We start from the raw sequence: 121,019 nt of genomic DNA, 5'->3' as shown, positions 1-121,019 counted from the left end.
CGGGTTCTGGGCCCAGTAGATCATCTCGCCAGAGGCTGGAGATCATAAGACATACGTACTCAGATTCTAGAACCGATAGATCGTGACGTCAAAGGTTGGGGATTGATTCACATATAAGAACCATGTGTGAAGTTCCTTTCAGATGCACTTTGCTCAGATGTTTCAGGAATAATGCTGAAAAACATCGTGCAACATCTCACATACCTGCATAGAAAAATCCTGCACGGACAAGGTCTTCAGGACTGTGTGTGTCCTTCAGGCTAAAAGCGGGAGGACTGCAGACGGTGTCCAGAGTCACTGTAATGAGGGTGTACTGCATCTTCAAACCTCAAGTTTGATGTGGATTATGATGGCAATGCACTATCACTGTAGCGAGCTGACTGTATTGGGGGCATTTCATCGACAATCTGATTATATCTTTCTTCTGTGTTATTCATTGCACCACCGATTGCTCCTTGCATTGGGGTAACCCATTCTGACTAGTGCTATCATCACCTTCTGTTGGTGGAGTGACTGTTGCACCTTCTGATGGAAGCCGAATGGGGACATTCCTTTCATCAGTGCCAAGCGCATGGGGGCAGTTGGGGGAAATCCGACTATGAATAAAAAATGGGTTGTCCCTCATTTCCCAGTTCCTGTATCTTACACCACAACTGAAGCATCTAGTCTCATCTCCATTACCTGTAGCGTAGAACCCTGCTGCCGCCAGACGGAGGTATGACGTTTCCACTTTTATTCTTTGAAAGGAAGCAAACCTCAAACTTTCATACATCATTTCGTCCTCAGTACTTATTGCTTGCCCCCTCGCCAGTTTTACAAAATATTTGCGAAGTGTGATGAAAGGAGATGTTGATACCCCCTGACTTTCAATGGTTAATCTTTGTAACAAAACCCTTTCAAAAAGTTTCCAGATATTTTGCATATTGCTCTCATGCGGACGACCGGTATCGTCATCTGTCGGTGGCCTGTACTGTAACGCTTTTTCCAGTTTATTTATTGTTTTCAAAATTTGTTAACATTGTTCATGTCGAGCGACATCATTTAGATCAATATCTGGCAACTTGGTATGAGACAATGTTGACCCACAAACATTTTCTTGAAAACGTTTCAAATCCACAGAACAGGGATCTGTGTTTTGATAAAATACTTCTGTTAGATATGAATACTGAATACTATATTCACTATATATGCAATGTATTTGCGTTGGTAACTCAAAGTACGTTGTATCATGATTGAAAAATGTCCTATCGCTCGTTTGTTTAATCAGTTCGTGGAGCCACTCCACAGTGTCTTTTGAATGTTCCCTTGAATGTGTTCCACGGACTTCAAGTGTATGGTCAAAGCTGACCAACCCACTGGCCACAAAGTATTTCTGTTTAAATTCAAATGCCGTGTCATTGCTCTGAATTTCTGTCAGTATGCTGCCTTTATCGATTTCTGTATAAGTTTTATTCGAGTTTGATAATCCTTCAAGTCAAGACCAGTGTTGTCTTCTTCACATCGAACTGGAATCTGTGAATCACCAATAGTATTACATAACCTGGCGTATACCGTTACAGCTATACTCTTCATCAGATGAAGAACACATGAAATTATTTTCTCTTGCAAAAGTCCAAGAAATTCAAAACGCTCTCGGTTCTTCTCTAACACAGATTTGGAGGCCCTCCTCAGATCTCTTACGTCTGTGTTGATGTATTGGCTAAATGAATACTCCCGCAGTACCATAGTGAACTGTGAACGAACTTGGATGACTCTGGCCACATTCACTGTATAAGCCTGCAATGAAAATGCTAGGAATATAAATTATGGCAGCGTTGAAGAAGAAACATGGCGAGTAGTGTCCTGGCACATTATCATCCAAGTCTTTGAGACTGACCACTGGTCCATTAACTGACCTGCAACAACCAACTCATTCCGTATAACTACCCGGTTCACTAGGTTGTCTCTGGTTTGATTCTAACCTTCCGGTTCCTGAAGTCATCTGTAACAACCAAGTCACTGAGTCTGACCACCCGTTTCATGAAATCACGTCTAACAACCATGTCATTGAGACTGACCACCTGTTTCATGAAGTCACCTCTAACAACCAAGCCATTTCATCTGTCCACCCGATTCATGAAGTCACCTCTAACAACCAAGTCATTGAGTCTGACCACTTGATTCACGAAGTCAAACAACCGAGTCATTGAGCCTGACTACCCGTTTCATGAAATCACCTGAAACAATTAAGTCATTTAGTCAGAGTTCCGATGTGGTGGCGAGGCAGTCTGTCCAGCGGTGATGTCTGTCCTTGGGTTCCTGACAGCAGTCGTTGGTGAGAACGATTTGGTGTTTGCCCACTGTGGGTCGAAATTGGTTGGATGGGTAGATGTAGACAACATCCACTATTTTGCCATCTTCTATGAAATTATGAAAGTACAACAAATATAGTTCAAGAAACTGGCTAGGGATCTGGTAGCGCCCGTAGAAGGTGTAGCTTGCATCATCACTCCAGTATGTGTTTCCCTCGGTCGAAGAGAAAGACGCGGGAACCCTTCTCCATCAGGGTCTCGAAGACTTTGGCCGTGTCAAAAGTTGTCTTTGTTTGTGGTTCGGTGTCTATGCTAGCTCGGATTCTCGTGTATCTACCTTGCAGTGTGTGGTATTTCCTCTTCGCTTCCCGAAGGGACAGATGGCCAGGTCAGATCTCGGTACAGGCTTTGCGCGATAGCTTGGCTTCTGGCATTTCTATAATCATACGCCCACAATATCTCTAATTGGTGTGCACTTCCACCAGCGGAATTTGTAGAGACCCTTTCTTGTATTCCTGAACCTCCACTCTTTCTTTTCTTTTTTTTGTGGCTGTGGGAGCTGAGTTGGACCCTTGGGAGACTTCAAGGCCCTGGTGCACCCATTCCCGAATTTACCCCCATTCTATATACTACTCATTGAAATGTTATATGCGTTTGTAATTAATATGTAATTCCTACATAACTAACCTAAAGTTTCCGTGAAAACCTTTCTACTTGTTACTACATATGTGTGATATGTATCCATGTATTCTTGACTCGTGTTCATCTGGAAATCCGCCACGTACACATAACAAGTATATAATATACATGTGAATGAGTGAGTTTAGTTTTACGCCGCTTTTAGCGGTTTTCCGGCAATATCACGACGAGGGACACTCAAAATAAGTATCACACATTGTTCCCACGTGGGGATCTATTGACTATATATACAGACCCACAGCTTTAACATCTATTGACACGAGGATGGAGATTCATATCCCAGAAATCAATACTTCCCTTTGGCATGACAGTGTTGCATGGCATTATAGTGATAAAAACATCAATAATGTGGCATTATATAACATCGAAGTGGGTCATAAAGAAATGACTATGATCTCAAGAGACAGTTCAATCTAACCATTAAGAATTAATGGTGGTTCTTATCAGTAACTCATGATTAAAGTGTTATTAAAACATTAAATTGAAAAGTAGAAAATCGAATGATGTCAGTGATCTCAGGTTTGCTTGGTCGTCTCAGCTTCACCGTCTGCACCGTAGTCTACAAGGCAACTCCCCTCCCCTCATGCCGCCCCCCCTCCCCCCCCCCCCCCATGAGGGGAGGGGGGTTGCCTTGTATATATAAAATTATAAACGTAAAAATGAATAAAAACGATCGAACGATGAATGAATGAATGAACGATGAATGAATGAATGAATGATGAATCTTAAGTGAATGAACAATGAAAATAGTATACAACACGATTTTAAAACAACCGAATCAAACAAAAACAACAAAACCTGGTCAACTCGACCGTTTGGGCAAAGCGAATTCAGCGATACGACAATCACGAGCCTGTGACATAGCATTGTAATTTAGCGAAAAAGTAGCTTTGCGCAACGGACGACTTAACAGAGAACCGATTTCGCTGCCGTTAATTCCCACCCGTAGTTTTGATTACACAATGTCGTTTAGAAAGTTGTCAAATGCAACATATGTCATATTTGGGATTTCACTTTCTCAGTAAGGTGCATATTCTAGTACTTATTTGGTTGAGCCCCATCCGGGATTCGAACCCGCACCCTCACAGTCAGCCGCCTAACCCGCTCAGCCACCGCGACTTCCACCCGTAGTTTGCAGACCAGTAGCTTGGTATGAACCGAAACCCGACAAAGCAGTCTAACTGTGTTTGTCACTTGTCCTACATGACTGATATGTAAACAGAAAAAGTCAGCTGAGGCTTGCTTGACTTTCGCGCAATAGTTGATAAGCAACTTAATTATGGGAAAGATATGGATAGGTATTCCCAGCAGACCCACCCCATCCCCCACCCCACTCCCACCCACGTTTATTCCAACATGCTCAGTGACGTGTTCGTACATCTATCACCTAGATTTATGCAAATTATAAGTTTCCTAAAATCTATAACTTCTTTTGAGTAGTATAGGACATGTTCTTGTGCTTTAAATGTTGATATACTATCTACATCTGAAATATTAAATCGAATATTTTTAGTCAAATAAAACATGTGCCGGACCTACTTCATGTCGCCTCAGAGTTGAAGGGCTTTTGGAGTAGGAGCATACAAACATGTATGACACAGGTAATATTTGTTTCGTCAGTAACATGCTGATATTTTATTTTATTTCGTTAAAGTCAGTGAACAAGCAGATATAGTTTTATGCCGCTCACATTATACAAGCAATGACGCGACGACGGACATCAGACTTGGGTTTCGCATTCGAACGGTAGTACCGATATGGGGATCGAATCAAGGACTTAGGCGGAGCGAGAGAACCCACAGAGCTACCCAAGCGAGATAATGTTTGTCGCGCATTTGATTAAATATGGATTGATCACATTTACATTGTAAGAACTAAGTAATGAAATAACAGTTATGTAAACAATCTACACATTCAACATTACAGATCAACGGGTCTCTTTCTTAGCCGACTAATCCGGTATGGGAACTAGATCTCGTATGAGAAGGAGGTGATTAATACGACATATCAACATATATGCCTCTAGGTGGTATTGTGATCAGCTGGCCAAATGTAAACATTATCAGTATGTACTCGTACCGCTCTACGTTATTGTATATCCAAGTTAAACATGGAGACATAGCGAGGTTGGCACAACAAATGCTTGTCGCGAAGGTACTTTATAGCACGCTTCAGTGAAGGTTCCAGGCCAGTAGCTAGCCAATAACATACTTGATTCGGTGCAGTCAAGACCAAACACGACAAAGAACAAGCCATGCCTAACTGTTGCATGTTCAGTTGGGTTTGAGTATTTGCGTGTGTAGTCAGGTAATTTTCAAAGTGGTTCACCTTGTTGGTTTGCTGCCGTTTGACAGCCAGCCATTTGAAAGGGCATAGAGCTGAACATTCCAACAATGTATGATCACTACAAAGGTATACTAGTGTCTGCTTTCAGAGCCCGGCCTGGAAAAGCTAACGTAGTTGATTAATGATTAATGCAATCGGCTTCGTAAAGGTTGAACTCAATAGCGACGGGTGAACTTTGATTACAACTTGTACCTGTCACATGGGATATTGAGGCTAAATTGGCTAATCAATGTTCGCTGTCTTCGCCGACAAGAGTGAAGAAGCAAGCTATCACAGTCTGTGTGGTTTGAAAGAAGGGTGGACTAGTATGGCAAGATGGCTGAAATAGCAGACGACATTTATCTTAAGCCGTAGCTGACCGACTTGGGGAGGCCTGCCTAAACGGAATATGTGGACTTGAGGAATGAATGCACCTTCGAGGGACGTCGGTGACGGTACTGGTCTCACGGACACTGGACTGTACAGATGTATCAAATCGTGTAATATCGCCTCGGCTCTGTTATGTATCGGACAAGGGGAAGATGTACATTCAAGATGTACACTTACGAGAAGGACGTATTTACATTTTGTGATTCTAGCTGCACGGTCGACGACAGAGAAGCAGTATGTACCGTTTGTTTATTTGTTGTCTAATTCCGAGATTGATTTGGATCACCGAGACAACGATGGGCAGACAGCCCTGCAACTCTCAATCAAAAGCAATCTACTTCAGATGATGGTAGCTGTACTGAAATGTGGCGCTACGGCGGATTCGGACGACGAAGAACTTATAGGTAAGCATGCTGGGTATTTCGCGGCAGAGTATCGATGTTCCTTCAGGAAGTTCTCCCCGGGTTTGTGGCAATCGGTGGCAGATAACAACAGATTCCGGGTCAACAAACTAGTCAAGTCGTGGTGCAGAGTCAACATCAGCAAAGGCAAGAACAGTTTGATAGAATTTGCTAAAGTGAGCGGAGCAGACGACAGCTTAATTCAATTGCTAATCAAGAACGAAGCATCGATTGAGTTCGCTCATGCGACACTTGCAGGAGATGAGGAAAGAATGAAGGCATTATTATGCAATGGATCGGTGGACTTGACGACCCAAGATCTGTCCCACAGGGAAAATTTCTTTGGTGCCTATACTCCATTAACTCTTGAGGCTGCAGCAGTCAAGTATGGCCACAGACATGTTCTCCATCTCATTTCTGGACACGCATCGACATCAACATCCTCTGGAACAAAAGACAACCCCAATTCGGTCGTATGTGCCATTGTTTGAACCAAACCATGACAATCACTCAAGGGTATTTTTGGATAACATGACTTTCCAATGGTATGACAAATACGACACAGGAATGCATGTGTATGTATTCTTTCAGTGCAGTGATGTGTTGGTTATACACTGGCTTCACTGTTAAAATGTACAATTTTCATAACAAATACGTGTGCTTTTATTGAGATAAGATTTTTAAGTGATTTAAGCCTGGATATGCTCTAAAACTGAAACGCTTTATTGAGGATTTAAAGGAGGATGTAACTCCCTCTTTGAAAGATGTACTTTTAAATTTTACTTAGAGGTATTATACACATTTGTTGCGTTCGTGACATACGGAGGTTTTCTTTCCGCTGCATCGAGTAGGATCGTATCGATATATATAGACGATTTGTTTGGCATAGGGTCACAAATCGGTCTGAATACGTTGTTACTTGAGTTAAATTGACTAACGAGGGGCGTCGTGAATTGGGGTTATTTATGTTCTTATTTATTGATCTATATGCGCCCCTTGCTAAGCAATATTGGAATGGCTCAAATGTATGTGTCTTGTTCAGGTACGATTTTTGATAAGTGAATCGAGACGCTTTTTTGACAATGTTATTTAAAGGAAGGTGTAAATGTTTGTTTACATTGTATCGAGTCGGATCGCATCGATTTTTCGACGATCTGTTTGGACACCGTACACACCTCGGTCAGAATACGTCATTTCTCGGTGGAGTTGAATTTGCTTTCGAGGGGCGTGAAATGGGATTATTTATTATACTTATTTATTGATCTATGTGCGTCACGTGCTAAGCAATATTGGAACGAATCACACACGTACCTCACCAGGAGTATTGTGTGCATAGCACCTTCGAGTCTTCCGTGAGAGCCTGATATCGGAAGACTTTCCAGCAAAATGTTAATAATCTAATTGTAATCTGAGCGCTTGTGTCTTGTGTGGTGTTGTGATATACACGGCAACTCTAATACCGGTTTATATTCACTCCGTTGAGCACATGCTTTAAGGTGTGCAAAATTAGAATCGATAAGTGTATGTATGGTTGTCTTACTGAGTTGCTTAGTGCTATTGCGTGTTGTTGCACAGTGTTATTGTATACACGGGTTCACCAACGAATTAATCCTTCTAGAGCCAACACACGCTATCAGTTCTCCATTCTCCAGTCACCGGGGTCACTATAACCGTATTATTTTGTTAAATACATGATACATCGAGTTTTGTTATAAACTATTCTAAAATACTTGTGGTGTTTGTTGTGTCCGTGTAAACACATGTTCCTGAAGTGCCTGGAGGACTGCAGCAGAGTGATAAGTGAGTGAGTGTGTGAGTCGGGGTTTAACTCTGCTTTGAACAGTATTCACCATGTGAGTGAGTGAAGTTTTACGCCGTCTAATGTAGCTTTATACTTGTTGAACATGTCTGATTTCCAGATGTCAAGTCGGACTGCAGCGAATACATGGATAGTGAGTGAGTTTAGGTTTAAGTCGTACTCAGAAATATTCCAGCAATATGGTCGCGGCCTGTAAATAATCCAGTCTGGACTAGACAATCCAGTGACCAACGGCATGAGCATCAATCTACTCAGTGGAGATGACACGTGTGAACCAAATCAGCAGGCCTGACCATATAATCTCGTTATTCGTCTCTTACGACAAGCATATGCCTTACTGAAGACAATTTCTAAGGCAGATCTTCATTGGTTCACTCCCGAACGAGGCTTGCTAGTTTAAGCGTCTAGAGGTATCTCAGGCCTGGTACCCATGTCACCGGTGTCGTCTGCTGAGGAGGTACCTCTCTGTGACGTAGTTAGGTCACGTGTTATTTTAGGACTTCAGACGCAACAGTATCCCTCGATGACTTCCTTTAGTATGAAGCGACTCGGAATTATATTAAACGCGAGTACAAGGGTGGTTTTGTTGAGAATCATTGTCTGTATTGCATTAACAGTAATTTAATCATAGTCCCAAGCGTCGCAAATACAGTTTGGGAAGTTTAGTCACCCACGTTCTTACAGACACTTATTCTTATAATGGACAATGGCACTAAAAACTGTTAGGCGCACAATTAAAAGTGACGCGCCGATGCCCGAGAAACATTTCACCTTTTTTTTTGGATTTAAACCGTAGTGCTTTGATGACGTCATCAATGCCTTCAGAGGTAGTGATTTCGAATCCCTGATCTTTATATCTCTTTCAGATTTTTCTCCGTTTTTCTTGTGAATCAGCCAGTGGCTTGGTTAAGATTTGATTCCCTTGCTATCCGTTATCAGGTGAATATTATGAACATACAAGCGAGAAATCCGTAAATGTGATCATAAACATTCAGCAACATTGCTATAAGTGAAATCTGAGTTGGTCCTGACGCCGGATAATCAATACACCGCATACACTGTGAGTATGCATGTTGAATGTGAATAAGATGTGTTTAAAAACCTACAATGTATATAGAGAAAGTTTACGTTTCACAGGAGACTTTTAACAACAATTGGAAATGGACGCTATATTGTGGAGTATATTCCTTTCGAATGAAGAGAACGGATTCGCTTTAATCCCCCCCCCCCCCAAAAAAAAAAAAAAAAACAACAACAAAAAATTAAAAACAAAAATATAAAAACCCAAAAGACAAAACGTAATTCAGCCCAGTGCCCAGTGCTGAAATTTGGGAAATGCCTCTAACTGAAGAAAATGATTCTAAAACACGATAAAATCGAATGAACCTTAATATAAACAAAATAATACAGAACACATAAACCATAGACAAACATTAAAAAATGCATAATTATATACTTCTGCAACTTTCAGTTTTTAAAAACGTCAGTTTTTCAAGTGAGTGTCACTGTGTTGAACCGGCCTCATTTTAAGTCGTAGTCAAACGGATCCTCCTCGATCAGCTTCGTCGCCGACGTCATCATCTCCTGATTGGCTTCAGTTTCCTCCAGACCAAACTTACAGCCAAGTCGGACCTCTCTTATGATTCCCAATCTTTCTGTGTACAGGAACATCTATTACTGCTTTATAAACGTTACATATGCAGCCGTTTGCCATGCAGTTTTGCACATTGATGACACTCCCTACAATACAATGTTAAACCTTGACTTAAACCCAGAGGCTTAATAACGGGGAAAGATTCCGTTTTTAAGCCTATGGTCTTAAATTTCAAGAGGGGAAATCCCGGTGTGTGGCGTCAGAATATATTATTCACTGTTCTTTTAATACAATTTTCATGTTTCCTTTATATTTACATCACTGCATTGTATCTGAACATGACTTGTTGATACAAACTACAATTACATCATGAAATTCCACCCGTGATCGAAGATAGGGGTCCAGCAACTCATGCTTGTCATACTTAACCATGGGATCGGATGGCCAGAATACCTGTCTTGGTTCGTATTTATCTGTGAGTGAGAGAGTTTAGTTTTACGTCGCACTCAGCAGTATTCCAGCTATATGGCGACGGTCTGTAAATAATCGAGTCTAGACCAGACAGTCCAGTGATCAACAACATGAGCATTGATCTGTGCAATTGGGAACCGATGACATGTGTCAACCAAGTCAGCGAGTCTGACCACCCGATCCCGCTAGTCGCCTCTTACGACAAGCATAGTCGCCTTTTATGGCAAGCATGGGTTGCTGAAGGCCTATTCTACCCCGGGACCTTCACGGGTCTCGTATTTATCCGAATTGCATAGATCGATCTGATATGATATCGATACATGGTTGTCTGGTACAGACCACCGAAGTACAACTGGAGTATTGCTGACTGTGGCGTTATACACCAACAAATGAAACATTCAACTAATATTTCGATTCACATCTAGTCAGTTTGCAGTGAAAACTTACCGATGAATTTCACTTTAAACACAAAAGTAAATCGAAAAAAGTGAAACTGAGATTGTGAATCCTCATGGTGTTAACCTGCCAACTGAACATTTAAATTTCAGAATTTTTTTCAACTTAGGATAAAAGTTGCTTAAGAACCGATTATAGATTCAAATCGCTATTCTTAGTTTGTATTAAAGGGGGTAAGCGAAGTAAATGGAACAGTGAAACAAATTTACGTGCGGGACGTGATACTTTGACCAACCCTACTTGTTCTCGGTGTTTCATATAATGTGCATATACCTCTTGTAATCCAAACCAGTAATAGCGATTTGTTAAACGATTTTTATCCTAAGTTGGAAAGAATTCTGATATTTAAACGTTCAGTTGGCAAGGTAAATTATGAGGATTCGCAATCTTATTTTCACTTTATTCGGTTTACATTTTTGTTTAAAGTGAAATTCATCTGTAAGTTTTCACTGCAGACAGACTATAATGCCGATGCAAGTTTCAGTCCAGTGGGGATCGAATGCACTTCCCGAATTTGTGCCCTTCTTAGCAGCGACTAGACATGTTTCCATAGCAACAGTTCGGATTGAAAAACAAAAGCAAACAATTGGTTCCTGAACGTCTGAGGAAAATGGCCTTAGTAAATCGTTCAACTGACTTACCCCATCTTCAGCCAAAAAATAATACGTTGATCAAACCCAATCCTCCTATGTTGGAAAAAATCCTTTGTTTGAAAGACTCACTAATCCAGATATTCTAGTCAACAAGCTTCACACCTACAATGTCACAGACTCGCACAAGTATCATTAGATACTTACCGAGATAGATACATTTCCAGACTATTCCAGTAATGTATCAAACATAATTTGGATCCAGTCAATATCCGCTGATATGAAATATTAAAACCAGTTTCAACAGGAAACAACAACACGCCCTATAAATCCATTTTATTCTTTTATTATAAAGAACCACCACGATTTTGAAAAGTTCTTGTGGCTGAAGAACGACGTACTTGGATCAAGAACAATTCGCCATATCACGAAAAGGAAGTAACGTAGAGTTATCTCCCCTGGAGTAGTGAAACTGGTTGCCAAACATACGAAGAGGGGAGACGAAAGCAATCAAAATGTCAGCAATTTACCGCAGCGTGATTGCTGCAGCTGACAAATTTGTTCCTCACAGTCTAGTGCCTTTGTGGAATAGTCCAGCAGGTACTCACATCATTTCAAACCGACTCGTCACCATAACTTACTGTGTCAAGGTCATGGAATGTTTCTGATGAACAGATTCATGGAAGTGAAAACAGAACCGCAAGAGAGGAATGTGGGGTTTTTTCGGTGGCTACGAAATGGTTCAGAGTCTCATACTGATTATTGGGCAAAAACCTTCTTACGTCAGTTCAATGCATAATGAAAGATTTTCGTCAAATGTTTTTCCGTCATCGTTCGTGTTGTTCGAGAACAATTACCATTGAGATATTCCTAATATTTTCTTTTATTCAAAGTGCTATCTAGAAATTGCTAAGATATCATCAACTCGCCATGTACATGTCATACCATTTGGAATCGGTGCTCACATCTGCTTGGGAAAGATTGAAATATATGAACGTTTTACCCTAAACAGGCCTTAAATTCGTTAAAGGGCTCTGATTTCCAATTGTTTGCCCTTGACCCCAGTTATGCAAAACTTGGCAGATGATTTTGTAGCAGCTAAAACAAACAGTACTTCATAAGGACAATGTGCAGTAGCCAGAGCAAACTTTCCCAATGCAGCATTGTAGCTAAGAGTAAGAGTTACTTCCCTTTGATGTTTGGCCCCACATTCCACGGAAAATATGTTCATTCACAGTCTAAGTAAACTAAGTCTCAGTATTATTCGGTACACTCCTCTACTGAATCTAACAAACCCAAATAGGAGGTCGCATTCGGTAACCTTAGTGAAACCTATGACCATCCAGTCAAACGCGGAATGGCTGAACAGATTTCACCAAGTGACCAGTCACACGACATCTTCTGTTTAGGGTTTGGTGGAACTTACAAAATTCCCTAGTCACTGATGCTGATCCCTCAGCAAACAAAATTCTACATGAAACACAGCTATTTTACATGAAGTTTATGGGCTTTTTCATGACATACTTACCATTTGCCAATGTTTTTGCAAGTTGACAGCCTTGAATATTGACAAAAGTGCTATTTTCAGCAGCTGTTTACTCACTGTTGATGGAATTGTAGCGTGTTCCATGTGCATAACTCGGAAACAATCATACGGAAGAGAGCATTCAGAATTGTTTGGATACAAACCTTTTCGAGGTTCAAAACAGATGTGTGAATTTGCACTTTCACGAATTGGTATGGTATCTTCTGATTGATCAGTCACAAATGACCTCCTTCTAGGGGGTGTTAGACTCAATAGAAGAGTGTAATAAATAATACTGAGACTAAGTTTGCTTAGACTGTGTTCATTCAACAACTGATGTGTTTCTATATGGCGTCAAATTGTTGACCGGCCCTGAAAGGCGTTCAGTTTGATGTCTGATGATCTGAAGTAAACCTTTGCATGTTGCTCACTTTGTCAGTGTCATACCATTTCTATTTTCTGTGTTTCAGGTCCAAAAACAATCTTCTTCTGGGCTCCTTCTTTCAAATGGGTATGTTATCGGAATGCTAAAATAATTGCAGTATCTGTTATCGTTAGTTTTCTCCTAGATAAAACACAAACTAGTGAAATACAAATGAATATTTGAATCACTTTGATCTGGTGCTTACATAATTTACATATTGATATGGTCAATGACTTTTAATTCATATGTCTAACATGAAAGCATATAAAGTTAAATCTGTATTGATGTCATCTGAATAACTTCTTCCACTGGTCCTCAAGCAATGTGATTTTCTGACAGAAAATATCAACACTAAGCAGATGGTATATCAGATGGCATTTTGACAGAACAAAAACTAAGTCATAATGATCAGTTTTGTCACTAGATCAGTAGCAGGAAAGTTCAATATTAACAAACTACAGAGGTTGTCACATCTTACCACACATCTATTGAAAATGGCTTAATAATACATAATAATAGATAATATATGTTGATTTTTAGCTGTGTCCAAATCTCATTATTTCTTAGTGACCTGTGAAGATCTGGGGTAGAATAGGTCTTAAGCAACTCATGCTTGCTACAAAAGGTGACTGTGCTTGTTGTAAGAGGTGACTAATAGGGTTGGTAGGTCAAGCTAGCTGTCTTGGTTGACACATGTCATACGAGGGTTGGCTGAAAAGTCCTCAGCCTGAGTGGTTTTTCCCCACCAGGTAGAGAGAGGTGTTTGCCACCAATGAGGACAATCATTTAGTGAATCATAGACACAAGAACTACAAACGTACTAATAGTTTTATCTCAACTACAGCTCTTTTGGTAAACCTACCCTCTGAAATCATCAGAAATGGACAAAACTGAATACAGGGCAGTCATCAAGTACTTGCAAAAGAAAGGGATGTCCCCAACACAGATACATGCTGACATGGTCTCCACTCTAGGGGATGATGCTCCTTCATTTTCCACAGTAAAGAAGTGGGCTGCAGAATTTAAGCGTGGCAGACAAAGCCTTGATGATGACCCACGCTCAGGAAGGCCTTCAACAGCAACCACTCCAGAAAACATCATGTGAGTGCTCGATATGTTGATGGATGATCGACGATTGACTACTTGACATATTGCTAGTGTAGTGGGCATCTCTCATGAGAGGGTTGAGCATATTATCACCAACGAATTAGGAATGACTAAAGTTTCTGCAAGATTGGTGCCAAAGCTCTTGACACCAGAACAGAAACGTGTCAGGTTCCAGACGTCCCTTGACAATTTGTGTCGTTTTGAAGCAGATCCCGATGATTTTGTGGCACGATTTGTAACCATGGATGAGACCTGGATACATCACTTTCAACCAGAAACAAAACTACAGTCAAAACAGTGGAAGCATCCTGATTCACCAGCTCCGAAGAAAGCCAAGTCTGTTCCTTCAGCTGGAAAGGTGATGGCATCAGTCTTTTGGGATTCCAGGGGTATTCTGCTCATTGATTATCTTGAAAAAGGTCAAACTATCAACGGCAGATACTATGCTGATCTACTGAACCAGTTGCGAGAAGCAATCAAAGCCAAACGACGAGGGATGATCACTAAAGGTGTCCTCTTCCACCAAGACAATGCGCCTGTTCACAAATCGGTGGTGGCCATGTCAACAATCCGCGATTGTGGCTTTGAACTCATTGACCATCCTCCTTATTCACCTGATTTGGCTCCTTCTGACTTCCACCTGTTCCCCAAAATGAACTCGCTGGTCGCCATTTTGCAAGTAATGATGACGTCATTTCCGCTGTGACTGATTTTTTTAGGGTAGCTGAAGAAGATTTCTTCCTGACCAGGATTCGGGCCTTGCAGCATCGCTGGCAAAAGTGTGTGAACTTGGAAGGGGACTATGTAGAAAAATAAATTACAAACGTGGACTTTGTAACTTTTTTTCACAGTGAGGCTTAGAACTTTTCAGCCAACCCTTGTAGCTTCCCCATCTCCAGATTGAAGGTCATGTTGTTGATCTCTGCATTGTCTGGTCCAGACTTGATTATTTACAGGCCGCTGCCATATATCTGGAATAATGCCGAGCATGGTGTAGAACTAAACTCAATTATTATTTGTTAGTGACATCACAATAATGTCCCTTCAGTACTTTCAGCCAAATGTATGACATAATGCAGCATACAAGCAAGCTGTTCAAAAGCCATGATATCTTCCAAAAGTAACGTGTCCAATCAGTAATGATAGGTAAATGTGCTTAAACTCTCCGCCATTTGTCATATTTTCATGTTAATTGACAAGTCTGAGAGACCTTTTTCTGTTTTACAGGCATTAGTTATTGCAGGTATAGGTGATATTGCTCGTCCTGCCGAGAAACTGAGCCTATACCAGTCATCAGCTCTTGCTGCTACAGGTGAGCTAATTAATGATGCAGTATTGCTAGGTACAAAATGAAACCCTTTTGGGTTTCTGGATTGGAAGTTATGTTGATTATACCAGGCAGATCAGAGCTGAACAAATCCACTCGTCCGCTCGTATTTACGAGTGGTACCTCATGTCGGGCAAGTTAAAAATACAAACTACTCGTCCTATCGGGCGAGTACCGTTTTTTTTATTTGCTGTCAAATAAAGCATATAACGTCTTCAATTTATTAAACAAAGTATTTTACAAGCCATTTAAGAATCGAAAACGTGCACTGATCAACAACAGCGTACTAATATTGATCGTGTCGCTTATGCCAATAATAAATCAATAACAGTGTTAAATACTTAAGGAGGGGAGGTAATTCTACTATTGCTATTGTCGTGGATGTAAGGGGCTTGTTGCTAGCATTATCAAACGCGAGCATGGACATTCGAAAGTATGTGGGAGGGGCAGGAGATGGGGAAAAGAAAACAGAAGAAAAACAAATTCAACAAAGAAAGCTAAGTCAAAAGAAATATGACAGAGAAAAACGAAAACGTTTAGTACAACCAACGTGGTTTAAGGAATTTAAGTGGGCGAAATTTAGCGAGTCGGAAGATGAATTATTTTGTATTCCATGCCGAAAATACCCCAAACTGTCAGATCCAAAATGTGGACTTGTGATAGGTCTTAGGAATAAATTTAGGAGGGAGACACTGAAATTCCACGACAAAAGTAGGAAGCACATTCAGTGTTGTGAACATGAGAAAGTCGTTAAAAATCCACAAACAGCACAATAGATCTACACTAAGTCAATACAGAAAGTTGACGAAAAAAACAGCGTGATCTATAACAAGCTTTTTACAACAGCTTATTATGTTGCCATGGAAGGGGAACCTTTTTCAAAATTTGCGAGTTTTTGCCAATTATTTTTAATTTACATCTGCTCTAGTTTTATGTTGGTTCAATCCCATTGTCACTACAGTGATGTAATTTCATGACAATTAAAAACCAGTTACCTCACACATCTGTTGTCATTTTTAATACTTGAACTTCCATTTGGATCCTAGCCAGAAGGTATAGAATAATGTTTGTTCACTGACTATATAAAAGACAATAACACAATCTATAGGAATCAATATCTTTTATTCAAGAAAACACATCATGATCATGGTGAGATTGCAGATTATTTCAGTTAAAAAGTAGGACGAGTGAAAATCTTGCAGGACGAGTACAAAAAAAAAAGTACTCGCCCTGCAGGGTGACTGAAGTTTTCAAAATTTGTTCAGCCCTGCAGATACTTGGTAAATGATTCGGGAGTTGGATTAAGTGACTGACTGCATGTCACATCATACACTGCCAATAATATGTTGTATTGTAATATATTCAGACCCCCCCTAAGTAACTGAAGGAATTACAGCACATTTGAAGGAATTGCATCTCAAATGTAAACAATTGCAGCGATATCGGTAGTTTAGAAAATTTTGTCTTAAAGACTCCAGAAACCTTTGGTTCTTAACACACCACTCATCCTTTAATGATGTAAACTTTGAGAATGCATTTTGTGCAATTTGCAAAAAGAGCGGAAAGAACTATGTGTTTTCCCTTACTGTAAGTGCACTAACAAACATAACCAGGAAAATGTGATAACTGACTAATTATTTTCGCTGACTTATTGGTTGTAATGACCCAGTCATTAACCAATGCCCAACACTAGTTCTTATGACGTGATCGATGCCATCTTCTTTGACAGGTTGTATATGGGCCCGCTACTCTCTTGTCATCATCCCGAAGAACTACAATCTTTTTATGGTGAACATCTTTGTCGGTTTGACAGGAATATTCCAGCTGAGCAGAATTTTTATGTAAGTTTAATGTGCTTCTCATTCTTGTCTTAAGTACAAAGATACTGATATGACAATACCAGTACATCAGAAAGCATGAAAATGGAATGATGTTCAAAACAGCTTTTATTCGCTAAGATTTCATGAGGACTGCAAGCATAGTGTGCTACTTCATTGATAGATTATATTTTAACAACACTGGTGTTTTGCAGGACAAATTTTATGAATTGCGACTCCTTGAGTTTATTTTACAACGTTTCAGGGCTTATCCTAGCCCCCTCATCAGGGGTCCAATCCCATAAAATTTGTCCTATATTACTACGCCAACTTGTAAATGCCTTTGAAGAATCACTGGTGTTTTGGCTTCCATGTTGTAGCTTCTTTTAGCCGAACATGGAAGCATATCCATGTGTGGTGAGGATTAGTGAAATAGTGTTTAGGTCATACAGATTAGTTCGTTCAAATGATGACGTGCATGCATGTCTGGCTGCTTGTACGAGTCCAGACAGCAGCTGGTTTTATGCAGTTGCTCACTGAGATACCATGCCACAGTTAAGCATGAATACCCCATTCAGACAAATGATACTGACTCCTAGCCGACCAGTGGTACCCATTAATGCCAAACGCCAGACGGGGACCATATTTTAAACCAGCATGTACCATATTTTAATGTCTTTTGGTAGAATGTGGTTGGGGAGCGAACCTTCAACTCTCCATGTGGGTGCCCTAACCACTACACCATGAAGGCAGTTGAATGTCCTTGCAAATTTTGTCAACTGCATACTTTGGTTGGTCACATTCTCGGAAAATAGACCAGTTGCCTTGTTCAAGAAGACCTTATTCTGTGGAACATGTTTTGTAAGAATCATACTGTGTGATAATGCTTCTTATTGGTGTTTCCAACAGGTATAGAAGATCTCTTCAGGAGGGACAGCCTGCCTTACCAGCCCCTGAGACTGAAGCAACCGAGGACAAGAAAACTTCATAGACAGACTAGTGCTGAATAATAGAAGGGACAGTGCACGCACAAGATAGCAAAACAAACCTAACAGGCTTTAAGTATTTATACTAATATCTAAAGATACATTTCAACATTCTGATAAGACATATGAAATGTCCAAAGGGAGATAAGTCCAGAGTTACAAATTTTGACTTGTGAACCACTTTTATTAAGAAAAACAATATTTATGTTATTGTGTAAATCTGTAAGAAAATAAGTGGTCAGAGTTTATTTTTATCGAGATACTAACAGTATTGAAATATTTATTCAGAATGTAAAGTGATGTGTTGGTTGTGAGAGAAAGCATGGTAACGGAGTGTTTACAGTAGACATACATATACTGATATGTACAATAGGATTCAGGCTTGCAGGATATCTTGTCTGTGTCCAGTGAGCATATGTGGTGATTTCCACCATTTTAAAGTCTGTGTGATTGATCAGTTATCTGCAATGAGTGATTCAGAACCCTTGTTGCAGAATTCATTAGGATCTGGGTGACCAGTGATATTCATGTCAACATTTTATGATGAGAGCGAAAATTTATTTGATTTTATGTTATCAGAAAAAAGGTATTTGTATATTTGTTTTTTTTTTTTTGTGAACATGCTGTGTCAAAAGGTACATCAGAGTATGAGGAAGACACAATTAGCCACAGTAAGCTAGTCCATGTGCCATTTTGGACTACTAGTAGTAGCTAATGTAGAATCAGTAGCCCCTAGAATTTTCACAAATCTCTGAATTCAGAACTGTGTTCGGTTTCTATCCTTGCAAATAACACCAGGTCTTCAAGGCTTTGTTGGTCAAGGTATTACATGTAACTTTGGGAATTCGAGTCTTTCCTCATCAATCTTTAAAAATGTGTTTGTTAAACTTCTTGCCATATTGTTAACTGGTTGAAGATGGAGGTTATTTATGGTGGTAGACTCGGTCATCTTGATTAAAAGGAGAAATATCATGGTGACAAGGAATATAACCCTGTGTTTTAATGTACTCGTCATGGAATTGAGAAAAATAAAAATTTTATGCATACAACTTCGTTTTGTTACATTATAGGCACTGGAATATGCTTTTACGTAAAAGCTTGTTGCATCATACACAGGACTAGGGTTGATTCCTTGTATGGGTGTGGAGTGTTTGATGTTCAGGGTTGGGGTCAGGTGTCCCAAGTATTTGTTATTTGGCTTCTTCTGTCTCGAACATCTTAAATCTTTTGTCTTTTCGTAACTTAAGAATTACAGAGAGGAACCCCAGGGTTTTGAAGGTTTATCATGAACAAAGGCATTCATGTGATTGTTTTTGGTTGTTGGCCAAAAACAATGCAAGACAGACAGTCCATGTCTCAGAGTTACTAGTATTCAAACTTAATTCACAGTCATAAACATATGTGCAATCATGCATAGAAATGGACAGCCAGAAAAGATGGACATGGCACAGCACAGGCTAATGAATCAACAACTTTGTCGGCTCTTGTGCAGATGCTTCTCGAAAACTTGGCTGTCCCTTTCTCTGCACTCCTCCCTCGTAACAAAATGTGAATGTTTCAATATTGTAATCATAGTTTGTTGAACTATATTTAAGAGCTTAAAATCTGAAAAAAACCACATAGAGTTAGTGTGATGTATTGATTATGATCAGCGTTTTCGTTGAGCATTTTATGTTTCTTATTTTCTTAGTTATATTGCATTGATAGGTGACCACTTTTACAAGATGGCCATTATTTCATTATTAACTTATCTTCCAGTGATAATAAGAAATTAATTCACCTCATTAATATTCCAGTGTCGCCATTAGATGATGGTTATTAATACAACCCACACATTTCATTACAAACTACATTAGGCCAGACCAGTCTCATTTCTTCTTGTATGTATCACCTGGTCATAATTTTTCAAGAATAATTAAAACATACCTGAAACTGACTTGTTCCTGTTCAAAACATTAAATTCAAATGTTTTCATTAGCCAAACATGAAAACTTTGTAAATGTTTTGCTTCATAAATTTCAGAAAGAAAAACTTCTGAATATAACAGGAGTATTATTTGGAATGATTTTTTGTATATATTTTTTTGCTCCTGCCTATAGGTTTTCTAAGGACAAAAACCTTTTAAAACTGACTGGCCTTAGTGAAAAAAGAAAGTATTTTGAAACATCATACCAACAACTAATGCGAAGTGAAAGAGGCGAAGTGTATCTTTGGAAATATTTCACTCACTTTTATCACAGTTTTAATGCAGCTACATATGGTGGCTTAGACTAATTCTGGGTTCATAGTGCTAGGTTACCAGTATATTTGTGGTCATTAACATTGCCACAGCACACCAAACCACTGGCTTTCTGCTCTCTGGCAGACTCTCTAACCTTTGGACCACAGAGGAGTGAGACATTTGGGATGGATGACACTGAATGATATTCCTGTTCTTCTAGGTGATGTGAAGAAGAGCCTGATCTTAAGACATGGCTAGACATGCTGGTTAGTTAGTTAGTTAGTTAGTTAGTTAGTTAGTTAGTTAGTTAGTTTTATGCCGCACCCAGCAATATTCCAGCTATATGGCGGCGGTCTGTAAATAATCGAGTCTGGACCAGACAATCCATATCAACAACATAAGCATCGATCTGGGAACCGGTGACACGTGTCAACCAGGTCAGAGAGCCTGACCATGCGATCCCGTCAGTCGCCTCTTACGACAAGCATAATCCTGGTTTTACAGTGCCTGGTAATACCTTGCTACCATTAACATTGACACAGGACACTGAACCACTGCTTTCGAATCAGACACTGTTTAGTTTAATGCTGCACTCATCAATATTCCAGCTATATGGCAGCGGTCTATCCTGTGATCAACAGCATGAACATCTACAGAATTGGGTTACGATAACGTGTCAACCAATTCGGCAGGCCTGACCATCCCATCCTGTTAGTAGTCTCCTACAAGCATGGGTTACTGAAGGTCAATTTTAAGAGTGATCCTCAAATGCCTACTGCACGAGTGATTTTGGATGGATGCCACTTTGACCAATATTCAAGTTATCACCATGATCAAGATTGTTACATAAAGTCATGCAGGTCAGAAGACTCAGATGTGTCCCACCTTAGTGAAACCTCAGGGTACAGACGACACAAAACAATCAGAATGGACCAAGATTTGAACCCATTATGATCATGTCAGCAGAGGGTTCAAAGAGAGTCCGAAGTGTTGTATGCTGACTGGATCAGAGTATGTTTGGTTCCATACCGCTTTTAGCAATAATCCAGCAATATCATGGTGAGGACACCAGAATTGGCATCACATGTTGCAGTCATATGGGGAACTGAACCCTGATCGAGATGACAAGAGAACGCTTTAACCACTGCCTCGACAGGACCAGAAAGATTATAATGAATCCACGAGCAGTTAATCCTCCTTGGATCAAGGGAGAAAACTTTCATTGAATCATAGGATCTTGCATCACTGAGCCACCATGCCTTTCCCTGTGCACGTACATTTGTCGGCTTCACAATGATTTCGACTCACTGTGCGCATGGTGAGGGTGTAAAAAATATCTTCTGGCCACATTCCGGTTTCGTTGTATGCTTTACCAATAGTGTAAACACACTGATAGTGTACAAATCGACAAAACCTCATCAAATGTATAGTTTTATATCAAATATATCTGATCTCAATTCATTTATGACACAATGGTCGAGATCAGCTAAATAAAGAGCTTAATTTATGTTAACAAGTTCTTGTATAAACACATCTCACCGCCATCATCCTTCCTGCGCATCCCCTTCTAACAACTGAACCCCCACCCCTCGTTATATACCTCTGATTTCCCAACACAGTATGTTTATCTCCTAAGTATGTACCCGTCTGTCACACATAAATGATCTTTAGAACAGCCTTTATTCAGAGTGTATTTACTTATTTGGTAAACATACAACCAAACCGAAACTAGGTCTGAGGATATTATTTACACAATCTGCACATCTTCCACATCTACCAGATGCATAACAAAGACAATTTGTACCATTATGTTTATTCTGTCATAGAGAAAACATAGATGCATGTATTGCATGGTCTCAAAATTGCCTCATATTGCATCTTCTGGGGAAATATTCACTGACAGATAAGAATGAGTTTATCTCAATAAATCATATTCTAAAAAAATGTCTTGAATCTATCACAATTCTTAGAGCAAAAACATAACTCTTACTTTCAAACACAATTTCATCAGTACTGAGCACAGTTATAACAATACACAAACAAAACATAAGACCTCTTCACTAGCATAAAAGATAATTTTTCTTGACATAACAAATTCCCTTCACTCTGAACCATCATGTGAGCATGCCTCAGCAGATGGAATTTTTCAAAATTCTTTTGGTTGCATGAATTGAGTCCTCGGTTTTAGATGTTTGACAAGAATGACTGATTATTCAAAAATAACACATCAACAATGAAAATACTTGAACATTGTGTTTGCTATCAGCTGTTAAACTCGGATATATTACTGAAAGTATATGTGTGTGTACTTTGTATGTAAATATTATGTTTCAACCTGTAAAAAGACAAAAGTTTACCTGAAAAGGTTTAGTTACAGACTCAATACTTTCACATCCAGAATTTGTTCTACACTTTTGGGGTTGAAGTTTACTATACATATTCTTGAAATATTTCATTGGAAAGTAATCCTGCATTTTCCCACCTATATTCAGTGACACTAATCAAAAGTGTCAAGTTATCAGCTATTTCATTCCCATGGAAAGGTTTCTAGATTGGAAAAATATTAACTCGATGTTTAACTCCTCAGCTAGTTGTGAAAAAGATCATCTACATTAGTTAGGTATGATCATTCTTTTTATTATTATCTTTTATTATAATGGAAGACTTTACCATGAACTGGGATTCCTGGCACTAAAAAAAGAAAAACAAAAAACAAAAAAACTTTCCGTAAATATCAGCCTCTGATGACACAGAAAGAAGTTTTTCTTACAAAAATTAGCTGCTCACATGATTGAAATGAATCCATAAATCTTCTGTTTCAATCATTGGTTGTGTAATCAGACCAGTACATTACAGTTATATATACTACCCATCAAAAGTTTAGACTCACTCGTGTAAATATATAAATATAGCCACTTACTTCAGGCAATTGTTCAAAACTACATTTTGCAAAATATTCCATAAACTAATGTACTGTAAAACAACACAATACATAGTTTTGGACCTTGGGAGCTGTGCCAATTTACACTTACCAGAGGGGTACACAAAGTACACAGTCTAGACTACCAGTTGTCTGACTTTCATTTTGTGGAAGTCGCGGTGGCTAGGCGGCTGACTTTGAATGCTGGCGATTTGGTGCCCGACTCTGAGGGTGTGGGTTCAAATCCTGGATGGGACTCAACCAAAAAAGTACTAGAATTTGTACTTTACCAAGAAAGTGAAATCCTAAATATGACATAAGTTGTGTTGTAAAACAAATTGTAAAACTGAAAAGATTACTGTCATGACTTCGGTGATGATAAAAATCAGTTTCACTGACAAAACATTACACCAAAAAGTAGCTGTTCACATGTACGATATTTGCACATGCATGCTTTTCAGCAGTTTGATACATGATCCTCATGCATTTCATCTGGTAAATCAATCTTTGATGTAGCCATATATATATACAGGCTGCGTTAGTCCGGACCCCGACAATCCGAACAATAACCAGGTGTAACCAATCTTGTTTACTATGTAAACTCATTACCTGTTGATTCAGTAATCCGGTGCTTCACTCTGTGTATCCGGACGTTAATCAGCGGTAATAGATTAGCTAATTACACATAGTTTTGCTTCATTAATCCGGCGGTACATCAAAAACGTTCGGATAATCCCTTCACACCATGAGCCCCATTCAGTGGTAATTGATAAGTGACACTTCTGAGTTGAACATGTCGTTAGTTTGTGATTTCGATCAATTAGTAGGTCTCACTTTTGGTTAGTTGGAGTAACACCTGTCATGCTTACTTCCTGTATAAAACACTGGTCATGTCAAAATGAGATCAGCTAACGCTTGTCAGTCATAATGGCAAGTCCCGCCCCTAGGCGTAAAACATGTGAAATTACTGCCGCACAAAAAAGAGAAATTTGTAGATACAAAGAGAAAACCCTAATGCCAGTTTTGACCTTATGTGTAAACATTTTGGTCAAGAATTCGGACATTCTGTTTAAAAAAAATAGAGCACAATTGAAATTGCAAGAGCACAATTTCGGACATTGGATATGTTATGTGATTGGCCACAGATGCTTAATCTCTGAGAAGCTCTGAGAAACTGCCTGGTCCGAAGTAAAAAGCTCCACCATTCAGAATTGTTACCGTCATGTAGATTTCTTTTACAGCTGAGTTTTGTTACGTGTATGTATAATCAATCCAGACATGATTGTATGCATTGATTGGTTTTTATATGAATATTCAAGTTGTTATGTCTACAAACTGTAATAAAGTCTTTTGAAACGTTTATGTTCGTATGTTTTTGTATTGCCATGTCAAAAGGAAGTAATTCTACTGTAGTTGTGTTCATAAAAGTTCGTTTCAACGTTTTTGATGAAAAACAGAAGTGTCCGGATTAATGCGACCTGACTGTACACACACATAACACATAGTGAGTGTTTTAAGTAAGTTCAAACTTTTGACAGGTAGCATAGAACGATTCGCATGAATAATGGTTCCTGTAATTTGTCCAGCAGATACCTTTCTGAATTCTGCACCATAGATGTTATACTTACCAGAGAATCTCAAGGGTGAAAATGGCTAAAGAAATTACAGATATTGCAAACAGTCTCACTACATAGACTGTTGTAACTCCCACACTTTTACACAGACTGACATGTTTCCTTAAACAGCACATATGCTGCAGTTCAGTGGAAGATTGTCTCTCCCAAAAATGTTTACCAGTGCTTGAAACAAAAAGACTTTATAAAACTATTTCATGTAAATAATTGCAAAAATAACATTAAAAAAACTAACAAAAAGTAACACTAACATAAAGCTTAACGAAATGAGATTAAACATTGTTGAGGCAAATAAGGCACCATAAACTTTCTGATATCTACTTTCTTTTTGCACGTTTTGCTACTGGTTCAGAAAATGTCTGATAATTATCATCTCCTAACTTAATGTTCCGCCACTTATTTTTTGCACACATTAAGTCTAAGGCCTGTGTTCTGCATGTTTCAGGACAGACCTTAGGCATCTTGAAGCGAGTCCTCTTGGTACCAGCTTTTCCGCGGAACAATGGGGGCAGTTTGTCGTCTAGCACAACAAAACACAATTTGAGGGAGTGTTCTAACTTTGAATTAAGACACATATCTAAATAGCTCGGAACCTTGTCCGTCAATTTACAACAAACTTTGTTGAGTGAAAACACAGACGCTATCTTAAGTTCCATGAACCCTTTGTCCATCTCTTCGCATACATCCATGTTGTTGGAGCGTAACAACTCTGTCACTGGCACTGGAACTAATGGAATCTTATTTTCATCTTGCTTTTTGATCAACATAACACTGCTTGTATCAATCTGAGTCTTTGGTGCAGCCATTGTTTCAGTGAAATTCTGTTCGAGAGAAGTAATTGTTTCAGTAGAATTCTGTTCTAGAGAAGCCATAAGATCAGCAGATGTCAACTTCACAGGCTTACCTGAGTTTGCTTGAGCCACCAAGGCAGAGTAAAGAGAAGAGGGGACAACATACACTTTTTTTTGCTGGTTAATAGGGTTTACAATGTTCAAAGGGGCTCCAGGAACAGATGGAACCTGCATAAAATTGGACGAAAACAGTGGAGTCACTGGTACAGTCACATTTGAATTTACAGTTAGTAATTGTTTTGGTCTGAGTCTGGGTTGTACAACATGCACGGGGGCTGACTGAGGGAGCACATTTGATTTAGCTGTTAATGATAGATCCTCTTGACCTGTTAATGTAAGGAAGCTGTTCAGAATTTTTTGGTTCCTGAGGAGGGTCTGCTGAGAATTTTCTTGGGATATCGTTGTGTTTGTGGCTAGTTGTAAAGTGTTGGCAGTTGAGATTATATTTTTTTCGGAGGCAGTGCCTTCAGGTAGCTTGGTGTGGGTGCCTGTGACTGAACTGAAAACCTTTGGTGAAGCAGTGACATGATCTACCAAGGCATGGTGAACTGTAGTTACATTATCTTGGCTTACAAGCTCAGTACTTTGCTTAGCTGAATTTTTCTCTAATGAATTTTGTTCGGAAGGCTGCAAAGGAAACTGTTGATTTTCTCTGATGGCAGTGTCTTCAGGAAGCTTTGTATTGACCTTTACAACATAATTAAATGCATTTTGTAATTGGGTGACACGTTTCACCATGGTTTGGTTTATTACATCTGAGTGTTGCTGTTGCACTGAATTTGGATGAAGCGAAGTTGTGGGTACTGAATTTGGATGAAATGACATTGTAGGTACTGAATTTGGATAAAGCGACATTGTAGGTACTGAAGTTGGATGAAGCAAAGGTGGGAGCACTGAATTTGCATGAAGTGAATTGGGGTTCACTGAACTTGGATTGGGTGTAGTTTCCTGTCCTACAGTTTTCTCATCTGAAGTCTGTCCTGGAGATGACAGAGGAACATTTTCTTTTGGTGTCACCTTTGATGGTGACATTGGTTTTGGAAGAGGAGATGGCATCTTTGATATTTCTGTCAGTCTTGCCACCTCAGTAGAACCAAAATTTAAACTTTTTTTGACAACTTTTCTACATGATGAAGGTTCATATCCAGGACTCAAAGTTTCAACTTTAATAGATGCCACAGGTACAGGACAAGGGTCTTTGGATGCATCTGTGTCCGCAGAAGTGTGACACAAGGTTTCACGTGTTGTCTGTTTCACAGACCCATTCTTTTTAGTTTTATCATTTGATGAAACATTTTTCAGATGGGTGGGTCTGGAATTTGAAGGAGCTACCTTCTTCTCCAGAGGTTCTGTCTTGATTTTATTCAATGGTACTGGAAGAAATGAATCTTCAGACTTCTGTGAAGAACTCCCTTCGCCAGAGACTGAGGCTCTTGTAGAAGAATTGGATGAAGGAGAACTGATGCTTCCGGTGTCTTTAACCAGGTATTGAGGCTGGAAACTTGCATTTGAAGAAATAGATTTGGTCATGGTTGGTGGAATGAAGACACGAACCTCGCGAGGAGGAGATTTTTCCTTCTGCTTTGCTTTAGGATCAGGTACATGAATGTTTTCAACATCCACTTCGTCTTCACTTTCACGATCATCTGTTTGTGAGCTTTTTCCTTCTATTTCGGGCACAGGAGACTCTGCATGTTGAGGTACTTTCTTTTGTTTTTTGGGTTGTCTTCTAAAAGGTTCAACTACTATTTCACATCCATCAAATGGGTCTTTCCTCACTGCTAATGTCTGTTTTCGCCGTGAAGCTTTAGGTGCTGGAGCAGTTTCTTTGGGAACCTCAGCCATCCAAAAGCAATCTTCTTCTGCACATCTGTGACCGACCTTTTTCCTTTTAGTCTTGAGTTCTAACTTATTCTGCTCGGACAATGTCTTGTGATTCTCCACAGCATTTGCAACTGCCTGTACATAGGCTTGCAGATTATTTGGAGAGAATTCTATGGCAAACTTTGGCTTCACTGAGGTTCCAGCAAATGTAATCTTATCTTCTACATTCTCCCTGTGCTGGTCCTTAATGATAACAACAGGCTTATCATCATCTTTATCCGCATCTTTCACCTCTGATGTATTTATCTCAGTTTCATTTTTTTCTGGCTGCTTTTTATGCATCTCCTGCTGCTCTTTGAGGGGTTTTTCCAAACGTCCTTTGGGCAGAATATTTGGTAGCTGCTTAGACTGGACCTTGCTGGACTCGTCCTTAGTAACAGATGATGACTTCTTGTGCTCTATTCTGCTCCTGACTTTCTTCAACAAATTGTTTAGTATTGGGTTGGCAGCAGAGGGGCTTTTTTTGTTCCTCCCAGCTGACTTGTCATTTGGAGTGATCTCTTTCTTGATAACAGTCTTTTTTTTAACACCAGCTTGATGAGGTTTCAGAATGCTAACAGTATTTGACATGTTGGTAGGTGTGGCCTGTTCTACTGGGACAAGCTGGAGTTGCCCTGATGGAGTTTGGATAATCTGCAAACTGGGCTGTTGGGTGATTTTTGGATTACTTGATGGCAGTGCACCCTCAGATGGAGCGGACACTACCTGTATTGCATTTTGGGATACATTCTGCAAGCTTGTCTGATGCATTATTTGGGGATTACTTGGTGGCTTATTCTTCTTTACAGCCTCCGATAGAGCTGTCATTACCTGTACTGCATTCAGAGACTGATTCTGCAAGCTTGGCTGATGCATGATTTGGGGGTTGCTTGGTAGTGTAGTTTTATTTGTAGCTTGAGACGGAGCTGCCATTACCTGTATTGCATTTTGAGGTACGATTTGAATGTTGCTTCCAAGAGAATTCTGCAAAACTGAGGCACTAGCAGATGACTGACTTTGCATGATCTGAATGTTTTGTGTGGGTTGGTTCTGAATCAACTGAACAGCATTTGATGCTGGCAAGGTTGACGTACTTACACACTGCATAACAGGCAAAGTCTGGCCAATCACAGAGCCCGTACTGCTGCCTGCCATGAACTTAGTGCTGGAAATGACATGCAGGGGGGTCCCAGAGTTCTGTAGCACCGGCAGACTTGACATGATCACCGGCGATACTGATGACCCTGGCGATGTGAGGAGCCTCATTGGTCCCTGGCCCATAGATTCAGATCCTTGGGACACTCTGGTCAGTGTTTGGTTGGGCATAATGACTGGCACAAAGCTTTGCTGCATTGAGCCAACTTTGGGATTTGGGGACTTCACACTTGCTGTTGGATCCACAGAGCCACTGTTGAGAAATGCTATATTTTCTTCAGCCTTGATGTCCACATTAAAGGAGTGTTGCTTATTCATGACTACATGATCATTGTATTTGGGAATGACAAAGGTTATATTTCCTTCAGCCTTGACTTCCGCATCAATGGAGGAGAGTTGCTTATTCATGATGACACAATCATTGGGTGGGGAATATTTCTTCTTGGTGCATCCCCACGGTTTCGAGTTTATCCATTTTTCTGAAAGTGAAAGAAAAGAATGTCTGTTATTTGTTAAAATTTCCCATTGACCTAAACCTCCATGTCTTTTCTTCTCTCTCTCTCTGTCTCTCTCTCACACACACACACACACATAGACACACACACACACTTGCCAGCTATTGGATACTACTGCGTAAAAGATAAAGTCAGACAATCCAGTGCTTTATGCATGTTTTTCCTTAATGTGACCTTTGAGCACTAGTACAAACCATACACCAGAAATCTGCCCAGGGTTTTGCTCTACACATCTAGAAAGTCACCATGACTTAAAAAATCAGTTTTAGCTTAAGTGTCAAAAGCAGTCATTTGAGCATCATATACTTAAATTTTTCAAACATGTCAAAATGTTCATGCATATTCTTTTGTATATGACACTAGCTTGATTAAATCTTGTCATATGTCACTACTGATCATCAAACCCTGGAAAGACTCTACTTATCAAATTGTATTGCCAATGAAAAGGATCTATCATGCTAACAAATAATAATAATATATACAACCCAACAAAAGTTTAGAGTCACTTACAGCACTCACTATATTTTATGTATATGTACATGGTTATATCGAATATGAGCAAATATTGTGCATGTGAACAGCTGTGTTTTGATGTGAGTCTTGTTAAGAATTTGCCAATTTCCACTGAGTTCCATCTTTTATTGACCTCGTGAAAATAATCATTTCAACAATACAAATTTGTTTTACAATACATTCATTCATGTGCACCCAGTACCTTTACACAGCATGTACTATTTTGCAAAATCTAGTTTAAAATAGTTGACACTACGACAGAAGCCACTCTCTTCCCACAGAGGTTACTTGTCATATCTTCCTACGAACCTCTGTTCTAATACGGCCATAATTCGCGGTTCTCATAAAATCCCGTAGCGGCTAAAAATGGCAGCAGATTTATTTCCATTTTTTCTGTCCAATCAGAATACGTGTTACATCGACCTGGATTCAACTTGACAAAGGCAAGCAATGTGGAGAAACAAATATGACATGACTGAGTTCTGTCTAGAAGAAACATTTGAGTATCACGCTCGGGAAGAGGTTCTAGTTTTCACGATGCATCCGGAAATTACCGAAATCTTGCGAACGATCACTTTTGAAACAAGGTCGCTGATTGCACTACTAAATCTGATTGCCTCCAATCACAATTCTTGAACACTCGCACCATGAAAGGGCCGTATTAGAACAGAGGTTACGTGGGAAGATATGACAAGTAACCACTTTGGGAAGAGAATGGAAAGAAGCAAGTGGCTACATTTTCACGTGTGGCTACTTTTCATGGATGGCTACTTTTCATGGGTAGTATATAACACTAAACCTATGCGTGAAAAATATATATACTTCTTAAATTGTGTGTGATCATTTGTGTCATCTGCCACAAAACATATGTTTCCCTGTGTATTTCATTTTGCCTGAATATTCCGTCAAACATGCAGGTTTGCGCGTTTGGATGAACCCTGTCAACTGGTGAGCGAGTCAGTGAGTTTAGTTTTAAGTCACTTTTTAGCAACATTCCAGCAATATTATGGCGGGGGACACCAGAAAATGGGCTTCACACATTGTACCCATGTGAGGAATCGAACCTGGGTCTTCGGCGTGACGAGTGAATGCTTTAACCACTAGGTTACCCCACTGCCACCTCCAAGTGGACTGAACACAAATATTTAACATGTTGAACCCAAGATGGGAATTCAGACCTGACAAGGAAATGTTTTAACCTCTAGGCTACATACCGCTTCTACTTTCAACAAGGACACAGTAACCATGACGAAGAGTCACTTAAATTGGTCAGAATTAAGGTCTTCCGTGTTGAAAAACTGATTGTTGTTTATAGCCAAATTTATCAGTATTCTAGCAACATGATGGCAGTCCAGTCTATAAGTAATTGCGCCTCGACCTGACGACCCCGTGATTGACAACATGAGCATGTGTCAAATGAAACCAATTGGTTTGTCAGCAGCATCTTACAACAAGCATAGAATTCTGAAGACAAAATACGAATTGGGGGAAAGAACATAGAGATGCAGATCTCAGACCTTTACCCCTTTAGTAGCATGAGGTATGGTCCCAACACATCTGGAAACAAACCCCAGGGGTGTCGTGCCAGGAAGGCTTAAAAGTTATTTTTCAGATGCCCCGGGAAGGCTAATTTCCACGGAAGAAGGGGAGTACCACCACAGCTAATGATACGGTGCCAAGAATCATAATCCATGTCTGGAGTAGTTAGATTTATTTTCAAAACATTGTTATCCTAGAGTGGTTATCTTTGTCGCATGTTTATAATTTAATTCAAGTGGCGTTTGTATTTCAGACGTATTTAATTATCAAAATAACGGATAATAGTCACTTGGTGCTGCATTGCAAGTACTGTGAAGGCTACGCTCATTGAACTGAGAACCTCACGATTTTAGACTTCCTGGACATGAACCAAACCAGGTGACACATGGGATTAACACTCAGGAAGATTGGTTCCTGTCAATAGAAACACTTCAAGACATGGATTCCTGGAATTCGGGCATCTTTGACAACTAGTCTACATACATTGCATAAGTGAGTGAGTGAGTGAGTGAGTTTAGTTTTACGCTGCACTCAGCAATATTACAGCTATATGGCGGCTGTCTGTAAATAATCGAGTCTGGACCAGACAATCTAGTGATCAACAACATGAGCATCAATCTGTGCAATTGGGAACCGATGACATATGCCAACCAAGTCAGCAAGCCTGACCACCCGATCCCGATAGTCGCCTCTTACGACAAGCATAGTTGCTTTTTATGGACTTTGCATGAGGTATTCAAAGCAGTTGTACCGTGAAGATTGATATTTTGATGTGGTAACATTTATTTTGGCTTAAAATGTTCTGAACAGTAGTTTGAATCTTGAAAGAGTGACTGTGCTGTTTAGTCAAAATGTGTGTACATGCGACTAACTTGGGATTCCTGGAAACTTTGTTTTCATCATTTGGGGATAAATCAAGGCCAAGCTTTCCTCAAAGTGTACGAACATAACAGCGACTGCCTTGTGGGAAGGATGGCACAGCAGAACTCTGGTGGTTCAATTTTTTGACATATATATATTATTGAGACATGATGGAGTATGAGTAGCACAGATTTGGTGTTTCGCCAGACCGTTATCTTGTGAATTTCCCATTCTAAATGGAAACAAATATACCATTTTCCAGGTAGGTAAATGTTTACTAACATTTTAATGCACAATTCTGTATAGATAGGGCCAAGGGGTGTATTTTGGCAAGGCATTCTCATATATGTGTTAGATATTGTTTATGTAAGGGGCTGTGTATTGTAATTGAATGCTTTTTATAATAGAGGGTAATATGATAGTGAAATTCCCATATAATTGTGGAGGAAATATCATTTAATTGTATTTTTTGAGTTTGAATAAATGCTTTTTATCAGCATTTCCATCACATCTGTTGTGTTGATATCAGTCATGTTGGTGGTCAAGCTGAAGTAGCGTGGCCATCTTGTATATACATGCATAGTGAAGCGCCTTCAAATCAGACGCATGTTCAATCCAAAAATTTCAAACTGCATATGTGGCAAATTTCCGAATCAGCGTCAAAATCCATGGAGTTCTTGTTGTTATGACCCGCCATCATTGTGGTCAAATGGAGGTAGTTCTCGCAATAAGACTTGTTAATGCGCGGTGAAACGTCCTAAAATCAGATAGCGTCAATGCAGAATCAATGCCGGCTGATTTTTCTGAACAACCAATCAGAATCCAGTATTTTCTTGAGTCATGGTAGAATTGATTTTATAATTAATTAATCAAAGTCATTAAATTTGTCTTGTTCCAAATACTTCATATTGTAATTCAGCATGATTTATTAAAAGATTTATTTGGATTTAATATTAAATGGGCACTGATGTGCAGTGAATAATGTTTCTCACCAACGGTCTAATTATGAAACCAAGCAGCAAATTGGTCAGCACCCACTCCCTTGAATGTGACGGACAAAGGGACTGGACTCCTGTCCACATTAGCAGAATTTCTTCACCCTAGAAAGTGAGGAGGCCGGATGCCCATCACATGCCAATATTTAAAAATATCCATGGTATTCCTTATCTGATTGTAACAAAATATCCCAGCAGTGCAGTTTTTTTCTGATTCTGGATGATATAGTGATTGATCCAATTTGATTCTATTTCTGTGTTTTTGCCTCGATATTTAAACATGTCATGTGAAAATATGATGTCTACATACACAAAGCAAGCAATTTGTTTCATAAAAGTCCGAAAGATTGCAAAGTTTTATATTTAGATAGTTTTGAGGGTTGGCCCAGCTGTCATAACAAACATCATACGTAAATGTTGGTAGCTACGACCCTGGTTTATTATCTATGATAATAAAAAAACACCCAGTTGATTTATCTGAATTCGTAAACTAATAACGATTTTGCCATTGGTAGAGAAATCTGAACATTTTCTTACGTAAAAAAAACCCCAGATTATACCCATTTACCCAAGTACACAACAAATACCTATGTGCATTTCTTGTGTAAACAACGAAGTCCCATTGGTATCCTCAAGACAGTTTCGGTCCAAAAGTGTTTTCAGGCTGCATGCAACACAGAGATTACATCTTCCTTACTGTAACTCGCATTTGATGGTATAAACCTACATGTGTTATCTGTCATCATTCACTTGATGGTCAGTTAATGAATTTATAACGGGTATAAATAGTGTTAACAGTAATAACACCACTAAAATTACTCGACATAGGTTCCCATTTGGCATTTCTTCTGTCTGGAGTAAATACTGAACATTATAAATTAAGCTCTGTAGTGGCAAATGTATTGCATGTTATGTAATATCTGCATATAAGTGATGCAAGAGAGTTTATCAGCTGAGTTACAAAAACAAACATCGATCAAACGATTAACCGATAACACACTGATTGATTAATTACTTCCACAACACATTTGTCAAAAAGCCAGTGTTTATGAGTGTAGATTTACGCAATCTATACTGAATACACCCTGTCGTAAAGTACGAGTGTGAAAACTACATCCTTCCTACAAAAAATTAACCACCGCTGCCTTGATTGATTAATTGTTGTTCATTATTGGCTAAATGATGGCAGACATCATACAGTTAGTTGCCATGTGTGCTGTCTTGGGTGACCAGTGGGATTATGTATACACCAGTGTGAAAAATTCTCAAACAATGTGTCACTTTTTGGCATATTTAACCGTTGAAAGACACAAGACATAGGGCATGATTATTTAGCAGCTGCAAATGAATATAATATCGTTCTTTTATGTGGATATTGATGGATACATTCCTGAATGAGGTAATAGCCTGACATTGTTGCTATAACTTTCGTCTGTCTTAAATTTAATATTTGCATTTTGTTTCAATTTATTTCTTGGGGCATTCAGCTGAATCTGTATTACAGAAAACATGCACTAGGTCACGAATATGGTGTGTGTAAAATATGATTCACGTTGGCAACCTATACAATGTTTAGATATTAAAATCATGTTAGAAATGCACTGTAAGTTTAAGCAGACCATGTGGGGTTTTTTTTTATTAACTTTCAAAATGCATACAAATGTGACAAGGAACTAATTAGGTTTATAAGACAAAATATAAAGACCTACACTGACTTCGTTATTTTTTCAGACCTTACGTGCTTTTTTATATCACCGGCAGATGAGTAAACTTCTTGGTGTTTGATTTGTTTTCACAATAACCAAGTAAAATAACTTCATCTTTGTTGATCAGTCTACACGTAAACTATCAATTGTGCATATGGGAGGCTCAGCAGAGATCACGAACCAGTCACGAATTCTGGGATATCATCTGTGTGCTCCTGGGAGAACAACAATAACAAATGAAAACACCAGTCCACAGAAATTGTTCTGCATCAGTGCCCCTTTAATGTTCTCTTATGAATAATCATTATTATTACATGTTTAAAAACACTTCGCTAAGAGTTCAAAGGCCCAGGCAGTACTTTATCAGGTGACTAATTACACTTTTTGTATCATGTAACATTGTATTGATGTCAATATGCCTTGAACTATTATAATGTTACGGCACTCAGATGCAAGCGTCCTCTTACTGTAACTATAACAGTACAAGTGTGAGTACTTTACTACACTATACATGGGGGTAGAGCACACTGTATTTCTTAAGTTTAGTATGCTTAACTTGCTGCCAATCACCGCAATTTGTATGTACACTAAATTTTAGTGAAAGTCTTATTACAACAAAAAGGACAGTAAACATTTTGAAAATTTTTCAGATTATTCAATTATTCAGCAATGAAAAAATGAAATTATGATGTTTTTCCTCTTCTGACTGCCTGTGGTATTAATTCATTGCCTCTGTCCTTGCCGACTATATCCTTGTCATAAGGGACATCTTCTATGAGCTAATCATCAAACAGAAATTTGAAAATATAACCAGTGTATATGTAGCAATCACATCACTTGGCATACTACTTATCAGTTAGAGTGTGCATAAGGTAGCTGATCAAACGACTCGGGTTAATATCCTTGACGTTTATGTTATTTTTTTTTAAAAGGAATATAAGACTCTCAACACCGGTGCGTGGTGCACGGAAACCTGACCTTATCTATGGATACCCTACATTCACAATATATTGGAAACTTGTTTCCATTTATGTGGTGCTTAAACAATTTCCGTCACCATCCCTAACAGATAACGGAGGCATTAATATGACAAGCACGGAGGGTGGAGATGAGAAATTCATCGTATTTCTGTATCCATACAACCAAATGTATTGGCCTATTGGACGGAAGTACGAAGCAAATATCCAACGCGGTTGTTTTCGAAACTGCTTAGCGGAAACTTATTCTTTTCATAACCGTGTTTACGAAATAACCCAAAGTGTAATGCATTCTTAAAACATTACATATCACCTCCCCGCGAGTTACAAACACAAAGATGAATTGTCATACCGTAATCTGGTCTACCATTTTCAGCCGAGACAAATTGTTGTTCTCTCGTGGGCGGCCATTACTAGCGGTGTCATAGAAATTTTGTTCCCTGCAGAAAACAGTCGTAGTTTGGAAATGGCGTCGCTTCCTGTGTCATGTGACACGTTTCGAAGAGAACTTGAATAATATCGAATTGACAACATTTATTATGTTAAAACCCAACGCGATAAGATAAATACAAATTATTTGAGCGTGCTATCCAAATGGTTTCTGACATTACCAGCTTATGGGATAACTAGACTGCATATGTTATCATTAGTGTTGATTTCGTCGTAATTCAAATGATCTGATGCAAGTGCATTCTTAGGCGTAAAGAACATGCGTAAGTGTTGGCGTAATATGAATTTTTTTTTAAAAACAAAATCTCGATTATTCCTGTAATGATGCTTTTTGCACAATATTCATCTTAGCGCTTTGTACACTACACTGAAAAGACCTCCATCCTCCTCCTCCCCATCTTTATGTAGAAACAATTACCACAATAATTTCATCACGAAATGGATGAGATATCAATTCGATACAATAATCCAACAAACATGATACCTCGATGTGATAATCATGCAAACATGCCTGGACCAGACAGTACAGATAGGGTTTGGATGTCAAACAAACATTTATCATCCAAATCTGTGTTCCACATGAGATATATCGCCTGTGTGATATCAGACGATATCTCCTAGGAGTTATCGTTTTGCCAGTAGATTTTACACAATTCCCTGACTATAGTGATAGTTTCATAATCTAAAACAAAATGTTCGGGTGTATTTGAAGTGTGTGAAAAATATGACATATTGCCGATCTGATCTGATTCGCCATTGATGCTTGAGGGTTGTAGTTCCATAACTTCTTTCTTGTTAATCCTATAATTTGACAAAGCTGGAGAAGTGTTTATAACGCTTTGTGACAGTTTTACACTTTATTTTTGAGGGCAGTGTGACAGAGTCAGTAAACATTTAATTAATGTCCATTCCATTCCTCACATGCAATAAGATATCTGAATTGATTATTAATGTAAACAAAAATGTCTGAAAGTAGTTTTCAAAAGGACAGCTGCTGTTAACACGTGTTCTCGCGATACTTTTGCGTTCTTTAACATGTTTTGGGAGGGATCGTTTATTCTTTCATTCATTCACATATGTACTTCTTTCTTTTATTCTTTTTCTTTATTTCTGTCATTCATTCACATAATTCTTGCTCTTAATTCTCACGGTAATTCATTCATTCATTGTAAATTCCGACTTATACAATAAACTGGCTGAAGTTCTGTTATACACAGCTGAATTTGCGCTGGGAACGAGCCAAGTCACTGTGTGCATTGGATCATGACGAGGCCATGTTAATTAGTACAAATGTTAAAGAAAGCAAGCGAGTGACCTATCCCTGTTTTAGAGTATCCCTGAGTAGGATAGTAATCTGAAATATAACCATAAATTATCTCACGTTTTGTCGTGAACAGGAACCCGAACTGCGACTAACAGGGTCGGGTGGTCATGCTCACTGACTTGGTTGACTCATGTCATGTGGATCGATGCCCATGATGTGTATCACTGGAATGACTGGTGCACAATTTGATACTTTTGAGGGCTGGGGGTGTCACCGGTTTTGTTTTAGGGAGGTAGTGGTACCATCAGTTTTGGATACATGTACAGCGGGAGGGGGTCAGAAATTTTCTACATTAATGTTACAAAATGCAATGCTTAAAAGCTGTATAGATGTATAGCCAGGGAACAAAGTGTAATGAACGCAGTTCTGACATTCAGTGGGTAGAGAGATAAAAAATGAGATTGCCTGTAGCTATTTAGTATTTCTGTTCCACAAGGCGATCCTATTCTTTATTAGACTTATAATGAAGACTTTTTTTGCCCTAATTTCGCTTTTGAACGGGGTCTGGCGTCTAGAGCTGTTGACTGGCGAATAAGCTGCACAGCGATATAAATGTATTGCGAGCCGACAGCGAGTGACGTTGATTTGATATCAGTGCCCATATTCGTCATACTAAAGCCCTAAAAATATGTGCTATGGTTGTGATGACAGAAATCTCGATTTTAGATTAGGATTTTCGGGATTGTGTTTCCTTTTTCCATAAAATGTATTATGTATAAAGTATGCTGTTTTGCCATGTAATTACAACTGAAAATGTCCGTTTGGGTGAAAATCCTTGTATCTTTAGCGTAAACCATGGATGTGATCACAAGAACTATTTGGTACCCAATATACCGGTTCGGGAAAATTCATCGTTTGAAAGGCGTATTGCGATATAGCATTGATAGCGTGCAGTCCCAAAGGCGTCTATTCTGTCTAATTCAACAGTCAGACAAATGGTATGGCAGTCATATGAAAAATTATCTTTTATCTATTACTCTTTCGTTTTGACAGTTTTGCATGGATATTTTTAAAGAATATAACGTGAAGACAGCTGATGTTTAATATGAAGCTGTGAGTTTAATGTTTTTCTCATGTTTAGTGAGTAAACGAGTGAGTATGGTATGACGCCGCTTTTAGCAATATTACAACATCACTGGATGAGATGTTTTACGTAATGTGACCATAGGGGGAGTCGAACTCGTGATTTCAGTGTTCTTAACAAACGAGTAAACTGCTAGACAACCTCAACACAACTAGCTCAGTGTTATAATCTATAGGTACTTTTTATAAGAACGAGATTCACTATTCAAATGTAGATTTAACAAACTTTATTGAAAGTGGGAATGTCTGTTGTGGCTACATATATGCCCTAATAGTACTTTAAACTTTCTATCGTAACTGTGTGTGAAGCCCTTCCTGGTGTCTCCCACGTGTTTCATAAAAAGCTACAGGTAAACGTGTCTACGTGTCTATATATATATAAACAACTTAAAAGAAATCTAGACCTGCTTCATTCAGGGTTCTAGCAATGCAAAAGAGGGTTGGTCGGAACGGAGAATAACTTGTTAAATTTAAGGGACTGTGAAACAGGCTATCTTCGCAACAAAAAAGGAAGTTAAACATATTGACTCCGAAAGAGTCAATTCAACACCACCTTGAAGCACGAGTGAGAGAAAATGAGTTCCATTAAAATTAAACATTCATGGCCAATGGCTTCATAACGAGACAGTGAAAAGAACCTATTAGGCACTCGCCATCCTAAAGTAGACCAACAATCAGTAACCGTTATCTACAATAGCTATTATTGCACCGGCCAAAGTTCACCATCTCGTGTCAAGTCAACATGCAAAACCTTTCACAAGTAACATCGTCCGTCAGCACGTCACTATACTGAAGACAGGACTCTCGTTACACCCTATGCTCCCATCGAGACAGGAAAAATGAAGTGGTACGTTTTTGTTGTGTTAGGTATAGTTCTTCTGAACTTGTGCGAGGAAAGCCAGGGTCAACGAAGAAAGAAGAAGAACAGGAAATACAATCTAGTATCTGACAAATTGAAATGGACAGTGTTTCAATCGTATACCAGAAACGATGCCATTCCGACGATGCCACCAACTCCTAGCGCAAACACCAGCACGGGGGCTGGGACCACCTTTAACGTGGGGGGTATCTTCCCACATCTGACCCTAACTGCTGACAGTGAGGGCCCCCGGTCTGAGTGTGGGACCGGAGCGTTGATGCCGTGGGCGGATAGACTCTACGTCGTCACCTATCTCTCCGTCCCTGACGCCGGCAACGGGACTGGACTCTACTCGATCGACAGCGACTTTAAGGTCAGTGAGTGTACTGGTCCCTTAATACAGACCCTGAAACAGATGAATGCATGTCTAGAATAAGCGGCAAGTCTAGATAACCACAGTTTCTAAAAATGATGGAAGCCCCCGTGGTTCCTTGATTTTATGTATATACAATGTAGTTTTGTATTTTTGTGAATGTAAAATACACACACACACACACACACACACACACACACACACACACACACACACACACACACACACACGAAAGATAAAGAAAAATGGAAGTAAAGGGCTAAAGAAATGCACCCCACCCCACCCCATCGTGGATGTGCCTGTGGTAGCATTCATTCGCTTAACGAAAGAATACGTTTATGCTCAGAAAACATTCACCTGGTGAGTGAGTGAGTGAGTCAGTGAGTGAGTGAGTGAGTGAGTGAGTGAGTGTCTTTTTAATTGCTTTAAGCAATTTTCCAGCAATATCAGAAATGGGCTTCACACATTGTACCCATGTGGGGAATCGAACGAATAGCGACCGCTTTAACCACATGGGTACGTTGTGTTGAGGTGAGGTTGTATTTTACATTGCGAGAGCGTTGTATTTGACGTGGGAATGGTATGATTCTGACTAGATCAATAGAATGGAGATAGGTTGTATCATTATAATATGGTACATGTACTTTATTTACATGGCGAGGACGTGGATATCTGTGTTTCTATCTTAGCTACCCTCCATCTTCGACAACAGCATCGTGACTGGATCTTCAAGACTACATTCATTTTTACTGAGTAGGCACCTTCTAAATGCAAATGGAAGATGTACGAGGGTTGGCTGAAAAGTTCTCAGCCTGAGTGGTTTTTCCCCACCAGGTAGAGACAGGTGTTTGCCACCAATGAGGACAATCATTTAGTGAATCAGCTATTTAGCTCTTTTGGTAAACCTACCCTCTGAAATCATCAGAAATGGACTGACAAAACTGAATACAGGGTAGTCATCAAGTACTTGCAAAAGAAAGGGATGTCCCTAACACAGATACATGCTAACATGGTCTCCACTCTAGGGGATGATGCTCCTTCATTTTCCACAGTAAAGAAGTGGGCTGCAGAATTTAAGCGTGGCAGACAAAGCCTTGATGATGACCCACGCTCAGGAAGGCCTTCAACAGCAACCACTCCAGAAAACATCACGCGAGTGCTCGATATGTTGGTGGATGATCGACGATTGACTACTCGACATATTGCTAGTGTAGTGGGCATCTCTCATGAGAGGGTTGAGCATATTATCACCAACGAATTAGGAATGACTAAAGTTTCTGCAAGATTGGTGCCAAAGCTCTTGACACCAGAACAGAAACGTGTCAGGTTCCAGACGTCCCTTGACAATTTGCGTCGTTTTGAAGCAGATCCCGATGATTTTGTGGCACGATTTGTAACCATGGATGAGACCTGGATACATCACTTTCAACCAGAAACAAAACTACAGTCAAAACAGTGGAAGCATCCTGATTCACCAGCTCCGAAGAAAGCCAAGTCTGTTCCTTCAGCTGGAAAGGTGATGGCATCAGTCTTTTGGGATTCCAGGGGTATTCTGCTCATTGATTATCTTGAAAAAGGCCAAACTATCAACGGCAGATACTATGCTGATCTACTGAACCACTTGCGAGAAGCAATCAAAGCCAAACGACGAGGGATGATCGCTAAAGGTGTCCTCTTCCACCAAGACAATGCGCCTGTTCACAAATCGGTGGTGGCCATGTCAACAATCCGCGATTGTGGCTTTGAACTCATTGACCATCCTCCTTATTCACCTGATTTGGCTCCTTCTGACTTCCACCTGTTCCCCTAAATGAAAAAGGAACTCGCCGGTCGCCATTTTGCAAGTAATGATGACGTCATTTCCGCTGTGACTGATTTTTTTTAGGGTAGCTGAAGAAGATTTCTTCCTGACCGGGATTCGGGCCTTGCAGCATCGCTGGCAAAAGTGTGTGAACTTGGAAGGGGACTATGAAGAAAAATAAATTACAAACGTGGACTTTGTAACTTTTTTCACAGTGAGGCTTAGAACTTTTCAGCCAACCCTCGTATAAATAATTCATCCTGATAAATCAATCAATCATTCATCCTGATAAATCAATCAATCAATAAATCAATCAATCAATAAATCAATCAATAAATCAATCAATCAATAAATAAATAAGGATACAGAGATCACATATTAATGTTGATGTTGCAGCTGACCAAACTAGCGAACCATCGCTCCACGTATGCCAACCGTCTCCTGCACAAAGAATCCAATCAGATCGTCATCGGAGCGTGGTTGATAGATGTTCATGGCAACGTGTCAACATTTCAAGACTTGCTGCATGTCCGAGTTGCAGCCACAGCTGAACACCTAACAGACCCCAAAAACATGGTAAGGTGAAGAAGGAGTCTTCGATTATCCAGCGTATTATGATACAAGTCACACTGGGTAATTGAGGGGGAAGGGAGCTGAATCCCATGGACTTGTTGGCTATTTTGTGAGTCGTTGCACGTGGCGTACACGTTTTTAATATAATCGTCAGACCGTCCACACATGCACCTTCCATCGGTGAGGTAGGAAACATAGAATATGAATGATATAAAATTCAAACAAACATGAAATACTTGTCGATAATACTCGGCCATAACATGATATTATTATTATCTATGAATAATTAAGTGTTTATTTATTGTCGGACAGGGTTTTGGACGACATGCCTTTTTGAGCGAGTGAGTATTCCAGCAATAACACGGCGGGGGGCACCAGAAATGGGCTTCACACACTGTACCCATGTGGGGAATCGAACCCCTGTCCGTTCGGTGTGATAAGCCAACGCCTTTATCACTAGGCTACCCCACCGCCCAACTGACCTCTTTGGGCTGAGAGGGACGTTGCGTCGCATAGACATTGTAAATTCCTGACCAATGGCTTCTGTTCAGGATAAAGTTACCATAGTAGCCTGTTTGTGTGAGTGAGTGAAACCTAAGACTATTACACAAGAGTCCGAAAACCAGCACGAACGTAGTTTGTAGAATACAGTCATGTAGTAGCCGCTTCTACGTTTGCGCATATCGTATGTATGTGTTGTTGTGGCGTGTGGCACTGTCCATGGAGATCAGATCACAAATCAGTTGAAATTTATCGTTAACGCTGGACGCGGATAGTCTTTAGATTGGTGACCGAGCTTGACTGCTGGGAGTTTCTTGGACTTAGTCCTGCACTACAACGAAGCACATGTGGTATATGTGGTCTCACCTTAGGCAAGTGAGTTTGTTAAAACAAATGTATTATGAGTATGTATGATGCGATACCTCGTTGACAGGTGTACATGCTGGGCATGGATGGTCCACTGTGGGAGTGCAACGTCTACAACTTGACCTGTGTCCAGCTGTTTGACCTGGTTCAGACACTCGGGATTCCTGCCAAAGAGGGAGAGCAACCCCACTTCAAGGCCGCTCACACCATGAACGACAGACTCGTGGTGACGAGCAACACCTTCGAAGAGGCAGACTTTGAAGGGTTTTCAGTGCTTCAATATCTCTTGGAAACACATTGATATAGTTTCTTGCGGTGATGTTCTCTGATGGCGACAGAAATCTTAATTCCTTACAAGTAGCAGGGAAACTCTAACAGAGTTGTAGATTATCCCTGCTAGTAGAACCCGTGAAGATCCGGGTTGGTCATCAGTAACCCATGCTTGTCGTAAGAGGTGACGAACCAGATCGGGGGGTCAGGCTCGCTGGCTTGGGTGACACTTGTTAATGTATCCGAAATGTGTATATCTATGTTCATACGATTGATCACCTGACTGTCACCTGATTACCTGGGTCACTAAAAACATATGTAGTGATAGAGATTGACACGCGATGGTAACCAACGACTTTTCAGTGGGCCGCTAAAGGTGGCGACAATTTCATTGTAAGGTATACTGGGTAAGTCTGCAATAGAAAGACAGTTCTATATGTAAAGTCAATCTATCAGTTAATAGTTCCAGAGACAAATTAGTGACTTAGTTTAATATGGGATATTAACGTCTGTTTGTGAAAATGACGGTGGCGGATGTCCTTTTTTCATTGTTCTGACGTAACTCAGCATTCAAGATGGCGGCCGTCTGGCAGAGTGGAAAGGCCCAGAGAGCAACTGGACAATTCTGGCAAAGACGGCGTTCGTGGAGGTGGCTGGCAGGAGGAACTTTGGCAAGGCCATCTACGCACTCGGCTGGGATTACCGTTCCGTAATCCTCAAGGTCTTTAATGGCGACGACGTTGGTGAGGTCATAGCTGTTGTCTTTCAGCAACAAACAGTTGACACTGCAGTGTTATGATAAGGTGTCATTTGAGGTGATCCGACGATTTGGCGACTGTTCCACTGGTTGGGAACTTGGTTACAGTGAAAGTTGGGTCTTTCTGATTTTTGCAACAGAAACCTTGGGTTATGTCACAGAGGCTTTGTGATTTGAGTATCAGCAAGAGAAGGGTAGGCAATAATTGGCCTGTGTACCTAGAAAATCAATATTACAAGAGAGTTGAATTAACATTTACTAACATTAGGCCCATATCTGATTCCTTGACCAGATTGGACGAATCATCCCCGTCAGCTATATTTTGTAATTGGGAGTTATTATTACCTTTACGTCATTTCGAAATCACAAAGTTTCTGTGACATTTGACCAATTCATGGAAATTGATACGTACGCTTCTTTTCGAAGATAAAACAACACATGCTGTGTGATGAAAAGGACAAACCCTCAACGTGGGACACTTTATATTACTTTCACACTTTTTTATGGGATCATTTGTCACATTAAAACGATAATTTATCAAAGACTCTGACGTATCGCAAATGTTCCGACGCAAAAATCTCAAAGACTCCACTCTCACTGTAACCAAGTTCCTTACCATTGTGTTCTGAAAAACAGGGTTCTAGCAGTGATCGCGAGATGCGATCCCATTTCTAAAGTCACTGACAAATATGTTCAAATCAGACTAAAGTAGAGGCAACGCTAAGACTGAAATCCAGAATCCCATAAGGCGTCTTCTATTCTCCCTCATAACATGTAACACCTTGTGGGGTTCATGCCAAAGTTCGCATTGATGCTGACAGATAACTGACAAAGTGTTTCGGTGTACGAATGAAAGGCCACGCAACACTCTTTATGTGATACACTACTTAATTCGCATGTTACAAAACGGCACGATAAACTCAAAAGTAGATGATCGACCAAACGCTTGCGTTCATTGTCAGCCTAGTTAAGTATGACTCTGTCTTTACGACCCTTGCAAACATTGAACTAGATCTATATTAAATAGTCATCAAAGATGTGCATTTCAATAGGAAAGGTACATTTCAATCCTGACATGTTAAATGTTACATTTTTCACAGCTTACAGATACTGGCAGACCTATCGTCTACCAAAGGCTAGCCACGCATACGACCACCTGTGGCAGACAGAATGGCCCCGCATCAGAGAAGTGGAAACTGAACGCTACCTCATGGACATGCACGGGATGTTCTACGAGTTGTCTCCCCTTGGTTGGGCAGGGAGCACGTGGGGTGTCCGTCCAGTGTGCCAACACTTGAGGATGATCCCAGACTACACGTCGTTCAGAGGGATGCTGGTCTTAGGTGGAAACCAGGTACGACCAGTGTCTTGAGGTTTGAGTGAGTTCAGTTTTACACCGCTTTCAGCAACGTCACGGCATGGGGGCACCAAATATGGGCTTCACACATTGTATCCGCGTTGGGAATCGAACCCGGATCATCGGCGTAGCGAGCGAACTTTAACCACAAGGGAAAGTTGTATTTTAGGTTGTAGGTTGTATTTTACATTGCGAGAGCATTGTATTTGACGTTGTGGGAATGGTATAATTCTGACTACATTGATTTTATAGAATGAAGATAGGTTGTATATATGAAGGATGGAGAGCTGAGTATGTTTGATTCCTGGTCGCGTCATTCCGAAAGACATTACTGAATGGTACTTTATGTTACCTTGCCTGGCGTTCGATTGTAAAGGGAGAATATCTCTCGTAGTCAGTATAATGTATAAAGAAATATGTGACCTGTGACGTGGAATCTCGAACGGCAAATAGTTATTTACATGGCGGGGACCTCGGTATCTTGGTTTCTGTTCTAGGTATCTTCCATCTTCGACAACAACGTGGTGACGGGGCAGGCCCAGTCTGGGCTGTGGTTTGGGAAGACCGACGACCTCTGGGGTTTCGGCAAGCCGCAGGGGTGGGGCGCTGTGTGGAGGAGGGACAGGGTGCAGGCGAACACCACCTCCGACCCCTACCTTATGACTGGTTTTGACAAGAAGGTGCTCTTCATAACAATCCTCAATTCCACATTGTCAAGCGTGACGTTTGACGTGGAGGTCGATGTTACTGGCGCTGCAGGTACAGTTGACAGGGCATTTGATGTTTGTATTGTTTTAATTATGAAAATTTAATCTTATAAATAAATAAATAAATAAATAAATAAATAAATAAATAAATAAATAAATAAATAAATAAATAAATAAATAAATAAATAAATAAATAAATAAATAAATAAATATTGTTAATTACCAGCGGACAACTTTCCATGAGGATTGAGTGATGATTATGGTATATTATGTGCTTTGCTGTGTAATCATATATGTTGTGGAAGAACCTATACAGATCTACGAAGTAACGACACTGTCGATCATCCAGCTTGTCTGTTTTTCTCCAGTATCGGAAACTGTCCTTACCACCCCCTGACGCCAAGCACATGCCATTGCAGTGAGGGTCGATAGGTTAGCCTAGCAGTATAAGCGATCCCTGTAACCTTGATATTGCTGGAATATTGCTGCGAGGGGCGTATTTATAAGCATACCCACAGGGCCTTGTAACACTAAAAACTGCATCCGAGGCATGTATACGGTCACCAACGGGGTCTTAGCACTATATGAAAGGACCTTTTACATCCCTTTTCCACAGTGCTAAGATCTCGTTAGCGACAAAACCTTGAAGGCAGTTTCTAGCGTTACAAGCCCCAATGGGATATCCATGATTCGGACACAATGGTAAATGATTGGCAAGTACTACTAAGCTGGTATATGTACGCACGCACGCGCGCCCGGGCACGCGCACGTTGAGACTGTTATAAGGTTTCCTGCCTTCTCTGTTTCAGCACACATGGCGGGAGAAGAGTGGTTCCCCATGGCGAGTCTGAATGTGAATAAGTCCGATTATCTTGTGTTCCCCACTGGCTTCAGTGCCCATTGGGTGAGGCTGGTAGCTCACGGAGAAGCTGTCGTGACTGCCTACTTCCACTACACCTAGACAACACTTCTTCAGCTTTTCTTTTCTCTTCTTGTTTATAAGTTGTACAACCAAGTCAACTCGGCTCTGTTGAAATACATTTGTATATGTTCTAAAATGTGTGTCTCGGGTTTGTATTTTCCTGTCTGCCACACACGTGTTCAGGTCAGTTATAATGATAACAAATATATTAAAGATTACTAAAATGAAATTGTTTGTTGTTTAACACCGCACTAAACAACATTCCAGCTTGATGGTGGGAGTCTGTAAGTAATCGAGGCTGGATCAGTCAATTCAGTGCATCGATCTACGCATTTGGGATACAGATCGTCAGCCGATCCCGTTACAGCCTCTTACAACAGTGCTTTTTTCATACATTTCTAACCGGGTTCACGGGTTACTGGAATGAAGAATGCTTATTATTCGTACAGTATGACGTCTTTTTCGTCCTCAGCTGGCTACGACGTGATACGTCAGGAGAAGAGGAGCATTCTGAATGATTTTCCGACTGCGTGATGTCATGGGTAAAATGATGAAGCAGAGAAAAAGAAACAAATGGAATAGACCAGTAGTGTTTCCCTACACGACTGGGAGCTTGTACACTGAACCGCTAAAAAGTCTCTCCCGTTTTGAAATTGGCAATCAGTTTAATTCAAACACATGTAATAATTGTCGCAAAGATTAACTGGCATGTTTGATATCAATACTTCAAGGCGAATTTCAGACAGGACAAGTCAAAATGACAAGTGACGCGTCAGTGCGATTTGCAAGTCAATAACGAGTATTGAATCATTGAGCGTTGACAACAGCTTTGCATCGTCTGTACATGGAGTGGATGAGACGTTTAATGAAGCCTATGGGAACTTGCACCGAGACTCGGTGATGCGCCAGAGAGCGACCAGCTGCAGTTGCAGCTTTGGTAGCACACCAGTGAGCTTCTCTGAATCTTGTCCCACAAGTGTTCTATCGGGTTTAAGTCTGGATCGAGCTTTGTCCTGCTGGAAGATGTGGTTTCCATGACGACCACAATGTGGCACGACGAAGGGTCTCAGCGCTTGATCAATGTAGCGGGCAGATATTACACTATTTCCTCTGTCAGGACCAATATTCTGAAACACCTAGTTTGTGACTGAGAGCAACAGCACCCATACCATTATGCTCGGACCTCTTCGGGAGGCTCTTCCCAGCACACAATCATCTGCAAAACGCTCCCCGCGTCGTCGCCACACTCTTACTCTGCCATCAGCCGTCGAGACGCAATACCGGCTTTCGTCGGAGAAGACTACAGTTCGTCACTCCCGGTGACGCCAATTCCGATGTTCTGAACAGCACTGTACACCAGCACGGCGATGTCGGACAGTGAGGATCGGACCCGGTAAGGCCTGCGACATCTGACGTTTCTCTGCCTCAAACGCCTCCGCACCGTGTCCGCGCTGATTGGTCTCCGGTGACTGCCAATGACTGCCCTTGCAGTTTCGCAACCATGTCCTACAGTCTGCTCAGGATTCAGTCATCCTAAAGCATGGTACATCTCTACCCATGATAACCATGGCATGTTGCCACTGTCGAACAGTGAATGATTCGGTGCGTGTTCGGTGGCACTTCGTATTGGGATGACACCTCGAGATGCACATGCATTGTCAATTACATGAAATACGCAGGAAAACCTCCTCTCATCATGACTTTTGACTATGCTTGTAAGAGGCGACTAACGGGATCGGATGGTCAGGCTCGCTGACTTGGTTGACACGTTATCGGTTCCCAGTTGTGCAGATCGATGCTCATGTTGTTGGTCACTGGACTGTCTGGTCCAGACTCGATTATTTACAGACCACCGCCATATAGCTGAAATATTGCTGAGTGTGCCGTAAAACTAAACTCACTCACTAATTGCCTTAGTAACTGCGTTTCGACATGTGTTTTTGTATCAAATACAGAATCTGAAACAAACTTTTCTTCAACACTGGCTACAAACCAGGTCTAGCTAACATATAAACAGTGAAAAAATAATGTAAATTAAGACGAAACATATCCAGCAAAAGTTTTGGTAGGGTGATGTTTCTTTAGCGGTTTGGAATACTTATCCACAGTAAAAACACCTCTACATTTAGTGTTTGACAAGTGACTTGGTCTGACTTATTTCACACACTGTGAAGTATATATATATATATATACATACATATACATATACATATATATATATATATATACACACACACACACACACACACACACACACACACACACACACACACACACACACACACACACACAAGTGACTTGGTCGTGCTTGCTATGTCACTGCTTGTCACTGGTTATAAAGGGGATAAGGGGATAACACCATAACCCACTGTCCAGTCCATACTCTGTATCTGAGAGGGGCATCTTGGAGTTGCAATATGTGCTATATATATATATATATATACACAAGTGACTTGGTCGTGCTTGCTATGTCACTGCTTGTCACTGGTTATAAAGGGGATAACACCATAACCCACTGTCCAGTCCATACTCTGTATCTGAGAGGGGCATCTTGGAGTTGCAATATGTGCTCATGCACCCACATGAGACACAAGACCCACATGTAACACACAGACAGACAGACACAGACAAATGTCATTACCCTGATCAGTGGAGGTAACAATGGCGAACTTTTAGCTTCATTGCTCCCATGATTTTTCACGTTTCAAGTGTCATAATCATGACTGTCCACACTGATGGAGTGAAAGTGTGAGTTCAGTTTTACGAGGCTTTAAACAATATCACTAAAGCCATATGACAGCTGGAGACACCAGAAATGGGCCTCAAACATTCTGCTCCTGGGGCGAATCAAACCTGGATTTTCAGTGAGAGCTTTAACCACTTTACTATCTCAACACCTTCGGCCGGTGGAGGAGATAACTACACACACACACAATATTATCTACCACCTCAATACTACGCTGTGTATTGGCAAATAAATTGTATTGCTAAATATTTTGATTCAAGAACCCAATATTGTGATATACTGGGAGCATCAGTGTTTGAAAGTGAACAGCACTGATTCTACATACAGATATTATTTTCTACACACTAAAACCCTAAAAAATAGATGCTGACATTATGAAAACAGAAATCTCGAATTCATAATTGATTTGATGTACTGTATTTTCATTTTCTATTTCCTTGCACATAAAGTATTTTGTTGGGCCAATTAATTACAATGAAAAAATCCAGTCTGAATAAAAGTATGAGTATATTTTTACTAAAACCATATATATGATCACAAAACATCCTATACATGTATGTTTATTATCCAATATATCGGTTTTGAGAAAAAAAACCCCGAATGTAATACATATCATTACGACACTGTGCAGTCTTACTCAAGACTACACCCAAACAGAGCACAGTATGAACACATTACATGTATTTCCTTAATTTATGGTTTTCATGTCAAAGCCATTATGTTCTGACTAGCATACAAATACAATCATATCGGAGTAAATCTACACTAAACATGCCATTACTATTGATAAATGCAAAACAAATGATCAACAAGTATGAATGTGTCTCATTAAAAAATAGAATCATGATACAGCACAGTTCAACATTTACTCACAATAAATCACTACATGCCATTCTATATCAGTAGAAGTCAAAATATCTTAAACGCACTTTCTTTCAGAATTTTACACCAATGGAAAATAAAACAATAACTACAACAATTTTTTGGACAACATCAAAAATCAGTTTAAATATTATGTTTGTTAATGATAAATGCAGACATTTGACGGTTTAGGTAAGTGCACCTTGTGTTGATGGCTGACGCTATGACTGAAAATAATATTGCACAATTAAAGACCTAATGTACTGTCCTCTTAGTCTTTCCATGTTCAGCCAATGACATCCCAAATTTCAAATACATGTACCACTGTGTTTGTTTAGAATGGATGCAGCAATATTCCAACCAGTATTATGATATGTCCTTTCTTCTAAACGTACTGACCAGTTCCTGATCCATGGAATTCAGAATTTTTTTTCATTATTCTGCCTCGAAAATATTCCCTTCCCTCTCCTGAGTGTTTAACTGTGATACTGGTTATTAAGTTGCCATGTGCCCTCCTTATATACTGCACTATTTAGGGCATTTGGCTAACTGTACATCACATTCAAAGCTGTTTGAGAATAGTTCTGTATGCATAGAAAGCATTTCTGAAATTTATCAATAGAGTGAATGAATGAGTGAGTGAGTTTAGTTGTATGCCACACTCGGCAATATTACTGCTAGCAATGAGATGAATGCCACTCAACCAAATCAAAAATATACTGGACAAAATAATTTAAGGATATTGGAATATTTATGATTGATACTTCATCAGACTGTCAACGAATAAATATATCATTATTCATATTTTCAAAATGTGCATATATCCCTAACTATTTTTGTCCAGTATGTTACAGATATATGGCAGTTGTATGTAAATTATAGGATCTGGATTGACAATCCAGGGATACAATAACATTTGGATACAATGACATTTGTCAACTCAGTCATCCCATCCCATTAGTTGCCTCTTACAACAAGCATGGGTTACTGAAGATCAATTATACCTTGGATCTTTATGGGTATTACTAATATAGAACATGTACAGTAGTACATTTGCAAAATACCAGATACCTATCAGCCATGTTTGTTTGAGGACTTACAAAATACCAGATACCTATCTGCCACTAGTACATCAAATGACTACAAGTTGGGTTACCCGGGATAAAATGCCCATCATGCCATGTGCCTAGAGGATGCCTGTGTGGCATGGAGTTCAGAGCTCTATAAGTGGCACCATTGTTATATCATTATTTTTAAAAAAACACAATAAAGCTCAAAATAGGCACAGAAGCAGACACCACTTGTATAGCGGTGGTGTATTACGATTAAATCTCAAAATTAAAAATCAAACAAAGCATTGGACATCAACATCAAAATATTACTAAGAAAATAAAGATTTCATTATGTCATATGGATCATTAACTTCGGTCACTAGAAGAGACAGATCATATCTGTCTTACGTTGCAAGAACCTAATCCCTCTGTTTAGCAAGGGAGGCAGTGGATAACTGTGAGTTCAAGATTAAAATATATTAAGAAGAGAGCTCTAACATGTTCTTAACTAAAATGGAGGAAGGTATCTGGTATTCTCCATCCTACATTGGCCTTATGAAAGGATTTGTTGTAGACTGGAGTGGGAAATTCCACTCAATGCCCTCCTGTCAAGACTACCTCACCAGGAATATATTCTCATAATACTGAACAAGTGACATCATTTGGTACAACCATGTTACTGTATGACTGACTGATAGTATTTAACACTTGGCAGATAAAAATAAAAAGTAAAAAAATATTCATCTTCACCTGTGTTGTAACTGAGACAATACATGCACTTTGACAATAAAAGCTTGCTTTTTCACTGGAATAAATACATTTAAGTCAGGTCAAAAGTTCAAGGTCATTCTCATGGAAACATCAAAGAGTCAATACATTTACCACAATCCTATATAAATATTCATTATACTGCTTAACTATCAAATCCACAATCATCCTGACTGGAGCGTGTCTGAAGTAACTTCCGCCGCCAATAACTTATTTCCAGTGCCAGTTTCTCTTGTTCCATTGCCATTTTCTCCTTCTCTATGTCTAATCTCTCTTGCTCCAGTCGCCCATGAGCTCTCTCTTGGTCTCGAGCCAGCTCCAGACGCTCGCGTTCCAAGGCAAGCTTCTGACGCTCCTGCTGCATCTCCAGAGAAACTCTTTCCCGATCCATCCTCAGCTTCTCTCTCTCCACATCCTTCTCCAGGTTCAGCTTCTCCTTCTCCATGAGAATCTTCTGCATCTCCACTGCCATCTGTTCCTGTTCCATCTTCAGTTTCTCTCTGTCAAGCTTTAGTTTCTCTCTCTCCAAGGACAAGGAGTCTCGCTCACTTGCTAACAGTTCTTCATGGAGCTTCATTGACTGGTCATCAATACGCCTCCTCTTTGCACTTTCTTGAATACTGTTCTGTTTGAAACCTGATTTGTTACTTGTTGAGGTATTTGAGGTAGTAAAGGAAGAGCACGAGGTTAGGGTATCAGTAAGAATTTGAATGTCATTTGTCAGATTTAGATTTCTGCTTCTGTGATTTCTTGAATGACTTGTGTTTCCCTGATTTGAGGTTTGTGATGTTGGTTTGGATGGCAAAAATCCGCTGCTACCTGATCCTTGAGGTCTGTTTGCTGCACTGGGATGAGGAACATCTTGCTCATTATGAGGCAATGATCCATTGCTTGTGAATTTTGATTGCTGTATAGATGATAATGCTGACTGACTAGAACCCTCCAACTTTGAGAGGTTATTATTGCTTGATTCAGGCATGCTGAGTGGCAACTGGTCATCTATTGGCTGAACAGAGGTAGGGGTTGATACTGGAGGTATGTAGACCTGGTCCTGTGCACTCAACACAGAGGAGTTCTCACACTTGCTACTTTCACCAGAAGAGTGTCCTGGGCTACTTGCAAACCCTGGAACATCCTGGATACTGTTGTCTTGACTGTCCTCATTGGCAAGATCTATCTCTATTTTCATGGCATGGGGATTAATGTCCAAGTCTTGACCCCCATCCTCCTGAGTTTCATCGGCCATGCCCAAGATCTGCAGACTGAAATTTGATACGGGTGGAGGAGCAAGCCCTTCCGTTTGATATTTCTTGAACTTTGAGGCTTCTTTTCGAGCCGTACAGTTTAAGTTCTGCCACCGTTTCCTAATCTCATCAACTGATCTTGAAACACCTGGTGTCATTTCATTGATACCATCACATATCAACTGCCAAACTTCCCTCTTCCTTTCATTGGTAGCACTATCCAATGCCTTTTCATTGAGAACAAACTTGTACTTGCGTACCATGTCAATGATGTACTGTGTCTCCTTTGCACTGAAATTTGGTTTTCTGTTAAGCCTCTCAAACCCAAGGTCGGCCATTGCAAAGGCATCCTGTGGGCTTAACGTCAGATTAAAACAGTTCACTGACTGATCCATGATGATACATTATAATATCATAAGATGCATCTTGGCATTCATCACTAAACCTCTGACATCAAGCTTCTGCTTCTTTTCTTCCTATCTGGCATTTCCTTGTACTGTTGACCGGTTTCATATTTGTCTGAAACAGACAAAGGTACTGTTAGTTTGATTGAAAAAGTTATAAGAAAAGAATTTTATTCAAAATGTAAAAATAAGTTATTATGGATAAAGCAGATCATCATTATTCTATTCATATCAACAAAAAGTGAGTCAGTCTAATTTTACGCCACAATTAGCAATATTCCAGTTGTATGACAGTTTTCTGTAAATACCACAGTCTGAACCAGACAATTCAGTGATCAACATCAGGAGCATCAATCTACTCAACAGGGATATAATGACATGTGTCCCTCAAGTCAGCAAGCCTGGCCTCACACATAACAAAATTCATAGTAATATGTCAATAGATTAAGTGCCTATCCATTCGTCCTGTGAATAATCACAATGCTTTATGAATACAATGGATCTGTGTGCATTTGAATCATATTTTCAACTCCCATGGGAGTATGCAAGTCATGCACGTACTCCCTCAAACAATGCTGCTCTACGGAAAATATACAGGTAAAGAAGATTGTGATTTTGTTCCTAATACTGTAAACAGTCAAATTTTCGCAGTCATTTCGCGAACTTCGCAACGCGAGAATAAAAACATGCGATAATATAGATATATCATACACTCTATTCAGATAAGTCAAAGACACAAAAACAATACAGGTGTCATTGCTCAATCATGTGTCACCGCTGGGCAAATCTGGATTAACACGGCTCAATCACGTTCTATTTTCATTGCACTAACACCTAATTAAAAAGGATTAATTCTGAAATCAATTACATTAATTTGTTGTTAGATCACTTCGCAAATCTGTTTATTTTATAACAGCTCAATGGTCACGCACCTACGTGTCGTGTAAAAACATTTAGAGACGCCCCTGTAACAAAATTACCTTGTGAAAATAAGAAGGCGTGAAAAGGTTTAGTGACCATCACTCGCGAAAATTCAAAGGCGCAGAAATAAGACAGTTTACAGTATCAATTTTCTTGGATTCATTTAACCAATTTCTGAGGAATTAACAGTCATAATCTTTGTAGAAAGTATTAAAAGTTGATGTGAAAGTGATGAAATCCCACATTCAGTGACTGGTTTCTGAAACAAATAACATTTTCAGGCCATGGCCCACGGAGTGTGAAAAATGTTTTTAGTGGTTGCCATGGTGAGTTGCTAAGTTTAAAATATCATCATTCACAGCAGCTATACATACACAGCTTGTTGCTGTTGGTAACAAGTTGATGAAAAATGTGGACTAGGTAATAAAATGGGTGAGGAAAACTGTCATGTAACTAAAACAACCAAGACGGAGGCTGGTAGATTAGGTGTTGACCTGATCTTTGAATTTTCACCTGCTTATTGATTTTAATGCTGGGAAAAAGCTTGCCTGACATATCTGGGGATGCATTTTACCCTATTTCTGTTTTACAAACTCAAATTTGGTCATGAATTGGTGATTCAGAATAGCCTAAAGCTAAAGGTCTCCTTACCCTTTAACTTCATTTGATGTGTGACTTAGGCACTATGCACAAGACCAAAATGCACTATGCAAGTTTGATAGTGCATTTTGTTTGTTTGATTGTTGTAAACCCTGCAATCAACGATCCTCCAGCTATATAATAGTGGTCTGTAAGTAATGAGATCTTAACCAGAGGATAAAGTGATCAACATTGTGAATATCAAATTATGCAGCTATGGCAAGGTGACATGCATGAATAACATTAGCAAGCGTGACCTTCCAGTCCTGTCATTTTCCTCTTATGACAACCTGGGTTGCTGAAAAATATTCTAAACCGGGATGGTGGCAATTAATGAGGGAGAAAGTAAAAAAAATGACACATCTCTTTGTCTTCGACACATACAACTTTGGTGTTGGAGGAATGATGAGATGAAATTAGATTGAAATTAGTAATAAATACATGCTGAATGAAACTGAATTTTTCACTTTGTTTCCTTCTGTACCGTTACCATTTTTACCAATTTGGTAAGTCCATTCCTTTATGACCATCTTCGTTAAAAGCATAGGTTAAGGACTTATTGATAAGGTAACGAATATGTAAATTAATATGTAGACCAAGCACATAAATAGAGAACCTTTAAACCTACAGTGCAGGCATACTGTACCAGTGAAAACCAGTTACAGTAAGCAATGTTTATAATAAACATACTTTTATTGAACTGAGGGACATAATGAACTGTTCTTTCACTTCCCACAACGTGCTGTGGATTTTTGCTGAAACGTGTATGAACTAAACTTAGTTAGTTGTTCTTTGGAGTTCTGTACAACCATAGCCAACTGTATTTATCAGTAACATAAAATACTGCTCTTGCCACTGTATCATCTGCAACTTCTGTGATCATGAGAAAACAATAAAGACTGGCAGCTGTTTAAAATTACCTGTACTGGTGGAAGTTTTCATAACCCTAACAATTAGTTATTACAAAAAATAACAATTTTGATTTTTTTAAATTAATTAATTTACCAAAACCTTGCATTGGAACACCTTTTAAAAACAACGCCAATCGGTTTGAAAACACATCTAATGTAGAAAATGATTTCAGTGCTGTTATACCGGGGAAGGACTCCCCTGGATTGGAGCTAGTTTACTATGTAAAAAGAAGGGGTACGGGTGGAATCTTTCCAAATGATCTTTAGCACATTTGTCTGGGGATGACAAAGATCTCAAGGCCAGTGGCATACAACTTAAGTTAGGGACTGCCAAAACTGGATTTAAGTACGATAGTGATTGACCTACACGTTTGGCAAATGCAAGGCAAACAGCAAAGATATTGCAATTTGCACATGCACACGAAGTGCATGTTCGACACGTGCGATATGTTTTGGTTTACGTACCAATATCATGTCCAATATTCACTGCATACGGGAGTTCATAAGGCATGTCTTGTTTCAGGTTTCTTCAACCATATTCCTCCATATTTGCACCGATACCATTTATGATTTCTGCCCATTTCCTCTCCATAAATACGGTCAGCGAACTCGTTGCACTGTTTTTCCTATTTGTTTTGTCAGCTCTTTTTCTGAGACGAGTCCTAACGCTGTACGGAGTTCCTGTGGTTGTTTGTATCGAGTAAACTAAATGCTGTACTCGGAAAACATTCTGAATACGGAATAATAAAGGTGCGCCAAAATGACGGATTTTCAGCATATTTTTTTCCGGAGGATAATATGTTTTTAAATATATGTATTAAGGTTTGTTTCCTTGTGTAAGCAGATATTTAGTTTCATGTATTCCAGAATATTCGTAAATACAAGGCAAGCTGACTTATTCTGCAGATGATAATGGAGAACAATATGAGAAAAGGTATTGATGAGTGAATGGCTGAATGGAATTGAAGTGATGGTTAGGCTTACAGAAGGCTCTACTCCATGGAAAGAGGAAGGAAGTGTAACTGATTTTATCACGTCTGTTCCGGGCAAGTTTATAACTGCTAAAATTACAAACACAGAGTCATTGGGTATACCCATATGAGGAATCGAACACGGCTCTTCGGCAGGAAGAGCCAACACTTTACACGCTTTATCCGCTATGCTACCGCCCCGTTTCTTGTGTAAATATCTAAAGAAAATATTTTCAAAATGATAATCATAAATACTTTTTTTCTATCAAAATATCCCTAAACCCTTTGTGTTTTCTGTTTGTCGTCCGGCAACGTTCCCTCAGCAATGTTCAATATATCAGAACATTTGTATAATTTGGAGCCAAAAATTCTTACATCCCCTGGGGTTCCCGATTTACTTTTAAAAAACATCGTGTTCTTTAAGCCGTTTGAGAAATTCGCTTCCGTACTTATTCGTTATTTCAGTTTAATATGCAACAGCAATATATCGCCTCTTTTATGACAGATCCAAGTATGGAGTCCGTGAACCAATGGTTGTTAACACAATGCAGTCACCTTCCTAACAACGAAACAAATCAACACTTTTCAGCAACTGACATATGCGAGTGTGGTTATACGTCGTTTTAGCAACATCAGCGCGGAAAACATCACAATGGGCTTCACACATTGTACTTATGTGGGGCGCGAACCAGGGTCTTAGCGTAACGCTTTAACCACTAGGCTATATCACGGCCCCAGCAAATGCCACAAAGATAAGACAGAAACGCGCTGAATCGGATATAAAGGAAAGAAAGGAAAGCAGGGAATGCCCTACACGTTATGTTTCCATGTGTATGAGTTGCTGAATGAGTGAGTGAGTTACACAGAGAGTAGGTGGTCTAACATCACGACGTGTCACTCAGTTTACCGAGGGAAGAAAGACTGATGACTTTACGTATGTTACACATGCAGGCAAAAACATAACAACAATGGCCAGATTTACACGCCTGTGAAATACATGTAACTGCAGGGTTGATTGTTCGCTTACTTTAACACCGCTTTATGTTTAAGTGTATTTATGTTTAAATCTGACAGCCAGATGATGCGTCGATTCCAAACATTGTTATATGGCCGCCGGATGACGCGTATATTTTCTAACATTAGTAAATTTGGGTAATACAGTCATTTTGTGTAGTGCAAGACGTCATTACAAGTTAAAGACAAACAAGACTGACTCAATGTCAGTTAAAATGGGGAGTTTTTTTTACCGGTTACGGTAATCCATTAATTAATTAACCTACTGGAGATGTGGCTTTACCGTCTACAGCCATGTAATTGAAACGTGGCCTCCCCGGCGATAGTTATTTTTTAAATGTGGGTTTGATGGCCTGTCACCGATGTGGTGCAGGACTTAGATGCTGATCATGGTAAAGATAAAATACGATAATGGTACTGACACACAGAAACAGACCATGGCTCTACGCAAATTAGTGTGTGATGATATTGTATTACAAAGGACTCTTTTTAAATGCCCGATTTGAAACTAGACTTAGTTTCACCATAAACGATAGCTGACGTAAAAGATAATATTCTTAATACTGAAATGATTAAGGACGTAGCTTCCCTTGAGTCTCACTACCACTATAAAAACACATAGGTAGGATGGGTAACTTCTTTGAGTTGTATGTTCAGAAGGTGGTGAATCAGATAATGACAATCTAAATAAACTTCGTCTCGGCTGAGACTCAGCAGTGGGGTGTAACGAAAAGTACTGAGGCTAAGTTTACTTAGACTGCAGACAAGGACAAACTTTATGGATGGACAACTTCTTTATTCGAATGATGCGACGTTTCGACACAGATTTTTGGATCAATGTCATCATCCAAATAAAGAAATTGTTCATCCACAAAGTCTGCCCTTATCAGGTAAGAGGATTCAAGACGTATGTCGCAAACAGTGGTTGGGGTCGAGATATAAGTTCAGATAAGATAATTCTTTGGGGAATTAAACTGGGGAAGAAACAATTTACAAATAATATTCAGTCCTGTCGATCTTCGGGTGGCCACGCCACTTATATATTCTGAGACATTTAATACGATAGGTGATTTAAGCTTCCCGGTAAGAGTTTCTCCCGTTCCTTCATCCCAAATAACATATAAGAATTGACATTTACTAGCATTATTCACAAAACCAAACCCAGCAATTACTAGAGGACTCACAAAAGATGAAAGCCCCTACAATATATAAGCTGAACCACTACGTGTTATTTCTGTTTTTCTACGGAAGAAAGAATATGAGGGAACGGAAGGAACTCTTTCCAGCGTCTCTATGGGTATCATGCTGTTCTACATACTCTCAACATAAATTTATGAAAGAAAGACACGTTAGATGTTAATCAATAGATGAGACAAATTGAAGACTCAAGAAAACACATCAAAATCTTTAAGATAACTCTTTATGCCTGTGGGCAGCTCGTGCATTTCATGCTAGGTGATTCAACTGCCTGTCCTCGTACCTGGCTGAGCGACCTAATATTGCCATCTGCAGTCTCATCTATTGTTTTAAACAGCTATTCGTATGTTTTGCCCGATTTTACACGTAAACAAGATTTTCTGCATGTCCTCTTACGCATCTCAGTGAATGCCCAGTTAGGCCGAAGTGACTTATTTCGACATGTCATGTTTGCAGTTGTATAAGTTTGAGGGATACATAGTAGATCCAACAGCCTAAAACATTTTGTTTTTATAATCCGACAGTACTTCAGGTATAGTATCGATCAAAGTTGTTGGAAATCGCGTGACAGCGTATTGACCACTGTTTTCATTTCCTCAATATTTGTTACTGTAGTCCTTTTTTATTTATGCTGTCCTTCATTAGTCCCTACACATTCTCAACAGTAAAAGATCTGGGCTCTGGCTGGGCAAGTCTAAAACTTGCGCATTGGCAACCACAGTTTAGTAGCCCGCAGTTCTCAATCTTGAATTTCGCGAGCCTACCCGTACACCAGTTTAACCGCCTTTCTGCGGGTGCATCACACATCAAAGGTGGGCGCATCCGGCGCTTTTCACCAAGTAAATTCTTTATAATTCATGTCTGTAGGTTTTCTGAACTTTTCAACGCTTTTCAGTTTTCACATCTCACAATCTGACCAAGTCGCCCACCACCTGTGCCACTGAACTTGGCCTCCCTCCCATGTATTCTTTAAAGTTCTGTACACTATCATGTCTAAATGTAAACACTTTTGCTTCAGGAGAGATAACTCTTGGTGTATAAAGGATCATTCATTCACTGTAGGCAGTATCTGTCACACAAACTATAGTTCATAGTCCTTGTGTTTCCATTGTAGAATGAAAAAGTTACTCTGAAAAATGTTGAGCATGTGAAAGCCAAACGTTGTAGTTTAATCAAAATCAGAATATACCAACAAAGGACTCCAGTTTCTATTACCACACACTTGATTCTCATATGTTAAATCCACTGACTGACCAAAATTGTGTCCTGGGACTTGCTCCACAAAGGACCCTTTTCACAAACCACTGATTTATAATAACTGCTGATCTATTCAGCAAAGTCATCCCAAACTGTACAGAATCAAAGGTACACCTTAATGGATTCCAAATAACTGACCAGATACAACTCAGTGATATTATGAGCAATGCTGTAATGCTGACAGGAACTTCACAGGCTATCATTGTCTGCACAGAGCCATACTAACATATATGCGGGGCCATTTTTTGCACAAAGGCTTTCTGCCTCAAAAGCAATCAGAATGTATGAAAGACTGCAGTTTAACAAGGCTTTGAATAGTATTTCAGTTGTCAGCTTGTGGGTCGAAAGCATAAAGAGATGCAGGTCTTTCCATATTTGTTACACTCAACATTTGCTCATTAACACCTGTATTGTGCTGAAGGATCATAATCTGGTAGAATCTCACACCCACATTCATAGGATCCTGATGTGCATAAAGGAAGTAACTCTGATTAAAAATAGACTCATCATTAAATGTTGATGTACATTGCTTTATTATTCAGATGATGGATCTGCTTTTGAAGCTAAAGTAGGCCATTAACATAGACAAAACTAGAGGTTTCATACATGAAATGTGTGTTAAGTGTTAGAGCAATAGGTAGTTAGGGTGGCAAAATGCCATAGAGATTGAATGACAGTATTAAGGGAAGCTGCAATATATGTACATAGTTTTATGTAAACAACCTACAGATTGTGTCAGCAAATGGCCACACATTGTTTAAATATGAATTTGCCATTTTCACAACAGCAAGGCAATATGAAATGTTTATTTTCCAATAGAAGTCCAATTTCATCTGCATCAGTTAGACCAACTGACTTTGATGGTGGAGGCATTGGACTTTTATCAAAGAGGTTGTGCTCCATAACACTCCTTGTCACGACAACATCCAGCTGCTTTAGTTCTCAATGCCCATCCAGACTGCAGTGTCAGCATTGCAAACACACCATCTTTGGCACACAAGGTTGGTATTTCAATGAATGAATTAAGTGTGATTTTAGAAAAAGCTCTCAATCTTTTTCTGTGGCATCTATGTTGACAAGGCTGTGTTTCTGCTGGGTGATGACCTGTCAAGTTTGTTGCATCGTATCCTGTTGTCCTCGGACAAGTAGGGAGCAGTAGATGAAGCACTACTTTATGGGAACAAGTCTGGACACATCTCAGTGTAAAAGGTTCACATTATTTTTACAGTATGTTTCATCTTGATGTATCAGAGCACTACGACCAAACAGTGATGGTTTGGATTTGTCTCTATAAAATCACCACTGTTGTGAGAGTCAGAAGCTGTTTCATCTGACAACTTGTGTGTACAGATTAAAAGGTGTCTGTTTGAAGGTTCAGTGATAACTACATATCTTCTCAGTTTCCTCCTGTGTTTTCTTCTGGAGAACTTTCGTATCAGCAACCACCTCTTGTAGTCTCTCCTGAAGTGTGAAAGAGTGAGTTACAACAAAGGTTTAATTAAACCACGTCATGCAAGTTCCATAAGAATACATAAAAATATTTTGCTCATATCACAAAGTTCATGCCCATGTATGTGTGGTTGTTTGTCTTAGCCCAGATTTAAGCTGGGTTTATAGTGTAGCTCACTGAGATACCATGTGAAGGTACGCATGAATACTCTACCCAGAAACATTATACTGACTATGAGCCAACCAATCTGTGTTGTATTCATTATTGTAAACCAAAAGTCACTGTGTTCTGTAATCTGATTGGTTGAAAAACATGATCAAATGGTATTAGATTCCCGGAAACTGCAAGACTATTCACTGCGTATTTACACGTAAAAAATTGTTTTGTTGTGTCATCAACAGTGGTGACGTCATTCAAATCATATTGTGACGTAAAGTTAGAATGACGTCACAAATGAGCAACTCCAGATGCTACCATGGGAACCAGCTGAAACGGCCAGCTGATGACACTTTACTGCTGTAGTCATACTCGATGTAAACGAGTGCAGACACTAAAACCCCTTTGGTTTACTTTTTTGTTTACAATGTCGATAAACATCATGTGTTGGCCAATTTCCGGGTGTTATTGAGTATTTGAAGCACGGGAATATTTCATTTGAAACCTCCGGCTCACGCCGTCGGTTCCAAATGCATTCCCGTGCTTCAAATACTCAATAACACCCGGAAATTGGCCAACACATGATGTTTATCTCCTAAATGACGAGTACCGGGCAAGGATAAACTAGTAGCATATTTTAACGTCTTTTGGTATGACACGGCCTGGGATTAAACGCACAACCTTCCTCTCCCCGGGCCGAAGCTCTAACCACTACACCACGGAGACGGTGTGTTTCATGTGGGAGAACAACCTGAAGAGATGCAGGTATTGTTGTTTACTACTTGGCAAAACAACTGAGCTCAAGTGTGGGCTTGACAAACCTAGAAACATGATCTAGGATCCAAATATATCACAGGTTCTGTAGCGCCACCCAAACAACAACTTTTCTGCACAGTAGATGAGCATTAAATGTTGGGTATTGTTGGCGATATGCAAGGCAGAACAAAATATAAGGTGTCAGTTTGTGAGTGAATGAGTGAGTGCGCAAGCAAGCATACCTTTTGCAATATTTCAGGAATATAATGGCAGGGGACACCAGAAATGGGCTTCACACATTGTACAAATGAAGGGATTTGAACACAAGTCTTTCGCTGTGACAAGTGAATGCTTTAACCATAAGGCTACCCCACCACCCCTAATGGAAGAACACAGAAGACAGAAGTTTTGCTTTCAAAATGATGATGCATACGACACATAGTGGGAATATGAGATTTAATAATACTGTGATGGTATTTCACCTGTCACTATCAGGTTTGTTTGTTAGGACTGTCGACTGTAAAGAAAATCTATAGGCATAGATAAGGAGCTAAATAAGGCAACTGATCAAGGTGGAACCTGAATATGCTAGAACTTACTGAAATAGCTGTTTTGTGCTCCACGACTTCCCTGACGACTGTGTCCAGGAACTCTACTGCCCTTTGCTCCTCCTCCAGCAACTCAGTCTTCCTCTGTTCCGCTCTGAGGAAAAAGAACAAAGTGTATATGACAGTTTTATTCAATTTCATCTGGGGTTTCCTCAATCCAGACCAATGTGCAAACTACTTTCCAAATTTTGCCATCCGGTCATACAAGCTATGCCTTCAAGTTATTAGTCCACAAAATAATTCACTAGCTCGAATTTGACTGTAGAAACTGAACAAAAGATTACAGAAAGGTACATGTCTATGAGAATTAGATACTATCAGCATGAAATACTATATTTCTGGCTGGCCATAATCTTGCAAGTGTATTATGACTTAACTAGTTGGAGAGAGTGATATACTGAGTGAGTGAGTGAGTGAGTGAGTGAGTGAGTGAGTGAGTGAGTGAGTAAGTTTCACTCTGCATTCAGCAATATTCCATCTATATGGCGGTGGTCTGATAAATGATATATTGACAAAACGACCAGGGGTTCAAAAATATTTTTAACAGTCATTTGCCACAGGGCAAGTGACTTTAAGAAAGTAAATTGTCCTGACTAATGTTCCACTTGCCCTGATTTTATGACATAAACATGATGTTGTAATGAAGAAAGAATAAATCAACATGGCATTTGATGTTGATGTTTACTGAACTATTAACCAAGACGTGATAAATAGCAAAGAAAGATAACTCTACTTTATTATCATTGCGGAATTTAATAGCTAGATTTTGAGCAGATATGAAATGAAAACCAAGTTTATTTGCAGTTTGAGACCGCAAGCAGAAATTATCTAGTAGCACATGTAAGTAACAAGTAAGATATCATAATCCGATTGCCTGAAATGCAAACTGTCTTGTCCCAGACGTCAGGTAATGGGATTTTTGCACCCCTGATGACAGCATGAAATTTCAGAAGAGGGTCAGACCAGTAGACTGTGGGGATTTACTGTCCCCATTGGATTTTTCCTTGTCTTAAAATGAACAGTAAGTCATAACATTGCGAAGGTAGCCCAGTGGTTAAATTGTGTTCATTTGTCATGCCAAAGACACAGGTTCTATTTCCCACGAGGGCAGAATGTGTGAAGCCCAATCCTTATGAGTCCTGCCATGATATTGCTGGAATATTGCTAACAGCGGCATAAAACCCAATTCACTCACCCACTATAACACCGAATCTTCAATATGTAGAACTTTATACTGCTATAGAATTTGAACCACGGCCCTCTCCTTTTATTTGACATTAATTTTATCACTAATGAAATCACAATGAACTGACAGCCTTCACAGTTGGTTGATAAAGTTTTTCAATTCCCTGACTGGAGACTTACAGCTTGACTGCATCTTTAAACTCCCTCTGTGCCTCTTGCCGACACTGTTGAGAGGACTTCTTGCTATTGTCCCACATCTTCTGTTTGAGCTCAATATCTTCAAGGATGTTTTGAACCTCAAGCTGATAGCTCTGGGAAATGGAAGGGTTAGTTAGTTTTTCATTGGTCATTTGACACTTGCAAAAATATACTGTAGTTGCCAAATATAACATAAAATACTTCTTGACCAAAAATATTGTCAAAGCAGGATTAATGCAATATTTTCTCTGTCTTGTCTGGGGATTCACACTTGGAGATATGCCACTGTTGTAAGTATTTGATTTGAACCATCATAGAATAGCACATCAACTTTTTCACCAACCTTCGCCCTCAGCCACCTCAGATCCCACCACAAGTCACCCTAATCCACCCACCTCCACCGTAAGGCATATCACTTTATTATCAGATACCACCTCCCACTCACCTCCACTCTCAGACGTATCAGATACCACCTCCACCCACCTTCTCCCTCAGACATATCAGATCCCACTACCCATTTCCACCCTTAGACATATCAGATACCACCTCCCACCTTCTCCCTCAGACACATCAGATACCATCACCCACCACCACCCTATGACATATCAGATACCACCACCCACTTTCTTCCTCTGACTTAACAGATACCACCACCATCACCCATCTCCACCCTAAAACATATCAGATAGCACCACCCATCTCCACCCTAAGACATTTCAGATACCACCACCATCACCCACCCCCAACCCTAACACATATCAAATAGCACCACCCACCTCCCCCCTAAGACATATCAGATACCACCATCCACTTTCTCCCTCAGACTTATCAGATACCACCACCATCACCCACCTCCCCCCTAAGACATATCAGATAGCACCACCCATCTCCACCTTCCCCTTCGGACATATAACCTAACTCTGATCCTACCACCCACCTCTTTTTCAGTCTTGTACTCCTCGTCAGCTATGTTCAGATTCTTCTCCATCACCCTGACAGCATCTTGATGTTCTGTAACATGCTCACACAGCTGCTCTAGGGCATCCTGCTGGATCAACAACTGTCTGGACTTCTCATTTAAACTGACATTGCACTGTTTCTTCAGCTGCATCAATGCTGGCTTGATTGTACTGTCAAAGTCAACAGTCATTGTGTTCTGGTAGGAAGTCTTCAGTTCATAGTCAATGCCACATGCATTCTCAGCAGAAGCTGGTACAAGTTTCAAACTGTGAGCCATCTTATTGTACTCACTGCTCTTCGTTTCCAACTGAAACAAGAAAATACATTGCTTTCATCAATATTTCAACTCTTTTTGAAAGGAAAGCTTAAATGAAAGTTTGTTAAAGTTTACCACACTGATGAAACTAAAGAATCAGGCATAGATAGGGTTGACAAATGTTATCACAGCTCAATTCCAATTTCAACAGGAGAGATGGGGTAGCCTAATGGTAAAAGTGTTTGCTTGTCATGCTGAGGACCAGGGTTCCGGATTGAAGCCCATTTCTGGTGTTTCCCATTGTGACATTGCTGGAATATTGCCAATAGCAGCGTAAAAATCAACTCACTTTCACCAAATTCAATATGACATATATATATATATCTTCTCCATGAAGATACACGATTGAAACATGCAGGAGAAGATCTGTGTTGTGTTATTATTTTGGAAACTACTTGTTATATATCTACAACTGTATGCTTGGTATTCTCATCACTTTCTTTATATATTTATATATATTTAACACAAACACTTTATATATTTTGTCCCACGTCGCAAGTCTTATGATCTATGTACTCATCAAGTTATATCAGTGTTCTCAGATTACAATGGTGCTCATAATATCATTCATTAATTTGATTTCCCAGGATTATGTACATATTGTCATGACACTGCTGGTATAGATCTGATTGTAGTCATGAAAACATGCAAAAAGTCGTCCTTACTCTTTCTCGGGACTTAGCCATGTTCATCTCTTCCTTCCAATTGTCAAGGTCCACCTGCTCAATCTCCTTGTCCAGGGCATCAATCTGCCGTTGCAGTTCCTGTCTGTTCAGCTTCAGGCGCTCCACATCTGCAGGGGTCAGGTTCTGGGTCTCATAGATTGCCTGCATGTGCTTGTTCTTCTGTTCCACTGACTTGTATTCAGCTTCTGCAGGAGGAGGATGGAGAGGGTCAAACATACAATTCTCACTCATCACAAGCATGATATTCCACGCAAATAGTCCATACAACATTAAACCAGGATAATTCAAGACGGTAAACTAATAAGCCTAGAGAAAGGCACACTGAACCATGTTCGAAATGAAGATGGAACTATGCCTATAAATAACTGTTAAGATGCATTTGTAAAAAGAAATTTGTAAAATATGGTCTGGCACTGATTATAGCTATAGGGCTACTGCTAGACAGATCATGGCCCCAGTAGATTGTCCTCCTCCCTTAATGCACATCATGGATGACCTCCCCACTTGACCCCAGGCCACTGACCTACACCTCCAATGTCCTCCTCACTCACTCTACACTATGTCAATGCCCATCATGGATGACCCCCCACTTGACACCACATCACTGACCAACACCTCTTATGTCCTCATCCCTCATTTTACCCTAGGTCAATGCCTATCATGGTTGACCTCCTCACTTGACCCCAGGCCACTGACATAGACCTGCATTGTCCTCATCCCTTACTCTACCCTAGGTCTAAGCCGCCATGGTTGACCTCCCCACTTGACCCCAGGTAACTGACATAGACCTGCATTGTCCTCATCCCTTACTCTACCTTAGGTCTAAGCCGCCATGGTTGACCTCCCCACTTGACCCCAGGTAACTGACATAGACCTGCATTGTCCTCATCCCTCACTCTACCTTAGGTCTAAGCCGCCATGGTTGACCTCCCCACTTGACCCCAGGCCACTGACATAGACCTGCATTGTCCTCATCCCTTACTCTACCCTAGGTCTAAGCCGCCATGGTTGACCTCCCCACTTGACCCCAGGTAACTGACATAGACCTTCATTGTCCTCATCCCTCACTCTACCCTAGGTCTAAGCCGCCATGGTTGACCTCCCCACTTGACCCCAGGTAACTGACATAGACCTGCATTGTCCTCATCCCTCACTCTACCTTAGGTCTAAGCCGCCATGGTTGACCTCCCCACTTGACCCCAGGCCACTGACATAGACCTGCATTGTCCTCATCCCTCACTCTACCTTAGGTCTAAGCCGCCATGGTTGACCTCCCCACTTGACCCCAGGCCACTGACATAGACCTGCATTGTCCTCATCCCTTACTCTACCCTAGGTCTAAGCCGCCATGGTTGACCTCCCCACTTGACCCCAGGCCACTGACATAGACCTGCATTGTCCTCATCCCTCACTCTACCTTAGGTCTAAGCCGCCATGGTTGACCTCCCCACTTGACCCCAGGCCACTGACATAGACCTGCATTGTCCTCATCCCTTACTCTACCCTAGGTCTAAGCCGCCATGGTTGACCTCCCCACTTGACCCCAGGTCACTGACCTATACTTGTATTGTCCTCCTTCACACTACTCTTGGGCAATAACCCCCATGTCTCCCACTTGACCTAACATCACTGACCTAGACCTTCATTGTCCTCTTCCAGCTCCCTCTGCTGGATCTCTAGCTTGTGCTGGTAGGACGACATCTCCTCCAAGTACTGGTCGAACCGTGTCATGTCACTCCGCACAACCTCACGCTGCTCTTGTAGAACAACTAGCCGATCCTGACAAACACAATCAGTAAATAAGTGAATTCTTACTCTGCATCACCTGCGTACATGTTCACCCTTATGTGGTAGGATGACTGAATTATCACAGTAACATCATGATGGAGAAAGTCTGCTTCAACCAAATTAATTACATAACTAAACTTGGAGAATAATAAAATGACCCCACCAAAAACATTAGCCAGAATTAACTATATACAAAAATGTAACAAATCTACATTAAAAAGAAAACAGAAGCATCCCCAAAACAAAAATATTTCCTGGATCTTACCCCATCCTGTTCAAGTAAATCCAGCTCCTGTTTGAGTCTTGCGTTTTCAGCAATGAGGGCATCAATACCACCCCCTGTGCCTTGGTATTTGTCCTCTGATAAAGGAAAAACATGCATTTCAATGTAAAAATCTTAAATCAAACTCAACATCTACTTTTCAAGATTCAGCATTTACACTGAAATATATCAACTATTGATGGAGATATGACAGCAGGACAATCGGCTACTGCCTCAGCTCTGAGCCTTTATCTGGCTGAGTCAAGATACAAGTCACTTACTGAGCATCCTTGACAACTCCTCGTCATAGGCATCATATTCATCCTCCTCAGACAAGAAGGCAGCGTAGGTGTTTTCACAGTACTCAAACAGCAGCTGAAATACAAAGACACTGATGATTCCAACACGGTTGACTATAACCAGAGGCTCATAGAAGCTGCGTATATGGGTAACATATGTATAAAATCTCTCCAATCACGCACAAGATAATCACTCATGCTAGCCTGTTGAAGATGTGCGCGTGGACTCTCAATCATTATACTGTGCGGTGTGTCTCAACAAGTCATGATTTGAAATGGTGAGTGAAACTCAGCGCTTTTGTGGAACTGTTCGTTGTTGTGCAACAACAAGTGGCACAATCTGGTGAATCTGGTGTCCTCTGTGAATGCCAGTAATGCCCTGTAGGTAGTGACTGTCAAACACCATATTCGATTTCCAAAAGCAGCCCTCCAATATAGTTGTTAAGAAGCAGTTTCCGTGTGGAGTGTCAACACAGGGGCCTCCAATTTCGTGTTGATTGGAAGCTCTCAGAGGTTCGAATCCTCCTGCTTTGTAGGTCCTTTGTAAGGTGTTGAAGTATGACATTTAAATCCCAAACTTCAGTCTTAAAATCTGCATTGTTGGTCCTCCAGCTTGAACGAGTGTAGTATTACTAGTAAGGCAAGTAGTTCAGGTAGTCAGCTTGATCCCTGTTTTCATGGTAATAACAGAGATGAGTGCCACCAAGTATGTCGAGAGTGTAGAACCTTTCAGTTCTCTGGAATGTTGTAGATGACGTTCGTAGTCCGTTATTTGAGGATGAGTGGCCTTCACTGCAGTAAAGCCTTTCTTTCTTGCATACATTTCAAACAACATCCATTTATTCATCATATAATGTGCGGGTAGATCTATGTAGAGCTAGGGTGACTGCCCTTGCCACTCTAATAGAATATCCTTGATGTTTCAAGCAGGCTTTGATATGATCCATACATGAAGTTTGAACGATGTTGGTTTGCCATATGTTTGTTTGGTGTACTGGTGGACAAGTAAGTTTTTCCACTCTGGTAGTTGCAGTGTTGGTTGTCTTAGTTCCTCGATGAGTACTGGGAACAATCTCTCACTGACCAATAAGGCGCGACCAAAATCAGTTTCAACCCCTAACCCTCTACCCTAACCCTGGAAAGAACTTGACAAGAAGATGCTTTAGCAGTGTGAGATTGTGTTGATCCTTGCCTGTTTATATAGAACACTACTGTGGAGTTGTCTGTAGTTTGTTCCTCAATGCCGTCGACCAATGCCGTACTGCATTGATTAAAGCTTTCATTTCCATGTGGTTGATATGCTGAATGCATCTGTTGCTTGTCCAGATTCCTACTGCCACCTTGTTGCTTAGGTGAGTAGTGTCACCTTGTAGTGACACATCTACACAGAGATGGTTCTTGTAGACTGGCTTTAGCAAACAGGTCCCTGCGCGGACTCCTTCATGTTGTAAATAAGTCAAACTCTTCTGTGGAGTTTTTCTTGGGTAACCAGAAAAATTGGGCAGTAGAATCTTGGTGTTAGTTGATCCAAGTGCAGTTTTTCGACTGCACCTTTCTCAAGAAGAGATGATATGGCACCTGCTAGTTAGTCTCGCTGATCCCTGGTGTACTCGAAGAGTGCTGGGTCTCTTGTGAGTGGTGGTGTTGCCGGCAGTGGGATCTTGTGTGATCTTTTAGGAAGCTCATGACTTCGTCGTTGATTGTCGTTGTCGTTGAGAAGTCCCCAGTTCCCCCAGTACTGCTGTAGATGGCCACCCAATCGTGAAGGCTGTATGGGAATGACTGGGGGTGGAAGGCTCCAGTCATTAGTAACCGGATCTTCAGCGCTTTCCTTCTTTAGAGCTCCTGGCAGGGTGTCTTGTTCCGTGGGAGTTCCTGTTTCCTCCATTTGAGTGCTGAAAAGAGCCCTTGCTGTCACGAGTGTTGTACTTCTTGTCTCTGGCTCTCTGAACCCTAGAGAACTTTGACTTGTTGGAGTAACAATGAGAAGTCTGCTTGAGGACAGCAGTCAAAGTGTCAATTGACTTTATCATCATTACTTCCCTTGAGTCCAGAGTAACGGATATAGCAACGTCATCAATTCTGCCATTGAATACCATTAATGCTGACCTGGGAGCTCTAAGTAAAGGCTTAGTAAAGCTGTCGCCCCAAGAAGATGTTGATAGTAGACCTTGCTGGTGCAGTAAATTCAATCAATTTATGCTCGACCCTCTGAAATGAATTGTTGATCCTTCTTCTGGGTGATAAGTGCAGAGAGGATCATCCTTTCTTCTTCATTCTCCGGGTTGTTGAACTTGGAGATAAGAGTGAGAACCTTGTTGATATCCCTGGAACTGGCGAGTCCAAAGAAGGGACGCTGAGTGGTTCACTGGTTGTAACCATCTGAGGCAGTCGCTTATCCTCCACCTTGTAGGATGTATTGTGAGTCTCACTGATCAGCTTGTAAGACTACTTTGGGTGCTTTCATGAAGTCATCCATATGATGAAGTGGGAATCGACAAGCGCTGAAGGCCGGGATGTGTTGTTGCTGATACTTAGTTGCCGTCTGAAAGGCTGTAGACAAAGTTTCCGGGATGGTAGATATCGGTGGAAACGTCAAAGTGCCTAACTACTCATGTCTTCACTACTCATTATATAGGCATGAGCCTCAATGGAGTCCTTCAATAGCGAGACTATGTCCAAACCGTTTGTGATCCCGATGCAATCTCTTCAGTCTGAGGAGAGGGCTTCCTCCGGTGATGGAGATCGACGATATCCATCTCCGGCCTGCAGAAAGAGCATGCGTGAGTGGGGAACGATGTCCATGTAGCGAGTGTCATCGTAGTTGTCCTGTCTATGTGTATCTTTGGAACGACTACCATTCCTTGAGTCCTTTGCTCTACCCTACATGAGTCCGTATCTGATGAAGACGACAAATGATAACGGCGTCTAAAATGAACAGGGGATGAAAACAGTGAATGCTTGCAGCTGTAGCGGTCGATGGAAGGAACATCATCCATACTGCGACGTGAGGATACAGTCAATGGCGATCATTTCCGTGAACGGTAGCATGCATACGATGGCTCTTCTTCATCAAACAGACCTACTGCAGCCACTGTGCCATCACGCAGGGCAACTGTAGCTGTAGCTGCTGACTTGCATTTATGTTCCTCTTCAAAACAACGATCCATCAAGTTCACATGAGTGTTGGACTGATGCATGAAGAGTCCAGTGACTGTGGTGCAAGCAGCAGCGGTTGGTTTGCACAAGCATCTGACATGTTGAGTGTAAACGTTGTAGATGTCTGTGTAGATAGTAGACGATGTAGTTGATGAAGGTGTAGTAGACACTGCTCTTTGATCCTGTGTGCTGATGATCTGTACCTCAGGAAATAGCGGTGGAAGTTCGTCGTAGATGTGACGTTCGTTGAGAGGGATGACATAGAGTGTTGTTTCAGTGCAGTCCTGGTAGTTGAAGACTTAGTCTTTGACGAGGATGGCTTCCTCTTAGAAGGTTGAGATGATCCTGATTCTGATGATGTTCTCTTCTGAGATCTAGATGAATACTCACTGGCATCTTGACCATGATCCCCACCCCACCCAGGTACGTCTGCCTGATCACTATAACCATGAATGTCAGCTGTTAACAACATGCGGTTACAAGACGCAGAATCAACCAATTTAGACATGACAAACAAGAGCCTACGTTCTTTGTCTTTCACCCAAGCCTTTGAACAGAATATAAATGTAATAAAAATTCTGAATCAGATAAATTCTTGCAAAGTTCACAGCAAACAGTGAAAGAACAAACAGGTTTGCACAAAGGACATACTACGTGCGGATCAACACTGGGAACATGATTTCTTTGTCTAAGCTGCTGAAAAAAAACGTGTCCAAGACACAAGAAAATTTATAAATTTTACATAAAGACGATATTAATTACAAATGTGACATAATTTAGATTGTAGGACTGAAATTAAAGCAAAAACTGATCGTCGTATCGGGACCCATAGTACCTCTGAGTCCAACCATCCTTGTCAGCCAATAAAGGAGAGGGTGATAAGTACGGCAGGTGATGTAACCACATTGGTGGGAAAGGGAGGCTCCTGATAGGTCAGTGTATTGTACATCTGCTTCAATCAGAAGGGAACTTGGAGGGATTTCAAGCATGCCACTATCTTTGCATGGAGGGAGGAGATAAGCATAAGAACATAAGAAAAGAATTAGAAAATTAGAAAGATAGGAAAGATAAGAAAAATAAGAAAGAATTATCCCCCCAAACATATATTCCAGGATTGTCGAAGCAGTCATCAGTACCTACAGCTTTTCAAGAAAACGTTCTTGTGAAAAATTTCACTACCAAACTATGTCATTAATATACTCATAAACATTATGAATGCAAGTTTTGTAATTATGTGTCCAGACCCTTGCCAAATGGAAGTGTGATATATTATTTAGAGTGAAATTGTACTCTGTAATTAACATAAACATTGCTACAAAGTAATGTATATGAGCCAGTACTAATATTCCAGCAGTTTCAAAGTGGGGCGATAAGCTTTACATGCACCAAGATGGGGGCACTGGCAAGATCAGCAATCCTTTGACCATAAGGCTACCACATTGCCTAAACTGCTGTTAACAATGAAAACGTTACCTTATTCTCTGGACTGGAATCAAAATCATCTTCCTCATGAGGGAAGAGAATAGCTTCAATGCCTGCTTTATCACTCATGAAGTGACCCATCTGTAAACAAAAGCAGACAGTGAGTGAGTGAGTGAGTGAGTGAGTGAGTGAGTGAGTGAGTGAGTGAGCGAGCAAGTGAGCTAGCTCAGTTTTACACTGCTTTGAGCAATATTCCATCAATATCGTGGTGGAGGACACCAGAAATGGGCTTCACACATTGTACCCATGTAGGGAATCAAACCCAGGTCTTTCATGTGATGAGAGGACGCTTTAACCACTAAGCTACCCCAGTGTTATTGTCAATAATATTTGATTACTTTTTGCTAACATTACCATATCACAGGTGAAGAGATACCATGTTGCAGATTTACATGGGTGAGTTAGGTGAGGGGAAATGGGGTTTAAGGCTGTACTTAGAATATTCTGCTCACATGACAATATATATATATATTTATGTGTGGCTGATTGGACTAGACCAGACTGGTGTCAAAGTGCCAGCTCATAGGGCTGTGTTTTGGAGAATAAAATGTGTGGCAATATATTGCCATTCAGGCACCCGTGTTGCAATTCGTATTGCAATATATTGGGAACTTAAGTGTTTGACAGTAAATACCTCTATTTATTACCATTAAGATAAATCTGTTGAATTCTGATTGGTCAATAGCCAACACATACAAAAGCATGTAGTAACATTTGCCAGGGTAAGAACTGTACACCCAGTCAAATCTGTCATGTGCAACACTACACAGGTTGTACAAGTGACCTTGATCTTAAATGGAATGGGCTGCCAAATGGCTGATTAATTTTAGAGTTGGCTTGTACAATTATGAGTAAAAAAAAGAGTAATACAATTGTTGTCATTCTTTTTTATTTGTTTGTGTCAATAAATATATTAAAAAAAATTAAAATATTTCTGCATTTCATTTGCTGCTTAACAAAGCCTCAAATTCGATCATATGTATCATAAACTAAGACACCCATGAAAGTCCCAGGGTAGAGTAGGCCTTCATCAACCCATGCTTGCCATAAAAGGCGGCTGTGCTTGTCGTAAGAGGCGACTAAGGGGATCAGGTGGTCAGACTCGCTGACTTGGTTGACACATGTCAACGGTTCCCAATTGTGCAGATCAATGCTCATGTTGTTCATCACTGGATTGTCTGGGCCAGACTCGATTATCTACAGACTGCCGCCGTTGCTGAGTAACACGTAAAACTAAACTCACTCACTCATAAACTAAGCCATTGCGAGTTATCTCCCTTTATGACCGCTCAGGACAAATCATGGTGAAATGTTTAAAGCTTTGCATCTCATTCTGCTGAAGGTTGAATGTTGTTTAAAGAAAAGCTAAATTTAAAATCTTAAGGGTAATAAATTCATCACACTGTGTAAGACCCTTGTAAATTCTGTATTTCCTATTTTCCACAATAGTCCCTACATATATCTTATGGTTCTGATAACAGCAATTTCAAAATTAAATGGCATAGTCAGGGATTCTATTTTCTATTTGATAGGCAGGGCCCAACAAAGGGCAAGTGACTTCAGGAAAGTAACTTGTCCTGACTAAATTTCCACTTGCCCTGATTTTATGACACAATGTTTGATGTTAATGTTTAATGGACTATTTATTGAAGACTGATAAATTTCAAAGAATGATAGCTCATTATTATTATTATCATTGCAAAATGTAATAGCTACAGTAAGAGCAGATATGAAATGAAATCTAAGTTTATTTGCAGTTTAAAACCATAAGTGAAAATTATCTAGTAGTCCACAGACAAATAAGATACTATTATATGATTGTCCAAAATGAAAACTGAAATCAAAACCCAATAAATACGAAATAAAAGGTGGAACATGTTTGCATACATATGATCATGACACAATGCTACAGGGAATTAAACTTGTGTCTTCATTGTGACAAGCGCACACTTTAATCACCAGGTCACCCCACCGCCCGAGCTTGATTTGTAAAGTATCTGTAAACAACAAGACAAAAATTATCATGGTCCAGTCTGGTAGCTATGGAAACAGTACAGTATACCTTGATGAGTTCCACCAGCCAGATGAGAGCTGCAAGAAGGTAGGGCCAGGTGTGGGGGCTGCCAATGGCAAACATGGAACTCTTCGAGATGGAGAATGGGTAGCCCAAAACTTTGAAAATCTTGGGAATTTCCTCCTCTGGCTTAGGACCAATCTTGTATTTGGGTTCAAGGTGACCATAAAGGAACTGAAACAGACGTTTGTTCGGAATGATTACAGTTTGTGAGTGATGAATGGATGGGAAGTGGAGGTGTAACTGATCAGAGTTAATGTCACCATCAGCCAGATCATACTGAAGTCTACAGAAAAACGAACTTAAGGCTTCTAGCCTGAACATGGTCCTCTGCATCAATATCAGTATATCTTAGTATTATCATATTGATTATTATTAAGTGATCCCGCTAGGCCTAACAGTCTTTGCAGGCTTTGGACTTGTGAGTCAAGTTGTAGACTGATAATGACAGATAACATGTCAGAAATGAAGAGCTATGATAAAATACAGATACCAAGCTTTCCTTGAATACTATTATAATAATAAACCAGCAAAATCTTATAAATCTACAAATCTAAATAATGCTGTCTTCGAACAGAAGTAGATGTGAACATTTTAAAGATGTTCTTACCTCAAATATTCTAAAAAATTCTTTACTTGGTGGTGATACAAGAATCTTCTGTGAGATAGGGTGTGAATAGCCCTTATCTGTGAGCCACTGAAATAAAAATTTATCATAATCACAATTACCACAAAGGCCAATAGTTAAAGCACTTTTTTCACAACTGTGACGGCTAACACTTCACTTCTTTCTTCTTTTTGGACAAAATTAGGGATTGATATATCATATTTTTCATTATCCAATCACAATTATATCCTAATCAGAGCACAGACATTTGCTTAAACCAGCAGCAGAGACTGGTGTATCAAAAGTATTAATTATAAATATTTCAGTGAACAAATGATGTACCATACGTGGTGTAGAGTCAGTTTACACTATAAATACCTCCAGGAGCTGTCTAATCATCTTGTGCTGGAAACTTTTGTCAGATATTGGTCTTGGATCTTTCGGTACATCGGTTCGACCACGGATTCCGATGCCACTTGAATGTCTGAATAAAATATGGATGAGGTAAAACAACCATTCTGTACACAACTACCCAAATGTATGTGGAAACAGTGTTCAGAGACAACTAGTAGCTATCAGTCCTAACACATGGAACATAAACATACAAGTTACCATGCTTACAAAAACTTCAACCATCCCAACTTTAAGATAGCCCAGTTGTTAAAGCACAAGCTCATCAGACCTGGGTTCGATCCCCACATCATGCACATGGGTACAATGTGTGAAGCCCAGGTGTCCCAGGTTAACATGGCAAACATTACAACACACAGCTTACCTTCTCTTTTGACCTGCAGTGGTAGGATAAGCACTGTATCGTGATACAGGCTTCTGGGCCCGTCCTATTGATGGCCTTCCACCCAGTGATGGTCTGCCTCCTATTGACAGTCTGTTTCCAGATGACAGCCCACATCCTGATGACTGTCTGCTGCTGGATGGCTTCACGTTATCATCAGTCCTCACTCGTAATGGCCCTGCTAGAGATGGTCGGCCTCCCAAACTGGACTTCCGCATCATGTTTACATCAACCTGTAACTATCTGAAACCAAAACAGAGTTTCCAATATACCTGGCATTTTTAAAATTTAAATCAAATAACCATCTACATTATTGAAGTTGTTTTGACATCTATTTACGCAAAGAATATCCTCAATTATGTGACACAAATCATGATATACAAAATGTTTCGCAAAAATATATATCACTGTTATACAGTTTCAAAACAATTCTTAACAAACATAAAAATTGATAACATTATAAATGGATCAAATGATCAAAAAGCTTAACATGTCCCCTGAGCCTCATGGCTCATCATGTTGATGGCAATTATTTACACACTTAATCAGTTCTAATCAGGAATGGATATTTTATAAACTCAGTAATTGGTTTCTTCTATATGCAATCAAGACGTAATACAAATGCACATGATGTTTTGGTAAGATCTCCACTTGTATCCCCTTAAATTTTAATGAGGAAAATTTTCATTGAGAGGCATTTTCAGGAGTTGGATATATCTTTCGGTATGTTCAGATACAATTAAAGAAACGTGTCAAAAGTCATCAAAATCACATATGGAAGATATATCCAGATGATACGATTTGTCTAGAATGAAATGTAAGGGGTGATACGGGTGGACGTCTTTCCGACGTGTCCTTATTTTATTATTTCTCATTCTAAACTTTCTTATCCTCAGCTTTAATCCAGTTCCGTGACTGTCTCAGTTCAAATCACCAAGCACATCAATTCATCTGCAATGAGGTGTTGGTGTTCAAACTTCAAGATTGTTCATGACAAACCAACAAACAGAGATTTCTAATATATGTATATCTCAAATGAATAAATGCAGTAAACGTCTTAGCATATTAATTGTGTACGAATTCGTATGTGTAATATTTCTGCATTCTACTGATTGTCCTGGGGTGCCCTTTTACGACTGGGGATTTTTGTTTGTAAACATCATGACATCGATGATGGAATATTCACCTATGAACAAAATCGGTGTCGTTTTATTTAACACATTCTCGGTATGCACAAGTGGGCAATTAAAACGCGGTTTTAACAAATACAACACTCAGAGTATTGACATATTGAAAAGAAATATCCTTACGGAATATCCACGAAAATTGAACAAGCCGCCTTTTTAAACACGCGCATGCGCAACATGGATGAAAACACTTCCGGCCTGTCTGAAAAAATAAAACTTGCACACGGAACGAAATATAGCTCTTGTCAACGGGAGTTGACGTTCCATCTTGACAGTGATAGTTCAAATCGCATCTAAAAGTGTACTTAGAAATTATAAAGATCTATAGACATATATAGCGTTACTGTTCGTTGTTGAATTCTTGCAGTGGAATAGGCACAAATGGCAGATTCTGTTTACCCCGTATTTGCGAAATAACTATTTGTGACCTTCCCCCATTCTTTCCTGAAACCTTTCAACACAGTGCTGTTATGTTTCTATGAACGACAGATCACGACACGGTTAAATTAACAGACAAATGCTTATAACATCATTTGAAAAAAAACATGGGATGAAAATGATAACAAATTTGAGAGCATTAAAATATCGTAGAAATGTGTTTTCTTTGGTCCTTAGCAAATTTAAGTAAACAGGGATAACGTATTCTTTGGCGTTTAGAAAAAATCCGTGACTTTTTCAGTTGAATCAGGGATAATCTACAACAATCTGTATATAGTCCCCCTGCTTGATCAGACAGTTGTGTCCATAGCGACAACCTCTTGTCTTCGAAATCTCAAAACGTGAAACGTTGATAAGAAATGCTAGACGTCTAAATGAGTGCGAGAATGACTAATTACGAAAGTATTAAATCAGTACCAAGCATGTGACGTGCAGTTTCGACGTTTTAAATAGCAGTTTGCTACAGATTTCTTGCCAGCTTGCCATAAGGATCTTTCACCCAGGACTCACTCACTCACAAATGGAAAGGTAGATTTCGCGTCACCCATTTACATATTTTTTTATACACTTTATATAAATACGATTTCGGAATTCTGTTTTTATCATGACTTCTTAAAATATCAGTGAGATTCGAATTTGTCACGGTACTTTGATTTTACGTGTGTTTCATTCCGACATGGTTATCTCCCTTGGAATATGGCAGCCTCCACAAACACATTGACCTGTTTCTCAATTAGTATTAAGAATTAACTGTAATGAATGTCGGAAAGAAGCAGTTGTTGACTTGGTGTGTACTGACGAAGATCAGACACACGCATCGGTATGTACATTTTGTTTTGCAACACACTTCAACTGAACACTCGTAAGGCTAATACTGATCAGCTGATCACTAGTCTAGATCAGTCTTGAGTTAGATCGTCGGGCGTGACGTTCGTTCTAAGTTAGGACAGTGGGCCGTTGGGTCAAATGTGTCATGTTGGGTGTGTTTTTCGAGTATATGGTGATTGATAAAGGATGGACGTATTGTCACTACTGTCTTCGACACTAGTACAGCACATTTCATGAAAGTTAGAGGAAGGTTTGGTGCTTGTGAATCCAATATGGCAGCTTTGGTAGCCATCTTTGATTTTACATGCGTGTTACCCATGTAGTAAGCTTTATTAAATTTGTCTAGTTTTGTTTAGGGTATCCTCAATAGATTCTCAAAATTTTAAATCTCGAAAGAAGTTGAATATATGTATCTTAATTGGAACATATAATTATAGGAACATAGTCCAAATGTTGTATTTGTTTGATGTTTAATGACACATTCAGCAATAATTCACCTATATGGTGGAACATATGTTACAACAACGCATGCCATTTCAGGTATGTAGTGCTGTAAGAGGAGTAAGACCATTATGTATAGTGCTTTAAGAGGTGAAAGACCATTGTAAGTTAGCTGCTATAAAAACTTTTTGGATGTTCAATATTGCAGGAGAGTCAGTTGAAGAAGGATTACTCCAACTGATATTTCTAATACGTTTGGATTGGGATAAGATATGTTTGTTCAATACAAAATGTAATAACTGTTGTTCTTCTAGTTTCAGGTATGGTTATAGTAATCGCAAAGCCCTTGTGAACACAACCACAGAAGACAATCAGTATGAGCGGTATGTTGTAATTACTGTAAATTCAGTTCATAGTGTGCATGCTTTTAAAGAACTAATGTCTTGCTGTATGGTATATATTGCCAGAAGAAGCGTAAAATTAAACTCACTAAATAATGAAGTTAATCTTTGAGCATGTTCTAGTTGCAGGATGTAGTTTCTGCTTACATGTGTGTTCACTGACATCTGGGGGCAGTTGGGTAGCCTAGTGGTTAAAGCATTCACTTGTCACACTAAAGACCTTGGTTTGAATCCTCACATGGGTACAGTGTGTGAAGCCCATGTCTGGTGGTCCTTGCTGAAATATTCCTAGAAGCGGTGAAAAATCTCACTCACTCACTCACTCACTCACTCACTCACTCACTCACTCACTCACTCACTCACTCACTCACTCACTCACTCACTCACTCACTCACTCACTCACTCACTCACTCACTCACTCACTCACTCACTCACTGTCTGTCTGTCTGTCTGCCTATGTTTACAGAGTGGTCTAATTTGAACTAGCAATTGCAACATGTCTGTTGGCAGTGGATGGTAAAAGCTGATATTATGAGAGAAGGATACTATTATAACAGTTACAAATGTTTGTAATTCATAGCCAATATACATGTATGTTTTAAAAGGTAAAACTTTATTTAGTCTGTGTAAGAGCTTATATTCAAATATATAATATTAACAACTTAACCAGATATTTTTTGTTTCCTTTTCAGGCTGGCATATTGTGTTACACCCTTCTACAGGAAACCCTATGACAGTCAGCTCAAGGTTATATTTTCTTACTTTTGTTCTCATGGTGTTTTAGTTGAGCTATAAGTCTTCTTCAAAAGCTGTATTCAGGAGTCAAAGCTGGACAAGTTGTCTATGGTGCCACAATAAGCGGTGCTGACTTTGGTTCTTTGGAAATGTCAGAAACCTGTGATGGTTGGTTCGATTAAAAGTTTAACCAAACTATGGTTTGTAGGTTTGTCAGCACCATGCCCATGGTCCTGGGTTCCTGACACCTGCGTAGCTTTGGTCTTTCATTCCATATTAAACTGATCTCCTGAGGTAAATGGTTCTCTGCTGTATTTTCCCTTTGGTTTGGTATGCTATAAAGCAATCCAAAAATTTGACATTTTTCATCATTTTATGAAGCTTGTTAAACCATTTCTAAAGTGTCTAGAAATTAAATCATTTTGTTGTCGGTTTTCTGCATTATGATCATATCTCATACACCAAACCGAAGGCCTTTTGTCCCGGTATGTACCATACTAAGGAAAACATGGAAAGAGTGTACCATTTCAACTCTAAAGTCCTTTGATGTATCTGGAATGCCATTAAGTGTAGTGTTAATCGTCCCTCACTCACTCAAATGATTGTTTGTCATACCCTGAAGATTTAGGGCTCATGTTGCTTATGATCCCGATGGAACATGATCATGAACAGGCTTTTTGCTATAGAGTCCAATGTTGATGACTTTGGCTTTTGATGAAAAACAAACATTGTGATACTGAATGTCATGAAAATAGCCTTTTATATTTCAGATAAAGGAAGGCATTTTGAAAACATCTCTCCAGAAAGTTATCAATATTGTTCGTCACACTCGGAAAGGACAATACTCCCCAGCAGTTAAAAAACTGAATGAAGAAAATGATGGGCAATTATGCTCTCTTGTTGGAGTTAAACCAGCGGTAAGCTCCCTCTATCCCCTCACAAAATGGATATTTCACCCACTATTCTACTGACACAAGGGGCATTACACTCACTATTCTACTGACACTAGGGATATTTTACCCACTATTCTACTGATACTGGGGATATTTTACCCACTATCCTACTGATACTGGGGATATTTTACCAACAATTCTACTGACACAAGGGATAGTTTACCCACTATTCTACTGATACTCAGGATATTTCACCCACTATTCTAATGACATCAGGGGTATTACACCCACTATTCTCCTGACACTAGGGATATTTTACCCACTATTCTACTGATACTGGGGATATTTTACCCACTATCCTACTGATACTGGGGATATTTTACCAACAATTCTACTGACACAAGGGATATTTTACCCACTATTCTACTGATACTCAGGATATTTCACCCACTATTCTAATGACATCAGGGGTATTACACCCACTATTCTCCTGACACTAGGGATATTTTACCCACTATTCTACTGATACTGGGGATATTTTACCAACAATTCTACTGACACAAGGGATATTTTACCCACTATTCTACTGATACTCAGGATATTTCACCCACTATTCTAATGACATCAGGGGTATTACACCCACTATTCTCCTGACACTAGGGATATTTTACCCACTATCCTACTGATACTGGGGATATTTTACCAACAATTCTACTGACACAAGGGATATTTTACCCACTATTCTACTGATACTCAGGATATTTCACCCACTATTCTAATGACATCAGGGGTATTACACCCACTATTCTCCTGACACTAGGGATATTTTACAAACTATTGTACTGATACTGGAGATTTTTTACCCACTATTCTACTGATACTCAGGATATTTCACCCACTATTCTAATGACATCAGGGGTATTACACCCACTATTCTCCTGACACTAGGGATATTTTACAAACTATTGTACTGATACTGGAGATTTTTTACCCACTATTCTACTGATACTGGGGTTATTTCACCCACTATTCTACTGACATCAGGGGTATTGCACCCACTATTCTACTGACACTGGGGGTATTACAACCACTATTCTACTGACACTAGGGGTATTACGCCCACTATTCTACTGAAACCAGGGGTATTACACCCACTATTCTACTGACACCAGGGGTATTACACCCACTATTCTACTGACACAAGCGACATTTTACCAACAATTCTGCTTACACCTGGAATATTTTACTTTCAATTCTGCTGATACTGGGATATTGGAATAGGGATAGTTCACCCACTGTTCTATCAACTCAAGGAATGGGCCTTTCGTGTTTCTACTCAAATAAGGGTTATGCTTCCCACTGTTCTACTGACACTAGGGGTACGTCAACATGTGTTTCTTTCTTCTACAGTATTTATTCTGTGTTTATATACAATTATAATAACGTATGATTATTGTGCTCTGTGTTTCAGCCAGTAATATATGGTTACCGTAACAAAGATGAGATGAGTATTGGTCCTGATGTGACCGGTAACAACAGAGTTGTGGGCCTGTATGTTGGCAAGGGACGCAGTGAGTGTATCATCCTCTTTTGTCAAGGGTATAATGTCTCCATCTTTATGCCCTGTCCCTACTTGCTTGCACAGTGTCATTTCAAATGCGACTTTAGATATAACGTGTCATTAACTCTTGAGTAACATTATAATGAATGCCAGTAATTATTATAAGTACTTTTGTTATGTGCTTGTTCAAAGTGCAGGCACAATCTCATTTATTGTAACCCTGAGTGACCCAAGCTGCCCATGAGGTGCTAGAAGGTTAATAGTCACATGACTTATCCCACCTGGTACCCAGTTTTTATACTTATCCTATCTCATCTTATGCACCTCTCTGCTTCTACAATCATGTGTGTAAGTGTGCTGTAGGTTGAATCAAACTACTAGCCTCTGACACCTGACCTCTGTCTCCAATCCATAGCAGGACCTGTCAATCATCCCGATAAGCATGCAGATTGCTCAGATGATCACCTGACAGCCTGCTCCTGTCATTCTGTTTCTTGTCACTACAACTGAGTGGACGTGTGTTGTTCTCTCAGCTGGACATAACTACATTGTTCAATATGGGTAAATCTAACTGTGGTTCTTCGAAGAAAGGCAAAGACTGCAATAAGTGTAACAACAACTTGTCAGCTGCTGATCCACACAATTCATGTGTGGATTGTATTCGATAATGTAACTGGTCAACTTGATCTTCATACAGCTCTCACCTGCATATTGATTGTATTGATGAGTTTTCTGAGCATCGCTGGGTCACTTTCAGATGTTTGGCTGACAGAGATCAGCATATACTTGAGGGTCCTTCCTTGTCCAAAAATGCCAAATCAGAATGCTGTTCAAAGAAAGCAGTTCATCGATCTCACTCCATGTCTGCAGATGAGAGTTTTTAGAAGCGGCTTCAGAATCCAGTTTGAACGAGAACCTATAGTGTCTTTTTCATCCTGAAACATCTACTCCCATCACTACTCAGGATATTTCAGCACAGTTTCGACTTTCTGCTTGGGTGACAATTTCACAGACTCCTAAGTTGCTGACAGCTGTTGTTTCCAGTGCGGGACATGGATCGGTTTTCACGCCTGCTTACCACTTGCTTCCAGTACGCCGCTTGCTTTTAGTGGGTTGTTCTGTGTTGTTACATCATCTGTGTCTCATGACCTACCCTCTGTTGTAGCTGGTCTTCCTCCCAGTGTGCTGCTTTCTATCAATGCAGTGCTTACCTCTTATTTGGCGCTTCGATGCTCATGCTGTTGATCAGTGCATTGTCTGGTCCAGACTTGATTATTTACTGACCTCCACCATATAGCTGGAATATTGCTTAGTGCAGTGTAAAGCTAAACTCACTCACTCAGTTCTTCGAAAGTCCTCGACATGCAGCTTTCTGGAAAGATTGGATTAGATACGTTGAAGCAGGTGAAAGGATGAAGATACATATTTTGAATTTTCACAGGATGGTAATTTTAGGACCAGGAGAGATGGGAGCCTTATGTAGATGGTGAAAACATTGGTTGATGAAGATCTTGATGATATTTATAACTTTGTGTTATTGCTGGAAATGAATTTCTAGATAAGCCAACAGCTGACATGAATGTGTATTGTATGCTTCAGTACATCATATGTTTTTAGATGGCAGGGTTATGTGAAACAATGAGTGTTTTTCAAACATGACACCCATAATTGATCCTCAAGTGTTACAGTTATACAGTGTGAAGTAGGCATATATTGTTTTTATTGTTTTGTGTTGAAATAGACTGAAATCAGATGCCACTTTTCTGGAATTTGTTGAATAATGATCACTTTGCTCTCAGTAACATGTTGCATGGTGTGTTCCAGGCGGGAAAGTGGTGTGCGTAAGTCCCAAGGATCTCATCATCATGAAGAAAAAACATGTTGATATCATCAGTGTGAGTGTGATGAGTTGTAGGGTATATCACAATAGTACAGTGACACAGCATGTGAACCTGGACATATGGCGGATGTATGAAATGTACACAGATTTTGTCAGGAAAAATCAGGAAACAGATCTTTTCAGGAGCATGAATAGATGTTGGCAGTAACATGAAAAGATTTTCTTAGGAACATGAACTGATTTTGTTAAGAGCATGAACAGATATTGTCAAGAGCATGAACAGATTTTTGTCAGGAACCTGAACAGATTTTTTCAGGAGCATGAACAGATTTTGTGGGCAGCATGAACAGAATTTGTCAGAAACAGGAACATATTTTGTTAGGATCATGAACAGATGTTGTAAGGATCACGAAGAGATTATGTCAGGGACATTAAATCATGACATTAAGTTCATTGTTTTGTGTCCCAGGCATACCAGAACTTCCTTGACCAGTCTCCCTATGTGAAGCATGGGAGGTCAAGCACGATGGGGTATTGGGATAGTGTGGTCATCCGATCAAGCCAGAAGCTGGACACCATGGTGACAGTCATGTTCAGGGCAAGACAGAAATCAGTGGTATGGCAATCAAACCAGTGGAACCTTCTTGGGGCTTCAAGTCAAATACATTTTTATACCCTGCAGCATGCTTTGCCATTAAAATGCAGTCTGTCTGTGCATGCACATTTTCTTTTCAGAAGCAGAACTTCAAAATCGTTCACTATTTCTTCACTGAACTTGGCACATAGATAGGAGTGGTGGTGTACTGGTGCCTTTGGTAGTTTTGGATTTGTGAATAAAATATTTTTGTGTTTCCATGGCAACAAATTTAGCTTTGACTGAATTTGGTGGTAGTGCTGCTTTGTGCAGCAGAACTAAAAGCCTTTCAGTACTCTCCTTCCATGTTGCCATACACACAAGTAGACATTTTCATGGAGAATATTTGGTGATTTGGGGGATAGCAATGACTTGATGTCTTGTTTTTGAAACTGTTGCTACCTGTTTTGCACATGTGGGGTCGTGGAGTAGCCAACTGGTTGAAGCATTTGCTCATCATGCTGAACACCCGGGTTTGATTCCCAGAATGGGTACAATGTGTGAAGCCCATTTCTGGTGCTCCAGGCTGTGATATTGCTGGAGCATTGCTAAAAGTAGCCATAAAACCTAACTCACTCACTGTTATGCACACAGAAGTAAAATGCTATTCAGGTTGACATAATACCTATGGTTCTGTTTCAGGACAACTATCAGGAGGCTAGAGAGGAACTCTGCCAATTCTTCCAAAATGGTCAAGGTAGTCAGCTAGGGGTGACATCACTCTACTTCAGACCAAGGTATTTTTATCCATCACGTCTTTCAGATCCAAGTACAAGTAGGATAAGATACTGTTTGATTGATTACCTTTGTAGATTATAGTTTACCAGAGTGATAAATGTACAAAAAAATATAGGTGAGATTTTGGAAGGGAAATAACTTTCACCTTATCTCTTACAACTGAGCGAGCACATAATTATCTGATCTTAATAGTTCCAGACTTAGTGAACCCTCTCTGCATTTTCTTTTCAGTATCAGCATATGTCAGCAAATGGTTTGGAAAGGGCACATGAATTTATATTTTCTTGAAAAGATTTTTGAAGACATTTAGGCAGTTTTATTGAGTAGTGATCCTGAGTTTGTGTTTTGCATCTCTCAAACTCGACCCCCCAAAATACAGTGGTGGCAAATGTTGTTGATAATAGAGCTGAGAATCCAGTTGTTCTTCTTCTTCAGTTGATTTTGATTTAAACCTGATGCTTAGTACATACTGACTGACAGGTGTAAATTCATTCAGGGTGCTGAGAAATATATGTGAACTTCAGGGATAACATCTGATTTTACAGTGTACTCTAATTCAAACCGGCTTGGGACCAACTAAACAGTCTGAATTAGACAGAAGTCAGAGTTACACAGAAATGTCCTACATCGACCTGATTTGATATCACATTGTGTCTGAAGGCCTCCTAAATGTATAGAGTTTAGGTGATCATCTCATTAATAGTTTACAAATTAGCGATAATCACCTCAAAGGTAAATAAGTGTTCACTGCTAGACAAAATACACAAACCAGTCAATGGATTGTTTATTCAGGGTTTATTGGCAAAGCATCTGGATTATAAAGCAATGTTTTATGTGTAACTACCTTTTCGGGCTGACACTTTGGTCCAAAATCCGAAAAAATGAGATTCCGAGATACAGAGAAGGATGACATTGGACAGTAAAATCAGCCTGGTTTATACAGCAATCCGAGAAAGACAGAGTCCGAGATAGACAGAGTGCACTGTATTTATATTGTTTAACCCATGAATTCAATATCAGACACTCCTGAATGTAATGTGTCTTTTGAGTATTATAGCGTTAAAGTAAGACAGTGTAAGAAAAATCAGAAAACAGTGACGAAAATTATATTTTAATGAAAAGATTTTTGAAGACATTGAGGCAGTTTTATTGAGATGAAATGCCTTAACCAGTTTAATTTCATTGCCCAACAATTTGTGTTTTGCATCTCTCATACTCGACCCCCCAAAATACAATTGTGGCAAATGTTGATATTAGAGCTGAGAATCCAGTCGTTCTTCTTCTTAAGTTGACCTGTGAAGGTCTAGGGGAGAACAGGCCTTCAACAACCCATGCTTGCCATGAAAGGGAACTCTGCATGTTGCAAGAGGCGACTAACAAGATTGGGTGATCAGGCTCACTTAGTTAGTTGACACAACTCATCGGTTCCCAACTGCACAGATTGATGCTCATGGTTTGTCGATCACTAGATTGTGTGGTCCAGACTTGATTATTTGCAGACTGCTGACATATGGCTGGAATATTGCTGAGTGTGGCATAAAACTAAACTCACTCTCTCACTCTTCTTCAGTTTCCATAGTAACTGGAGCTGCAGCACAGCCCATCATGTGACGGGGTCGCGGCACATCTACGAGGAGGTTCTAGCTCACAAGTTCCGCATCTCACCTGACTCATTTTTCCAGACGAACACTCCAGCCGCGGAGGTGCTGTACTCCACTGTCAGGGACTATGTGAAGCAGTCGGGAGCTGCCACAGTCATTGATGTGTGCTGCGGAACAGGTACTGGTCATCTGTGTCAAAATATTATCAGTTCAATAATATTGTTTGTTGTTTATAGGCACAATGTTTCACAATTCCACCGGTATAGTACATATACTACAAACAGAGAGTATGGGATATGATATCCTAAAATCTGACTATTTATACTACAAACAGAGAGTATAGGATATGATATCCTAAAATCTGACTATATATACTACAAACAGAGAGTATGGGATATGATATCCTAAAATCTGAGAGTCACATATATACATAAACATGATGAAGTCATTAACACTCTAAAGTGCGTGCAACTTTTTGTTTTGCTAAAGGGCACTTTAAACATGTCAGTACAGTGAAGCAGCTGATTCAATATTCGTTGAGTTTGAGTGAAATGAAACAATATTAAGAAGAGTGAAAAACAAAGGCTCAAATGTCCGAACACAACAGACTAGTGCTTGTTGAAGACAGACTTCACATGCAGCTTGTGGCAATGTTTCCTTCAATAGAAGCTATGGACAGTATTGAAGAGTCACAAGTTCTTCATCTAAAATCTCACTCACTCACTCACTCACTCACTCACTCATATTTACATTTTGCTGTATTCCATGCATCAGCATGCCTTAAGTGCACAGGAATAAAACTAAATACAAAGTGTCACTCACCCACTCATTCGCTCACTCACTCACTCACTCACTCACTCACTCACTCACTCACTCACTCACTCACTCACTCACTCAAGCTGTAAACTAGTGCAGGAAGTATGGTTTGCATGTTTGTATTGTTAAGATAGTTGCACATGGTTACACAGCTCACGTTGATATTGTGTGTTACAGGGACCATTGGTATCCTCATGGCAGACCTTGTAGATGATATCATTGGCATTGAGATTGTGGAACAAGCAACTGAAGATGCATTGTTTAATGCAGAAAACAATGGTACAAGCACATTGAACATGACCTATTTTTAATTGTTTTGTTGTTTGTTGATGGGAGATGATTGGGGGACGAAAGGGCAACAACAGCAGTGGCAGCAGCAACTATCGCAGACTTAGAAACAGCCGAGAGGCACAGTCACAGTCGAGCCATAAGCACTAGTGTTCTAGCTATGGGTTTTGTGGGCGAAACCACGCAGGAGTTCAGGGCATTCTAACCCCCTGAATTAGCACATCCCTCCTCCCCGTCCCCCTTTCAAAATTAATGGATGTGCCCAGGGGTTTTTGTGGTGTCACCAAGTTGGTCATCTGAGGATATTAAGCAGAAAACCATTCTCACTCACTTTCCATAACTAGCCCAATATTTGCTGCCATAGATCTGGGTTTGATGCCCAAAGTTTCATGATTACGTCCTTGAAAACATAAGAAATTTAAATGCAACACTGTGAGCAGTTAACACTGTGAGCAATTAACACTGTGAGCAGTTAACACTGTGAGCAATTAACACTGTGAGCAGTTAACACTGTGAGCAATTAACACTGTGAGCAGTTAACACTGGGAACAGTTAGCACTGTGAGCAATTCTTACTAATAACCTACAATTAATAATTGACAAAAATACAAGATCTGCATCAAACTTTGCATTGCTCCATTCCTAATGAACAAAGAAGTCATTACCCAAATTTGGTTGAACAAATTAGATGTGAGACTTTCTCCCTTGTTAAAAGAAAATATTTTGTGATAATTCTAGATAAATTTATAAATAGTTTTCAGGTTATTGGTTGAACAAGCCCTTCAACTTTAAAATATGCATATTGCTGTAATTCATATTTAAATAGTTAAATATCACCATCATTATCACTACACCTCTCTTGTAGATGATGCAAGTGGTCCCAATTATGGAAACAGACCAACCAACAGTTTTTGAGTTATTGGTTCAATGAATTTTGCTGACTTTAGTTTCACGCTGCACTCTGCTGTATTCCAGCCATATAGCAATGGTCTGAAAATAATCAAGTCTAGACCAGGCAATTCAGTGATCAACAGCATGAGCATCAATCTGAAACTGGGAACCAATGACTTGTGTCAACCAAGTCATCAAGTTTAACCACTTGATCCCATCAGCAAACAAGTTCCATGGTATTACTAAAAGCCCCTCGGGACCTTTTACAGAGCTTTCATAAGCCCAAGATCTCGTAAGTTTGCTTGTAGCATTTGCATCTCCTGTGTTACAGTATACCAGGTACAAATGCTATGAAAAAAGTTACGAGATCTTAGACTTTCGAGAGTTTTGTGAAATGGGCCCCTGGCCTATAACAGTAAAGGGTATTGGATTTATTACCATTCTAATGGGGAATCCATTTGGAATTACTTGTAGGTAATAAGGATATTTCTTATATTTTCTTAAAACAGTTTTGTGAACAAGATGGATTTTATTAGAAAATTTGACTGTAAGGCAACCTATACAAAGACCATTACAGACTCAATGCTTCAATGAAATACATAAACTGACCTGTCTTCACTAGGTGTTGAAGGGTGTTACCAGATGTCTGCTTTGCTCGCAGGGGTGAAGAATGCTGAGTTTGTGTGGAGCAAGGCCCATCGCTTCCTACGGGATGAACTGCCACAGTGGAAGAAGTTGGGATCGACCGTGGCTGTTGTCAACCCAGGCAGAAATGGCATCAGTAAGTGAACTACGAAAGGCATCATGTAACATAAACAACAAAGTGCAGCCTTTATTAATCTCCCTTCAGAACTGCCAGTTCATGTTCTTTTTTAAGACACACAATCATAAAAGAACTGATTGACCATTCAGAAGAGAAAAAAACATGGGGGTATCCCTCTGACAGGAATGAGAATTTTTCCGTGAATCTGTGGAAAAACCGTGAATTTGATGGCACTTATGTCGTTCATGATGTATGTTATATTGTTTCAATTAATATGACTCCAAAGAGGAGCCCATTTTCTTCTTCTTTCACTCTTACCCATTCTCATCCTGTTATGAACACCTGGTGTCTTTATCAGTAGCTTCAGGGCTGTCATCTGGTAGGAGTATCTTGCGTGTGATTGTGATTAACTCTGTTTCAGACAAGAAAGTAGTGAATGCCTTAAGACAATGTAAGGAGATCCACCACCTCATCTATGTCTCCTGCAAACCAGCTGGAAATGTTCTCGTCAACTTTGCAGAGTGAGTGTCTTTGTGTAGTGCGTCTTCTACGTATATTTAGTCTCATCAGTGTGGACACATCTAAGTGTAGTGTCTGATGTGAGACTATGTCTGTGTGAAGTGTCTTGTGTGTGTTTCTAGGTATTGTGTCTAAAGTCAGTACATTGGTGTCATTTGTGTTTCAGTCTGATCGTGCCAATGAATGACAAGCTTGAAGGGGAGCCATTTGTTCCTGTAGAGGCAGTTGGTGTAGACATGTTCCCTCACACAAAGCACTGTGAACTGGTTGTCATGTTTAGCAGGTAACCGTAGCTGCCAGATCTTCGCCAAATATCTCTACTGGTACCCTACCACAAGATACATCCGTCCTTTAAACAGCATCAATCCCAGTAGCTGCCAAGAAAGGAAGTCATGTCCCGTCAACGTCAGGTATCCTGATGGACTGCAAGCGTGTCCCTTGAATTTCATATATCCTTATGGGTATGCTGTGAAGTGGTTGTGTCCCAGATCAGAACAGCAGATCTCCGGATGGGTACCCCATGCGTTGTGTCTGCTAAAGAGGTGATCTCCGGATGGGTACCCCACGGGTTGTGTCTGCTAAAGAGGTGATCTCCAGATGGGTACCCCACAAGGAGTTGTGTCCCTTGAACAGCATACCTCATTATGGATGCTCTTTGAAATGGTTGTTGGACTTAAAGAACAGGTAGACTGGCACCAAGCAAGGATGTTCCTCATCTGCCAGTGCTGCAGTTCACTAGAGGTTTTAATACTATACACTGGGATAGTGTTTCTTGCTCTTGAAAAATATATAATTTTTATTCAAGTACTTTTGTTTCGGAAAATCTGTTCAAATGTCATACAGCACCCATTGTAACATAAGCAAATGTGGAATATTGGGGAGGATGATTGCTTGTTGTCAAAGGCTCTGCAATCTCAATTGTGTCACCAGTGAAGATTTGGGGCCTAGATTATTGTAGCTCTCTCAGTGCTAAGATAGTCGTAAGTTAATGTTAACGTATGGCACTTATGACTATCTTAGCGCTAAGAGAGCTTTGAAACCTAGGCCCTGGTCCCAATTGGTTTGCAGCAACTCTTCAGCTTGTTGTAAAAGACTGTTAATGTGACTGGATGGTCAGACTTGCAGACCACACCAATAAGCTGGAATAAAACACAAACAAACAAACAAACAAACAAACAAACAAACAAACAAACAAACAAACGATTGTGTTGGGATGCTTCACATGTGATTGAATCCCACCTGTGATGTTTGGTTCACTAGCACCATAGACATGATGGAGGAGTTTTGGCTTGCTCACTACGTGAATGAGTGAATTTTTTAAATATATACTGAGAATAGAAAGTTAACCGACCTATTTCAAAACTAAAATGTGAAGCTGTGGAAATGTTAGGCCAAAGACCTACCCATATTTAGAGAAGGTTCATCTGGTAACTGTTTTAGGGATGTCATAATCATTTGTATTTACAAACAAAGGAAATATTGTTACAGATATGATGACACGGCTTTTAAATCAAAATAACTATTCCTGTTGTGCTTATACAAGACTATCAAATTTAGGTTTCACTTGTTAAAAGTGACAATCATGTGACCATATAACAACCATTTCTGATTTTCACTTTTCAAAACAAGGTAACCTTTTTGAGAAAAACAAAATGTATGTTTTCCAAAAGTGCGGGCATCCTGTTGAAAGCAAAAGATAATTTCAATTATGGCTTTCTTTTTAAACTAAAAGTACCAAGTCAAATTATGATAGCTCGTTTTTTTTGTGAAAGATTTCCTATGTGCCAACCTATATTTTTGCGAAATATACTGGGTGGCGCTTAATTTTTCATTCAGGGTATAACTTTGAACAGCATTTCAGTTATATTGTATGGAGGAGGTTTAGTGTTAGAACAAAGATGGTTGGGATGCTGCCAAGTTGGAGGGGAGATTCCAGGTCTGAACACTGGGACGATCGAGAATTGTTTCATTGCTTTCCCATTATAACCTGTGAAGATCTGGATTAGAATTGATCTTCAGCAACCCATTCTTGTTGTAGTGACTGAAGGATTGGGAGGTCAAGCTTGTTGACTTGGTGGACACATGTCATCCTATGTCATCATATGTTGACACATGTCATCCCAAATGCAGAGATGGATCCTCATGCTGTTGATCACTGTGTCTAGACTTGGTGTCAAGTCTAGACTTTATTATATACAGACTACCACATTCATCTTCAATGTTTACAAAGCTTTATTAAAAGCAGGTTTAGTTCCGGAATAGACACTACATGGGTTGGAGTGTGGAGTTGCTTGTAGATGCTCCAGGACAGCTGAAAAACGCTAAGCGGAGATACACCTCCAGTTTTCCCAGTCCACAGTGAAGGCAGTAGATTCCTGCCCACCTCTGAAACATTGGAAGAAAGAGAATCAAGGATGGTGAGAGATGATAGTAGGTTGCTGACAGCATGTATTGGTGCTGTAGAAATTATATACTTGAAAAAACAGTTTGACCGAAAACTTTGATAGAGCCTCTGTAGCTCTCCATTTCAGCTCTCCATGATTACTATACAGTTCCATCAAACGACCATGGTTTCTTGTACCCATTAGTTTCTTGTACCCATTGGTTTGTGTCAGAAGGAAGGGATTGTCTTTGATCTTGTTTCTAGTAGAAACATTGGAAGAAAGAGAATCAAGGATGGTGAGAGATGATAGTAAGTTGCTGACAGCAGTATTGGTGCTGTAGAAATTATATACTTGAAAAAACAGTTTGACCGAAAACTTTGATAGAGCCTCTGTAGCTCTCCATTTCAGCTCTCCGTGATTACTATACAGTTCCATCAAACGACCATGGTTTCTTGTACCCATTGGTTTGTGTCAGTATGACTGTGTTGGTCAACTTGATAACGCTAGGTAAGCATGACCTACCCAGGTCACACTGTATCTGTCAAATCTTGGTAAATTTTAATATTTGTATATTAGGGACATCAACTGGCAGGACAATATGAGTGGAGTGAGTGTTAAACACTATAGTAGCGATACTGAACTCGGTCATCTTTATATACTCCTGGGTACCTATTCAGATGAAGTTTTGAAATAAACAGTGTTCCACAGGGAACTGTGTGACGACAGAAATAGCAAATCAGAGAACCTTCCCGACCGCTGATCTTACACCATAATGTAGAGGTACTTGGTTACAGTGATGAGACTTTGCCACAATATCAACCAATCTCAGAGCCTGGTAACCCGCTGATCTTTTACCGTGAGCAATATGTACCGGGGACAAACGCGAGACATTGTGAAAGTAGCAGCCAATCACAGATCCTGGCTAGAGTTTTCTGATAAGTTACGGCATTGACGAGGGTTACCAAAAACAGACAAGGAAGGGATTGTCTTTGATCTTGTTTCAAGTACATTTAAAGAATTAGTTTGATTGTGAAGGTATGTTAAGTAATGATGTAGCTCGGAGATGTCACAGTGTGTGCATTAAAGGTTTATGTTAAATCATGTTTCTCTTTCACTATGTATCAAAACAATTATAGACTTTTGTAGCGTTTGATATCGGTTGTTATTGACCTGAGTAAAACATTAAAAATAAAGCTCGGTCGATATTGTTTTACTCGGGTCTGTGAAACCGATACTGACGTCTACAAGAGTATAATTATATACAAGAGTCTATATTGTCAGTTTGAGGTGTTGAGATTATCATGAAAGCAACTAACGAGTGGACAGTTCATATTGTGATACCAAATCACAACACGTGTACTGTATATTGTTGAAAACTTGTCAGGCAAGTTTGTATCCGGACTGGTAATTTTATAAAACTACCTGTCGGTTTGTCTGCCTTGAAATCTTTGGAGTTTTAAACACTGACGTTATAAAATATTAAAAGTTTCAACTAGTCGAACAAATCCTTCACAACAGGGGGTGATACGTCAAAGTCAGTATTCCAGTACTTACAGTCGGCGATGTAGGAGTTGGCTTAGATGTTCCACGTCACAGACGGGCCACAGAATTATAGGGCACGGACACACCCTTGTTCTTGTACCAGAAGCAATATAACTATATACTCACCGACAGTCTCTGATGCTGGAGTTGTCGTATATGTTCCCATTGGCTTTACAGATGGGCCACGGGCGGTGGGGTAGCCTAGTGGTTAAAGCGTTCGCTCGTCACGCCGAAGACCCGGGTTCGATTCCTCACATGGGTACAATGAGTGAAGCTCATTTTCTGGTGTCCCCCGCCGTGATGTTGCTGGAATATTGCTAAAACGGCGTCAAACTAACTCACTCACTACAGATGGGCCACAGAATTCTAGGGCACGGACACAGCCTTGTCCTTGTACCAGAAGCAATATAACTATATACTCACCGACAGTCTCTGATGCAGGAGTTGTCGTAGATGTTCCCATTGGCGTCACAGATGGGCCACAGAATTCTAGGGCACGGACACCCCCTTGTTCTTGTACCAGAAGCAATATAACTATATACTCACCGACAGTCTCTGATGCAGGAGTTGCCATAGATGTTCCCATTGGCGTCACAGACGGGCCGCAGATGATACGGGCATGTGCACGATCTTGACAAAGAATTAGCTTAAACAAAAAGCATGGCCTAAGGAAACATCAGGGATGTGTAAATTAGGGTTAAACGCCACCTTGAAAATGATAGCACTGATATAACGACGTGCATGCGTGTGTATGTGACCACTTCTACCTTTCTGGTCGTAATCCAGAACCACCACCTTCCGTCCCCAGACATACACTCTATCCACTAGAGCAAATGGCGTGTAGCTTAGAAAAACATTTGAATATATACAAAGCTAACCTCATTGTACATTGCATAGAATACCAAATATAACCAATCGTGAGTGAGTTAAGTCTTACGCCGCTTTGAGCAATATTCCTGCAATATCACAGCGGGTGACACCGGAAGTGGGCTTCACACATTGTACCCACATGGGAAATCGAACCCGGGTCTTGGGTCAGCCTAAGTAAACTTAGTCTCAGTATTTAGTCTGTCTCACAGTCCGTGAAGCACATTATTTTGCCTAATGCCCGTAGCCTTTGAGCGACCTTTGACGGTCCAATCAAACCCGAGAAGGCCGGACGGATTTAACCAATCGGACAACGGCTACTGTTTAGGGTTTGATGGGACTTCGCCAGTCACTGACACATTCGTAACTACTCGTCTCTTTCCATGACCTACAAGAAGACGCCATCCGGCTTGTCAGAATGACACGAGTAGTTACGAATGTCACTGACACTGATGCCTCAATAAACGAAAAAACACATGAAACACAGGTATTTATGTTACGACATGCTCGTCCTCTAATATATAGATTTACTATTATGGAACTACCACTTGCGCGTTGTTGTGCTCCCACTTGGACATTGCTAAAAGCGGCCTAAAACCATATTCACTCACTCATTCAATCGTGAAACATGTTACACGTTGTTAAACCTTCTCACGCAGAGATGACAAGATACCTCTCTGAGACTTTTGACAGGGGAATCAGCTATATTAGTGTAACAAATATTGTAACTACGTATAATCGTATATGTACGAATATTTAAAGGTGACATGTAACGTAAAACAAAACTTTGCAGATTCTGGTACCTTTCGGTATGCACTTACCGAAACAAATCATAAAAAAAATGCCAATTCAACCTGTAAAGTTGAAAAAAAAAACACCATGAAAGAAAAGCCCGCAAAAACGGAGTTCAAACGTTTCACTAAATTCCCCCCTGCGTTGGGGGAAAAACTGGTTTCAACAGCTGTGCTGCGCTGCGTCCATAACGCATGCGCAGCGAATAAGTTCGTGGAGCTTGAAACAGTATGCATGCCCAGCGTCTTAGGTCGTGAGCAGTAGGTTAATCTTGGTTGTGTACACAAACAAGTAAATAATCTACTCTTTACGTAAAAAAACTTGTTGATTGTGGTAAGCAGTCTGTGTCACAGAGAAAACTCAGCGTCTGGTTTATTGACACCTATATGTCTGTCTGCCTGTCTGCTGAAGACAACATGCAATACACAGTTTCAATCATTGACCACGTGCAATTTGAACTTAGCACCTATCAGACTATACGACATAAAGAAAATAAGTTGATTTATGACGCGTGATTTATGTGTCCCGTGTCTGCCACATTATGTAATTAGGCACGTGTGATACACATGACATTTTTTTTATGTCTGTGGGTTGCAAACAAACTACATTCATTTTTTTCGGATGACTGGATCTGACGGAAACTGGTGCAAACTCTTGTCAGTTTCAAGTCCTGCTTTGTACTTGGACAGATTCCAGCCACGCAGTAGTTTACCATCTCTACTGACATGATATTTGATTGGATCGAGCGCAAATTCAGAGAACATGTATTTTCCAAACTCAACATCTCTATATACATTCTTCATGGATAACGACTTCTTTTCGTGTATATGATTTTGTTTGACAACAGTATGTGAATCCATACTGAAACGACGCATCAAGTACACAAAAAGAAGTTGTTATCCATAAAGAATCTTACTTTCTTGTGACTGGCTATACTTCTAAAATGCCCATCAAACAGATCATCTTTCTGTACACACAATGAACCCTCAGCATATCAGCAAATGAAACAGGCAATCGGAAGCCGTCGTTACACTGACTGGGTTCGGTCTCCCCAGGGCTTCGTTTCGGGGGAAGTGAGCCGAAGTACAAAATATTGCACTTTCGAATCGCTATTGTACGCTTATAATTTTGTTTATTTGTTTTTTTTCAAAAGCAGCAATGCATAATATATGTCATGAATAAGTGATAAATGTGTTTTAATTATGCTTGATTTTTTGGTTGCATGTGACCTTTAAACGATCTCCTTTGACCTTGTGCTGCAAGGTCGTGAACGGTTGTTAGTTTATGCCGCACTTACAATGTTACATTCGCGAACACGGGTATATTATCTCGACGAAAACACAAACGCATGCTTACCACACACAAATGTTGCCACCAACAGGAGAACAACCGCTGTCTTCATCATGTTCAGTCGTGTGCGTGTTTCCTCTCTGTGACGACGGATGGCTGGAGAGTACGCTCCTCCCAGGTGCCATATATACCCATATATACACTCGCAAGCGTTGGTGGACCATTCACCTGATGACCGGATCATGACCATGAGGATCATTATCAACATGAATTAATTGAGCTGACATTTGTTGTCAGGCAACTACTGACCACTTTGGCTGGCATATATTGCACGTTACACCTATCATATTGCAATATTCGCTTCACAGATATTTATTTTCACCCAATTCTTTATTGATTGATTGACCTGGCATTTATTTTCAGACACTTACTGCCTACTTTGGCTGGCATATATTGCACGTTAGTTTAGTTTACACGTATTTTATTCACAATTGGGGACAAGTTCTTTCAACTTATAAAACCCGTTCAACTTATAAAAACCCCTCCAAAGATACTTACAATCACTTATTACACCACAAGAAGTTATTAGAAACAGAAAGATTGACGGACAACAGAAGGAAATGTTATATTACAAACGGTGTATAGAGAGAAGACTACTGGAATCGTTTAGATTTGCATATGCATTGATGTGCATTTTTAAATATAATTTCATTTTTAAGATTTGTCAGATCTGCAATGCCGTTTAAATTAACAGATAATGTAATCACAAAATTACTACCACATACATCTTGACCAGCTTTAAGCGTGACCTTTCTATGTTGACTGTATAAAGAACATTCTAAGAAATAGTGATGAACAATTTCGCACTGGTTTCCACGTGCACAGGATGGATTGCACGTTGTACTTATCGTATTGCAATGTTCGCTTTTATTTCGCAGATATTTATTTTAACCATAGATTTTTAAACATAGATTTAAAATGTATATAATTTGAAATTGATATGTACAGGGTATGATACTTAAGAAAATAAACCTAGCAAAGCAGAGAAAGTGAATGAGAGGCAAACGGGCAAAATTCGGGCAGTGGAAGAAATGTCTATGTGAAAGGTGAGAAAAAGTTTAAAAAGTTCATTAATAAAAAATAGCTTTAGACTTTGTCAGACAAACCTGTGAAAACTGTCTTCTTTTGGCTTACATTGTAAAAGTTTGAGGTCATTGCAAAGTGAGCACTGATCAATAAAGGCATGTGCTTCAGTAATACAGATTAACAGATTACTTTGATTACCCGCCTATGTTTAACCCTTTGTTATGTTTCGTATTTATAAATAAATTGAAGTAGAATGTTTTTTGTGTATTGATGACGTGATCAGGGTATATGACACTAGATGTGGATTAAAGCGTCAGATTCTAAAATCGGGTGCAGGTAAGCAGATAATGAAAGTAAACTCGAAAACATCTAATGCTGAAGTTTTTACGAAAGGAAAAATCATATCAGCTGAAGAAATATGCTATTAAAGTCACTATGCCTGTCCATGAATGATGCATATGAAAGGAGAAAGTCTTTGTTGAATTTGTGTATACAGACACTACCACATTTATAAACTGTAATTTATATGAGTTCTTCATAATGAATCAAGGACTGATTGACTGATTTAATCGGAACTGGACAATGGACAGTGATTTTAACAGCGATTTCTTATAATTACAGTAAAGCTGTTTTTCGTTTCTATTTTCACTCCGTGCCTGATACTGAGACAACCCCTGTTTATGTGTTGGTGATATTTCGTTTATCGTTAACTTTGTTAATGGCGGTATCTACCGGCCGGTTTAGTGAGAAATGATTGTTGAAGTGGCACTTTGACGTCAGTTTGATTGCAGGGAGATTGCACTCACATACTCACATAGAACACTTGTGTCAGCTCCCCACTGAGCAAAAAATAAAGTGTTTTACTTGCTGTCTTTATACTCGAACGTTGTTTAAGAGAATTAAAGAAGAGGCAAAACTGACTGAGTCACTATGAACACAACACCAAAACCAACGATGATTACTACTACTACTACTACTACTACTACTACTACTACTACTACTACTACTACTACTACTACTACTACTACTACTACTACTACTACTACTACTACCACCACCACCACCACCACTACTACTACTACTACTGTCACCCTTTACAAAGGTGTCTCTTGTTATTTTCTGTTTTCAAACCTAGACTCAAACTGCCGTGTTGTAATATGTTTTGTTTCGAACGTAAACCAAACTGTTAGAGAATTCAAAGTCAAGAAAATCTTCCCGGAGGGAGTGCACTCCACATCCTCCTATCTTTAAATTTCAAGTTTTAGACTGTCTATTGAACCGGTTTCTCATAATTTCTTTAACAGTCCATGGACAACATAATTTTCTCTTCTGTCCAACCCTTTCTGTAACGGTAAAACATAAAATGAAACAATTCCAAATTATCCCCCGGGTTCGAATCCGAATCTCCCATCTCACTGGGGGTTTCTGTCAAAATTATATATTGTTACGAGAGTGTGTTTTCTGTAATGTATATAATCATTGATTAAGTGATAGTTATCATTGGGTCACAAAGTTTAGAGTGCTCCGCTGTTCTGGAATGTTCTCGACTGTGTGTCGTATATATAGAAGATGGTTGTTGCCTAGTAGGGCTGGGGCGAGTAACCAGGATACCCGTGACGGGTGGGTAATGAGTTGAACTCGGTTACCCGTGTCAATACCCGGACCGGCTTTTATCACGTGATTAGTCAGTGAAGAATTAATTAAATGGTGGGTTTTTGTCATAACTTGATTTACAAGAGATTGTTCGGTCTTTGTTGTCTTATATTTGACAGAACGTGCACTGAAAACTCACAAGATATAAACTGTCGACAACTATGCTTGTCACGTGTTACATAGGCTGCAAGTAGTTAAGGTTTACACGTAGCAGACCAAGGAACGCAGATATCCACCTCATATAGAGTCTGAAGAGAAGAGAACGTTTATATACCTTATTCAATATTATCCTGTTATCAGGTTCAACAGAATGGTAAATTAACATAACTGGTTTGCAGACGAAACTTTACTATGTTGCATGGAAAGTGGTGCCTCCTATGTAACCTTGATGTGATTGGTTGCCTTTGTAAAGGGGTACGAGAAATAATGCCCCGATGTATTGCGTGATGTGATTGGTTAACGGGAAAATGTGCACACATGACTGCTCTGGCCTCATATCACCGTTGAATGTCATAAACAGGCTTGAATCAGTCGTCAATATTCCCCGCAAATGTTATGTACTTTTCATGAATATGCCAACTAGAATGACGATGTCAAATGAATGTTATTCTTAACGCTGATCTAACGAAACCATACATATATAAACTATTCCTATGCTAGCATGATTGCATCATCAACAGACTGCCTGACTGATTCCATGTTTTCATGTACATCAGTAATGTTGATACAAGAGTGGTATTATTGGTTTATGTCAGTAGATTAATGAATAACCACAAAGTGGAAGGAAAGTATTGATTTGTTTGAAAGTTTTGCTTCAGAAAAGACTTCCACCAATTTCAGAATTTCAGTCAAAGTAAAACTTGTTGCCATGGAAATGCAAAAAAAAAAAAAAAAAAAAAAAAAAAAAGAAAAAAAAAGCATTTTGTTCACTTATCTATGTGTCAAGTCTGGCGACGAAACATTAAACGGCTTAAAGTTCTGCTCCGGAAAAGACTAATTTGCACATACGGACGGACGCACGGACGGAGTCCAAATAATACTCCCCGCAAAAGTCTTTGTGGTAAGTAACAATGCTGCAATAGGCGACTGTTATTAAATTCAGTCAAAAAAGGTTACAGTCTTAGAAAGTGTTTTCCATTATTTTTTTATTGCTTTTGACGACAGCAATGTCAGTATCAGTTCTGACAAAGTATCTATCTATATATAGAAGTGATATCAATGTAAATAAAAGATAATAAATTTTTCGAATGTATATAAAAGATAAATAAATTATTCGATAAACAGGAGTGTGAATCTGATGTCAGCATTGTTTTCTGTGTTTAAACCATTTGTAGTTCAGATGTTTCCACATCGATGACGTGCCCTCTCCTTTGTGCTACACTGAGCACGAAATGCATTTTGGCTTTGTGCCTCATCTAAACTACAGTGTTTATCCACAGGACGCCCTTAATATCAGCTGTTACTGGTGAAAGGGAGTAACTCCCAGTTAGTGTTATAACGGGTACACGGGTCAGGTCGGTTAATAGGAAGTCGAGTATCTAGGTAGGAAATTTGGACCCGCCCAAGCCCTATTGTTTGGTGGGACATGGAACTCACACGGACTTACACTCGGACGTTTTATTTGGACTTCTGCAGCTGCCTATCATCGTCTGTCTGTCAACATTGATTGTCTGCCTTTGGCTACATCACCATCGTTTGACACAGTCTGCCTGGCTACTGACTTTGTAAACAGGCTTCATTTAGCATTCCACGATTCTGGTGAGTTGATGTTTTATATACTGGACAAAAATAGTTGGGGATATATGTAAATTTTGAAATTATGAACAATGATCTATTTATTCATTGACACACTGATGAAATATCAATCAGAAAAATACCAATGTCTTTAACTTATTTTCTCCAGTGTATCTGTGAACCATTACCTTAGACTCAACTGCAAAATCTGTATTGTGATTCATTGCAGTTTGCTCATTGTTTGCCCAACATATTATTGAATATTTTAGACTATTTGCTGGTTCAGAGGGGAGTTCTTATACCTTTTGTCACGGGCAATTTGTTAACCGTAACAATGTTTCAAGGGACAAAGGCACCCCCGTGTATTTTTGAAACATAAAATTTCTTGGAGTGATCACATTGGAAAAACATGACATTTTCTGACCAGCATGATCTTTTCACACGTAAAAAAAACGACAAAATGACCGGGATCCATGTTGATTTTACGATGGTAATGTCTCATTTGAGAAACAACAACAAGAAAGGCCACTGATTTTCATACAAAATCATGTCTGTACTAGTATGGCTCCAAAATGTTTAATGTTGAATTCATTGGTGAATGTGAACATTCCAAGTGCCATTTTGCGCATCTAAGGTGATTTAAGGTCAACTCCGAGTGTAACCTCCATGTACTGTAACTCAGCCAGAACTCTCCTCCTCATACCTCCTGTCAGTCTCCTGATCCTCTGCATGGACAGTCAAAGTCAGCCCTGGAGCAATGCAATTTCCACCTGGGCCAAGTTCTATGCTGGTTAATCCCCTTGTTGCACACGACAACCAATCATGACAACCGCAAAGGGTTAAGATCAGGGTTTATTCAGTCGTGAGATATGGCACAGGGCGCTTAACTAAGTTCTTTGTGTAAACATAGTAAAGTTTGATGAGTAAGTATAATTTTTGTTCAGTCATATAGCAATCTTCTTATGTTTTATTTACTCTTCGTGAACGAATACACGTAATAAAACGATTGCCATGGTCAATTTCTGTTTACACATGTCTTGGAAAAGCTGTACCTAATGTATTTGTGTGAACAACAATGAAGAACAAAACGGTCACTTATGTCGAGTCCCTGCCGCTTGCCATTCAGACCTAGTGTGACCCTCCACACCATCTTTACGTTATATACCCGTGGACTGTCAAGGAGGAAAGAATGACCGAGATGCTCTAGAAAAACAAATGAAAAAGGACACACTCACATTTTAGCAAAGCTTTATTTAACGGCAGAAATAATTCCGGAATAGACGTGGTTAGGAGTGTTGAGTTGCTTGCAGTTGGACCGGGACGGCTCCGGGAAGTTGTGCGGGTACACACCTCTGGTTTACCCTGTCCACCGTGAAGGCATTCGATTCCTCCCCACCCCTGAAACACAGGAAGGAAGTGAAATGTTGGAGAGAGAGAGAGTGGTAATGTTAACTCACGAGAGATTGCCGTAGTCTTATTGAAGATATTGTGCATTATTAGAAATTCAGTTTTAATCAAATAATTACATACGCTACAAAACAGTTACAGTCGCTGAAACTGTTCCTTATTAATGTTCTTAACTCAACTATATTATCTTTATCAGGTTCAGTATCATCAAATGACCATCTCTGGCTAGTCTCCATCGAACACGTTGATACATAGCTGTTTGTTGGTCAGCTAAGTAATCCAAGCGTTGGGTAACCACGGCCTGTCCAGGTAGCATTGTTAATATCCAATCTTCTATGTAGCTCTATCATTTGTATGTTAGGAACTTCAACTTGCGTAATAATATTACTGGAGTGTGTGACTGCGGAACACCGTATACCCGTGAAGATCCGGGTTAGAATTGATCTTCAGCTAGCATACATGTCGCAAGAGGCGACTAATGAGAGCGGATGGTCAGACTCGCATACTTGGTTGACACATGTCAGCGTATCCTAGTTGCGTAGATCGATGCTCATGCATTGATCACTGATTTGACGGGTCCAGACTCGAGTATTTACAAAACCCGCCATGTATTTTGAATATTACCCAGTGTAGCGTTAAACAACCAACCAACCAGCCAGCCAGCCAGCCAGCCAACCAACCAACCAACCAACCAACCAAGCTACAACCAACCAACCAACTAAACACGGTAGTAACAATTTATGACATTGCGCTGCCGGTGGATACTGAAGCTCAAGTGGCGAGGGCAGTTGGGTATTCTAGTGGTTAAAGCGTTCGCTCGTCACGCCGAAGACCAGGGTTCGATTCCCCACATGGGGACAATGTGTTAAGCCCATGTTTGATGTCACCGTCGTGATACTGCTGGAATATTGCTAAAATCGGCGTAACACCAAACTCACCCAAGTGGTGACATTACTGGAGACGTTCATCCGTTGATCTTGTAATAGATGCAATAGGTATCAGGTTTCAGTTCAATGTAATATCCATTAAAAACTAGGGATATTGGATCTGCAAGATTCCTAAAGGAAAACAGATGATTTATTTAATTCCATTCCTTTGGAAATGTTTTAACTGTATGGAAATATGATACTTCTTCTCTTATGCATTGGCTAGTGTGCTCGCAAAATGGAATATCCCCTTCGTTTTTTAATGGTATACTATCAGTCGGCCCTGGTCATCCGCTGATCTTATACCAGAAACAATACGCATATACTTACCAACAGTCTCTGACACAGGAGTTGTGGTACCAGTTCCCATTGGCGTCACAGACGGGCCACAGAATCGCTGGGCATAGACACCCTCTTGGCAAAGAAGTTCCTTAATCCTCTCAATGCTATCGTCGAACCCATTCGACAGGAGTGCAGGATAATGACATCTCCAAATAAAACTTGCAATAATTATCCTAATATAAAATGCATCCGGCTGTCAATCGAGCAGTTCAGTTAAATTCAATAAAATTTACTTTATTTATGTTTGTCTTGCAATTAATATCTGTACGTTTGAAATTGTCTGGATATTTTTTGATAATAATGTTTATTTTTCTATCTAGTATTAATGGGCTGAATATTTGTTCAGTTGTTCCTTATTTAGTGACACACCGACTGTTTGAAATCACCCACCCTCTTCTCAGCGCCTTATGCTGAAATTAATTCAGCAGGCTAAAGGTTAACCAAATAGACCGCGCTCAAACAAATCTGAGATGTGTCAAATAGGGTTAAACATTACCGTCAAAATAATAGCACTGATATAAGGACGTGCATGTGTGTATGTGACCACATCTACCTTTCTGGTCGTAATTAGGCGGGGATCGAACCACCACCTCCCGTCCCCAGACATACACTCAATCCACTAGACCAAATAAAATGTAGCTTAGAAAACATGGACACGCACACATGTAAAATCCTTCAGTGACAGTGCATTGCATGGAATTCGACATTATACAGAGCAAGAAAACCTACATAAGTTTTTGTTACATGTTCAAGGTTCGCGATAACCTCAACTTCTCTTCTGACGTATCTCCCTCAACCATCAAATGCTTTTCTTTGTTGGTCAGTTTGTAATAAAACCGTACTATAAAGATGTGGACAAGATATATAGGTAGGTAGGTAGGTAGGTAGTAGAATAGGTAATAGCCATCTTCCCAGAGTACTGGCTTCGAACCTGCCTGGCCAGCTCCGGGCTAGTGACCATGTCGAACTCCATACACGTATACCTCAGGTGGATGTTTGTGACCTCTCGACATCTGATCAACAGATATAATATCATGTGCGGTAACATGCTGGATCTATTTACCGTCATGAATGATATATTTCCATTTCCAAAATGGCCGAATGTAGCACGTTATATTTGCGACCTTCTCAGTAAAGTTCAAAATCTAGAACCTTTACTGGGTTGAGTCCCATCCGGGATTCTAATCCCGAGTTCGAGAGTGTGGGTTGAAAATCCCGGATGAGACTCAACCCAATAAAATCACTAGAATCTGTAATTTACTGAGAAAGTGTAATCCCAATATAACATGCACTGCTGTTTACTACTTAATCGTATCTGGGGCCTTCTCACGTCGGGATTTCTCAAAGCGATGAGCTGACACATCGTGAGACATGGCAAGCGTCGTTAAACCCAGCTCATTCAGAAATGACTGATAATTGCTGTAAGGTGATATGTATTCTTTAAAAGAGCATTACAGAATATTCCAACGACCTAAAATGTAAGAATAGTTGTAACGACATCCTTTGTTTACGTTTTGTGAGGATGTCAATAGCTGTTATTTGGCGCCAAACTTTCTAGGACTTGCCCTACAATGAAGAACGATTGATACATGTGGTCTCACATTGGGCAAGTGAGTTTGATCAAATTGCCCCCGTTCACCAGGTGAAAAAAGTCATGTGACTAAAAACCATCTATAGCGCAGCGTCCTGTGAGCAGCTCGTCAGATAGATACTTGGTGGTAATTGAATGAACTGTTATTATTACCTTGTTAAAACACAAATGTATGCTTACCACACACACATGTTGCCACCAGCAGCAGAACAACCGCTGTCTTCATCATGTTCAGTCGCAGTGCGTACTTTCTGTCTGTGAGTATGCAAGATGATGGAGGGTAGAGAGGGGAGGCCCTATCTGCCTTTTATACACTCACGTGTCTTATTAACCTCATTAACCTGATCCGTAGATTACCCCACGTGGACCTTTTTATAATGAAGCAATTGATCTGACATTTGGCATCAGGCACTTACTGCCCGCTACGATATATTGCAAGTTAGACCTATTGTTTTGCAATATTCGCACGTATATTTGCACGTATATTTCACAGAAATGTTTTAAAGCTGCGTAGTTTGAAAGTGATATCTTCAGTCAGAAAAGTGAACTTTCTGAAACAGCTTCCTTGCAAGGCAGTGAGTGAATGTTGCATAGCGCCGCAGCAATCCATCTGAGTCACGATAATTAATATGATCGAGTTTGGAAAAGGGACACAAGTGGTTAGTGATCATCCGATCGTCACCTTAGTCATCTCCTATCGCCAAAATATGAGGAGAAAAGGCCACTTGTATCCCGGAAAACATAGATCTTTCAAGTGCAAGTCAGAAGGTCTTCTCGAAGCTTTGCAAGCGTTATATTTTAAATATGTTGAAGACATCTCCTTGACCCATTATAGTGATGCTTTTGGTCTTGAAATGCAATCTTGTGTTGTTTTTTCACCTGAAATTTTGTTTTATCCGCATGTGTTTGGTATATATGTGTGGCACGACATTCACTATTTCCCAAATAAACCTGGCCCCGATTTCTTGAAACAAACTTAAGTTTTTACTCAAATCTCCAACTGAGTTTCACAATTTGAAACAGTTGAATTTTTAACTTAACTGCATTTTTGAAATATAAAAGCCCAAATAACTTCAGTAATTTAGCCACCAAACTCAAACTGTCTCCTATAGTTTGAGTTTTATGCCGATTTCAGTTCAGTCTGTGAAATGTTTTTTCGCGAATATGAGTAAATACTCAGACTTAAGTCAAATCTCAGACTTAAGTTTGTTTCGAGAAATAGGGGCCTGGTGTCATATTGTGATTACCAAACAAATGCTCATGCGTATGATACCAGCGAGGTACAACATGGGCAAGTCTGATAAATAAGACGTCTAAAAGCCACTGTGTTTTCGGCAATGCTATTCGATCATGTCCTACATTGTTACCTATCACTGTTACATTTTTGAAAAAAGTATCAATGCACTGAAAAGGAAACAATCTGACATTCTGCAGGAATACATCCTGTGATTATGTGCTCGCTGATATTCCGTTTTTAGTATCCGTTAATGTCAGTTTCCGGTGGAAGGTTTAGTGTGTAATAATAGCAGGTAATAGTTGCCATAGTGACACTTTGACGTCAGTATGATCGGCAGGGAGTCATATGCTCACATAAACCTAGATATAATTGTTATAATTAACTTATATATGTGCAATGGTGAGACATATTGTTTATAGTGACACCACCGATCAATCCGTCCCCTGGTGTAACGTGTCGGTGTTACTATAACGACTCTGAAGTGGTCTGAGAAACCGACTCCAATCTGTCATCATCGATGGCAAAGAACAACAGAAGCAGAAGGTTGTATACGTTGTGCCCCAAGGCTTGGTATTAGGTCCCATACTATTCAACTTGTATACCCCACCTGTAGAAGACATTGTCAGAAAATGTAATCTAGGGTTTCATCTGTATGCCGACAATTTACAGATCAACGTGGGTTTTCGGCCTCTCCATCCACCCTCTGTTGCTAAAGCAGAGGCGGTTATCGTTGATTGTGTCAAGGAGATCCAACACTGGATGTCCATGCACTTTTCTTTAACTCAAAGCCGACACGACAGAACTGATTATTCTCCCACCAATGAAATTTGGTGACTGTGATGTTGTCCCCAGTACTCAAGCAAAGGAATCTGCGTGTGTTTCTTAGTCACCCTTGCTATCTGAGCGACACGTCGACGCTACATGCTGTCATGTTACTTCCATCTAGGAAACATCAACTTGATCAAGAAGCATGCAGGCGAAGATGCGGCCAAGTCTCTAGGTAATGCGTTTGTCACATCTCGCATAGACTACCACCATAGCATTTTTTTACTGATTACTATTTCTGCTTCAAAGTATTGACAGAACACTCTCTTAACGTTGATAGTACCCCCTTATTAAGAAAAATTTACTATCGCTCAACGATTTATGGGAGACACTACTGCATAACAAAATAAACACACATACCATATAAAAAGTGTACACATATACATATTACGTGTATAATATATCCCGACGTATATTAATGAAGTAATTGCAGGCCTTTGCTCTATGAAAGGTTAGGAACGGGTTGCTAAGTGAAACATAAAACTGTTTGTGTGGAGATACAATTTCAAAACCCTCTAGCTTACTACAACAGGACAAATACAATTCACACCTAATCGCATAAAGGACAGAAACGTAAAACTTACATTCAAAATTTCTAAAATGCTGACATAATTAAAACAATATCTATGGTTAAAATGCAGGTCCTGTTTCAACCTTTGATGGCACTACTCCTCACCTAAACGTATTATTAGCAAGGGCGACTCTATGTGATCTGGGCAGAGGGGGAGTGGCTTCAGCTTGATAAGTAAAGTGTCTATTATGTCGAACTGGGACGGTTGGTGAACGGTTGTTGTCAGGATTAGCGTTTAGCTTCTCACCGTGCAGTTTTCAAAGATATTCTTGCAACTGTCTTAGTAAAAATGAGCAATGTGTGTAGCAATCCCACTTTAAAAACAAACAAGGACTCCTCTACCCCCCCCCTCCTACTCCTCCTCCTACTACTACTCCTACTACTACTGCTACTACTACTACTGCTGCTACTGCTGCTGCTCCTGCTGATACTACTACTGCTTCTGCTCTGAAAGTGGAAGTCACGTTATAAAATGATTGTCGATAACAGCCATTGTCAGTTTGTACATGCAGTTATTTTTGGAATGGCAGTCAAGAAATATTTTGTGTGTGTGTGTATATGCTTGTGTATGGTTTAATCCTTGTACGTGTATGTATATATGTATGTTTGTGTAGGCCTATATGCACATGTATATGCATATGTATATGTATATGCATATGTATATGTACATGTATATGTATATGTATCACCTCCACGTATCGGGTTCATACTTTTCAGACGATGCTCTAGGGCAAATTGTAAACCAGAAGTAAGTAATCTGACTGGTTCAAAAACATGATCAAATGGTATTATATTCCCGGAAACTGCAAGTCTATTCACAGCGTATTGACACGTAGAAACAATTGACTGGTTAAAAAACATACTGTTCATGAGAGATAGCAGAACCCATGTTTGGCGACGGAAAGCCACTGCTTACACACAGATGAACATTACGGAACACGTCCTATTTGGCGGCGGGTCATTGATGGTATGGGAATGCTTCTCCTACGATTGTAAACTGCCACTGGTGACTGTAAGGGGCAATGGCGTTAAGTATCAAAGAGACATCTTGCAAGTCGTTGTTCCACATTTTGATGACCACCCTCTGCGTACAAGGCCGGTTCTCATGGATGATAATGTGAGACCCCACAGATCTGTCCTGGTTCGTGATTATATTCGTCAGGAAGCCATTGATATAATACCATGACCTGCAGGAAGCCCTGATATGAATCCAGTTGAGCATGTGTGGGACATGTTGGGTCGTAGAAACGATAAAGACGACCTTTAGCTCAAAATCTTGCAGACCTCGATGTTGCACTCCATGAGGAATGGAACCAATTGTCGCAAAGGCTAATCAAACGCCTTATTTTGTCAGTGAGGAGACGTGTTGTTGCAGTTGTTCCTGCAGACAGTTCCTAGCCCAGATATTGAGGTTCATGTCAGATTTGAGTACTACGACATTCTTTCTAGTGACATTAGTGCTCCACTGACGTCTGACCAACAGTACCGTGTTGCTGTGACCATAGTTATTCTGTCACCTGTTTTGTGAGTTTTGTACGGTCGTTTTAAAATGACCATAATCGAATGAAAAAGTAACAAAATTCATTTAGTTTTGTTGTCATTTTATCATCAATACTCTATGTATCTCACAAATACAGGTTTATCCCAATTATTGACATAACCACAAAACACCAACGGTGTATGTAACAGCGGAGTTCCAAAATCATGCTGTTGCAATACTTTTTTCCAGATGTGTATATCCTCCAGTGGGTGGAATTTCCTCGTTTTGAAGATGGATTGGATAACAGTCCATGAACGATGTCATTTTCTCTTAGGCCCAAGCCGTTCTGTGTTGTTGTTTGTTGTTTAATGCAACAATGTACAACCACTGTTTCCATGATTATATCTGTGGACTATCAGGACGATGAATGAAATGAAAAGAAACCCATAAGATACATAAATGCTTAAAAAAATAAGGACATTCTTACATTTTAGCAAAGTTTTATTTAACGACAGATTTAATTCCGGAATAGACGTGGGTAAGAGAGTTGAGTTGCTTGCAGCTGGACCGGGACGGCTCCGGGAAACTAAGCGGGGACACACCTCCAGTTTGCCCTGTCCACAGTGAAGGCATTAGATTCCTCCCCACCTCTGAAACACAGAGGGGAAGTGAGTGATGGAGAGAGAGAGAGAGAGAGAGAGAGAGAGAGAGAGAGAGAGAGAGAGAGAGAGAGAGAGAGAGAGAGAGAGAGAGAGAGAGAGAGAGAGAGAGAGAGAGAGAGAGAGAGAGAGAGAGAGAGAGAGAGAGAGAGAGAGTGGTAATGTTAACTCACGAGAGATTGCCGCAGTCTTATTGAAGATATATAGAGAGAAGTGACCAGTAATTTTTACTGGCACTAGTAATGAAGAAGGCAGAGACTACATACGTAAAATCACATATGAGCAATAATTACAAACGCTATGAAACCGTTACAGTCGCTGAAACACTGCATTCTTAGTGCCATAAACTATAACAATAAGCCCAACGATAACTATAATACATGTATCAGTTACAGTTTACAATCGCTGGTTTGTTTTAGTCCATCCAACATGGTTTTCCCGTCTATGTTAGTAAATAGCTGGCTGTTGGTCATCTTGGTAACATCGGCGAGGGGTAACAATGACCTACACAGGTAACACTGTAACTACCAAACTACTCAGTATGTTATTTGTGTGTTAGGGGCCTCCACTAAAATAGTACTATGAGTTAAGTGAGCAACTGTAAGCAATGGGTTGTAGGTTTCAGTGCTGACACAGTGTGCTGACATCAGGCAACCAAAGATCCTGTCTACCCGCTTATCGTTTATCCAAAGGGATGCTGAGGTAGCTTAGTGGTAAGAACGCTTGCTCGTCACGCCGAGGACCCACGTGGGTACAATTTGAGAAGCACATTTCTTGTATTCTCGAGCCTGACATGTTATCGCCAATAACAATAACAGTAGTCAGTTGGTGGCTGTTTAACGTCACAGCCCAGCTGTATGGGCCGGTCTGAAAATTGTCGAGTCTGGGACAAACAATCCAGTGATCAATCGCATGAGCATCGACCTACGCCATTGGGATACGATGACAAGTGTCAACCAAGTCAGTGAGCCTGACCACCCGATTGGTCAGTGGATTATTTATTCTTTAAAAATATATAGACTTAAGACATCACGGTACTCCACAATAGTGTGAGAAGCATTGTGCTTATGAACTTGAATCATATATGGGGGTAGTAGTTGGAGAGGTTTACGAATTAAATAAGAATCTGTTATACTATGGCCTCTGAAAGACGTGAATATCAAGAAGAAATCAAACACACCATACTTTCACGGCAAGGTATTTTCTAATTGATCAGTGAATGGTTAAATACCGATCTGTATTATCACAGCGCCCCATTATTGTATGTTATGTTCTGTTGTTCGCATGCTGGCGGCACGTGGTGTTGTTCATACAACTAACTTTCATAACTCATAACAAACCCGAGATACGATGAGCCAGTCAGAGAGCCTAGCCGCCGATCTTGTTCCAAAAGCACTAGGCGTTAGGTTCTGGCTAGTTATTCTCGAAACTTTCGTAGCCCTTTCTTAACACATTGGTTACGGTCAAAGTTAAGAATTCTTAAGGCTACGAACGTTTCGAGAATGAGGGTCCGTGTGCTGCATACCATCGACAATTGACAGTGCTTGCCACCCACTGATCTCGATCATATAATGTATAGGGGATCAATGCTGAGAGATGGCGATAGTCAACAAATTGGTTCTGTCCTGATCTTTTTGTGGATCAAGGGCAAGGGTTCCCTCCTTGTCCCATCTTTTACCCTTATCCTTTGCCTTGGAATATAAATTCGTTAAATACGTATTGCTGACAACGCAAATCACAACCCTCATCAATGAATGTCTGAGTGCTCCTAACAAAAAGCACGTTCATCGTTTAAAGTTTCAGTTAGTCGAAAATAAGCTCTTGATAACCAATGATGATACATTAAGTCAGTATCTTAGTTCTTACCTACATTCCATGATGCAGGAGTTGCTGTGGAGGTTCCCATTGGCGTCACAAACGGGCCACAGAATCCTAGGGCATGGGCATTCCTTTCGCAAGGAATTGGCTTAAACATAAAGCATGGGTTCAATTAAAATCTGAGATGTGTAAATCGGGGTTAAACGTCAATTCAAAACAATCACACTGATATAACGACGTGCATGCGTGTGTATGTGACCACGTTTACCTTTCTGGTCGTAATCCGGCGGGGAACGAACCACTACCTTCCGTACCCAGATACGACCCGTAGCTGAAATAACCGGCTGTATTTACACTAGTGATGGAAAGTATGTGTTACCATATTTTTCATATCTTTGTAGTACGGTTTTATTATAAGCGGACGCAGATAAGTGAAATTGTTCGATGATCGAAGATATGGATCAGAAGGGAAGTTGAGTTGTCTCATTAAACAGAAACATATGTATTTTATTAGTTTATGTCGTAGTACAGGCATTGCACAGTCACTTTCGGTTTTTACATGTGTGCGTGTCCATGTTTTCTAAGCTACATGTCATTTGGTCATGGTCTAGTGGTTAGAGAGTGTATCTGGGTACGGAGTGTGTGAGTTTAGTTTTACGATGCACTCAGCAATATTCCAACTATATGGCGGCGGTCTGTAGATAATCGAGTCTGGACAAGACAATCCAGTAATCAACAGCATGAGCATCTAACTGCGCAACTGGGACCCGATGACATGTGTCTGCCAAGTCAGCGAGCCTGACCACCCGATCCCGTTAGTCACCTCTTACGACAAGCATAGTCGCCTTTTATGGCAAGTAAGGATTGCTGAAGGCCTATCCTACCCCGGACCTTCACGGGTGAGATACGTTTTGAAGTTTACAGGCTGACGACAGAAGGTGTTTATTGAGTTTTTTTTAGGTCGCCAGATACCACTCTTTATACAGAATAATTTTACGACATCTGGACATCTAATCAAGAGGTATAATATTATTGTCATGTCATGGTTGTGCTATTCTCTACGTTGTAAACGCTAATCTGTTTAGGTTTGCGTCACAATGTGCTCTGAGGTGGCGGTGGTATATCCTAGTGGTTAAAGCGCTCGTTCGTCACGCCGAAGGTCCGGGCTCGATTCCCCATATGGGTACAATAATTACTTAAACGGCGTAAAACCAGACGTATTCACGCAGTTCACTGATGAACGGCTACACCGGTATACGTATGGTAGGTGTCCTTAAAGCCAGCTCAATCAGTCCAATGATGAACTGCTACACCGTTATACGTATGGTAGGCGTCCTTAAAGCCAGCTCATTCAGTCCAGTGATGAACTGCTACACCGTGATACGTATGGTAGGCGTACTTAAATACAATACAAATACAGTGTAGTTTACCTTAATCCTACATGTGTTTTCGTTACTAATGAGATGTTCCCACACCCGAAAAATCCTAATGAACAACCCGAGTGACACGTGTCCTGATGGCTAATTAATGAATTCACATCAAATGCCTTCCGACAGATTGAGAGTGAAATCACCTAGTCGTGCGGTAAACGGTATAGACGTGACACATACACGTGCACATTGCATAGATCTCCCTTCCGGATAACTGGATCACTTTTCAAAGGAAATCTGTAAGAATGGTTTGGAAATTCGCCGTCCGGGTCCGGAAGCGCGGGGTCCGGTTAAGCGACTACAATAGTACAATTAATGAACGTAAGTTTCGTTTCACATATAAATCGTCCGGAAGGCGGGGTTTCCGGATATGTAGGGTGCGAGTAAACGGGGTTTGACCGTACTCTGAACAGCAAAAGAAAGAAAATTTCTAACAAAAACCTCATAAAAGCAGGGAGACTGTATGCGGTGTTGTAGATTATCCCTGATGAAAGTAAGCGTTCATGGTTATGTCTTTTACTTAAAACATACCAAAAAGCCAGCGTTGCGTTTCTTTTGCTGTTCAGTATACCTGCAACGATCTCCTTAGTCTTTTTAAAGCGGTGAGTGGTTGTTATTTTCGTCGCACTTACATAGTTACTATGACAAACTATATTGCTGTATTAATGACTATATTAACTTGACAAAAACACAAACGTATGCTTACCACACACACATGTTGCCAGCAGCAGGAGAACAACCGCTGTCTTCATCATGTTCAGTCGCAGTACGTACTTTCTGTCTGTGAGTGTGGGAGATGATGGAGGGTAGAGAGGAGAGGCCCTACCTGCCTTTTATACACTGACATGTCTCACTAACCTCACCAGCCTGATCCGTAGATTACCCCACGTGGATCATGTTCTAATGGAGCAATTGATCTGACATTTGTCATCTTGCACTTACTGCCCACTTGCTCTGGGATATATTGCACGTTAGACTCATTATGTTGCAATTTTCGCTTTAAGTGTATTTTTCTCCAAAGTGTTAAAAATACTTTGGGGAAACTATATAATTTGAAACTAATGTCACCAGGATGATCTGTGAGAAAAAACTGGGAAACGACCGTGGGGGAACTGGTAATACACAGTGACAAGCTGACTCTCACTTTAGTCGTCTAATGTCGCCAAGCAAGGGGAGAACAGGTCACTTGTATCCCGGAAAACATGCTTTCTAAGCGTTATATTTTAAACATTTTGAGGGACAAGACAAATCCAGAATTGACCAAACATAATGATGCACTTTCCCAGTTTGGTTTTTGGCAAGGGGTTTCCATGTGTGTTTACCTGACAACTTGCTGTACCTTTGCATGTGCTTGCGATTATGAAAGTATGTTGTTAGAGTAGACGGTGTGGTGTGTGGGTAGGTCAAGGGTTAAAGAGTTCGATTGTCACGATGGGTTCGATTCTCCATATGGATACAATGCGTGAAGCCCATTTCTGGTGTTCCCCACCATGCTATTGCTGGAATTTTGCTAAAACGGCGTAAAACCACACTCAGTCACTACTTATATGATACAGTTGGAAAATGGTTGAACCACGTTTTACCAAAGCTATTGTTGCCTCCCGTGTATTTAGTGAAAGAAGAACAGACTGTATTCAGGTTTTTATTCGTTAGTTGAACAAACCTATGGAGATTATCATCGAAGTTCACAATGATCAGTAAAAATAGTGTTTGATGTAATGCATATTACTTGTGAGTCAGATGGATATTCTAGTATGATTTTTAGACCTGTAAAGATTTATAACCAGAAAACTTCTACCCCCCCCCCCCCCAGTTTTTTTTACCAAATTATATCAGCCGTGACGTGTTTGTTCATGATGCCATAAGACGGAGAAACGTACCCGTTATACAATGTTTAGATTTATAACTGACCCTGTGATACAGACCCGTGAAGGTCCGAGAGAGAATAGGCCTTCAGCAAGCCATGCCTGCCTTACAAGGCGACTATGCTTGTCGTAAGAGGCGTCTAACGGGATCGGGTGGTCAGGCTCACTGACTTGGTTGACACATATCACCCGTTCTCAATTGCGCAGGTCGAAGCTCATGCTGTTGATCACTGGATTGTCTTGTCCAGACTCGATTATTTACAGAACGCGGCCACATAGCTGGAAAATAGCTGAGTGCGGCGTAAAACTAAACTCGCTCTCTCACTATGATACAATGCACTCGTAAACTGTCATCAATATGGGCGTTTAAGGTTTTCATATTGAAAACTATTGACTGACTAATATAGTCGGAATCGGGCAATGGCTATTGCTTTTACAAACAATTATTCTGATTATTAAATACGATTATAACTTCTATATCCACTCGGTGGTAGACATCAAGGCTATATTTCTGTTCATATATGTGTAATTCTGTCGGGATGGATTGGAACTCAAACCGCCCTACTTTCTATCCAATATCGTATAACTGACATTCTGCCGCAACACATACTGTGATTATGTGGTGGCTGATATTCCGTTTATGGTACATATTGTTAATGTCAGTATCCATTGGCCGGTGTAGTGTGTAATAACAGTAAGTAATGATTGCTATAGTGACACTTTGACGTCAATATAATCGGCAGGGAGTCACATACTGTCATAAAACACTTCTGCCAGATCTCCGTTTAGGTAGCTAGCTAAATATAATTGTTGTAATTAACTTTTAGAATCTGTAATGGTGGGACACATTGTTTTTACACTTGAGAGGTGTTTACATATTTATCAGTGAACAAGTACAACAGGTCGTGTTGGCTTAATGTTGGAGGAATGTTGAGTGAGCGAGTGGGTTTAGCTTCACACCGCATTTAGCAATATTCAAGCGACATCACGACAGGAGACACGAGAAATGAGCTTCACACGTGCTCATATGGGAAATCGAACCCCGGTCTTTGGTGGGTCAAGCGAACGCTTTAACCTCTGATCTTTACCTCACCTCCCTAGTTTTGGAGGAATGGTTGTAGGACAAATGTATCATCCTAATTGCTTAGGACGATACACATGCTATTAATCTCTGGACCGTCTGTTTCAAATTGGACTATATAAAAACCATCGTCATATAGCTGGAATGTTGTTCACGGCGGCGTTAAACAAAACAAAACTAACAAACAAACAAACAATGACTTCGCAAGAAGTGAAAAATATGTTGTAGATCTATCGACGTAAGAGTTTAAAATGACATCGGCCTCAGTGAATGACCATTTCTATTTATATGGATTCACAAATATCAATACAGTAACATTGCACTCTCGTATTTATTAACTTGTTTTCGCCTTTGAGTCATTTTACGGGGCGGTTGGGTAGCCGAAAGGTTAAAGCGTTTTCTATTCAAGCCGAAGATTCGGGTTCGATTCCCCACATAGTTGTATTGCGTGAAGTCTATTTCTGGTGCCATCCGAGGTGATATTCCCGAAATATTGATAAAATGGGCATAAAACTGAACTCTCTCACTCATGAATATATATTGTAAAAATATATTTAACCATATATCGCAGTATATAGTATTCCCAGAAATTATTGAGAATCATGTAGCGTCATGTAACCCATTACGTTTATTAACTTCTGGCGTTTTACTTACATAAACATGTTAAAACATCATCCTTTTACAGTCTCAGTCTTGTTTTAGTACTTTGTTAGACCTCCTCGCTCAGCAATGCATGCCTGAATACGCCTAGGCACACTACCCATCAAAGTTTGTAGGTAATCGTGTGACAGGGTATCCCAATATTGGACCACCTCGGCATTCATATCTTCAATATTTCTCAGTCCCTTTTGGTTTATTCTGTCCTTCATGACTCCCCACACATTATTAATTGGGTTTAGGCCTGGGCTGTAACTGGGCCAGTCTAAAACTTGAACATTTTCGCCCGACAACCACTGTTTTGTGTAGCGCGCAGTGTGTTTTGGGTCATTATCATGCTGGAAAATCCAATCATCTTCACACAATGTTTGTGCTGTCGGAAGAAGGTGACCATTTAGAATGTCAACGTATCTTTCTTTTGTCAAGTTTCCCGTGAAAACACACAATGGCGTCACTCCGCAAGCCGATAGAGTACTCACGGGTGTTCCACAATGTTAAACATAAGTTAAATACGTCATAACCTTACATTTAGTAACTATTCTGGTGAACTTCAAGGATCATGATTGAGAATTATCTGGGACTCAAACCCGTGATGAACGACTCATTGGCCCGTAACCCAGGGCAACTGTGCTTCTGTCGTCTTTACCAACAACCTTCACCTTGTACTGGGAGCACGTGCAGCCCGTGCTTCACGATTGCGATCACTCGCACGTGCAGGGAACAGCCCACTTATCTTTGGGCTGGGAAATGAAAAAGGTGGTTCAAAATGAAACATATTTTAAACACATTTTTCAGTTACATAGAATGTGATTTGACAAATAACAAACACAACGAAGAACTAAAAAGTAATTTTCAGATTTTTGTGTTCTTGACAGACATATTAACACACTGAGCTGCTAAGTGTAATGGTCTATCCGACTTCCCTTTTTATCCAGATAACGCGGTCCTGCTTTCAAGGGTATAAATACAGAAACAATACCTTGAGGTTCACACCTGACCCTGACTACCAAGGTTGTAAGAAGCCTACCTGAAACAATGAAGACTGCAGTTATCGTGGCCGTTGTAGCCCTTCTTTTCATCTGTGAGTATTTTCAAATAGTGTTCATGAACCTAGGGTCGAGAAGTACACT

At 40.0% G+C, this 121,019-nt stretch overlaps 6 protein-coding genes and 3 long non-coding RNA genes across 11 annotated transcripts; 3 read left to right on the top strand and 6 right to left on the bottom strand.

The window, feature by feature from the left end:
- The first annotated feature begins 11,463 nt into the window (after positions 1-11,463).
- On the top strand, positions 11,464-20,155 carry LOC137286315 (mitochondrial pyruvate carrier 2-like). The gene is made up of 5 exons (XM_067818093.1): positions 11,464-11,636; positions 13,032-13,072; positions 15,320-15,404; positions 17,149-17,260; positions 18,146-20,155. Exons 1-5 carry the CDS (start codon positions 11,552-11,554, stop codon positions 18,225-18,227), a joined length of 405 nt encoding a protein of 134 aa, XP_067674194.1. The 5' UTR covers positions 11,464-11,551; the 3' UTR covers positions 18,228-20,155.
- A 5,008-nt stretch (positions 20,156-25,163) lies between these two features.
- Positions 25,164-36,400, bottom strand: LOC137287336 (nascent polypeptide-associated complex subunit alpha, muscle-specific form-like). 2 transcript variants are annotated; one of them, XM_067819585.1, is made up of 2 exons: positions 36,325-36,400; positions 25,164-29,345 (listed from the first exon to the last, which is right to left on the bottom strand). In XM_067819585.1, exon 2 carries the CDS (start codon positions 29,272-29,274, stop codon positions 25,315-25,317), a length of 3,960 nt encoding a protein of 1,319 aa, XP_067675686.1. In that variant the 5' UTR covers positions 29,275-29,345; positions 36,325-36,400; the 3' UTR covers positions 25,164-25,314. The 2 variants fall into 2 exon arrangements, with proteins under 2 accessions (XP_067675686.1, XP_067675687.1); XM_067819586.1 differs by having other exon boundaries at positions 36,340-36,392.
- A 3,132-nt stretch (positions 36,401-39,532) lies between these two features.
- Positions 39,533-47,544, top strand: LOC137286907 (uncharacterized). Its single transcript, XM_067818930.1, has 7 exons — positions 39,533-40,061; positions 42,259-42,438; positions 43,370-43,566; positions 44,140-44,315; positions 45,430-45,683; positions 46,184-46,445; positions 47,203-47,544. The coding sequence occupies exons 1-7, from the start codon at positions 39,669-39,671 to the stop codon at positions 47,352-47,354; spliced, it is 1,614 nt and encodes a 537-aa protein (XP_067675031.1). The 5' UTR covers positions 39,533-39,668; the 3' UTR covers positions 47,355-47,544.
- Positions 47,545-50,551: 3,007 nt separating this feature from the next.
- On the bottom strand, positions 50,552-57,480 carry LOC137287420 (myb/SANT-like DNA-binding domain-containing protein 4). Its single transcript, XM_067819689.1, has 2 exons — positions 57,327-57,480; positions 50,552-54,505 (listed from the first exon to the last, which is right to left on the bottom strand). Exon 2 carries the CDS (start codon positions 54,379-54,381, stop codon positions 52,888-52,890), a length of 1,494 nt encoding a protein of 497 aa, XP_067675790.1. The 5' UTR covers positions 54,382-54,505; positions 57,327-57,480; the 3' UTR covers positions 50,552-52,887.
- A 4,329-nt stretch (positions 57,481-61,809) lies between these two features.
- LOC137286197 (kinetochore protein NDC80 homolog) lies at positions 61,810-79,477 on the bottom strand. The gene is made up of 14 exons (XM_067817911.1): positions 79,390-79,477; positions 78,062-78,322; positions 77,665-77,770; positions 77,290-77,376; positions 76,668-76,853; positions 74,597-74,686; positions 69,947-70,040; positions 69,669-69,763; positions 69,250-69,394; positions 67,595-67,800; positions 66,591-66,920; positions 65,636-65,766; positions 64,262-64,364; positions 61,810-62,761 (listed from the first exon to the last, which is right to left on the bottom strand). The coding sequence occupies exons 2-14, from the start codon at positions 78,298-78,300 to the stop codon at positions 62,675-62,677; spliced, it is 1,899 nt and encodes a 632-aa protein (XP_067674012.1). The 5' UTR covers positions 78,301-78,322; positions 79,390-79,477; the 3' UTR covers positions 61,810-62,674.
- Positions 79,478-80,375: 898 nt separating this feature from the next.
- On the top strand, positions 80,376-93,852 carry LOC137286499 (tRNA (uracil-5-)-methyltransferase homolog B-like). Of its 2 annotated transcripts, XR_010956996.1 has the most exons (14): positions 80,384-80,524; positions 81,288-81,356; positions 82,067-82,121; positions 82,880-83,026; positions 84,474-84,573; positions 86,388-86,458; positions 86,873-87,019; positions 87,680-87,774; positions 89,346-89,554; positions 90,370-90,471; positions 92,032-92,151; positions 92,555-92,654; positions 92,819-93,194; positions 93,239-93,852. XR_010956996.1 is itself a non-coding variant. In XM_067818403.1 (13 exons), the coding sequence occupies exons 1-13, from the start codon at positions 80,460-80,462 to the stop codon at positions 92,937-92,939; spliced, it is 1,401 nt and encodes a 466-aa protein (XP_067674504.1). In that variant the 5' UTR covers positions 80,376-80,459; the 3' UTR covers positions 92,940-93,844. The 2 variants fall into 2 exon arrangements, 1 of the variants encoding a protein (XP_067674504.1); XM_067818403.1 differs by having other exon boundaries at positions 80,376-80,524; positions 92,819-93,844.
- A 1,014-nt stretch (positions 93,853-94,866) lies between these two features.
- On the bottom strand, positions 94,867-99,682 carry LOC137287582 (uncharacterized). Its single transcript, XR_010957042.1, has 3 exons — positions 99,594-99,682; positions 97,125-97,224; positions 94,867-95,037 (listed from the first exon to the last, which is right to left on the bottom strand). It is a non-coding gene; the product is annotated as an uncharacterized lncRNA (long non-coding RNA).
- Positions 99,683-105,277: 5,595 nt separating this feature from the next.
- LOC137287581 (uncharacterized) lies at positions 105,278-107,087 on the bottom strand. Its single transcript, XR_010957041.1, has 3 exons — positions 107,045-107,087; positions 106,664-106,770; positions 105,278-105,398 (listed from the first exon to the last, which is right to left on the bottom strand). It is a non-coding gene; the product is annotated as an uncharacterized lncRNA (long non-coding RNA).
- A 5,775-nt stretch (positions 107,088-112,862) lies between these two features.
- Positions 112,863-117,146, bottom strand: LOC137286808 (uncharacterized). The gene is made up of 3 exons (XR_010957002.1): positions 116,993-117,146; positions 114,905-115,004; positions 112,863-113,029 (listed from the first exon to the last, which is right to left on the bottom strand). It is a non-coding gene; the product is annotated as an uncharacterized lncRNA (long non-coding RNA).
- Positions 117,147-121,019: the final 3,873 nt, after the last annotated feature.

The sequence above is a fragment of the Haliotis asinina genome, chromosome 6 (genome assembly GCF_037392515.1).
Source record: "Haliotis asinina isolate JCU_RB_2024 chromosome 6, JCU_Hal_asi_v2, whole genome shotgun sequence".
Taxonomy (NCBI): Eukaryota; Metazoa; Mollusca; class Gastropoda; order Lepetellida; family Haliotidae; genus Haliotis; species Haliotis asinina.
This window is presented reverse-complemented; position numbering and strand designations above follow the sequence as displayed.

Coding starts and splice junctions, on each gene's coding strand:
- LOC137286197 (XM_067817911.1), bottom strand. CDS start 78,300: ATGATGCGGAAGTCCAGTTTGGGAGGCCGACCATCTCTAGCAGGGCCA. Junction 69,395..69,668: donor ATTTACTTGAACAGGATGGG/GTAAGATCCAGG, acceptor TGTGTTTGTCAG/GATCGGCTAGTTGTTCTACA. Junction 62,762..64,261: donor AGCACAAAACAGCTATTTCA/GTAAGTTCTAGC, acceptor TTCACACTTCAG/GAGAGACTACAAGAGGTGGT.
- LOC137286315 (XM_067818093.1), top strand. CDS start 11,552: ATGTCAGCAATTTACCGCAGCGTGATTGCTGCAGCTGACAAATTTGTT. Junction 13,073..15,319: donor GGGCTCCTTCTTTCAAATGG/GTATGTTATCGG, acceptor TCTGTTTTACAG/GCATTAGTTATTGCAGGTAT. Junction 17,261..18,145: donor CAGCTGAGCAGAATTTTTAT/GTAAGTTTAATG, acceptor TGTTTCCAACAG/GTATAGAAGATCTCTTCAGG.
- LOC137287336 (XM_067819585.1), bottom strand. CDS start 29,274: ATGAATAAGCAACTCTCCTCCATTGATGCGGAAGTCAAGGCTGAAGGA.
- LOC137286907 (XM_067818930.1), top strand. CDS start 39,669: ATGAAGTGGTACGTTTTTGTTGTGTTAGGTATAGTTCTTCTGAACTTG. Junction 40,062..42,258: donor CGATCGACAGCGACTTTAAG/GTCAGTGAGTGT, acceptor TTGATGTTGCAG/CTGACCAAACTAGCGAACCA. Junction 42,439..43,369: donor TAACAGACCCCAAAAACATG/GTAAGGTGAAGA, acceptor CCTCGTTGACAG/GTGTACATGCTGGGCATGGA.
- LOC137287420 (XM_067819689.1), bottom strand. CDS start 54,381: ATGGATCAGTCAGTGAACTGTTTTAATCTGACGTTAAGCCCACAGGAT.
- LOC137286499 (XM_067818403.1), top strand. CDS start 80,460: ATGAATGTCGGAAAGAAGCAGTTGTTGACTTGGTGTGTACTGACGAAG. Junction 81,357..82,066: donor GAAGACAATCAGTATGAGCG/GTATGTTGTAAT, acceptor TTTCCTTTTCAG/GCTGGCATATTGTGTTACAC. Junction 86,459..86,872: donor AACATGTTGATATCATCAGT/GTGAGTGTGATG, acceptor TTTGTGTCCCAG/GCATACCAGAACTTCCTTGA.